Source organism: Mastigoproctus giganteus, chromosome 12 (assembly GCF_048544385.1).
Source record: "Mastigoproctus giganteus isolate SK-2022 chromosome 12, ASM4854438v1, whole genome shotgun sequence".
Taxonomy (NCBI): domain Eukaryota; kingdom Metazoa; phylum Arthropoda; class Arachnida; order Uropygi; family Thelyphonidae; genus Mastigoproctus; species Mastigoproctus giganteus.
This window is the reverse complement of record NC_143586.1, coordinates 139,731,256-139,875,434: the sequence shown is the minus strand read 5'-3', so window position 1 is coordinate 139,875,434 and position 144,179 is coordinate 139,731,256. Positions and strand designations below refer to the sequence as shown.

Genomic DNA, 144,179 nt, shown 5'->3' with positions numbered 1-144,179 from the left:
CCCGTTCGAGAGTATGGTGGACACCAGCATTGAACAACAGCTTTCAAGAAAAACAAAATCTGCATAAGAGATGGAAAGAGTCAGGCGCTATACAAGATCGTACTGCCTTCTCCAGAGCCCGGGCAGTGTTTAACAGCAGAAATCCTTTGAAATTAAGAAGCATTTAAATGCAACCCTACGAAAAGGCAAATCGTTTTATGACTCTCAGCAAACAGGAACTCCAAAAACACTGGACCTTGAACTGTGGATGGGCCACATTACAGTGTTCTCAAACACTGCGGCCGCGATGTACCCAGGCAACTTACCTATCAACGACGTTCCTACTGACATGCTCGCCACCGTTCGCATCACCAAGCTTATAACTGCTATAAATGGATTGCCGCCCACTCCACTGCAACTGCGGGCCCCGATCTTATGCCACAATTCATGATCAAAGGTCTTAGCTCGTTTATCATCTATCCTGTACTATCAATTTTTAGCCGTGTCTTAATATAGCACTACTTTCCCCCTCTCTGGAACAGATATGCTGTAAGGCCACACCCTGAATGCCAATCTGCAACCCTCATTAAACAGTTCAGGCCAATCTCTCATTCTTCCAGCCTCTTGAAGCTCATGGAGAAGACATTACTTTCAACCATCACCAATCAAATCATGCCTCACAAAACCCCACAATTCACTATGCCATTCCCTGAAGATCCACAATCTCCAATTTAACATCCATAACCAACGCCATTCTCAGTGCACAAGAAGCTAAAGCAGAGCTTGCCGTCAGATACATCGACCTGGAAGCTGCCTTCGACTCAATCAGTATCCCCCCGCTTGTTCACTACCTAGAAAATTACTTCTACATAAAAGGCGACATGTTGTGGATTATCAGAACCCTACTCTCTGACAGAACCATTCTTCTTAAAGCAGATCAACACACAATCTGGAGAAAGATCACTGCGGGAGTTCCCCAAGGCGGAGTCCTCTACGGAGCATTATTCGCTGCAGTTATTATTCCGTTTGCGCAACAGAGAGAAACCATACCTGGTATGCCGATGATACTCAGATTAAACTCAGCGAATATATCTCAAACATCAATAAAAAGATCCATGAAAAGTTACACGACTTAGAATCCTATCTCCATCAATGTGGCCTCCTGATTAACCCTGCCAACTCACCCCAAATTGTCTTTTCTCTGAAGCGCCAACCCACTGAAATCCAAACTTTTCTAGACGGCATTCCCTTCCCAGTGGCCAAGATGCATATGGACTTGGGAGCCGTCTTCGATTATAAACTGAGCTTCAACTCCCACATTGACAAGCTTATAGCAAATTTCTGCCAAATGTGCTGGACCACCAAACAACAACTGCTTCACGTTAGGGATCTGGATGTGACTCGTCGGTACGTATACACCTCAGTATTCTCCGTCGTATTATATGCCTCGGAAATTTTGGCGTCCGCAGCCCCTACCAACGTCAAGCACGTGTACTCCGCCGAATATTGGTTCCTTCGTTGGATCACGCATAAACATCGTCGTCCACCCCAGCAAAGGACTGCGATGGAGGTCTCACTAAATTTTGTCCGACTTCCAGATCTTGTAATGGAAAAACGCCTTGTTCTCACTGCCAAAATGACAACCGGAATGGTCTCGGAGCCAAGCATCTGGGAACTGCGCGGCTTGAGAATCCTTCTACCAAGACTATAACAGACTAGCCCTTAGTGACCGTTTTCTCCCCAGGGAGATGCTCCTCACAATCCAATCAATTGACTGCGACCTCTGCATTTTTGCGAAGAATTGGAGGTACCGAAATCAGATCCTTAAGAGACAGAACCTTGGTCAGGCACACTGCACATTGATACGGGTAGAATACAGGCCTCATGGACTCGCGAAGACGATGCCAAATTCCTGGAATGTTTCGTATTGTCTCACAACCTGCCACAATTCGATTGCGGAGAGTTTCCACATTAGCTACCGGAGTCGAATTTAAATGACTTTAAATTACCCCACAAGAAGAAATCTAGTGGGTTTATATCAGTGAGCGTGGTGGCCAGGCGGTTGGTCCACCTCTACCTATCCACCGACCAGGAAACCCTAGATTCAGGTAATTGCGGGCTAAGTGGCTGAAATGTGCTTGTTGAGAAATTTGTTGACGAATGATCAGTGACGTGTCGTCCAAGAAATCAGGCATGTTGTTTTCCAGAAAGTTTCTGTACGCCTGCCCTGTGAGTTTGTTTGGAAGTACATGGGGCCCAAATAACTTATCACCAAAAACACCGGCCAGATGTTGAGGCTGAACCGCTGTTGATGTGATGGAAGAATTGCATATGGGTTTTCCTCAGCCCATACATGCTGATTGTGAAAGTTTTTGATTCCGTCTCGTGTGAACTGTGCTTCATCTGTGAATATCACTAAGGCAGGAAAGTGAGGTGTTGTACCACACTGCTGCAAGAACCACTGGCAGAACATTACTCGCGCAGGGTAATCTGCTGGTGACAAGGCCTGTACCCGTTGCAGATGGTAAGGATACAGTTGGTGTTCTCGCAACACTCTCGAAATAGTCGAACGTTGAACAGCCAGTTGCATTGCTATTCTGCATGTGCTGATTCCAGGAGTGGCATGCACAACATCCAAAATCTCCTCCTCTACTTTAGGAGTCAGAGATCTTGGTCATCCTCTGTCGGCAGCACTAGGTGTAAAGGTCCCATATTCACAAAGGCGGCGATGGATATCTTCCAACATTTTCCTGTCTGGACATCTTCGGTCTGGGAACCTTTCGTGGTACAAACGACGAACCTCCACAGCATTGCCGTCCGCCAAACCGTACATAAAGTGCATATCCGCTTGCTCCTGATTTGAGTACGTGGTCGAAATGGAAAACCACCAGATTCTGTCAGTACCTTGTGATGAAGGAAATCACCTGCGGGAGATAAGACATTCCGGTTAATAACTCGGGAACCAAGTTATTAACCGGAACTATGTTGATATGAAATATATATATATACACTATATAATGTCATCTTGTCCTAATCAAGCAGCTACCATCAATAAACTCGCCAATCAAAAAATACAACTAGAAATTTAACTAGATTCAATCAGTCTAGAACTGAATCAGGCTAAATCGGCCCAAATGACATTTACAAACAAAAGGTTAAGGCACAACATACAAATCTGTATCGCAGGGGAACCTGTAGCAAAAGTCATCTCACATAAGGACTTAGGCTTAACGTGGGATGAGGGCCTCACATTTCAGGAGTATCTAAGAGCCACCAAAACGAAGACCAATGCAGCAATGTGGCTGCTATGCCAAGAGCTCACAGGAATACATGATCCTCAGCTAATCATCCGATATGTCCAACGCTGCCTTTATCCCATTCCATTATATTCCTCCATCATCTGGTCCTCAGCGCCCAAAATCCACTTCATCAAATTTCTCGGGTTAAGAGTACTGGATCCTTAAATGGCTTAACAGAATAACAGGGAGACAGAATACCATCTCTAGATCGGTGCTCTACTCGAATTTAGACGTGATGCCGTGGAAACATCAGATTGCTGCACAAAATATTCTAACACTTACTAAACTCATAACCGGACGCATAGATACCCCCAGAATGGGCATTGTTAGGACTCCAAGGACAGCAGGACGCTGCCAGACGGACCCTCGGCTTCCTCTTCAAACTGAGCAAGACAATCTAGGTCGCCTAAGTGCTATGTTCCCCGGAAGCACTATCCAGCTGATCTTTCGAGTCACAGAACTTGTCCACATCAATCGCAAGATCAGAACAGAGAAATTACAGGAAACTTTCACGTGGATGGAGCTCAAGATACAGAACAGAGAAATTACAGGAAACTTTCACGTGGATGGAGCTCTGACATCCACTCCCACTGAAAAAGCTCTACCTAAATTTGTAAATTCGTTTAATGTTAAATCGGCTACTGAAATTTGTAAATATTTCATATTTGTGGCTGTTATTTATGTAAATTGACCGATTGTTAAAACTGATTTATATTTATCATATATAATGTAAACTTTTGTTTATATGGAATGTAAATAATTAATTGTATTACGGATCGCCCTCCTGGCTGAATGGCCGTATAAGGGATACAGACCATATTTATAGACTCAATAAACTGATTTAATAAATAAATAAAATAATTGCTAAAATTCTTTAGAAGCTGAACTGCAATAACATATTTTTTCATTAAATGAGAACACAAAATATATATTATTTTTTTCCGTTGCAGCAGACACATTTGCCATGCATTTTTGTTCACATTACATAAAGATAATGAAATAAATGAATATCAAAAATAGCTTTTAGTTTTTTAGCGCATTTTGTATTGCTGGTTGAATTCATACAGTTTGCTCCAAAATTTTCAAAGCTATTGCCATCATCTCTAGTGTGCGTGCGCGCTATTTTTATCCCTTTACAGTTTATGGGTTACTCCATTTTTAGGAATACGAAGATGCACATTCCCTGACCACCATGAGTACTTTTTGAAAACCAAGGAAAATTACAATTAAATTTTCGCTGAATTGAAAGAAGGTACACGTAGGGCTGTAGTGGAGGGTATACCCCGTATACCCCTGGATTTTTTTAGGTGACTAGCGTATACCTTCTGGTTTCCTATTCTACGCGACCTAAGCGAATTCGATTAATAAGCCTGATATGCACAGTATACTCTCTGCTTTTCGTAGCACTCAATGTGCTAATTTTACGACTACAGCACTGGGTACACGTAATGTTACTAATCTACACAACCAATCTGAATTTGTAGAACGTGCATCAGGAGTAGCACAATTGTCTGGAAAAAGTTAAATTTTAATAGCTTTAGAAAATGAGTTAAATTTCGGAAACTATTTATTTACATTTAATTAATCAGATATCAAAATTATTTCTATTATTTTATACAATAGTTTACATATAGAAAACTTCTCTGCACATGTAGAGACCTTTTTTACATTCTTTGGATTCATAATGGGAATTCTTACGGTTATCATGTCTTTAGAAACACAAAATATTGATAAAACACATTAATGGAGAGCAAGTCAATATTCTTTCCTATTTCTCAGAATGATCTTGTCTTGGCGCACTTAAAAAGACGTTTTTCACTAACATTCCAGCTTTTTTAAATGCTTTTATTGCCTCTCCTTCCTTTGATCGACTAGGCAGTTCTTCTAATTTACGGATAGTTTCGGGTTGGTCAGGATCAACGATCAGTAACATAATAAAGCTTCCATCGATTCCTCCCACTGCTATGGAAGAACCATCAGGACTGCAAGTAATCGCTTGAACTTTCGCTGGCAACCGGTAATTCGCTATCATTTTTCCATCTATAACCCTAAATAGCCTTATGGAATTACGACCACTATGGTAATAGACAACGTAGTTATCAGTGGGAGTAAACATCGCTTTGACACTGAATACTCCTTCTGGTGTTTTTCTTAACAGTGTCCGAAGCGTGCGATTGCGATGAAGATCAAGAAGTTCGAGCCCGCCCCCTGGAGGAGAATAGAGACCAAGCTTTCCGTTGCAAGTTGTGTTTCCGTGCCACCTCGAAAGTGTTTTCACTTTTAATTTAGAAACAATATCGAAAACATGGCTAATTTGTTTACATAGCACAGCTACACAGGGAGTTTTGGCAGGAAACAACACTAAATCGATATAGCCAACTACTTCATCGGGATTCAGGTTAATACGGTGAAGAAGAGTTCCGTCCCTGCTTAAGTGTATCTGTAACTTTTCATTTCCATTTTCTAGAATTGGAATAACTAAATACTCGCTATTGTTAGTAACCACAACTGAGCGCAGCTTAAAGAGTGGAAAGCTGATAGAATATAGTTTTCTGCCGGCAGGAACTGTCCATCCAAAACAAGTGGCTTCTCGTTGTTTCTCGTGACAAACTATGATTGCTATAGCATCATCTTGGGTCAGTAATAACTGGCACACTTTCTTATGTTCCTCTCGAAAAATGACAGCTTTATTTTCTATACACCAGACCAAGAATACACCACATTCGATACTAATGATGTATTTACCACTTGAAGTAATAAGAGCTTGAGTAATAATTGATCCTACAGGATTGTCAGCAAGTTTAGCCAGAAGCTTTCCAGTTGACACATCCCATATGCCAACAGAGTTCCGTGTGACAGTAGCTGCAGTAGAATTTGTTTTGTCTATGCTAATTGAATCGATTGGTAATTCTTGGCGATCAATTACATAGGATAGCTCAAACAGATTGCTTACTGTCCATACTCTAACTGTGTGATCGATTGAAGAAGTTGCAATAACACTAACGTCATCAATTGTTAATGCCACCATCTGCAGTATACGTCCGTGATGAGCAGGAAAGACTTTCAGAGGACTACCGCTATTCATCGTCCAAATATACAGGTCCTTTCTCACACCACCAATCACGTACTGGTTGCATGTTGTCACCTCCACAGAACTTTGGGACTGTAAAGGTTTAATAGAGATATTTCTGACTCCATACGTAAGATGTAAATGATACAGATGCCAGTTAGATATCCTCCACACAAGGAATCCTGCTTTTATTGTCGCAATCAAGTACTTCTCGGATAAAGACAGTGTAAGAGCTAACACTTCATCTGCCCATGCCAAAATTATTTTCTCGAATACCCAAGCATTAGTTGTTCTTGTGTATAGCGACACGTTATGACCATTTTCACAACGTTTTACAATGTATGCGTTTTCTCGCTCAGCGGTCAGAGCTAATCCACCGCAGATTTCCAAGTCTGGAAAATTTTTTCCATCTACAATTGTTCGAAGCACTTGACTGCAGTCATTCTTTTTGGAGGTTCGCAGTGCCAAATGATATTCTGAAGGACCGGAGAAAATCACAAACAACACAGAGTATTCTTCTTCACTGATGGTTAAAGAATTTACTTCATTGCCTGTAGACGTTGAGTATGTAAGAACTTTCCTATCATACCATGCGACGAATAATGATACTGATATAGTTATTCCTCCTATGGGTCCTAAGGAGCTATCTGAAGACATTTTAAAAACTGTTTCTGTGAGAACATTAAGAATGATGATGACATTATAATTTGTGTATGAGACAGCATATTTGTCATCTGGGCTGAGAACCACTGCTAGCATAATGCCACTAATGTCAGGATTTATGTCTTGCGTAATATCTGATGTTGAGAGGTCACACATTATAAATCTGTTAGATACTGACAGAAAATGTCGACAGTCAGAAGTGATTGCAAAACCAAAGACTCCAAACTGATGATCTTCAACTGAATATTTCAAAGGACCTCCTGGTGTATGTAAACAATGATAAGCTGGTATTAAGCCACAGTTCTTAGGTCCTTTCTCATCACACTGGCGGATAAGACTGCTGATATTAGAATGAAGACCTTTAACAGGCAAAAGTCGAGCAACAATTTGAGTAGCTATCATCTGAGGATATTCGACTAGAACTGAACTTCCTAGGCGGAGAGAATCTGCTACCAGAGTCACTTCTCTCACTGATTCCCTTTCCGTTAAATGTTCTCGAGCATCCTCATAATCTGCAAGGATGGCCTGCAAAGGGCTGCAGCACAGTTTATGATAGAGCCACACATAATTAAACAGTACTTCATCAAAGAGATCGGTGAAGCGTTTTGCACGGATTAAATGGAACGGTAACTCATTAAACCTCCTTAAATTATATCTGACCCCACTACTACTAGTAAATACTAATGGCTGTGAAGGAACTTTACGATCGGCCTCCCCCTCCTTCTGAATTATCGAGAAGCGCTCTCGCTGGACAGGAGTATAGGTGAAAGGTTTAGGTGTACCACCACCCCATATTCCTAAATAGTAGTCTGCGATGCTGGAATGAAAATGAAACACGGAATTTAGATTTTTCAGGTATCTCTCTTTAGCCGCATCTCGAAACTGTCTGTGATACCAATTGAGCACAGTAATTCCGTCAGCTTCGCGTTCTGCTAAATATCCAGGTATATCATTACGAATGCGAGTCCAAAGGAGAGGAGGAATACGCCTGACCGGTGGAAGATGGTATTGAAAGACGTCGTCGAGCACATAATCGTCAAGTGAAAGCAGATCCTCTAGTTCATTCTCACTAATTCCATTCCTGGATGCTGTGATGTATGCAAAGGCATGAGACACTAGAGCTTTTCCATGCTGAATTTCTACTCTTTCGAAGAAAGTCATAATGCCATCTATTAAGTTTGATGCAAGCCGTGTATCTTTAGCAGGAGTGTAGGACTTCCACCGAAGAATTTCGGTATACACCAATTTTACAAAAATGGCTAGACTACAACTGGAAATTGCTTTGCGTGTTATTTGCCACTGATATTCAGTCAGCCCTCTACTGGCATTTGTCATCCATGTCTTCAGAATACGAATGGCCAGCTCCTGACTTAACAACTTTATTTCTAGGAACTGCTCGTTATTTTCAACCATTTTATGAAGAAGGTGAAAATATGTATTTTCTTCTTCTTCGGAATCAACTGTGATTATTATTTTCACGTTCTCTGGGAGCGAGGTTGGTATCCAGGATACCAGTCGGCTTCCTTTAGATCCTGACAACTGATCTACGGCGTCTAGAAATATATACAGTGGGTGTTCTTCAGTCGCACTTGAGAGAAGCCTTTTCAGATAGCTAGCCAGGGGCATGAGGTCGTCCGGTGCGTAGTGCCAGTCGAGGTTGTAATTGTAAGCGATCTGGCGACAGACGCCAGTCAACATTGGTATGACCGTGGAGCTTTCGGGTGTGATGCCAATGAAACGCATGACGACAATAGGCTTGTTGGCCGAAAACCATGAAGATACCATACTAGCAGCTTTAGCCAGCAGCGATGTTTTTCCACAGCCTCGTACACCGTAAATAACAAACGGCTGTTTTGAGTCACTCTGAATATAATCGCGAACTCTGTCCACTTCCTTTTGACGCCCTTGGAAGATATGTACCGCATTATTGCAGGCATGCAGATGTTGAAGTATTTCTGTCACAAGCGGCGTCTGCATAGTTAAGTAAGCTCTTCGCATGGCACGGTCAACAAGTTTCTTGATATGTTTGTAGAAATGAATAGCAAACGTACGTAGGTATTCTTCATGAGCCATAGGTGTCAACCCATCTTTGTCTTGCCATTCCACTTCGAACCTATTCAGAAGAGAAGAGAAATAAAACTTATTAGACTAAGGACAATCTTAATTTAAAATAATCTACAAGAGTAGTTTTTTTTTTCAAATAATTTCAAAAGTCGCAACTAGGAAGCTGTTTAATGATGTTTCCATTTGAAGTTGTTCTCCCTAACAACTTCAAATGGAAACAAATTGTCTAGAAATTCTGCAATTCGATAATTTCTGTACAAGGTTTTTCGTTATCTCTTGCACTGCCTCATTCGATGTTCTTTGTAGAATAGTCGTGTACCTATGTGTCACCTTCTACGATGGCATTTGAAAGGAGGGTGGGGTCACTATGAAATTGTTCTTGCAGATCATGACATGCATTATCCTACAAATTGAGACACCTAGACACTGGGAAGTAACCTTTAAGTCCAGAGGTCACATGGCAGCTAGTAATACTAATACTAATTAAAAGTACGATAAAAAAAAACAAAAAAAAAACATGCAAATTGAATGAAAGATATATCGAACAGAATGGGGCGAGAAGAGGGCCTGCTTTCCTTCAAAAAAGGTGTGACAATAAGTTGCCATATACTTCATTAGCCACGTAGCAAAAAAGTGGGATATCCGAAATCAACTGTGGTGTCCTATTAGATCACAATTAATGACCCCAGATCATGCAAAACAGATAATGAAAAGTCACGAAGGTACTCTTAATGAGCTGAATGGAGAGACAATTGGCACAACTGATATTAGTGCAGGATCAACAGCCCACAGAAAAACACTTTATAGAATTGGGTTACCATGGACATGCAGCTCTGGTTAGCAAAGCCATCTTTCAGCAACCTTGAAATTCAAATTGTCTAGAAATTCTGCAATTCGATAATTTCTGTACAAGGTGTTTCATTATCTCTTGCACTGCCTCATTCAATGTTCTTTGTAGAATAGCCGTGCACAAAAATTTGCATGTTACTGCATATCTTGATGTACAGAACAGAAATAGTCGATACAGCATATGGAGAACAGGATATAGGGTGATGAATCACGTTAAACAGTCCTGGATGTACCTAGGCATGGAGTATGACCTTCTCTACATGCAAAATAAACCGATTTCACATATTGTATTGCATCAATAATAATGTTCAGTAGCTATAGTATGATGATATGGACCGTCTTTACTGGTTGGGGCTTTGCCCACTAGTTCTCATATATAACTAAGAATGCAACTGTCTATTATGACAATGCTATCAATTCTGCCTTACTTACATTATGACAATTTCTTGGAAGAGAGGTTTTATTTCTATTTGCGTGCAACGACCTATCACAAAGCACCAACAGTAGTTTGAGGAGAATAATATGGTGAACCAGTCATTTCCAGCCCAGAAATCAAATCACATTCTAATTGAATACCTTTTGGACGTTATAGAACCTACGGAAACTCTGGTTTTCGTCCATGAAACTGGTAAACCGATTATAGAATACACGCAGTTCGCAAGGAATCCCTTTATATGATATGGCGATTTTTTTTGTATCTGCAATAGCCGTTAGCCCATTTTTACAATTTGCAAATACTAAGAAATTTCTGGGAAACCATTCAGAAACTTGCATTTTGATATTGATTGCGTGCTCTCCAAATTACTATCCATTTCCTGTGTTTCAGAAACTGTTTTTCCAAGTCTGATCTCCTAACAGAAATTGAGGCAATCTCATTCTTGTTCTAGTTGTTCTTTGAAATCTAGCACTCTAGAAAAACAAAATCGTAATGGCACTCAAAGAAATCTTACTCGGATGCGCGTAAGAGATGGACACACCCAAGGGGAATATTGAGGGAATAAAACCCACCAAGAACACTCTGTTTACGTTATATAAAAGTATTAGCATGCGTTGACGTCGTAAAAGTTGCCAATGTAAACGTAACAGTCCCTTCCCCCAATCCTGACAAAATTTCTAGGTTCACCACTGACGGGGGTTGAAGTTGGTGTTAGACTACGCACAGTGGATATACACAATCACCATCTAGTATCAGAGTTCCATACATTATTCGTGTTACCAGGGCTATGGGTAAAGGAAACTTTTGGATGGCACTTGTAACTCGAAGCACATTACTATACTCTTGGAATATAGTGCACAATGTGCTGCGAGTAATCTTCCTCTGAGTCATTATAACTGATAGGTAATGTCCTTAAAAAGTTTTATTTTAGAAATAAATTTAAAAAAGAATTTTTTTAGCATGTAATTAACGTGATCAGTGAGAAGCAACATCGATTAATTTCCATTGTCATGCGCACTGGACGATAAACTGTCTTCAATTCGTTCAAATTTATTTTCTATCATCAAAAACAAATTGAAAACTGACTGGGAAGCTAAATTCCTGAAATTTACGGAACAATTTATACTTTTATCCTCCCATCCCCATCAAAAGAAAATAAGACAAAATCCAAGCAAAAGTAAAAGGACAACGTGCTGTTAGCACTGTAACACGCTCTGTGAGACATTGGTAACGTCAGAACTCTGATGTGCACGCTTTTTATCTTTTCATTTCTTATATACTTTAGCCAAATTTCCTATTCCAAACTTATTAACAGTTTAATTATGGTCGTGGAAAAATGCAAGGGCGAACAGATAGCAGTCAAAATTTGTTAAGAAGTTTTCAATGAAGAAACGCAGGCTGCGGAAGCTGCTGGCTGCATGATAAACCTTGCCACCACACTTTATCATTTACCTCTTCGATTTTTTAGAAAATTTTGCGTATTCCCCTGCTTAGAGTGGAAAGATAAGAATTCGGTTCCAGTCTCCAGACCCGAAGAGAGTACTTCTAGTTGGGACAATAGGAACGTTTCCCTGTTTGGAGTGTACATCGACGGATGGCTTACCGGTTGCACTCAACAAGTTACCCGAATAAATTTCTCCTTTACTTATTAGGGAAGAGAGCTTCCAGCTGGCTGTGGTCTACGTTCGAGGAAAATGTGCACAGCAAATTGATAACTCAAGTTATCCATAGTCTTCGCTGCTAAAAACAGTTATAATGAAATACTATAAATACGTCTAGTCATAGGTTGGGGCTAGACGTATGAGTGGATGGGAAGCGAATTTAGAAGAAACTTATGTAGGCCTGCTCACCCATTCACATACATGAATGTTTGTGTTAATTGTTGTACATAACCTTACATGTCATTCTTTTAAATTTAAAAAAACAAATAAGGAATAACCTAAATTCAAAGAAGCGATTTAGTAAAATCTTGACAGGCTACCTCAGTGGAGTATCATCCTGTGGTGCACTGCACCACAGCGGAGGCCAAAAGGAAAGAAGAAAATGACATATAAATTATAGGGTACCAGAAGTAGAGCTCGTAGTGATTCACCACTGGATTACCTTCGGTGTATACACTATCCTACCATTAATATCAGAACGCTTGCATATATAAAAATAACCTTTATTTAAAAGAAAACTATTAATGTCTGCTGAAACCTTTAGCCTTTAATCTCTGTAGAAAAACTCTCCCTCAGGGTTTTGCAAGTATCCTCCGATATTTTCCACCATTCGGCCTTCAAAGCAGCAACTAGTTCAGTATGTTTTTTTGGGCGGTTTCTCCTCACACGCATCCGATGATACAGTTTATCCCAGAAGCTCGCTGTAAGATTGAGGTCAGTGCTGTGGGCTGACCTCAATTGACCAACTTTTCAACGTTCATGTCTTCAACCAGTCCATCACAATGCGCAAAGTAAGACATGGAGCATGGTCCTATTGATACAAGTATGGGTCTTCCCTGACGTGCTGCCTCAACGAGGGTAAAGCATTTTTGTCCAGGACGTCTTTTTTTATTATATTAGGCGGCCCCTGTCAAACTTTGGCAACCCTGCAGTGTGTATACCAAATAATTCAAAAAAAAAGCCAATAAAAAAATAAAATAATTTCTGATCCTGATCAGAAATTACATTACCGAGTTCACAGAATCCAAATAAAGTCCAAGCAACTCCTCAAGCTGCTTCTCGGATATATTTACTACATACAGATCAAGGACCATTAGGTTTACTTAATGTCACACAAAAAAAAAAAAAAAAAAAAAAAAATTGTGCAACACTCATATTGTGGTGCATTATAAACAAAGTTATGGACAAAATCTTCCTCAAGAACACAGTCTGTAGATCTCCTTACCCGTAACACAATGATATCCGCTATGCAAAAACTGAAGCAGGACTATAAACTGCCAGACGATCCGTTGAACACACGATCCATTGTGAAGTATCATATCCTGCAGCATCTACTACATCCAGATCGTCTACTAAAAAAAAAAAAAATTTTATCCACCCGAATAATTAAATTCATCTGCCGTGCATTATGTCTGTAAATTGCGTATGTTCTATGGTCGATTTGCCTGTTTTGCTGGACGAAAAACCCGAGTTGCCTGGGGAAAAAACCTTGCTATCTATGCCTCAGACCGATTAACTCAGCCACGGATTGAAAAAAGCCCATTAAAGTTCCTCGCGTCATCGATGCGATTCGAATCCGTGCCTTTCCCACCCAGTGTGGAGAGGACGGTGACGATACCACTGTGCTACACGCGCAGACCCCAGTTCGTCTAGACTCTAGATAGACCTCACTATTCATGGATTTTGTCCAAAAACGACCAATGGTCCCACGCCAAACGGTGTCCCAGACCATCACGCTGCTTCCGCCAAACTCTGTTATCAGCCACACACAAGCACGAGCACGACCATCAGGCTCGTAGATCATGCACCGTAACTCGTCACTCCAAAGCACGGCTTTCCATTGGTGTACAGTCGAAGTACGGCGGGCTTACATCCAGCTAGACGGCGTCTGTCATTGCTCGGGGTGATTAGTAGATTGTGGATGCTCCATATCGTGCAGCGTCCTGTGCATTGTACTGATGCTGAAATGTGTTCCAATTGTCTCATTGAGAGGGTATTGTGTGTGTGCGGCGCGCGCGCGGTGAGACAACGTCGACCTGCATTCCGAGCGGACGATTCCTAGCAGGGCTCGCCTGCCCCAACACAAAATTTTTCCTTTTCAGATTACATCGCCAGTGGCAGGCCTAAGAATCTTTGCGGTACGTTGCCGTCACAATCATACTACCTGCTAGAAGGCTTATGAACATATTTATCATTGTGTCTTACAAGTGGTGCTTGGACAGGCCATGACCAACTATCAACGGAGGGGTGTCTGGATGTTAATGGTAGGGCAGTATTTGCACTGTATTTTGTGTACCAAGGTGGAACTTTCGAGGGGTAAATATGTAAGGAAAATGGTTGAAACTATCACTCACAATAGCTACTCACTTGGCGAAATTTGGATACCGCATCTTTCCAGGCAATCGTATGTCTCGAAGATCAGCTAGCAATTCCTGGGCCTCAGTGTCTACGGCACGATTTGCGATATCAATAAACTTAGCTGCTGACTGAAGGTAAGTCATGCTGATGTTGTTGATGTTTCTAACGTATGCTAAGCAATGGTTTCTGGTATTAGACTCATTAAGAATACCTTTGATGACCTCCCGTTCTGTCACTGTATAAAAAAGAAATTTTTTTTTTAGAAAAGGAGAAAAAAAATCAAATATTTTGCTACTTGGCTATTTAGTTTTTTATACTGAAACATCAGAGATAAAACACATGAAATTAATCTACGACTAAGTTTTAAATTTCGATGGAAAAGAATGCAGCATCCAGTAGATGTAATTCAGAAATATACTGCTAATAAGAGTCGGTGCTAAGCAGAAAGCAAGATAAGCAGATAATTTATTTTTTTTTTTTAGATGCATCGGTTACTGAACGAGAAACGTATAGGGAGAGGTGGTATACTGGAGAAGGTTCAGATCCGATCTGTTATAAAATTTATTTATTTGCAAGGCAAAGAAGTAAAACAAATCCAAGAGGAGATGAAATTGTATATGGGGTGGACTGCCATTATGAGACTGAAAAATTGGAAAAGACATTTCAGGTGTGGGTGAAGCAGTGTGCACGATAACCCAGGAGAAGGAAAACCCATCTGACAGACCCTGCCATTGTAGTAGATTGGAGGAAAAAAATTAATCAATTACACATTTGTAGTGCAGCAGAATTTTAAATAGTCAGAGGTGAAGTAGACGTGCTTACAAAATACCATATGTTTGCATAATCCATATATCTTATCACAGGAAATGCAAATTAAACAGTATATTTCGAAATATTGCCCAATAACAATATGAACAAAAGCAAAACTTAAGGAGATATGACCATTAAAACTGGTTCTTTAAGAAATGGATGTTTACTACATGCCTTGACCATAAGAACCGGTAGCAATTAAAAGTAATAGTATATAGTGATATAATGACTTTATGTATCATTTCTGATGGCAGGAAACTGCTCCTACATCGTTCCGGAAAGAAAACTGTTGCTTAAACTTTGTTAAAAAAAAAAAAAAGTTTAAAAAATCTAGTGTAAGGATCGGGTAAGTGCATAAACTGTTGTGGAAAAGTTTATCAAAAATAAAGTTCCAATTACTCGGCAGTAAGTTAAGTTAAAATTAACTTAACTTACTGCTCATCATGCATAGATGCAATATTTAAAATAAAGCAAATTATAGAAACATCATTAGAGAATAATAGACCGATTTTCAGACACACTAATTGCATAATCAAAACAGATCAAGGAAATATAAAAAAAAAAAAAAATTCAGTATTTGTACGAACCTCGTACAAATACTGAAATAATAGTGAATCAACTGAAGCGATTGTCATCAGCACCCTGAAACAGCTGCTTTTGTATCAAGTTACGGATATATTATGTCTATCATAAACATGACTCGACTACAACCAAGCGTCAATAACGGGTGTCATGCTGACTGTATACATTCTTCAATTCAAGCACTCCAGAAAACAGGGTAACCCTGTTAATAAACAATCTTGACCACGATTAACAAACATCTTGACCACGATGCATTTGATAATCACCTGCTCCATCTGTCGTTGATTATCAGAGTGAAATGTAATGCATCCTTAAGAGATCTTGGAGTAATCTATATTTCACAACACTACATGCCCCAACAATCAGAAGTCTTGAGCTGGATAAACAACAGATCTCATATTATGCTAGATACCAATTTAACGGAGATATGCCTGACGTAGCCAAGTGGTCAGGAGCGAGAGTGCACAGCACGCGTTCCTTGAGGGGACCGGGGTTCAAGCCCGTGACTACTAAATACGATAAATATTTGTATTCGCGATTTATTGTAAACTCTACTGACTTGGTTGTCGTGCCGGAGTATAAATAGAAAATTTAACTTTCCCTCAGATCTAGATTACCTGTTTGTTAAGCCATCGTTGTCCAGGACCTAAACGTCATCAGTGATGGCTCAACCACTGGTAGTTACCGGCTTAACTTACTGCTCATTTCCAGACTGAATAAGTAATTATTTGACAAAATCATGTTTTCCTTTATATTCATCTGCCAAAACGACTCCGATCTCGCCAAGGACTACAGCTTTTTTTACACCAGACTATTCATATTATTTTAAAATCAAACTAAACCGTGGCTAATGGAAGACTCCAAGACCCATTCAAGGCAGAAACCAGTTCACCAATGCTTGAGCAATAATTAATAAAGTCATTAATCCCACCATTTTCAGCTTAGCTCCTTAAGAGAATAATTACCGCCTTAAGAGATTAGTCTGAATTTTCTTTTCATCGAACCATCCTACTGGATGGACTACATCGCTATATTATGCTTAGTCCTTTTACTATCATAATCTACATAATCTATCCAGTTTACTCCCAATAATCTACCTAATCTATCCAGTGAACATGGCTAGCCCTGGACCTGTGTTATACAGCACATGAAGATGGCGTTAAACTACTAACAAAATTTCCTGAACAGCCACCCCATCTACAATAACTTCTGGCATTGATAATAACCTAAAGGCTCATGCTAGTGTCTTCACATCTCCGATAAATCGACTGTCAGAGAATTCTCTCCTTCGAAGTTGGCGGCAGAATTCATTCAGACACTGTCGAATCGAGATCAATTTTGTGCCCTTAGGAAAAATAGATCATGCATAGATGCAATATTTAAAATAAAGCAAATTATAGAAACATCATTAGAGAATAATAGACCGATTTTCAGACACACTAATTGCATAATCAAAACAGATCAAGGAAATATAAAAAAAAAAAATAAATAAAAAAAAAAAAAATAAATGAATAAAATAATAACTAAAGGAACAAGACTTGTTCAGTTTATCTCTTCAGCTTGATAATGGATGAATTAATTAATGAAGTAAATGTAGTAATAAAGGAATTAGAATAAATATAAAAAGTTAAATATAATCTGCTATGCAGATGAAGTATTAATGGCAGAAAACGAAAACAAGTTGTAAAGAAAGCTACATCATTTTAATAAAAAAGCAAAAGAGTATAGCATGGACATATCAATAGGGAAAACAAAGAGCTAAAAAATAGTTAAAGACGCATTCCATATGTAAATTAGAATTAGAAGGGAAAATGACAGAAGAATAATGAAATTTAACTACCTAGGAATTCAGATATTTCAGGAGTAACTCATGAAGAAGTAAAAGCACAAGCACTGAAAGCGAGTAGAATATCAGGGGGTTAAATAATATAATTTGGAACAACCCAAACATCAGTCGGGATGTAAAAATTAAAATATACGAGTATAAAACGGCAGTAAGACCTAAAATAATATATGCAGTTGAGAAAAGGGATACAAGAGTGAAAAATAAAACCACATAAATGAAAACACTAAGAGATAAAGTTAAAAATGAGGAAAATTAGAAAACAATACAAAATACAACCTATTAAAGAATGGACACATAATATAAAAAAAGAATGAGAAAACATAAATAGAATGGATAATGATAGGTGGACAAATATGTTAAAGAACTAGACATATCGGCAAATATAGTAGAAAAAGGCCAAGTAGAGGATAGGAGGATTATCTATCCTAACCAACAAGCATCAATCTTAATGGGAAAAGAAGATTGCTCAAATATATGTGACCACAGCCCCATCACAGCCGGGGCCTGAGGCTGAAGCCCCTCTGTCCTTATCTTAAACGGGCTTTGGTTAGCACAGTATTCATCCACTGTTATTCTGTGGAAAAGGCCTGGGTTCGAATTCTGTCTTTCCGGGAAGAGTTTTTTTTTTTTTTTTTTTCACAAACCTGGCCGAGTTAGTCATATCACATGCATGGTTTTATTTCCTGAAAAACTCGGGTTTCTTCTCCAGAAACAAAAATTCAACTGTGAAATAGCCAAGTCATCAGTTTGAGAGAAATTACGGCTTCGGTCACCAGCCACAAAATCTCTGGGAGTCTACTTCAATTTTAAACTTAGATTCAAATTGATGTAGACTCCAAGATTCTTTGATTCCGATTCTGTGACCACACATTACTTTCTGAAGAGGTTTAATTACCTATAACGGGTGGCCAAGATACAAACTATTCTATATAGACTGCAATTCTTAATGCTGCATAAATTTGGGCCTTTGTCACCAGTCACTTCAGAGAACAATATACGAATCTGACTTGGATTTTAAAATTGGTAATGCATAAGAATCATTTCCCTTCCCAGGTAGACCAAAACCACGGTTATGAGCGAACATACAAAAGGTTGAAAAACTTCACAATAAGACGCACGATGTTAATAATAAAAACGTTTATAGGTATGATAAACATCTAGAATATATCTGTGAGTCGCACGTTCCTCTTCCATCTTTTCAAGTAAAAATCTGACATCGAATTTGAATAGCTAATATAGTCACTGCTCTTGCGTCATAAAACCTCATTCTGAACAACATCGAATTTAGTCTGTGAGGAATATCCTTTTGAACACATGACAAAAATTTCAGTGGTAAATCTAGTGTCTTACTCATTCTGATGGATATCATCGTGTAGAGGACGCCGAAAGCTCTCCAATCATACGGGTTATGGAAGAGCCGGACTTTTAGCAGGCAACTTTAAATTTTAATTTCTGTATGAATGATTCTGTAAAAGCTGAAGCGAACTGCTGTCATTGTCTGACTGGCTGAAGGCCACTTGCTGCCTAAGTCTCCTTTAGCGAGGGCTACTTGGTCGGGCTATTTTGATAAATGGAGATGGAAATTTTTGATAGATGGATTTTGATAGAATTGTATTCCTTAATTATAAAATATTTGGTTGTAGCTCATTTTGTTTTATCTGTGCTGAAGTCAGAAAATATCAGCGTAAACAGAAAAGCGTGATCGTAGCAGTAATTATTCGACCGCCATGAAATTCCACTTGCCTGGAATTCAATAAATCATTCTTCGCTTGTATTAAAAGAAATTTTTAATAATACCAATTTACTTAAGAAGCCAAGTTACTTGTGAAACGTTTCTCTCATATTTCCATATACGGCTTTTCTTGTTGATAAAATTCCTTAATGATTATCGTAGCGAATTTATTTTACAAATACATATAAAAATACCTGACATCATGTAGTTGTGCATAGCATCCTTATCCATCTGTTGAACGTTATAAAGTGTCCGAGCAGCCCTTCTCAGCAAAATTTGCAGCTTTCCTAAAGTATCCCACCAAGTTCTTTGGTCCCGAATTTGCAGACGTGGTATCCTCTACAAAAAGAGGGGAAAAAGATAAATATTTCTTTTTAATCAACAGTGAATTTTTTTCGCAGAATTAAATACACTTATGAAAATAACATATTGTAGCAGTAATAAAATTATTTAAAAGAGATGATTCAGAGGAAAAAAAAAATCGGTTTTCATTGATTTATTATTAGTTCACATAAGCAAATTTTCTTTTAAAAACATTAATGAATTAAATTTAAGAAAAATTTAATTTTTTTTGTACCATTTTGGAACGTATATTATGTTTTATTGCTCATAAAATTTATCCGTATCGAATCTGTAATAAAATTTTTCATCTCTTAATTGAACACTATAATCAAAAGTATTTAACTCTAAATAAGTAAAATTTATGAAAATTTTTGAAGTTCCTACTTCTAAATGAAACTTTAGAAGTAGGAATTTTTACACCTATGCGGAAACCAGCACAGCCAATTTGAACGTTATTCGTCGAGGAATTACATAGGGTAGGTTTAAAAGTATGAAGGAATACGGATCTTCTCAACATTCTTCGGTCTGAAACATTGAAGTGAACTTCACTCATGCTATCAGTCGTAATAAGCCGACATAATTATCATTTTTCTGAATTACAGACCACAAATTACTCATTACGCGAAGAATTTTTGAGCTTTGTTCACAACATGGAAGAGTTAGTCGGTCTCAATCGAGGGTTAACTGGTTTTTTCTCCCGAAACTGGTTTTTCGTCCAGTAAATACAAGCCGACCGAAAAATACTTGCAATTACAGACAATATACCAACCTCATAGTCTTAGTTGCTTTGGTATTTAACATGCACCTAGCCAATTAATTACTTGGCTTTGTAATTTATGATTAATATCTCTGAAAAAGACTTTTGAGATTTTGAAACTATTTTCTTATGTTTATTTGAAGAATATGCTCCTACAAATGTTCCCTCCTACATTTGTTCCCTGAAATACCCTATATATATGTACATATTCATATGCAATCTGGCGACGTTCACTTATAATCTAAGGTGCTGTGACAAGTATGTACATAAGACAATTATTAAAAAACTTACTTTATTGTTAAAATTTATTAGAATTGAGCTGATAGGCTGTAAAATGTATACTGAAGGAATTGCATTAGTGTCCTCTTTGTACCACATGTCTAGAATTTTGATATCGCACCCCAGGATAACTAGCATCTTCTTCATCTTAACGAATTCTTGACCATCAATAAAAGTAGGAATTGGACGATAACCATACTTCTGACCGAGAAATACCTAAAAAAAAAAAAAAAAACCCCATAATAGCGGAGTTAGAATTTTTCAAATGCAGTATTTAAAAATTCAAAATGATAATCATATGCCAGTTTTTGTAACATTTTAACAGTAGATTTTTTGTAATATTAATACAATATAGTATGCTTGGTCCTTTGCTTATTTTTGTGATGAAGTATTTTGTTTTCTTTTATATCTAATGATTTTTTTTAATTACTATCTAGCCGAAACCTGTGAATGTTTCGGCTGGACAATACTTAAATTATTAACAGAAAGTACTTTACTTCAAGTATGAAATGATTTACGTAATTTATTCCGGGGGGGGGATTAATTGAATATTAGCATTAATTCGATATTGTAGATGCGTACGTAGTGCACAAGTAAAGAAATGTCTTTCAGGGATTTTATACAAAACATAAAAACTATATATATAAAAGGTGGTTAAATTTTAAAGTTTAGAAGTTACTTCAATTGTATTTTATGAAAAATAAATAAATAAACACAAACACCGCATGAATATAAATCCATATACAATATGAAAATGGAGCAGCGCTGCAGTGCGATCGCATAGTAAACCAAATTAGTTCTCTGAAATACAATATTCGTAATTTTTCTATTGTATTCAAAACCCAATTTACCCAGTGGGAAGCCGCCTGAAGTTTATTAAACGTTTTTCTTTAATATTACAAGCATTTTCTGAACCATTAGACCAAGCTGTTATAGTTAGGCAAAATACCGAATCGTAGCAATATGGATCCGACTGCTTATTACAGAATAGAAAAAAAATGCCACCGACAGTACTAATAGCATCACAATGACTCAAGCTTAACGGATGAAAATAAGTTTCTTGCCAACTTCTCTAACCAAATGTTTTGATGAGGCACTCCACTAGAGAGCGAGCAGTGGGAAACTCTCTTCTTTATACAGAAAAGTCTTGAACTATTGCTGGCTCGCTAGATATGATAAAATGATTACGGTCTGGGAGTTTCTTAATGAAAACGGCTCAAAAGCAACAGTCCGAGAGATTGCTGAACTTTACAGGTTGGCGAATAGTTAGTACTGTACCTCCCACAACTCTTCTGAATTCATCAGTACTTATCGACTGTTACTGAAGATGGGAATACAAGAACACGAAGTGAACAACCAGTTGTACGTGCAAAGTGAATTATGGCAAAGACAGATGGTGTTCGCTGCCCTCTATCATCCTAATCATCAATATGCCGGCCTTACCTCAGTCTGTCAACCTGATTTGACCTCACCACCGCAGAGCTCGTCGAAACCGGCACCATGAACATGTGACGCGGAGCCCTGACAAATGGGGTACCGTTCTATTCTCTGATGAACCTACAAACAGATTGTAGAGGTTATTTCATCTGGAGAAAACGAGGAATGCAGTACTGTCCTTCCAACATCAGAGAAAGGGGCACTTACGGTGTAGTCTGTGTTCTCGTGTGGGGCCGTATTCCCTTCATGTTTTTTATGGCGGTACAAAAACTGCGCAGAGGTACCGAGAACAGATCCTCGAACCCTATGTGCGGTTGGACCAGATTTTCTTTCGTGCACTACACTCACGTGGTGGAGGAATATCTTGAAACTGAAGATATCCAACGACTGCCATGGCCAGCACCATCACGAGACTTAAATCCGATCGAACATGCGTGGAACGCTTTGGGTGTTGCATTGCACGTCGACAGATAAATCTGTTCAGTCACTTGGCGAGCTAAAGTCTGCACCGGTGGAAGAATGGGATTTGTTGAATCTTACAGACACCCTTATATCGAGCATGGTTCACCGGTGTCAGGTCTGTTTAGCCATTGGAAGGAATTATACGCCGAACTGATGTCATGTGACTACATTTTCGAGCATCTTGTATCGACTTCTGTAATGTGACATTTTTGGTAATTCTTATACAATCCCTATAACTGTCCCTTATACCTGACCGAGAATTTTCTCTGTCTCTTCATTTCATCGCTGTTCTATGGTACACCACCATATCAAATTTTGTCCCGCTTCATCTCAAGATGCACGAGTTAAACCAAGTTTTCTACGTTAATTTTGTCGACCAGTGTAGTTTTACACATACCCTGCGGTGAAATTAAAAGGAATATTTGGAAAGCAATTGCCAAATTAAATGCACACAAGTTGTTGACACCATCCTGTTTCTTCTGCAGTTCGAGATTTCGGACGGTGTGAAATTTGTATTGTCCATGTATATTATGCCCGTAAAGTGCGTGCTCTCTGGTCGATTTGCCTGTTTTTCTGGACGAGAAACCCGGTTTCCGAGAGGAGGGTGGGGGCAACCTTTTTGCCTACACTTGAGACCGACTAACTAAGCCACGGAGCATAAAAGCCCATAAAAGTTTCTCGAGTCATTGACGGGATTCGAAGACTGACTAGTTACCTGGTGTGAAGAGAATGGCGATTACAACCACTGTGCTATATGCTCGGAAAGTTAGTGAAAGAAAATGAAAGAAAATAAAATAAAAAGAGTAAAAATATAAAAAGCAAGGTTTTGCCGGCAAATCCATATCAAGAGTAGACGTGGTTCCTCCAGTCGAAGGAAATCACTGAAGGATATTTCAGTAATCTGGACACAATTCGCAGACAAAATGCAGTCAAGTACCTGGGGAATAACTCTTGATGACAAGCAATCATTTCTTTAAGATGGTCGCGGATAAATCAAGGCGTATATTGCGGTGCTCGCCAGGTTTACAAGAAAGGACTGGGGGCCTTTCTTGTAAACGGGCAGACACGTGGTTCCTCAAGGGAGGAACCACGTGTCTGCTATACAAGGCAGTTTTAATTTTTTGTGACCTATGGCAAATGACTAGAGTTACCGCTCTAAGTCGTCTCGGGCCAGTTACCGCTTGACAGCCACGTAGCTTTCTGCAGACTGTCCCACGCGGTCAAACTATATCAGCAGACAGAATTTTTTGGGGTTTGCATCCATCTTGACAAGGTGGTTAAAGTGGAAAGGCTACATCCGTATGGTAGACACGACTTTCTGGCACAGATAAAGACAACGTCACCAAGTACTTTATCCCTACAGTGGCACACACTGATAAACAATGCTCCATGGGTTCATCAAAAAGAAGCTCTTGGACCTCACCCTTTCTAATGATACCACTTGCTACCGTGTTGAGAGCAACAAAATTATGCAGAAATGTAACATATACCTCGATGTAAGAACCCAGCTGCTTACTGCACTCAGCCTTTTCTCTCTATAACCAGAGCACGTAATCCTCTAGAACTGTGATGCTTTCCAGGCCTTCTCTTCCTTTGCGAGTGCACTGTTCAAAAAAAGATGGCTTTACCAGCTTTCTCTACGCGACCTTGAATCTGCTCCCCAGTCACCAATGTCCATCCCAGACTACTATGCTCCTCCTGGTGCCCAGCTCGCCATAGCACCAGCACTCCAGGTTGCTATTCCGCTTCGATCGCCTAAGTCTACTAACTCTACATCAACTTCCAAGAGAGGATCAGCTCCAACTCACAGGCGTCCTATATACTCGTCCCAGGAGATCACTCTACAATCAGGCGAAATATTTTCCTACTAATATTGAATTCTTCCTGACGCGGGATCCTGTGGTATAAAGCTGACTCAGATCACTCTTAAGCCCTGGTGCGATCTCTACTCCGCATCCCATCTCATGCTTCTGGAAGTCCTATGCTATTCTGACGCCAGGTCACCTTGGCCTGATGTGTGACTTTCAGCTTTTCTCTAGCTCATCCTTTCAGCGATCGTGCCTCCCGGTAACTAAGTGAGCAGCCCGACAACACAAACTAAACACTTCTCACATAACTCGCTCTACACACATCGACTGATTTTGAAAAGTAATGCAACATCACAGAGTACTTAACGCGGATTTGTTGGGAACCATAGGAACCGCCTAACAAACACAGACGTCCACAAGATATAGCGACTCCACGATTTTAGAAGTTATTGGATGTAATTAAAATAATCGCATTCAATACTAAGATCTCGAGAGAGCCATATCATGACAAAAAATATGTTTTTAAAAAATATATAGCGTTAAATCACACCTACTCGTACACGTGACACACAGGTAACTAAGTTAGTTTCCACGCGACGATTTAAAAATCAAAGCACGTCGTTTATACACATTTTAACTTACTCACGCATTTTAACGTATTTTCTTCAGAGAATTGATACAGCAAAGCACGTCGTTCGTGCAAGAAACACGCAATTGAAGTTTGCTACCTTCATTTTAGATCACTTATAAACGGAGCAATCTGTATGCGCGAACTCACTACGCTCACTGATGAAACCTTGCCTTTCTTTAGTTATTTAAATTGAAGTCATTCTTTTGAAAGTAAATTTAAGGAAACGCATATTTCGTGTGGTATTTATTACGTTTTAAACATGCGCTCACACACTGACACTGCAAGGAATTCAGCAATAGCTTTGATAAGCAAATAAAATATTAAAAGCTGTACTTGTAAGGGAGGAATGAAATGGCTTTTAGCAGGGAAATTAAACTTTTTATACATTTTGCATTTTCGTCAGTTTTTATCTATAATGAAAGACGTTATATGATAACTTACTACAAAATTTGGTCCCATCGATAATCTTTGGCAATTTTCTATTTCTTTCATGCACAGCTCTGTAGTCATATGGTCGTCTGTGGCCTCGTCTCGTACTCCCCATCTCATATCTACTACCTAAGGAATAAAAAAAAAAAAAAGTGAATTCATTGCACTGCCTTAAGTTTTAAAGTCTATGTAAATTACAGGAACAGCTATATTACTTCATTATATAATGTAACCTGGGCTGTCATAATTGCACAATTTAAGTCAAAAAGGGATATTTTAGATATTATAGTTATGGGTTGAATAAGACTGTTTTTTATAAATTGAGGTATCCGCATTTATGAACGCTTACTTGAGCAGTTTAACTGCATCATTAGATAAAAGTAAAATATGCTATTTCAATCTGGTATAGAGACAAATGAATTCCGTCTATAGAGTATTCAGATAATTTAATGGACAATATACTCTTAAAACTATCAGGTACTCTTTGATACTGGTAAAGTTGATTCCATCGAATGGATCGTAGGAGCAAATTAAGATTACAAGAGAGTCTAGCGAAAACTAGAGATAACAGCCAGAAGATTACACTGCAGACTTCATGCAGTTTCAGAAGTTCCATTGTTGAGTGCTATATTTGTAGTATAGATTTTCTAGAAACAATACTGGGTTTGTGCCCCGGTAAGAGGGACCGGCGATTTGATATTCCAAACAAGAAATTTCGACTCCTGTTCCGTGTTATTGTAAATAACCAATAAATAACTAGTGACACCTTTTCTATACGTTCTCAGATAACCTCAGTCATTCCTTGGAAATTTTAATGGGGTGTTTCCGGACAACACTGTCAACTGTTGTGTGGTCAAAACACGCAATCGTCTTCATGGCTAACTGGTTTTTTCATGTGGCAATAGTCGTTGACTTGTCTGCTGTGCTCCAGACAGAGGACTTGAAATAGTGATACTTGTTTTCAGAATTGTTAAAAGAGTAATTCTGCGTTCCCCCGAGAACTTCTCGTGACTACTAAATACGGTGCCGTTTCTTGTATTCTTTCGATCTTGTGAACTCCTCTGACCGTTCGGTCGTCCCGGAGTATAAACGCATAATGTATATTTATATTGAATAATTAATTACGACGATCGAAAATTGTTCATCCTTACTATGATACTTTTTAAATGAATTTCATTATATTATTTCTAAAATATTCGTGTTTTTGAAACACAAGAAAAAAGTATGACCTAATTTCGTGTAACTAGAACCGATAAAGTCCATTACTATACTAGCCATTTGTAAAAAAAAATAAAATAAAAAGATTAAAAAAAAACTGCATCGGGAAGAACGCCAACATATTAATAATTAATTCATTAATCCAAATTCACTTTCCTCAACTATCATGCGGAGAGGAATATCTGTTTCTAGCGTGCTACCCAACAGTATGAGAAGATTCACAAAATACGAGTAATGACCTACGGTTCTTTCAGAGAATTTTACCACTCCCGTCTGCGTGCTGTTTATCAACGGCGAAATGACCGAACACAGGAGTGTGCTTGTGACCGAAATATTGAATTATTCATTCGCTTTGCGCCAAATATAAGGTGTGAGACGAATACAGTAACCCTTATTTCGTTCTTTGGCTTCTGTGAAAACAGAGTCGAATAACTAATTGAGGTGGAGGTAATTTTAATGTTGACTTCAACATTAAAATTGTGACAAAGCTGCATTGGAATTCTGTTCCTCCTTAGTAATACAATTTCTTTTACAAGTGTCATGGTTTGTTTATCTCCAGTCACGTTTCCCGAAGCACTATCAGCCTTACTAAATAACTGCGGCAAAATTCGTTTAACCAATGATTGGACGAGAACGAAGTCCTATGTTTGGAAAAGAGAAACTTAGACCCAAGTTTCTCTTTTCCAAAGAGAAGAACTTAGACCCAAGTTTCTCTTTTCCAAAGAACCCCCCCCCCCCCCAAAATATATATATATATATATTTAGGAAAGAGACTCTGGTGGGAATAAACAGTTATTCTTAGCCGAATGACCAGGTTAAAATGCACGGTGCATATGATACTAATAAATACGGTACTAATTCTTATAGTTTCTATATTTCGAGCGCTTTTGACCAACGAAAAATTATTTATTTCCTGCCTAAATCTGGTCTCGACGATCCACCATCTTTGGAGACTGCGGAAGCTTCCAGTGCATATTGCAAAGCTAAGGCTCCAGTTTTTGAGACATCAAATTTCCTGTGGTTTTTACCATTCAGCAATTAAAAATTATATCGCTGCCGATCGGTTTTGAGTGCACCGTCTATTTAAATTGCCATACGACAAACTGCACAACCATAATAGAGAGCAAACGAAACAGGTCTTGTTCTGGTGGCAAGCCGACGTATTGGTTTACATTACGGGTCGTAAACCTCTTGACACTAGCTAGCTTCACATCGTGGCATTGAACGCTTGCTATAGGAACACTAGTCTATTTTTGCCACAGTTTCTTCCCATAGTTGTCGTATATTGCAACCTTCTCCTTCAACATATGAAGGAGAAGGTTGCAATGTGAAGGTTGCGGATATCTATTTCGAAGAGCTCGCTTCACTTTACTCCACAGATGCTCAATTGGATTGAGATATAGATGACCTCCCCAGATAACTGGAGAGGTCATCGCAGTAGGCTGAATGCACTCACATTCCTGGACCAGTTCTGTACAATTCCTGACATGGCCCATTAATCCACTTCGGCCAGTACCATTCGCAGATGGATACATCACAATCATGAAGGGATACGCTGGGTCGAAACCAATTTCCAATAATCCGTGGCATCCAAATGTTACTGGTATGAGTAGCTCTCATTGTGCACAACGAAAACACTTCCCACACCATTACACTGCCATCACCAGCCTCTATTGACACCTGGTAGAATGAGTCCATGGATTCGATTCGTGCTATTTCACCATATTCTGGTCTTTCCGTCAGCGAGAAAAAGTTGTAAATGGATTTCGTCAAAACAACCACAGTTTTTCCAATCCTCCGCTTGATCACACTGTAACCGCACTTTGTTTTTTGCTAACAGGAGAGAAATCCGGTTCCGTCGTTGTTGTGACACCCCTACAACATATGACAAATTGTGCCTTCTGAAATATGCATATACCTGTATATATGCATGATATACTATTACTCAATAAAGATTACCAATACTATGTTTAATATGGATTCCTAAAATGTTTTTTGTTTTCTCTTTTAAAATGAGCAGCTGTTCATATCAAAAGAAAGACAAAATATGTTTACTCTGCATAAATGGAAATTTTTATATAACGTATTTACTAATTAGTTTAGAATTACATCATTTACTTGCCTGAAATTCGAGGCCGAATTTTTCCCTGCAAAAATCCTTCAGTCTCGGATATACTTCTTCCATCAACCGATTTCTTTCAAGAGACATATCTGAAACGTTGAACACGAGAATTTTTAACGAACAAAAACTGAGCCATGCTTCATACTGAACAAGTCATATTGCAATAGCAGGACATTACTTGATAAACGAATTTTTAAAAGTAAATAGATATAAGAGAAGAGTTTGTTTATGGAGAACAGCCTTCTGTAGAAGAACAGGCACGAATAAAGAAGGAGAAGGCCCTGGTTCGACCACAGACTATTGTTTGAAGTTTTAGCTGCTTCTCCTAAATTGCAGGAAGGACTAGTTGTGCTATTCTTGAGTGAGAACCTATTTGAAGAATTTAAACTAATTTAAATTTAATATTTAAAAATGTATCTTATAAATTATAAGGCGCAATATTTCGGAACACCATTATGCCTGGCATTTGTGGATTATGAAAAGGCATTTGACTCCATACAGCATAAGGCAATGTTTCGGGCACTGTAAAAATAAGGCATAGATACCCCATATATTATGATTTTGAAGAAAATATATTAGCACGCTACCTTATTTATTAGACTAGACAAAGACAGTAGCAAATTTAAAACTGAGAAGGGAGTTCGACAAGGAGACACGATATCTCCGAAGTTGTTTACTGCTGCCCTTGAGGAAGCTTTCAGAAGATTAGACTGGAAGAAAGGAGTCAATGTGAATGGAGAGTACCTAAACCATTTACGATGATTTGCAGATGACATTGTGGTCATAAAACACGATCCCAAAGCATTAAGAGGAAAATCTTAATCAGTTATGAACAGTTAGTAAGGATTTTGTACTAAAGATGAATATGGCTAAAACAAAGTAATCATGAACATGTATGTCACAGAAAGGGACATAGCAATTGAAGGAGCAGTAACTGAAACGGTGGGGTCATATACTTATCTGGGACACGTTATTCGCTGTAATAATGATAAATGGCTGGAAGTCAAGAGAATAATAAATTTTGAATGGATAGCATTCAGGAAATATAGTCATATACTGAGGAGCAATATTCCAGTTTGTCTGAAACGTAAAATAATGAACCAACGTATACTCCCCACCATGACTTACGGAAGTGAAACTTGAGCACTCACCAAAAGAATGGAAGAGAAGCTGAGAACTACACAGCAAAGAATAGAACGAATTATATTGGGAATCAGACTGTTAGATAAGAAGAGAAACACATGGATTAGGCAGCAAACTCAAGTAAAAGACATTATTATCAAAACTATAGAACTAAAATGGTCTTGGGCAGGACACATAGCCCGAAGACATGATGGACTAAGAAAATAACAGAATGGTACCCAAGAGGAGCTAGAAGAAAACCTGGAAGACAACGGCGGAGATGGATAGAGGAAATTCATGAGATTGTGGGTAGTAAATTGTGGGTATAAAACAGAAGAAACTGGAAAGTTGCTGGAGAGGCCTTCATTCTACAGTGGATTGATTTCAGAACAATCCGGTGTCTTTCTTAGCTGTGTGCTCTTCAAATAAAACTGTTTCCATCCCCCCCTTATTTTTTTAAACGGACATTGAACTCTAGAACACAGTCAATAAAGGATTTTCTCGGCGCTAATAAACAGACTTTCGGCGAAAGCTGCTGCTTTCATACGTGAAGTATATTTTCTTATCTAACGCTCTCAAAATGTGGAAACGTGAATCAGAATTTCTGCGATAAACTCACAGCCACCTTCAAGGTTCAAATTCGCAAATTCGTATGCCACTCTAGAAATATTTGCAGGAATTCTGATTCACGTTTCCACATTTTTGTGTTTTTTTTTAACACAAAAATATATCTATACTGAAAATATATTTCGCGTACGTATTTAAAATAGTTTTCATATTGATCTCATTTGTAGCTATATCAAAAAGTGGAAAGGGGACTTATGAGATCGTATATCCAAATCATATTTAGTCACGTCCAAACCAAATTAAGGGCACAAGTGAATGAAAGATTGCCCTAAATCATCACCTCCCGGTCGCACAGTCATTATTACCACAGTTCTCCCAGGTATAAATAGTCGAAGTTTGAATCCCGTCAATGACGCCAGGAATTTGTGGACTTTTTTTCGCAACGGGGCTGAGTTAGTTGGTCTCGGAAAAAGGTTGCATGGCAAATCGACACGGTGGGGAAGCTATAAATTCTGGACCCCTCAGTCAATTTGTCGAATGGCTTACACGTGATCTTTAACCACCATACAAAATCAGCAGTCGGGTTACCTGATTCTTGAGGAATTCCTGGCGGTATGCTAGTTTTGCCGTTAAGCCGACTGATGAATACATACAATTACGGAACACAATATACTGACTCCTCACACTTGGTTGCTTTGGCGGTAACACACATCTTGATATACAGACGATATAATATACAGGCGATCCTCGGACTTAAGGGGATTACATTCCTGGAAAATGCGCCTCATTAGAAACCCCCCCCCCTTTTTTTTTTTCTTTTTTTTTTTTAGGTCCTAGCCACTGAAATCTCAGGAAAATAGGTGGTAGGACCTGCCAGAGCAAACTATAAGGGAACACCTGGCTGGCCTCCACGTGGCGGAGAACGTAAACGACAGGTCCCATCTGGGGCCTGGCGGCTAACAAGCCAGAGGAACAAGGGGCACAACATATTACACAATACATGATCCACACACTTTTAAACCTCTGGCCTTGACAGCGTACTGTCCTCGATACAAAGAACATACGCGGAGATGGGGTAAATCCCTGGTGCCGTTAGACCCAAAAAATACTCTGTACTCTGTACTCATTAGAAAACCTCATAAAGTGAAACCGTTATATGAGGGCCTAAGTAGAGACCTCCAACATGTGTTAAGTGTATCCTTAAACGGTAAAATAATTTTTAAAGCTATTTTAAAAAAAAATTGTGTTTTAAAGGCATTATGGTTTGGTTTTTTAAAATGATTTTCATGTACCATATGTCAATTTATTGTTCTTTTGCTTATACATGTATCGGTGCTGTAAGCAAAAAGCACAAGTCAGAATGCTTTAGGTAATAACACGGATAAAATTTTGCAAAAGACCTATCAATTCTTTGACATCGAACACGAAATTATGGGAAAAATGCATATTGTTCAATATTGGGAGAACTGTAGACAGAAAAAAAAAAAAAAGGCAGATGAGATGGACGATAAGAAGCAGAAACTCGATTTTAATAATTCCGTCATACTATATGACAATAAAAAAACACAAAAAAACGACTAAACTATTAAAGTCACCCGGTAATCTCTTACATATATCTATGTGTATTGTGTCTGTAAATTGGGTGTGTTCTCTGGTCGATTTAACTGTTTTGTTGGATGAAATTCCCGGGGGGTAGGGGGTACCTTATTGCTTACGACTGACACCGACTAACTCAGCCACGGAGTGAAAAAGCCCATTAAAGTTCCTAGCGTCATCGATGGGATTCGAACCCGAGACTTTTCCATCCGGTGTGGGAGGAAGGGGACGATACCACTCTGCTACCCGCGCAGACGCTTTAGGGCAGTCAGAAAAATTAAAGTTAGAATTTGTGTCTTTCAATCTAAGTTAATTAACAGATTAAGAAAACCATCATAAAAAACTCTTTGTAAACTGCCGTAAACTTACTCTTTGTAAGCAGCCGTTTTAAAGGCTGAATTATTTTTTATAAATCATTTTCTTTATTAAACACACTATGGAGTGATTTGTTTTGTTTCAGATTAAGCGTCAAGGCAGTTAAGGCCATGCGGCACCAATATAGAAAAGGTTTGTAATTGCATATTTTTGATCGTTTTGCCTGCTTTCTGGAAGAGACATCCGAGTTTCCAGGAGAAAAAGGACCAGGCAACTTTCATAGAAGAGCGACTAACTTGTCCACAGTATGAAAAAAACCTATAAAAGTTCCTCTTTTCTAAACGGAACTCGAACCCAGACCATTTCCCCAAGGTGGAAGGCTACCAGTCGTAGTCACTATTTTTTCTGTTACCTTTCCTTTTCCTCCGGATCTAAATGTACACGAACGATATTGTGTATGAATTGCAGTGAATATTGACATTACTTACCTGTAAAAGTAGAACTGGTGAAGATGCGAACAATTTTCGTTCCCACAGCAGGCAAATTATCTAGGGAGCCTCCAAAAATGTTATCCAGTGTTCCGTCATCCATACTCTATCTTTCTTACCGGGGAGAGGAAAGCAGATTTTTAATGTTTGATCTTCATCTAAAAGAAAGGAATTTTTGAAGATATAATTAGATAAGAGAAATTATTTTTAATCAATACTGAATAAGCAAAATTCAATATTTTCTTTCAATCATACTTTGGTTACTACAAGAGCCCTGATTAAATGTCAGAAGTTCACAAAATAGAACTTCGCTGGGCCAAAATCCTACTCAAACTCCTCTTTTAATTTTCATATGTCCCGTATCTTGAGGGTGATCAGACTGGATCACCCTCAACATATGAGACATATGAAAATACCTAAAAGAGATCTTAGAATAGCTAATCGCTTAACAGATTGAACTTATTCAACAAAACAAGCATTCTGTGTGTTATCAGACACTCAGTCTAAAGCATGATGGATCCAATATCTTTCTTTTTTCAGAAGATTTAGGAGAAGTCCGGTTGGCCGGCCTCCCTAATGCACATCATCTCGATGGTAAGCCTTGTTACGTCACTTAGGTGGCAACGAACGTGTAGAGTGGTTCTCTTCCCAGGACACACAGCAACTGCTGTGTGTCCTGGGATTTTTTCATCATGCACTGAGGTTCTTCCACATTTAAATTGTTTATACCAATGTGCAACAACACTGACCTGGGCAGTCTTCTCCATAAACAGCGACCATTTCTTCGTAGATTGTTTTGGGTATTTTGCCTTGCAGAAAGAGGAACCAAATCACTGATCTGTATTCCATTTTATCCATTGTGACATTGCTACATTCAGTATTGCAAAAAAAGAAAAGAATGAATTGTCAGATCGAAACCAAAATTTGTATGGTTGCTATAGAGATTTCAAGGTATCATACAAAAAAAATCCCCGTATTTCTATCACAACTACTTCTGGGTGAATACAAATATTTTTTGAACCTCCCTCGTACGCGGCTAATCATGTAAAATTGAGGTTTCAGTTTTGATTTATTTATGTATAGCCAATATGCACTGACAAAATTTTTGTATTTCAAATATCGTTCTAGAGACGTTATGCTACAAACATGAAAGTTTTATGACTACATTCAACGTTACAGAGCCATGACTTTTTTCACAGCTGCACTGTAATAAAGTTTGTTTCGAGCTCTTCGATTATTTAATATTCGTATGTTTTATATTTTGTATGGTACTTCGGGATCCTTTGTATCTTTACTATTTTTAGATAAAATTATTAATAAAGGTTATTAGTAGATGTTATTAGAGAATTCAGAAAACTGATTATTTAGTTTAATTCGTTATCAACAAGCAGCAGATACTCCGTCTAAAGAAGGTGGAGTGTGTGTGTGCAAAAACACAATTTAAGTCAAAAGCAGAATTCGACTTTGGGTCTTCCAGCAAATATCGGAAAAAGCCTCCAGAAAAGAATTTTAAACTCCATATTTTGGGCCCAATTGAACGTTTGGCTTCTTCTTGTGGGCAGTGAATCCACCGTAGGGTTTTGCAATACTGTGGTTGCGCTATTTGCTCGCCGTGGCCCCTACACATCTATGCTTTTCTTGTTGCTGGAATTCAATTAATTAGAAATGCATACTGGACTCTTAACATTATTAAGCAATTTAATAATACCGCTGGTATATTCGTTTTTATTTATTCGTCTTTCTGAATTGATTAAAATTTAAGTACGATACTACATTTAGTATCTTTACAACGAAATAATTTCGTTGATTACAGCAGTAAATGACATGTTATTTAAGACTGTGTTCTTATCGCTGATGCCCACACCAGTAGTACTCCTACAACACTGCATATAAAGCGAAAATAAAAGGCAACAATTTAAGATAGTGAACAAGTAAGCACTGTACACTGTTCCAACGAAAAAGCAGTGCTAGGGCTAAACTGGAATGTCTCCTGCTAAGAAGTTTCCCTGGGTGGCGCTGGTACCGAGATGTGCCCCTAGAAAATGCTCTGTTACCTCTTTCTGGAAATCAATGTCAGTTTAAACGCCAGACTTGGGAACAAGTGACTGATATTCATGGTAACAATTGCAAATAATTATCGAATTCATTGAAACAATCTTGAAAAGATGCTAGACCGAACGTTCTAGGAAAGGGACTGTACACTTCATAGTAAAGGCTAGTCCACGGCTCAGCGAGTGACAAATGAATTAGAGCGATTTTGAAAATCAATCAATGATGATGCGATCTCTTTAGGGTCACTTTATTCGTTAAATGAAAGACAAAAAAGAAGAGAAGAGATTTTGGAAAGAAGCGTGAAGGTCGAACGAATTCCCTTTATCCCCTCCACACTCTTTAACCCCCCCACACTCTTTAAGAACCATACACAACGAACCGCTGGAACTTCTTGATTCGTTATCAAATATGGTACTACACTGAAATGACAGAATCAAGAGACACCTGGTTGCTTGGCAACGCGACGATGTCACCCCTCTGACTAGTGGACGAACCCACCGCTTGGCAGGTATATAGGTACACTGCATTCACGTAGAGACAGTAATTCGATGTAAGTATGGATAAATGCCGTGAATTAACAGACTTTTAAAGAGGAATGATAGTGGGTGGTGCATGTCCCTCTATCGCGGAGGTAGTACAGAAATTGCGCTATCCCCGTTCGACAGTATGAAGAGTGTACCGGGAATACGCCATTCCCGGAATAACATCTCATCGTGGACAGCGCTGTGGACAGAGAAAGGTGGTGGATGAAGGTGGCCGTCGACGTCTGTCTCGCATTGTTTCAGCCAATCGGAGAGCGACAGTGGCACAAATCACCGCCGATTTCAACGAGGGAGGTGCCAAAACCGTCTCCACCAATACCATCAGGCAATCATTAGCCGCAATAGGTTATGGGGCCCGCTGACCCACCAAAGTCCCATTGCTAACATCACGACACAGGACTAAACCTCAACTGGGGGAAAAAGAACATCGGTTCTGCTCCTTGGATGACTGGAGAGGGGTCTAATGGTTTGATGAGTTCCGTTTCCAGTTATTTCGAGGGGACGGGAGGTGCATATCTGGCTAAAATCGCACGAAGCTATGCACCCGTCATGTCAACAAGGAACTGTTCGGGCAGGTGGGCGGGCTCTAGTGGTCTGAGGCGTATTCAACTAGCAGACGTTGGAACCTTTGGTACGTTTAGACGCATCTGTAAACGGTCCAGGTTACGTGTCCATCCTTGCAGACCATCTGCATCCTTTCATGGCCATCGTGCAACCACAGGGCATTGGACACTTCCAGCAGGACAACGCACCTCCCCACAGAGCCGTGGTGACTACAATATGGTGCGAAGAGCATTCCACAGATTTTACCACCATGGAATGGCCTCCCTGTTCACCGGACATGAACTCTGTGGAGCATCTTTGGGATGCTGTGGAAAGGTCCGTCAGAGCTTTGGATCCTCCGCCCATGAATGCGACGGAATTATGGTTCTGCAGGAATGGATGGATATACCCATGGAACGCTTTCGTGAACTAGTGGACTCAATGCCTCGCCGTTTCACTGCCCTTATCTGGGCGAAAGGTGGGCCTACCCGTTACTAAGTAGATATACCATGATTTCTGTACACTCAGTGTACTTCGCACTGGAATAGTCTCATATTCAGTCTATGAAAAAGCTTTTTAGAAGCATGATTTAGATTTCCCGCAGAAGAAAGTTTCCTTCTTCCAAAACAGAGGTATGTTCCTCATATAGTTCTAGTTTTTTTTTTTTTATTATTATTATTTTTTTATAAGACTCAGCACCACAATAAATGGTGGAGAAGAGGTGAAGTTTGTCACGTCTGAGTTAGATGAAATAAATATTTCTTTGGCGATTAAATATTCTTGCCTGAAAAGTCACAGAAAATAAGTGTACATAAGTGTACGGTCTATTGTTGACTCTTGAATACATGCTGGGGTCCAGAATGTCAGAAATCGGCATGTTCAACCCCTCATCCCCCTCTCTTTTTTGGTATCCTTTCCGTTGTAATCTTTAACTACATGTATATAGTAAGTTTTCTATTTGCCAGCTGGAAAAAACTCCAGTTAAGTCCTGAAGAAATAAATCCCACATCTGAGACCGACTGACCAACCTCGAGTGAAAAGCCTACAGAAATTCTTCGCGTCAACGGCGTAACCGCCACACGGTACTTAAGGGACAAGTAAACCCTGGAATCAGCGAATATGACAGTATTGTTCATTTGTACGTGACCACAATCGTTAAAGGTAACTTCATTGTCGTCATGTGTTTATATCACCACTGGACATCGATACAACCGATCGATTTAGCGCTGCAGTCACTCTGCAGCCAGATTTCGTATAAAAATCACTACGCAAGAGTAGTAATCTGCATACAAGGATTTTGTTTCTTCAATAAACTTCCTTGATTCTTATAGAATTTTTAAAAAACTGATTTTCAGAAATATCAAATTTCTGTCACTAGGATTTGTGACACAAAACACATTTTTGTGAAACAGTAAAAGCTGCAATTCAGTACACCTATTGATATTATATGCAGCATTCGCACCAGTGTCAAAAGGGAAATATTATACGTACAAGAACAATCATGTTTTGCATTTGTGGATATAAAATAGAAAACCAAGATAAAAAGTAGTCTTCTCATATTTATTTGGCCACATATGTAGTAAATCTTCAAATACACTGGTGTGCAAAATTTAATGACCAGTCAGGTTTTCACCTGTAGCTTCTCATAGGAGTGGCCTGGATATGGGAAAAGCATACCAAAGGAACCAAGTGCGGTACATCAATGATGAAAGAAACAACACAACAAAGGAAACAAAAAACGGTACGGAGGGACTTCATTCAAAAATGGCAACATAGCACTGGCTGCCATTATACAGATGTATCACTGCCAAAGATGGAACAAAGGGAAGAGGTGGTCCTCAGTAGGAGATATGGCCACCCCTAATGTCGATGCAGGCTTTGCACCGCTTATCCATACTTAGAACAATGTTGATAAGTTCTTGCGGTAACGTCGTCCATTCCTCTGTCAGTGCCATCTTCAGCGGGCGAACATTTTCTAGTGGGTGTGGACGTGCCGCTAGGCGTCTCCCCAGAGCGTCCCATATGTGTTCGATGGGATTTAGATTGCCAGAACGGGAGGCCAATCCTTACGAACAATGTCCTCACTTTCCAAAAGCATATATATATATATTTTTTTTTTTTTTTTCCTTGTTAGTTGTTGGCGCAACAGCTTCTATGGCCATAAAGCACCTCCCAAAGTTTTTGCATTTTACTGTGATCCAAGGAAGAGGCGGGAACCGAACCCACGACCTTTGGGTTATTTATTTAATTTTTATATATTTTTTATTTTATTTATTTGTTATTATTATATATATATATTCTATTTATTTATTTATTTTTTTTTTTTTTTTTTTTTTTTTAGGTTCTAGATGCCGAAATCCCAGGAAATTAAGCGGCAGGACCTGCCAGAGTGAATCTACAGCTACTGGGTTCTTGGTCTGCCTCCACGGGCAGTAAGTGGGACAACGTTGGGCCGCAATAGGGGTCCAACGGCTAAATGACCAGATGAACAACGGTACAGAACACAACACATGAACAATTCCACCACACTTTTAAATCTCTGGCATTTCCCAGTGAACTGGTTCACCACGATGAAAGTAACACGGAGATGGGAAACCCCCTGGTGTTGTAAGACAAGAACACACACTTACACTTACCTTTGGGTTGCCAGGCATGCACTTTACCTACCTGGCTAGCCCGGTCGGCCTAAAAGCATATCAACAGCTGCAGTGCGATGGGGTGTGGCGTTATCATCCATAAACACGAACTCTGGGCCAATGGCACCTCGGAACAGACGCACATGGGAAAGGATTACTTCAGTACAGTAGCGTGCACCGGTTACAGTACCGCCTTCCAGTATCTGGAGTTGTGTACGTCCATCCAAGATAACGCCTCCCCAGACGAGAACACCTCAACCGCCATATCGGTCCCTTTCAGTGATGTTTGCGGGTTGATACAGTGTGCCAACCTCTCGCCAGATTAGCTGACGTCCAGAATCGCTGCTGAGACTGAATCTAGTCTCATCAGTAAAGAGTACATTAAGAAAAGATTTTGTGGTTGTAACTTTTAGAAATAGTGTTGGTCCTTAAGTTATCCACACCAGTCTAGTACTTGCCATTTATGACAAATGTGGCGAATCGTTGCCATGTGATAGACATTTTAAGGCGATACGCCGTTGTGTATTGTGTCTGTATTCACGAAAAACTCGGGTTTCAATGAGAAAACCATGCAACTTTCAGTCGAGATCAACTAACCGGCCACGATATGGGAAAAAGTCCATAAATATTCATCCTAAAGGGATTTGACCCGAGGTCTTTTCCACACGTTGTGAAATATGTTCGTAATTTTGTCCTAGGACAAAATATGGAGATATACTGGTGTCTTTTTAAAATATTTATTTTAATTTTGTTACTTTGAGTGATAAATCGTAAAATGCATTTTAATGTACAGTATTTTAATTTTGAAATAATTTTGCTTCCGTTTATAAAGGACTATTTAGAAAGTAAGGTAAGAGATATTAGGAAGAAACCATGCATCCTCCATGGTGAAAAGTCTAAACTATAAGTAAAGACACATACAACCATTTCTTTTCTTGTTGTTACAGAACGCAACACCCCCCCCCCCACTAAGTGGAAAAGGTAAACGTCTGAATTCGAATCCCGTCAATGACGGGAGCATTTTTATGGGCTTCACTTCCCAACGTGGCTGAGTAAGTCGGTCTCGGGCGAGGACTGGACAATTTCCTCTCCTGGAAACTCCGGTTTTTTCGTCCGGCACTCGGACTGAAGAATACTCCAATTACAGACAGTACAAAGGGTACTAGGAAAGTTTTGCAATACAGCTTTGTTTATTTAATTTTTTCAAAGTAATTTCCTCTACATTCAATACACCTCTCCATCCTCCGAAACCAATCTTTAAACCAGTTCTGCCAAGTTTCACTAGGGAGTAAAGCACACTCGTTGTCCTAAGCCCGTAGAAGGTCCTCATCACTGGAAAACCGCCTCCCTTTTAGCTTCATTTTCACATGTGGGAACAGTGCAAAGTCGCAGGGAGCAAGGTCTGGACTGTACGGAGGGTGCTCGAAAAGTTTCAGTCCTGTCGTGGTCAAATATTCGGTGCAGGCTTTGGCACGGTGAGCTGGAGCATTATCGGGATGGAGGTACCAGGTGTCCATTCTTGACTTTGGCCGCAGGTTCTTCATAGATCCAATGACTTTGGGCAGGCATTGTTCAGTATACCACTTAGCTGTGACTGTCTTCTCCGTGTCCAAAACGACACGTTCCACAATTCCACTCGATTTGAAAAATACAGCTATCATTTTCTTCTTTACAGATCGGGATTTTCTGACAATTACGGGTGTCTCGTCATCATCAAAGACCCAAACTTTGTTTTGAGCCTTGGTCGGCAGATCGTAATAGTACAGCCAAGTCTCGTCACCTGTCACGATGTTGTTCACATACCGAGATTGTCCCTTATCAAACTTTTTTAACATCTCCCGGCACCAAGTCACACGTCGTGTCATCTGCTCTTCAGTCAGTTGATGCGGCACCCAGAGAGAACAAAGTTTCTTCACGTGCAAATGATCTTGCAGAATCGAACGAATTGCTGGTGCATTTAGGCCCAAAGTATCCTCTATCTGTTGGTAGGTCACTCGCCTGTTTTCGTCAAGCATTTTCCTCACAGCAGTAACGTTTTCCTCCGTAACTGACGTTCGTGGCCTTCCCGGCCTCTCAGAATCCTCCAGAGTGAAATTTCCCCTTTGGAATTCTCTATACCACCTGAATATCGTTGTACGATGTGGACAATCATCATCTAGTGCAAGAGTCATTTCTTCTAAGCACTGGTCTATGGTTAAACCACCCACGAAATTATACCGCAAAACTGTCCTTATCTCATTTCGTGACCACGATGCCATCGCAAGCACTTTACACTCTCACTACTAATGAATAACTGAGCCCATCGACTTGGCGTGGCGGCTACTATGCATGTATGAACATGTCTCAACATGCAGCAACAAGCAGCTTCCTGTGATTCATTGTTGCGTCATATTGCAAAACTTTCCTAGTACCCTTTGTATATTGACACTCCTAATGACGCTATACACCTTTGTTAACAACCCAAAATGGCTACTTGAAACCGGGATAAATGAAGAATTTCTGCATGCCAAAAGTAATAGTTCCACTGAAATCCATTAGCAACTGCGAACTCTTTATGGCCCAACAGTCATATATATTTAAAATTAGTTCGTTCTTGATGAAATCAGTTTAAACAAGGTCGACACTGTCATATGCACACAGAAGTAGTTCAAACATGATGGATGGAAGACGTTTGTTCATCCAAACTAGCAGCAAACTGATTCGATAATGAACTAAAAGCTGCGTTAAAATGTTTAAATGGGGAACGTTTCCGTTTACGACAAAGGTTATGACTGCATTCGTGACGCTGTTGAACAAGTATCTGAACGTAATGGGTAGCTACACTCTTGAGTCAAAACATTACGACTACCTATTTTTTAAACAATTCCCATTATTATAACGGCCATCATAACCCAACAATACAGAAAGATAGGGCACATAGCGAGGACATCACCATCAGGTCACATGCTAGTGTACTCGCCAGCTCGTATGCGTCCCCTGCAACGCACGAACAGAAAGAATCTTGAAGTCAGAAGAGACAAGGCCAAGAATTGAAAGGAAGGAAGCTGAAGCAGGGTTTCAGCTTCCTTTCACTCCCTGAATGAAACAGTTATGGATGAAACAGAGGGAGGAGAACCAAACTGACTTTGAATTAGGTTCTTAAGACTTGTGTTGGCATTGTTGCATCGTACCTTATAATGATGAGGTATCGAGAGGAAAGCCATCACCAACAACCCAGGCATCAAGAACGATGGCTCTATCCCCACAGTAACAGACGAGGTCAGGTTTACGAAGGCCTTCAGAGGTGTTGAAGTAAGGTTCCTTGAGAACAGTCCACCCACATTGAGACAACTGATTGGCAAGGATGTTAACAATGGCATCGTGGCGTTTAATTCTGATTCCATGAGTGCGATGGCATCGCTGGGAAACATGGGCCAAAGATTCCACGGCGAGGCAACCAGCCCGGAAAACACGAGGGCTAGAGCGACTCCGGAAGTTCTTGACAGCGTGGGAAGTGCATTTATTCGAGTTTCTATCAAGTCGAAAAACTCATGGCCAGAAAGAAGACGAGTACCATCACTAATTCAATGGTGTTGGTAGCGAAATTTCTTGGAACCAAGAAAGGCTTGACAATCGAGAGCACTGTGAAGTCGATCAGACCAGCGACTTTTAAGAAGTGAGACTAAAGAAACCAGGTGAGAACTATCCTAAAAAAGAGAGGTGGTACGAGCAAATTCCTGTATGATAGCGGGGACTTTAGATAACAGTCGAATCATAGGCGAAGGGTATTTCTGAAAGCGACCAAGTCGGAGTCTCTTGATCAGAGGAATCGACCAACGAAAGAAGGCACACCAAGTCCACCGTCGAGAATGTGTAGGTGGAAGTACGACATCGGAACCTCGTAGGATATCCGTATACAAAGACGTAGACCAGCACGAACTTGGATATCAAGGCGATTAAGCAACCCAGCAGTAGTTCTTCCTAAGACGAAACGATAGCAGAAAAGAGGGAGAAGTAAGGTCTTTAAAATGAATAGACGTTGTTGGGGTTTCAACGGAGCCTTACTTAACGATCCGAGTAAGAATGGAGATCAAAACTCATGGAACGACGGCCGTCGGGGGAGAATTCAACACCCAAGTACTCCCAAAAAGAGGAGACATCACGGCAAGCAAGTTCATCCCATCTACTGAAGATGGAACTTAAGATTCTCCACCTTGAATTTCCTTTCTCTTCCAGACGGAATCAGAGGTAAAGTCCAGACATATCCAGAAGTTATACTTCTGGATATGTCTAATTAATCCAGTAGAAGTGGAAGCGACTAAGCTGTGATCTTCCACAAAGGCAAGACCATTAAATTGACATCCCTGAATTCTGAAGCCAATAAAGGAAGGTAACTTCTGCAGCAAACCATTGAGAACGGTGTTCAAAGAAAAGGAGAAAACGGATCACCCTGACAGACTACGCGAGAAGGCGAAGACGGGAACTACGGGCAACAGCACGGCGATTGGTGAAGGAGTGACTGCAGGAAAGAAATATATCCAATGCGGGACGTAGGGAAGCTTTTTGGTACGGAGAGCTTCGATAATCGCAGAGAAGGCCTGATCAAACGCCTTTTGGAAGTCAAGTGAAGCAAGGAACAACGGCTGGAGATTTCGTCGAAATTTGGAGAGAAGAGCCGACAAGAGAAAGACATTATCAGCGCAATCATCGACCAACTGGAAAGCTCAGTGACGGAAATCAAAGGAAACAAGAACACTAAGAATCTGATGGGTAATCAGCTTATGAAAGACCCTGAGAACAACCGAAGCCACGGTTATAGGATGAAAGTCACCCGGGAAGGATAGTTGACTCTTCTTGGGGATAAAGATGGTGTAAGCTCCCAGAAGCGAGTCCGGAAGGCGATCCAGCCAGAGAAGGAGAAGGTCGATCAAAACGGCTGCAGGATGTTCTTAACTGAGCAAACAGAGATGCCGTGAGGTCCAGTTCTTGTCGAGATTGCGGAAAAGAGGCTCGAAGCTGCCCTGGAGAGAGAGGCTTGCAGAGGGCATTCCTAGATTCAGGACCTGGAGAACTGACCGAGACATCAGAGAGGATTGAAGACCCGTAGTTCTCGATGCCTTTGAAGGCAACAAAAGAGGCAGGATCAGAAATATCATCCAGAATAGAGAGAGAGCACACTACGACGGTTCTTATCTTAGAGAGACTGGATCCTCGTGTACTCCTTCTTGCGAAATTTCTTCTTCTCGAGGCCAGGACGAGGTCGAGAGACAGCAACTAAAGCGGCAGGCTGACGGCAAGGACGACAGACAGCCAGGTCGAGATTAGTAAAGGAAGTGCGAAGATAGCCATCCAGGTCATGAAGATCTAGTTGATCTTCAAGGGAAGAAATGAGATACTTCAGGATAAGGTGACCATGAGAGGAGACTGGTGGTTAAGAGAGACTTTGTACCACGGTAGGAAGAAAACGGCGGAAAAGAACTGCAAGGAGATGCAATAGACCGAGAACTATCGGCAGAAGAGAAGAGGTCAGTATTCAGACCAAACGCAGAAGAATCAAAAGGCAAACGATCAGAACAAGGAATAGACTTTCCAATACCAGAGACGTCAGGTATCAAAAGAACTGAAGAAAAAAAGATCAGTGCTCAAATCAAGGACAGTAACGACAGATAAAATTTTATCCGACAGATATAATTTTATTAGGATAAAAAGGAACTTCAATAGTACTGGAGAAAATGGGATATTGGAACTTAAACTCGGACAGACAGAAGCGTCAGTTGAAGAAAAGCCACTGGGAAATAAATCAGAGCTGGAGTTGAGTGGAGACATGCCGATAAAATCCAGATTGTCGGGAGAGGAAGACATGGTCAACGGGAAAAGAGGAACGGCTTGCGTTGGAAGAGTAGAAGAGCCCAAATAAAAAAAGGGACCAGAGGTGGGATGAACAGAGTCAGCACCTGAAGATAGACCATCAGCGGAAGAAACAATCGAACCAGAGAGCTGCGTAAGAAGAGTAGAATACGACTTCATTTTACAACTCCTCTTAATAGCCCCAACGATGCGATGCGGAAACAACTGATGCCGACGTTGATTTTTATCAGGCGGATTAAAACCTTTGAATTTGAGTTCAGCATAAGCCAGACAGTACTTCGTATGCATCGCCTGCCGCAAACCTGCAGTTACATTTACCTATACGTGTCATCGCTAAAAGTGTGCTAACTGGAGAGAAAACGGCCGACTGCCAAAACACGGAGATGGTCATAATATTTTGACTGGACAGTGTATATCATTGAAAACCAGTGTGCTAATGTGTTTTCATTTAGTGTATGTGTTGGTTCATTATTCTCTGATTAAATGTCGTTTTATAAAAAGATCAGTCATTCTAGTTTTCAAATGGCCATCGCACTGTTTTCAAACATATACACCGAAAGGGCAGAATTTATGGGATATTTGGTTCCTGGGCAACGCGAAGCTTTCACCCCTCTCGCTAGTGGACGAAGCTACCGCTTGGCAGGGATATAGGTACACTGCATCGCTGTATTCACGTAGACAGTAATTCGAAGGAAGTATGGATAAACGTCGTGAGTTAACCGACTTTGAAAAAGGGATGATAGTGAGTGCCCGACGAATGGGTGGTACATGTCCCTCTATCGCGGAGGTGGTACAGAAATTGCACTATCCCCGTTCGACAGTATCAAGAGTATATCGGGAATACGCCATTTCGGGAATAACATATCACATCGTGGACAGCGCTGAGCATTTTTTCCCCCTATTGCGATCATTAGCCGCAATAGGTTATGGGAGCCGCCGAACCACCAGCTTCGCATTGCTAACACCACTAGGACATAGGACTCTACGCCTCAACTGGACGAAATAACATCGGCACTGGACCTAGGATGACTGAAGACGGGTTTTCTGGTCCAATGAGTCCAGTTTCCAGTTATTTCGAGCGGACGGGAGGGTGCGTATCTGGCGGAAATCGCACAAAGCTCTGCACAAGTCACATACATGGAACTGTTCAGGCAGGTCGATGGTCGGTAATGGTCTGGGACGTATTCAACTGGCACTCTAGTACGTCTAGACGCATCTCTGAACAGTCCATCTTTGTAGACCATCTGCATCCTTTCATGGTCATCGTGCACCCACAGGGCAAAGGACTCTTCCACACAGAACAATGCGCCTCCCCCACAGAGCTGTGGTGACTACAACATAGTTCGAAGAACATTCCGCAGATTTTACCTCGGTAGAATGGCCTGCCCGTTCACGGGACATGAACCCTGTGGAGCATCTTTGGGATGCTGTGGAAAGGTCCGTTTGAGCTTTGGATCCTCCACCCAGGAATGCGAAGGAATTATGGACAGAGTGAGGAAAGCATGGATAGAAATACTGTACCTGTGAAACGCTTTTGTGAACTAGTAGACTCAATGCCTCGCCACGTGCTTGCCCTTATTCGAGCGAAAGGTGGGCCTACCCGTTACCAGGTAGGTATCCCATAATTTCTGTCCACTCGATGAATAAGTTTTGAACTTGGTTCAGAGAAGCGCGAGCTACTTTAGATAACTGAAAGGGAAAAAAAAAAAGCGACTCACTCTTTAACATGGTTCTTTATACTGTCATACTTGTATATATATTTTAAACAGAGTACAATGATCACTCAGCAGACTTATTTTCGCATAACAAAAACTTTTGAAACAGTGTAGTGAACAACAAGTAACAGAACAGATCCATTTTTCAAGATTTATTTATATAAAAAACACTTTTTCTTGTCAAAAATGAAATTCATTAGTTTATTCCAATATGCTTTCAGTAATATTATCTCTTATAATGAAAATATTCCTATAACTGTGAAGAAATTAAAGATAGGTATATATAAGATGTAGTCGTAAATGAGTCGATGCAACTTGAGGAAAATCTGAAGACAGACCTAGTGTTTTAACCAACTGAATCAAATGGCCTTTGAGATCTTGTTTTAAGATACAAGATGAGCTTTGATCTAGAATACAATGCTAATATCTAGTGGGAATATATTCTAACATAGTTGTATTTCGCAGGTTTAAGAAAGGTTTGATCAGTTACTTTTTCTGTGAATGTAAATATTTGTCGTTATAAAAATGAAATGTCAATAGGCTGGGTAATCACTTAATGGTGGCTATCAACAATAAGATAAGATTCACTGCTGATCATAGACTCTTCGATATTAATGTGCCGATCAGATGTGTATCATGAATTCCTACAGAATATTAAAAACTTGAATGGACAGTTGCAGTATGTTTTAAAATACAGGGTGTTTCAAAAATGATGGTCAATAATTTAAAGGTGAAAAGTACAAACTAAAACAAGCAAAAAAGTCCCAGTGAACATCGGGCTACAAATGAATCGTTTTCGAGATAATGCACATTTTCTGTTAAGATCCACTACTGACTATGGGAGCACTCTGGGAAGATAGTCTGTATTACTGATTCCTTGTACACGCTGGATATTGTAAGGGTACAGTAATTGGCGATGTAAAATTTGCCATACGCTGTTATGACTCGGTATAAGCTCTTGCAGAGCAACCAGCCTTGTCGAAATTCCTGGATTGTGATTTTTTTTATTCTTTCTAACACCCTTTCCTCAACATCAGATGTTATGCTTCTGGGCCTACCTGCTCGTACTCCATGTGCGAAACGCCCATGTTCTCTAAGGCGTTGATGTACCCTGATGAATGTACGCCTGTTGGTTTGCCTTCGGCGGCGAAATGCTTCTTGGTACAAACGTGCAGCCTCGAGTGTACTGTCGTTGGCTTTACCATACATAAAGTGCAAGTCCGCATACTCTTCGTTGCTGTAACCTCTTTCCATGTTGACTATCCTTTATCAAGTACTAGTATGCCTGCTACGTCTCAGAGCATTGAGAGAGGGGAAAGATAGAGAATGAACATAACCTAACCTAAACAAACAAGTCAGTGGTGGATCACAACTCTGTACAGTTCACCTTGTCAATGGTGGATCCCAACTAGAAATTTGCAATATCTCGAAAACGATTCGCTTAAGGACCCATGTTTACTAGCTTTTTTTGCATATTGTAGTCTGTACAGTTCACCTTTAAATTATTGACCATCGCTTTTGAAACACCCTGTATTACAGAACGAGTACGACTGGAACTTTTTTTTTTTTAATGAAAACCTCAAACACGAAGAAGTATCAAAACCTATAGTAACGTGTATGGGTTGAAGGTTGAGAAGATAAAAGAAGATACTTGTTAATATTAGACTAGAATTTCTGTAGATCGTAATTTTCAGGAAATTCATGTAAAGAGAAGTTGTTCGAGAAAACAGAAGTTGAAAAGAATAAATGAAGAAGAGTTGGTTTTGGGAGTTTGTAGTTGGACAGCAAAATAATGCTGACCGGTTGCAGCACATATTTCGACTGTTGAGAGAGAGAATTATAGAGTAAAGGCAAACGGCAGAAACAGAATGTCTAAGAGACAGAGAGTGGAGAGACTTTGTAAGAGAAAGGTCATTAATTAACGTAACTGCTCTCCTTTGAATGGAGTCTAGAAGCTTGAGAGAGGTTTTAGGAGTACTAACCCAGGTGCTGTGAAAATACTCAATTGTAGGGCGATTTGAGATTTGTATAGTGAGGAGCCGTTTAGAAGAAAAGTAACTCCAAAAGCGAAAGACAAAATCTAGTTTTTTTAGATGCAGAGGAAGCATAATTTGAGCGTCAAAATTCATAATTTCGTACAAGTTTTTTTTCAATAGTGTTTTTTTATGGTATAAGCAGTACTAGAAAATGTTGTCTTTCATATACAGTATGACTGTCGAAATAACGGCACCTCAAATAACGGAACATTCGAGCTAGCGGCACATTGAGATCGGATGTTTACACACAGCGCAGATGTCTCGCAGTTCCGAAAAAATGAAAACAGCAAGTCACATGATTACTGTATTTGTTTACGTTCGCCATTTTGAAAGTGAATTCGGTACTGATATCATGGATTATACAGCTATTTTACATTTATTTTAAATTAAAAACCTCCTCACTATGGCTCCTAAAGTTAATAAACCTCATAAGAAGAAAAGAAGAACAACTTTAAAGCTTAGTGACATATTTGATATAATCCAAACTATTGCATTAGGGTCACCTGAAGCGGCGCATTGAATGCGCCGCTCCAGGGTCTCTGATGTAAGGGGACCGCAATCAAGGGAACCATCAAAGTGTCATTGTAAATAAACGAGACCCCTTTTGCATCCGGGCCCCCAAGTACCTTTGCACGGTCCTGATTGCGTGTGTTCTCTGGTCGATTTGCCTGTTTTGCTGGATGAAAACACACCATTTCTGGGGGAAAAAACCTTGCTATCTACGCCTGAGACCGACTAACTTAGCCATGGAGTTAGAAGAAGCCCATAAGAGTTCTTCGCGTCAGCGACCGGATTCGAACCCGAACCTTTTCCACCCGGCGTGGAGAGGATGGGGACGATACCACTGTGCTACGGCGCAGACTAAACTTGATATAATAAAGAAAATAGAACGGGGCGTAAGCAGGAGTGCATTAATGGCAGAATTTCTTATCTGTCTGATAGACCTACTTGTCACGCATACATCAAATTGTCGTACTCGCTGAATTGTAGTAGCCACCAATTATCTTTCACCAAATTGTCGCATACAGGAAATTGTCTTGCAACGAATTGAGACTCGGAAGCTACAGCCAAGTTACAGAAAGAACAGTTTCAGAACTGTATTTCATCTGACTTGGTGCAGACAACAGCATCTCTGAAACGGAAACAGATAGACCAATTGCGTTCTTTTCATAAAAGTCAAGATTCAGTTTTCAAACTGATTTCTGAACGCGTTTTCATTTGTGGAATATGTTAAAAACTCTTTCCCCTCCAAATCCTAAACCTCTAACATCAGGAGAAGTGCCTACCATCGTTGTAACATGCTGTGTTAGTAATGGGCATAACTGAATTGTTAGTATTCGCGAGATTTCAATAATCGAATTATTAGTACTGTAGTTACTACTAATGATATAATTGGATTTAATCGAATGATATAATTCGATTAGTTTCCTTAATCGAATGATTTCCGTATTCCATTGAATCATTCGAATGAGATGAGCATAATCGATTACGACCGTTCAAATATGGCCATTACCAATATATTTATAGCTATTGAGTTTTTATTGATTAATACATATTTTTATTGATATTTCAGATTTTATTGTTTAATTTTTTTTTAAAACAAGACTTTTAAGAAAAATAAATTTTCTTATTTCTGGAAAATACAGAATACATTTTGAAGTCATTTTTGAATCAGTGTCAATAAAAACCCTAAAAAATTACGAAATGATACAGGAAAAAAAAAAAAGTTTAACTTACTATAATATAAATTTTAAAAGTATTAGAAACGTAGATAATTCCAAAGTCGCAAATGAATATAAGCAAATGCACCTTCAGACATCTGTATCTTGTATTTCTTTTTCGTGTGCAAAATATGAGGGAATCGATTCGCAGGCTGTTAAAGATACTATGTGGAAACATGTTGATGTATTTGTAATTTGTCAGTCTTCTTATATTCAATCCTTTTGAATAAATCTTCCATTTGCATTGAAGGAGACAATATGGCGATCGTAGGGTCATCAATTTTATATGAAAGATATTGACACAGGATTTTGATGTTCATTTATATAATAATGATGAGGTTCCACGGTTTTACTTTAAAAGTGGTATAAAGAACAGATCTATTGTAAAGGGGGTTATTAGTTTCCGGTTAATTTACCTCAGGAGCGAGTATTCACATCTGAAGACGCATTTTTGGTATGAAGGTGGAGAGGAAGACCAGATGACTGATGGTAAAAAAAAAAAAAAAAAAAAAAAAATGGCCAGTGCAGGAAAAGCTAGTGGCATCCTTGCACTACATGGCTCTACTAATACTATTAGAAAATTTTCTGAGTGCTGAAAATTGAGCAGATGTGCTAAAGTACACATTTTGAAATAATATTGAAATAAAATTTATGTACAGAAGGGCCCTGACTGATAATCTGTCAAACACACATTTCACATGTAAGAATACCATGTCAAACAGTGACTTTTTGGTGAGAGTTTCCTGAATGTGAAATAATGTCTAAAGAAGATTTGTAACCGTCGATCGACCTCGAAGAAGTTACGCAATGCAGGTAAGAAATGGGTCTATAATCTTTGGATAATTTTGAGAATATTTGACAAAATAGGTTGAACAATAAGTTGATCATTGATGGAGATGCTGTTCTGATGATTTCCTGTAAAAGATGGAACAATATATCAGTAACATACAGGCTGCGACCTTTAATTATAAAAAGTGGGAATCCACCTTGTCCAAAGGTATCATTATTCTTTATCCTGTTTATTGCTTTCTTAAAGGTTTCATTAGAGAGCGATTCCTTTCTTAAATCCGGTCTTGGGAAAATCCCATCCCACTGGGGATTATCCATAGCTGGATCTTCTTTGAGTTGTTCAAAGCTTTTCATTGCCAATTCTTAAAGATGTTCATTAGTTATTCGCGTCTTTCTTCAGAATTCTTCTGCCATTCCGCAACCTTTTTAACACTGTCCAGTTGTAGGCGACTTTTTAATCTGCAAGAATTTTGTTCTTAATGCTTTTTAAGAAATGTAATTTACCCCAGTTTTATTTTTTCCCATCGCCTAAGGCTCTGTTTGTGCTTGAACGATGTCATCAACTCCTCAGAAATCCAACCGTTGTCACGGAAGAAATTCGAATCCTTTTTGAAGGACCTACTAAATTCGAATCCTTTTTGAAGGACCTACTAACGTAATCCTAAGAAGCACGGGGCACAGCGTTCTTACTGCATGTTCCGCACTCAGATTGCATAGCCCGAGTCAGTCCACAGATTGGAGATTCCGTATGATAATATCATATTGGATGAAGTTCGATGAAAAGACAGTCTTGGAACTTACCATCATTCTTTGCTTTTCCAGTAAATCAATGACAATAGGTTCATTATCTGTGTTGAAACCGTCATTGATCTCAAAAACAACCACTTCTTTGTAATTATTTGTAACAATTTACATTTCTGTAATAACAATTATCATTAAGATTAATACATAGTTACGTATATACATATTTACACTCGCCTTCTCAACAAATACAACAGTTTTGGTCAACATTTCAGGAGAAACAAAAATAAAACTTTTATGTTGATGCTATTAGCTCAAAGAGGCGTGAGCACTCAAATTATTATAAATGTTTGGAGAGTGAGAGGTAACGGATAACTAGTTTAGAATTATTTGAGGGTCTCGTGTTTAAAACAGCATGATGTACGCAAACATAACCACTTTAATTATACCATAAGTATTGGATGTCAACAACACTGACAAAAACATAGGCTGTCACGCAGGTTGAAGAGGAGTGTACTGTTTAATTTTTTATTTCTATTTTCATCAGTTGCACGAAACTAGCAAAAAACATTTTTTCTCTCCTAGAAGACATTTTTTATACATACTTTTTATGCATACTTTTTTTTTAGTCATAAAACTTAAATTATTTTAATACAACAAATAACAAGTTAATTAATGTACCCATTGCACTGCATTTCAGGCGCGTTAACAAATAGCAAAAATTCATGATTTATAACAAAAAAAAAACCGACAAAAATGCAACGATTTTGCGAAAATAAGAACATTTCTTTTCTCCATTTCCACCATATTATCCAGTCATTCTTCAACCAGCGCATGGCAACAAACATAATATCCAATGCTTCATCTACACTAGTAGCAGGTAATGGCAAATGATGCAAGAAAGCAAGGTTATACAGCATCAGCCAAGAAAGAAAGAAAAAAAAAAAAAGTTCACCCATCCTTACCCTCCAAGAATTTGTCTAGTTCTATCTTGAATTTATTCAACCCATCCACTTTCACAATAACAGATGGAAGCCTGTTCCAACAATCAACCATGCACTTGCTAACGGCAAACTTCCGCACATCTATCCTGAGACCATCTTTCCTCAACTTGAATTTATGCTCCCTTATGTGTGCAGTCTCTCAACAAGTGGAAAAACACCATCAACATTCAGCTTACTCCATTCGTTCAAGGCTTGAAACACCTCAGTCATATCTCCATGTAAATGCCTGGTTTCAAGACGCTGCAATTTGCAGAACTGAAGCCTTTCTAGGTAAGGGCACCCTTTTGTTCCCTTCACCAAATGGTTGCTCTTCTCTGCACCCGTTCCAGCAGTTCTACATCCTTCCTAAAGTGAGGCCTCCAGACCTGTATACAGTACTCAAGACGTCCCTTATAAAAAAAGGATAATCACCTCCTTATCCCTGCTAGCAAAGTTTCATATATCATTGGCAAAAACCCATGAGCTGTCTTGGCAGTATGCGCCTTCACTGCTCAGAGAATTTCATGTCTGACTGCACAATTACCCTCAGCTCTTTTTCATTCTCCACTACACTGAGTCTAGTACCACACAGTCGATCAGTTACTCGAGGTTATTGCTACCCATGTGCAGCACTGCCTTGCATTTGTCAATGTTAAACTTCAACTGCCATTTCTCAGCCCATCGACCCAATTTGTCTAGATCTTGTTGCAGTAGTTCAACCTCTTGACTGTCATTAACCACCCTACCAACCTTTGAATCATCTGCCAACTTAGACATTAAGCCTGATATACCTTCATCAATATTATTAATAAATATTGAAAACAACAACGGACCAGCACCACTAATAACATTACTCCACGGAGAGCAGTGCCCATTTATAACCATTCTATCTTCCTCCACTTAACCATCGCTTTATCCATAGCAATAACTTTTCCTTTTAATGCTACATTGTTCCAGTTTGTACAGCAATCTTTTATGGGCAACAGTATCAAAAGACTTCCTGAAATTCAAGTACTGTATATGATATCAAAATTATATGATCAATATATGGTATAGGGATAATCTATGTGATATGCACGAAAATATAAATAATAATTGCCGGATTTCTGTTAGTCTGATTTTAATGAAACTTGGGAAGGCTCGACAAATCATCCTAACGGAGCAAAATAGAAAATTCCATGAAATATATCCAATGGGAGTCGAGCTATTATATGCGGGAGGACCGGCAAAAAAAAAAAAAAATAATAATAATAATAGTCGGATTTCTGCTGATTTGATTTTAACGAAATTTCGGAAAGATATAGAAATTTCTCTAACACTTCTCTCTAACAGGCCTAACTATAAAATGTTATGAAAATCCATCCACTGGGAATAGAGTTTTTACATAAGGATGGAAAAACAAGAAATAATAATTGCCAGATTAGTTTGATTTAAATTAAACCTGGAATGGATAGGCGAAAATATTTTAAAAGACCCAAATATAAAATTTTGTAAAAATCCGAACAATGGGAATCGAATTGGTACATGTGGACGGACATGAAAACAATAGGCGCATATGTATACACGCCTACTCTCTTTAAAGTTACTCTTTAAAGGCCGCATCTGAAGTATAATGATTCTGTCCCTCTCTTAAGAAAACTGAAATATGAGAAGCTAAAAAAAATAAATCGGGCAACTACTGAGTGCTGGACACTCAGGATGAAGTGTCCGTAGTCACGAATGGTCGTTAGTAGAGTATCTCAAATAAAGAGCTTTTTGTAACTGAAAAAAAAGTTTCTAGTACCCCGGCTTGGCCTAAAACTGAGGAATTAACGAAAACGTTGTCTACTTGAGTCTTTTGTTGTTGTTGTGAATGACAAGGGTGGGAGAAGCGATTAAAGTCTTGGGGGAGAAGCGACTGGCAGGTGACGGCCGTGCAAGACTCCGCGCAGGGACCTCCCCACCACCGCCGCCTCAATACTGGCTCTCTGAGTACCTCTTTGCTGGGACAACTCCAGCTCTGAAAATTGTTAAAAAATACTTCTCGTCGCAAAATTTATAAATGACTTTTATAGAATTGTTAACTATTTAGCAACCTTTTTTATCACCAAAAGGAGAGTTACCTAGTACAAAGAAGCGCGCTATCGAAGTGCAATAAAAAATGTTTTTTTTTAATTTTAACACAAAAAGTAAATTATAAATTTCAATCGGAATAGTTTCCCTTGATAAGAATCGAATAACGCATAGCTAATGTGATTTTTAAATTTTTAGCTCCATTAGCGCCGGAAATAGAGGGGGGGGGGACAAGAAAATTACTCATTACGTTTGGCGAAACTAGACCTGCCAATCACTTCTAGTTTTAGAGATCCATGGGATTGCGACCTGTGTTATCGCATCGGCTTCTGTGGCCATAATGCACCTCCCAAAGGTTTTGCATTTTTACTCTGATCCAAGCCCGAGGCGGGATTCGAACCCGCGACCTTTGGGTTGCCAGGCAGGAACTTTAACACTGGGCACCTGGCTAGCCCGGTCGGAGCCCAGTGTTATAAAGAATATTCAAAAATTTACAAGTACCCCAATGCCTACAATTTTGAGACATTTTTTGTTGTTGTTGTTCTACCAATGAGCCAAATTTAAACAACTTAATTGTTAGGGGGTGTTTATCTGCAGAGGGGTGTTTGTTAAATAAACTGATGATAATAATAATAATTAATTAGTTGAAAACAAACTGCGTAATAGCAATTGCCATCGTAGTTCTGATTGGCAAAATAGGTTGAACAAAAATATTAGATGAATACAAAGTAATTGATTGATCAATCAGCGATCAATAAAATTTCAAGAAAAATTATAATTATTTAATTCGAAATTTAAGCTTGTTTGAACGAAAAAAAATTTCAGACATCGGTTTTATACTGATGAGGGTCACAATTAAATAATTTTCTGACAGCATACGATTTCTTAATTTTGTTTCTAATTCCGCCATAGCAAAAAAACTAGCCTCGCATAAATAGGCTGGTATGAAATTCTGCCTTGCAACTTGAGTACATTATTAATCGAAAGCTCAAAAAGTTGCTTCATTTCATCTGAAACTGCCACTTGCTTAATGGAATTCTAATATACTTTATAGTACTAAAGGCTGAAACTTATCACAAGTGTAAGGAAACTTTGTGCTATCCCCCCATGAACCTTATTTTTTTTAATTTTTTTTTTTTTTTTTTGAGTATTTTAAAAACGACTATAGCCGGCAGAAGCTGGCTGTAGTCGCTGAATGATGAAAAACTAAAAATAAAAATTCAGTTGTGCTGGTGCCCCCCCCCCCCAAGACTTCGTGTATAATCTATAAAACCTTTGCTGGTAGAGAAGACATTATTATTCCTCTTTATTTAACGATGGTTAGGCTACATTTGGAATATCGTATTCAGGTCTGGAGATGTGGACTATAACTGCCTGGATGGTAGACACCTCAGCTGGTGACCTAGTTCAGGTGTTTATGATCCTTAAAGAATAATTAATATTAAGCAGAATTAATGAGAGAAGCATATACGCATTGGCTGATGAAACTAGAACAAGGGGACACGAATATAAAAGATAGGAAAGACAGAAGATAGGATCTCATAGCAGTATTTTTTGATTATCCAAATAAGTGCCTCCCATGGTTGTTGCAGTAAAGACAATGACAAAGTTCGAAGTGTAATTGGTTAGATAGCTATAGGCAAATTTTGGCAGATTTATTTTTTTCTCTTTTGGGAGATACAGAATTCATCCTTTCCTTCCCAACCTCCTGAAACAATTTCATATATATTTTGATAAATATATTTCTGATTATATTTTTGTCTAGAATTTGTAATAAACAAAACATTCTTTTTAAAACAAGGTTTTTAAGAATAAATTGATATCGCAAACCATTCATCATCCAAGCCAGGTCATCATCCAAGATGATCTTGGATGATGACCTGGCTTTAGATTAAAAGAAGCAAAAATACAACCTTCAGATATTAATTGCATTGTTCTGACTCATTTATATGCATTTGCCAATATTCAATTCATACTGGCAAATGCCAATATGAATTAAATGATGTACCGAGCATAGAAAGAATTTTTGGGCTCGGTACATCTTTCAGGCCCAGAGCTACTATCTTCCCCCACGCACAAATATCTCTTCCACATTGAAAATAAATAAACAAATAATGAAAAGCACATATGAGAGAATGCGCAGCGACACTAAGAAATTTATAAATTCCCTCCTCATCCCCTACAAAACCTCCCCAAAAAATGTTGAGCATCTGCAACACTGACGTTTCAAGCTAATTGTTATTAACTACTAAAAACAACACACTGCAAAGTTTCCTTTCATATAAAAAAATAAAAATTTAATTAACTAATTATGTGAAAATTCTGTTTCCTTTAATGTTTTAGGAATGCGTAGAAGTAACTGAAGAATAAATTTACCTACCTGTAACAAGGAATGTAATTTAAAGCTGTTGTAGTTCCTTTTAAACAAAGATCTAAGAAACTTTTTCTTCCAAAAACAACCACAAACAAAAGAAATAGTTCTTAAATGTTTTTTAACGAGAAATATTTCATTCTTCCCCGTAAGTTGAATTTTGTCCAGCAATTCGGCAAATAAGTAGTCAATACTGATATCGACTCCCAACGTGAATGGTGCTGCCTCGCCAGTCGTGAAAGAGTTTTCTCTCTTTCTCTTTGCCGTGCCAACCTGTAACAGTAGCGCATGTCTCTTGGCAACAAAAATTGCGTGTAAGCATTCTCCATTATTACTTTGCTGAGAAATGGAAAAGTGGGATATGCGTGTACCACACACATCTGTTAACACGTGCTGCATACATTCTGTGAAACTCCTTGCAAAAAAACGAACCTATCCTTCTCCCTTTATGAAGCTGATGATTTCTTTCCAAAGGAAACGCGTTATGTTTAACTTCCAACTTGTACATATCGCAAAGTCCAGAAACCAGACATCCATCCAGTGATCTGATTTAAAAGAATCAAGTAAGCTAAACTCTCTTAACTGTTCGAAATCCTTTTCTCTTTCTCAGGAAACACAAACAAGGGGTAGATTTAAACTGAGAAGGAAAGCTGCAGATTACATGTAAGAAAATTTCTTATACCCAGAGCAATTAGCTACTGGAAGAACAGTAACTTTTATTGTAAATTTAGCTCATACTGCCATCTATAGTTAAGGAAGCATTGGATAAATATTTAACTTAAATATTAATAATAAATAGATATAAATAGAAATAACAGTGCATTAAGCGAATACATGTATATTTTCCCCATAAAATCAATAAAATGCAGAGGATGTATTCCAGCCGAAATTGTGCAATGATTTATTTTTAAATAGACTATAAGTTTGAGAGGTAATTTTAAATAAGCTGTCTGAGAGATTTTTCTTTTCTCAGCTAGGAGATTAAAAAAAAAAAAAAAAAAAGATTTTTATTGGGCTGGAAGACGTGCCATTGAGGCCTCCAATTTCAACATTACGATGTATCCCTGTACACTTTGGTTCTGAGGTCTGCCAGCTGCTGCATACAACATTCCCAGGGAGATGAATAGGGCATAGGGCCTATCTACCAAGGTTTCCTGATCTTAATTCTCTGGGTTCTATTTCCTTTGGGGACAATCGAAGCAACTAATATACGGTTCAGTGCCTCATAATTTGGAGGAACTCCTTGCAAGATTACATGCAGCGATCTCAACTTTTGATGGCGATATGCTGCGATGTGGTGAAGTCAATATTCGTAGACGCATCTCTACTTTGAGCATTTGTAGGATGCAACAGGGCTCGTCCCACCTTTTATCCATGGGGTTCCTGGTCTGCCTCCACGGGGCAAAGGTGGGGCAACGCTGGGCCTCAGCAGGGGTACAGCGGCTAAACGACCAGATGAACAACGGTACACGGCACTACACATATACAATATCCATACACTTTTAAATCTCTGGCATTTCCAGTGAACTGGTACACCCACAATGAAAACTACGCGGAGATGGGGGAAACTCCTGGTGCCGTCTGACACTAAATACACCTTACACCTTTTATCCATGGGGTGCGGAGATGGGGGAACCCCTGGTGCCGTTTGACGCTAGATACACTTTACACTTTTATCCATGGGGCCCAAGATCTACTATCATCTTGCTGATCCAAACCAGGGTAAAACCTCAGCATAGATCAAATTTAGTGAATGAAAGAAAATTTGGATACAGTGGGAATAGTATGGGATGGAAGGGAAAGGAAAGTATAGAAAAGCGGAGGATCAAACAGATGGATCCGCCAACGAAACGGAAGTTATATAGCAACATAGATTAAAGACATAGGAGGGAGTGGAAAATTACACATCTTTCAGGAGAAAATTTCCTTGAGAAATCCCATTCCGACATAGAAACAGCAGTATTCGAAGATCTTCAGGAAGCTGCAATCATGGGAAAAATCATCCTACAACCACTTCCACTCAGTATCAGCAAGAGTTAAAGTTATCTCCGTGGTCCTATGCTCTTGAGAGAATGAAAGACAAGGTTGATGTACCACATCAGACCAGAATTAACAAGGTAATTTCCTCTTACTTGTCCATCCTTTTGAAGAAATACAGAAGGAAGTTGATGGTCTTCAACAAACAAACAATGATACGGAGCAGAGTTTAGCCCTGGGTCCATCAGTCACAGGTCCAACAATGGCACAGCACTGGGTTTAAGATGTGTCTCGCACAAACGTCAAGATTAAACTTGTTATTCAGTTAATTAGATTAATCCAGTGAGCTACTCCACCAATAAGATCCCAGGAGAACAGTTAGGAACTTCACATCCCAAGAAATGAATACCGTATATACACCTTATGTACAAGTCAATCAACACAGTTTATCCAAACAAGTTTTCGGTGTAGGTGAAATTTTAAAACATCAAGAAATAAGTTTACGTGACGATACGACATAACAGAGATCTATGACATAACAATCAATCAAGTAAATTTCCGTCTATCCCTCAATCATTTTTACATGACAGGATCCAACATGTCAATCAGTCTTAAGAGACGATCGAAGTTCCGTTCTTCTCTGGAAAGTACGCATAGCAAATAAGTTGAGTGCCTTAAAGCATCTAAGGTTCGAATCAACAGTGCTTTATTATCACTATAAAAGTCGCCTGTGGTTAACTACAGTTCATTTCTAAAATCGCTATACAAGGTGTCTCAAAAATACATGGCATAACTTCAGGAATGAGTTCCTCATATGTAGAAAATAAAAATATTTTATATCAGCATAGTTCCCGAAATGCTTGGTTTCCGAGTTTTGAATGTCTGTCTATGACACTTAATTGTTCACATCACCTTATAGTAATTGTTCAAAATACAGGTCTCACATCGACGTCTCATGGACTTGCGAAGACGATGCCAAATTCCTGGCATGTTTCGTATTGTCTCACAAACTGCCACAATTCGATTGCGGAGAGTTTCCACATCAGCTACCGGAGTCGAATACACCAATGACTTTAAATGGCCCCACAAGAAGAAATCTAGAGGGTTTAAATCAGTGAGCGTGGAGGCCAGGCAGTTGGTCCACCTCTACCCATCCACCGACCAGGAAAGCTTCGATTTAGGTAATTGCGGGTTAGGTGGCTGAAATGTGCGGGAGCGCCATCGTGCATGAAGTGTGCTTGTTGAGGAATGATCAGTAGCGTGTCGTTCAAGAAATCAGGCATATTGTTTTCCAGAAAGTTTCCATACGCCTGCCCTGTGAGTTTGTTTGGAAGTACATGGGGCCCAAATAACTTATCACCAAAAACACCAGCCCAGATGTTGAGGCTGAACCGCTGTTGATGTGATGGAAGAATTGCATGTGGGTTTTCCTCAGCCCATACATGCTGATTGTGAAAGTTTTGGAGTTTTGGATTCCGTCTCGTGTGAACTGACAGCGACAATTTGCGTCCATTGCAATGGGAAGTTTACCCCCTGGGAGAACGTCAAGAGTTGTCTGTATTAAATTTATAGAGTGTGAAATGGGTTGTACTGGTTTACTGTAGACAGAAAGATCGTGAAAAGACCCAAAGGCTGAGTTTATATGAACACATGCACTTGTGGGTGTGTAAAGGGTTGAAATCTTAATAACCGAGACTTCGGTGTTTCTTACTGAGACTGCTGCCCATGGTGCTTCAGAAGTAGTTTTGGATTATCCTGTAGTGGTTGGGATATCCTATGATATGATTTTTCTCATGTGAGAGGAAGGCTCCTGTAATAGTATAATGTCTATGTGTTCCTCCTGTGCCTTGAGCTTTACTTAGTCAGCCACTATCCGTGCTCTTTGCGCGTTTAATTGAATGAATTTTAACTCCAGAATTTCTCCTAGTTTGGGCCTTCTGTCCATAGTTTATGCGTAACTGGTGCATACCCTTGGCTTTAAGATATACACCGCAGGTTGAGCCCTGTTGGAATGGTGGTGGGATAGATTTGCGCTTTTGCAGTTGGCACGTATGGCTGGTTGTTCTTTGTTTAGACATAGATGGTATTCGTAGCCACGTTGGGCACAGTGGCCACAAGTAGGTTCCCTCTGGCAACACGTATGAGAAGTGTGACCAAATTTGAGATATCGGTAACACTTTGGTACTGCTACTCTTATGGAACCTATGGCTTTCCCAACTTACAAAGATCCACTCCTGTTGATTTACAGCTTGCCAGGCCAAAAGGTGTGGCGCAACAACGAAAAGGTTGAGAAACACTGACTTATTGACTTCACTGGTGCATTTGACACCCTCTGGTGACCAAATATCCTCAGAAGACTCTTCCAGACAAATGTATAAACACCTATCTTGGTAACAGGCGTGTAGCAGTATGCACACAGTTCCAAGAAATAAAATGCCCAGTTACAAAAGGTTGTCCATTCTTTTGGACCTCAGTGCTTGATGAATTCCTGACAAAAGATTTAAGCCCTACAGACAGGCTCCCTTTGCTGACGACCTTGTCTTATTGGTAAAAGGTAACACCAGAAGGGTGGTGGAAGAAAGAACAAATGTGTCACTCAAACAACTGCAGGAATGGGCGCTAATCCGCATGCTCAAAATTTCGACAGAAAAAACTAAATGTATCCTATTGACAGGAAATTTAAATATAAGACGACCACCAGTGATAAAAATATAGGTGATACCTCAATTCACATGGTCCAAGAATTCAAATACTTAGGCATAATTATAGACTCCAAATTAACATTCTTTCCACACTTGTCATACTTGGCCAAAAAAGTCCAAAACTATGCCAGAATGATTGCCGGAATCAGCCGAGCCAATCAGAGTCTTAAGCGCAGAATCCCGGCACTCATTTACAGAACAGTGCTTTTACCTGTAATCTCCTATGGTGCTGGCGTATTGGTTCCATCGCACAGCTATAGTTAGAAACAGAGCAAAATTAAATAGCATTCAAAGAACAATCTTAACAATAACTAGAGCATGCTGTACAGTTAGTATCCCGGCTCTGCAAGTTTTGGCCGGTACCCTGCCACTGCACCTTGAAATTTCAAAAAATGGCTATATTTGTATTATAGACTTAAAAAAGGAATCCCAAACCTTGCCAATGAATCAAGGCAGAGAAACGACAAATTGCCTCATGACAACATGAGATATGGGAAACTGAATGGGAGCAAGAGACCGAAGGTGCTAATATCAGAGTTTTTTCATCAGGTGGCTATGGTAATCCCAAAACGACCTAACTAGTATGCTCTAGGACTTTATATCACATTTCTATTGACAGGTCATGAATTCCTTAAAGCTAAATTGCACTCTTTGGGACTGGCCGATGACCCTCACTGTACCTTTGGCGAAAGTGAGGATTGGGCACACGGGTTCTATATGACTGTGTAAACTAAGAAAATCAACGTAGACAGTTAATCAGAGAAAATTGAATCCCTTCCTAGGGACTAAGAACACCAATTCTTCATGGAGGAAGCCTTTTACAAGGCCTTCACCAAATGCCCAAAACATTTGAAATCAGCCGAAACTTGCAGAGACAGGCTCTTCGCCCAGTCCCTGTACCAAAGCAATAGTCCAAATTTATAACCAGCTCATCGCCAGTGAATGACAAAGTCTCTACATGACTGAACATACCTAAATTCACCCAGAAATTATCGAACTTTACCAGATTTGCCACCCTGCCTCTGGGGACTCCTTTTGACTCATTGCCAGGGAACCATAGAGGTAGCAAAATAACCAAATGTGACTCAAGGGAATAAAGGCAGGCTGGTACTGCCTTCATCATAGCATACGTCCAATCAAAATAGACTGGGTTCCCAAACTTGACAACACTCACGGAAAGGACTTTAAAGAAGCTGGTATAGATATGTAGCTAGGGTTACCTGTCAGCTGGAAAAAAACTAGTAAGCTGCAGGTTTCTGAAGTATAATGGTATGAATGAGAATTGGAGTGAAAGAGGGAGTAAATGGAAATGTGAGGGTATGAAAGGAAATGTTAGGAAGGGTGAGTGAATTACAATTTGACTCTGGGGATGAATGTGTGAGAAAACGTGAGTGCTGAAAGAGTAAATGTGGAAATTGAGTAAAATTAGTTGTGTGAAAGTAAAGGACGAGTGCGAGTGTAGTAGTAGTAGTAGTAGTAGTAGTAGTAGTAGTAGTAGTAGTAGTAGTAGTAGTGGCACTTGATGCAAGAAAGCAAGTGTAGGAGCGTATGCAGCATCAGCCGAAAAAAAAAAAAAAAAAAAAAATCACACCATACCCTCCAAATGCCTGTCCAGTTCCTCCTTAAATTTATTTAACCTATCAACTTCCACAACGACAGATGGAAATTTGTTCCAGCAATTAACCACCCGCTGGCTAAAGGCAAATTTCCGCACATCTATTCTACATCTATCCTTTCTTAATTTGAACTTATGCCCCCTTAGGTTCGTATTCTGAACAAGTGGGAGGATCCCATCAGAATTCAGCGTGCTCAACCCATTCAAGGCCTTATAGACCTCAATCAGATCACCGCGCAGGTGCCTAGTCTCCAGCCACTGCAATTTGCAGAACTTAAGCCTCTCTTGGTAAGAGGATCCCTTCATTCCCCTCACCAATCGTGTTGCTCTTCTCTGTACACGCTCAAGCAAATCTACATCCTTCCTAAAATGAGGCCTCCAGACCTGTACGCAGTACTCAAGGCGTGGCCTGACCATTGCCTTATACAGAGGGACAATCACCTCCTTTTCCCTGCTAGCAAAATTCCTATATATCATTGACAAAACTCCATGACCTGCCCTAGCAGCCTGTCTACATTGCTCAGAAAACTTCATATCTGACTGCACAATTACTCCCAGGTCTTTTTCATTTTCTACCACCTTAAGTGTAGTACCACACAGTTGGTACGTTTCTCTGGGGTTACTTCTACCCATATGCAGTACTTTGCATTTGTCAAGGTTAAACTTCAGTTGCCACTTCTTAGCCCATCTGCCCAAATTATCTAGATCCTGTTGCAGTAGCACACTGCCATTACTGTCATTAACAACCCTGCCAACCTTCGTGTCATCTGCAAACTTCGACATTAAGCCTGATATACCTTCATCAATATCATTAATAAATATACAAAACAACAGTGGACCCAACACCGAACCCTGTGGGACTCCACTAATAACATTAGTCCACGAAGAGCAGCACCCATTGATTACCACCCTCTGTCTTCTCCCACTTAACCATCCTTTTATCCATTGTAGCAACTTACCCTTAATACCATTCTGCTCCAATTTGTACAGTAGTCTTCCATGCGCAACAGTGTCAAAAGCTTTCCTGAAATCCAAGTATATGATATCAAAATTATTTTTTGCATCTAGTTCCTTTGTGACCACATCATAATAACCAATCAAATTTGTCAGACAAGACTTTCCCTTAACAAACCCATGCTGTGTCTGAATTATTGCTGCAGTCTTGTCTAGATGATCCTGCAATGCATCTTTAAATGTTGTGTGTTGTTGAACGAATGAATGTGAAGTCTGAGTGAAATGGGCTGTGTGAATGTAAGGGAGAAAAAGTGTGTGCCTGGATGAGGGAATGAATGCAATAAATAGTGTGTGTTGAATGTATAGATGCCTGAGGCAGAATGTAAAAGTATGACAGGAAGTTTGTTTAAAAAAATTTAGTATTAGTGTAATTGTTATATAAATATGTGTGTTTTTGTTGTAGATAAATTCTACTAAATATTATAATTTTTTATTTTTTTTATTTTTATTTGTATGTCATTTAAATTGTGTGAGCTTTCTTTAAATTATTTCTTTGTTTAAATTGTTGCTTTGTTTTTAAAGCAAGAATTTAGAATTTTTAAATTCAACGACAACAATTTTTTTTTTTTTTTTTTTTTTGGCTGGTGAAACAAGCATTGAATTATTTTAAAAGCAATAATGAGGAAGAATAAGGACGAAATTTTCACGGTTATAAATGATTCTAGAACTAGGGGCCATAATTTCAAGTTACGGGAGGAGTTGTTTAGACTGGATTGCAGGAAGTTTTATTTTAGCCAGCGAGTTATAAATTACTGGAATAAGTTACCTACATGGGTGGTAGAGGCTGACAGTCTGGGGAAATTCAAAGGTCAGTTTTTTTTTGGCTGGTGCAGCATAAGCCGTAGCACAGGTAGCACAGTGGTATCGTCACCGTCCTCCCCACACCGGGTGGAAAAAGTCCGGGTTCGAATCATGTCGATGACGCGAGTGACTTTAATGGGCTTTTTTCACTCCGTGGCTGAGTTAGTCGGTCTGAGCGTAGATAGCAAGGTTTAGAGTGGGCGTTTAGAGAGCCCAAGTTGTTGCTGTTATGTTTACGCATTGAACGCTTGTGTTAAACTTTGTGGCAAATGCGAAAAGGTTAGACCATAAGACAAATTTTTGCCCGCTTCGAACATACGTTGCGGCAATGACAGATATATCAGATACCCACGGAGGTAAACGGAAGAAGAATTGGAAGTATAAACGACAACACAGGAGTTGAAGCTTATACGCGACTCGGCGCAAGATCTCCTTTTCAGGTGTAGTAGAAGGGATGGACCACGTGGGAAAAATTGTGAGATCGGAAACTGCAGCGAATCAGGAGGCTATTCGAGATTGCAGATAAAGCTCCCTTCCGATAGAGAAACAAAGAGTGGGAACAAACTCTCTAAAACGGATGAGTTTATAAAAGGGGCACGTCCTCGAAAAAAGTAGCAAAAGACAGACATAACGTTGGGCCCATAGAAGAGATTGACTTTTTTGTGGCAAGGTCGGACTATTACTGCCAATCAATATTCAGAAAGTTTGGAATACAAAGTAAGTAATTATAAAATGTTTCACAATCCATTTTCAAATTATAAGTAACCAAAAATATACTGTTCACAATATTTGTTTCCATATTATTTCTAATGTTGCTCCATTGATTGCTAATAAATGAAAATACACGCGGTACATTCCCACTGTGGACAAAAATAGAAAATGTATATATTGAGCGACTTTTAAAAGCTTGGAACATACCTGGGAGCTCTTGCATTGATTAAAATATCCACCCCACTTTCTATGGACTAATAAATTTTCCTAATTCTCATCTTTCTTTTTCTCAGAAACAAATTCCTTAAAATTCATAAATTATTATTATAATTAGCCATATGGTGCAAGGAAGTCTGAGGCAAATGATGATGATACAGTTCACTTGTGTAATTTTCGGATAATACAATCCAATTAATGCAATCCGTGCATTGTTTTTATTTATTCTGTTGTATTGACCGATGGAGCAACGCACAGAATATTTAAATGAAAATTCATTTTTTTAGTAGCACATGTGTCCTGTCTGTATGCGTGATGATGAAAGTAAGATGATAAATGTGTGAGCAAGTGTTGTGTTATGTGCTAAAAAAAGAAAAAAAACAGGAGAAAAAAAGAGTGTAATTGTGTAAATGTATGACAGGAGTGCAATTGGGCTGAAAGATGTAAGGGGTGTGTGTGTGTGTATGTGCGTGTGTGTGTGTGTGTGTGTGTGTGTGTGTGTGTGTGTGTGTGTGTGTGTGTGTGTTGTTCTAAAGGCTCCCCCAAATTAGACTGCAGTGGGAGGTGCCAGGAAACTGCACGTGCCCTGCTGACGTCATGTCCCCTCTTCTGAGGCATGACGTGGGATTTGCTGATACTGACTTCCGTTAGTCTGGACGGTATGGCATTACTAACAGAGAAGCACTGCATATCCATAGTTTGATTTCCTCCCCCACAAAAGGCGCCCTGGTCCTATGACTTTACCCCCTACAATCCCTGTTGCCCTTCCCCTCCTCCAATCCCAGCTTTTTCACCTGGTGGACTCTACCACCACAAATCTTTTTCCTACTCTTAACAGTCTCCCTTGTGGAGATAGGCTCCTTCCACAGGACTGCCCATCTATCCCTTTAACTTCCTATTTAACCCCAGCTCCCTTTTTCACTTTCCAGAGTTATTTATTTTTTTCCTGGGCCCTTCCCTGGCAAGCTCAGGCGTCTTCCGGGGTTGGACCCCCCCAGAGACCTTTCTATTCCCTCCTACACCCAGCCTGCCTCCCCAGGGCAGAGGATGGGCAAAAATCAGAACATGAGTTTACACTAGAGCACGCGGCTAAATGGCTTGAGGAACAACATAACAACGCAACTCAACACTGTACTACACAGACCAACACTAAAGCTCACACCATCTTTAGCTTTTACAGAGTTTGTACTGTGACACAGAGTATACAAACGCGGAATTGGGCACCCTCGGTGCTGCTTAACAACCATCACTGTACACTATACACATACCATAAATTGTGGGCCAATCGGAGTCGGCCCTGTGGAGTGGTGAGTCTCTACATGCTATTATAGTCTGGTGGACGATTTTTTATAATTTTTTTTAAATTTTTGTTTATGGTGGATGCCTGAATGGCCCAGCTGTAAACTCGGGAGGATTAGTCACGTTATGATGTGTTTCTCGTAGGTATGAACTAGCTTAACTGGAATTAGCGCACGAAACCATGAATGTTGCTTCCTGCATTGATGTTACGGAAAATTTGTGAAATTTTTAATAGAAAGGATTCTTACGTGTTTCAATACAATGCATCATTTTTTCACGCACTCAGCCAGCATAGTGAATATAGTATAGTCATCGTCCTCCCCACAGCTGGTTAAAAACATCTGAGTTCGAATTTTTATTAGGCCTTTTTCACAATGTGGCTGATTAGTCGGTCTCAGGCGAGGTTTGCACGATTTTTACTTCTCGGAAACTTTGGTTTTTCGTGCAAGAAATACGAAACAGATCACAAAATACACACAATTTATAGACATCATATATTGACGCTTCATAGCTTTAGTTGCTTTGACTCTTCATACACTTAATCTAAACACATGAAAAGACAGTGAAGAGGTGAAGCTCATCGTTTCCTAAAAGAAGGATTATGAATGCATGAGTTAAAGAGTATTATCCGAACAGTGTGGTGGTCAGCACTGAACTCTGATCCCAACCAGTTGAACATCTTGGGGCTGAATTGTGACACAGAATTATGACAAAGACAAGATGTCTCTGTCCATCAGTGGAGCTCACTAACAATTTATAGGAGACGGTACAACCAGCTTTCTACCAAATATTAGTTGAGAACTTTCCACAACTCATCGAAGCAGAAATTACTGTCAAAAGTGGGCTACCATGCTATTACTTTCTTTAAATAAATACATGTTTTGTTAATAACTACAATTATTCTACGACTTTTGGCTCAATTTTAGTTATGTACTTCAAATGCTTCGTATGCATGGACCCTGCTTATTGTGATCACTTCGGAAGACCGCTTAACTGATAACCATACGAACTTTCTAACGATAGACAACCATACGAACTTTCTAACGATAGACAACCATACGAACTTTTTAACGATAGACAACCATACTTTCACTGTTGCACATGGAAGACTGCTGCACAAATTGGAGCAGTGTGGCATTGGAGGCAAATTGCTGCTATGGATAAGGGGATGGTTGAGTGGCAGAAGACAGAGAGTGGTAATCAATGGACACTGCTCAACGTGGACTAATGTTATTAGTGGAGTTCCTCAGGGTTCAGTGTTGGGTCCATTGTTGTTTTCGGTGTTTATGAATGATATTGATGATGGGATATCAAGTTTAATGTCCAAATTTGCAGATGATACAAAGGTTGGCAGGGTTGTTAAGGACACTACTGACGCTATGCTGCTGCAACAGGATCTGGAAAGGTTGAACAGATGGGCTGAGAGGTGGCAAATGAAGTTTAACATTGACAAATGTAAAGTACTACATATGGGAAACAGTAACCCCAGAGCAACATATCAACTCTGCGGTACTACATTGACAGTGGTGGAGAATGAAAAGGACCTGGGGGTAATTGTGCAGGCAGATATGAAGTTCTCTGAGCAGTGCAGACGAGCTGCAAGAGTAGCTCATGGTGTCTTGTCAATGATATACAGGAATTTTTCCAACAGGGATAAGGAGGTGATTATTCCCTTATATAAGGCAATGGTTAGGCCACATCTTGAGTACTGTATACCGGTCTGGAGGCCTCATTTCAAGAAGGATGTAGAGCTGCTGGAACGGGTACAGAAAAGGACAACAAGATTAGTGAATGGAACAAAGGGTTGCTCTTACGAAGAAAGGCTTAAGTTTTGCAAATTACAGAGTCTGGAGACTAGGCACCGGCGAGGTGATCTGATAGAGGTGTATACGGCTTTGAATGGTTTGAGCATGCTCAATGGCAATGGGATTCTTCATCTTGCTCAAAATAATCACCTCAAAGGGCATAAATTCAAATTGAGGAAGGACGGATGTCGGATAGATGTGCGGAAATTTGCCTTTGGCCAGCGGGTGGTTGGTTGGTGGAACCGACTTCCGTCACGTGTTGTTGAAGTTGATAGCCTAAACAAATTTAAGGCTCAACCGGACAGGTATTTCGAACGAACGGAGGGGTGACATGGGAGTGGTGTGTGTGTGTTTTTTTTTTTTTTTTTTTTGGCTGATGCTGAATAAGCTTGCTTTCTTGCATCATATGCCTCTACTAATGCTAATGCTAATGCTAATACGAACTGTGAGAAAAAACAGTATTAAATGGACACAAAACGTGTCGTAGTTGAAGAGCAAATCGGTTTGCTACTAGTCACTTCCACTGCACGGTTAAACTACGATAAGGGAAAACATCGATAACATAAACAGAAGCGCTGATTACAATAAACATCATTTTTTCTCCGTATTAATATACGTTTAATTGGGAATTCATAAATGTGATAACATTATCGGTTATCACTATAATGCACTGTATTGAATTATTAATTGTGACAAAATAGGTATGTTGATAGATTTTGGAAAGAAGTGTATTTGAGGGAAAAAAAGTTTGAAGCTACCCCCTCCAACATATATTAGCCATAAGCTGTAGGGCTCAACTAAATAATCTTTCAGCTATAAAGTTTTTATTGAGTAGACAATGGTAGTGTTACCACTACCATTACAAATGAGATATCAAAAAATATATTCACATGATGAAATTCTTTCAAATCTATTCACATAATCAAACTCGGTAATATTGGGTTTTGAAAGATATATGCTTTTATACTGCTTGTCCACTTTATTAGGACCACGAGATAACAGCGTGTTGAAACGCTTTTGGTCGTAATAACTACTCCGACATGAAGAGGCATGGGGCCAACGAAGTATTGAAAAGAGCCATGAGGAAAACAACAGGAAAGACTGTTTTTATAGGGTTGAGATACATTTAAACAGATTGGTTAGTTGGTTGGTTGTGGTCGTGTATTAGGTGTCTCAGGAAATTAGGCCATATAGCGGTTTATGTAATATGCCTGGAAATTGCATGTGTTTTTGGTCGATTTGCTATTTCCTTGCCGAAAAATCTGAGTTTTCAGTAGAAAAAACCATGCTACCCTCGCCTGAGATCTAATTCAATCGTTTTGAAAAAGACCCATAAAAATTCCTCGCGTCATTGACGGGATTCGAACTCGCATCGTTTCCACTTGGTTGGGGAGAACGTACTTATGCCAACTACATTACCAATGAAGGCACACTTAAACAGAAGGGAGCGCAAGGATATTTGCTAATGCTATCGAGTGACTGTTAGTAAGTGGAAAAACTGCGAGATTGAGCGGGTAAACAGACATACGTTAGTAACAGCCGCAGGCAGAGGTGTAAGCTATTTTTGCACTGCTATTGGAACAAGCAGCAGCAGCAGCAGCAGCCTATAATGCAAGGTTACGAGGATTTCAGTGCCCGTTTTGGAGTTCTCATGGAACAAGCCAATACATGAAAAATGCGAGGGTAACTAAGAATAAAACCGGTGCATGTATACTTGCATCAACAGTACACTAATACTAGGAGCATAAGATTAACTTGATGAATTTGAAGCACTGCTTAAATCATAAAATGCAGACATTGTAGTATACTGGTGTGCAAACCTTAAGGACAAGTCAGGTTTTCACCTGTTGCTTCTCATAGGAATGGCCGGGATATGGGAAAAGCATACCAAAGGAACCTCGTGAGGTACAGAAATGATGAAGGAAACAACACCGACACAACAACGGAAACAAAACGGTATAGAGGGACTTTATTCAAAAATGGCAACATAGCACTGGCTGCCATTATACAGATGCATCACTGCCAAAGATGGAACAAAGGGAAGAGGTGGTCCTCAGTAGGGAGATATGGTCACCCCTAATGTCGATGCAGGCTTTGCACGACCTGTCCATACTTAGAACGATGTTGTTGATAAGTTCTTGCGGTAACATCGTCCATTCCTCTGTCAATGTCATCTTCAGCTGGTGAACATTTCCTGGTGGGTGTGGACGTGCCGCTAGGCGTCTCTCCAGAGCTACCCATATGTGTGTGATGGTATTTAGATCGCCAGAACGGGCAGGCCCATCCATACGAACAATGTCCTCACTTTCCAAAAGCACATCAACAGCTGCAGTGGCAATGGGGTGTTGCATTATCATCCATAAACACGAACTCTGGGCCAATGGCACCTCGGAACAGACGCACATGGGAAAAAATTACCTCAGTACAGTAGCGTGCACCGGTTACAGTACTGCCTTCCAGTATCTGGAGTTGCGTACGTCCATCCAAGATAACTCCTCCCCAGACGAGAACACCGACCACCATATCGATCCCTTTCGGTGATGTTTGCGGGTGATACCGTGTTCCAACCTCTCACCAGATTAGCTGACGTCCAGAATCGCTGCTGACATTGAATCTACTCTCATCTGTAAAGGTACCTTAAGTAAAGAGTTTGTGGTTGTAACCTTTACAAATAGTGTTGGTCCTTAAGTTTTGCACACTATTGTAGTATCTGATACGTGGTATCACGCAGACAAAGGGATGCAGAATTAAAATATGGGGAATACAATGTCTACAGAAAGGATAGTCCACAAGGAAAAGTTTTAATGTCTTAGATAAGAAACATACCAAATAGAAGGCAACGCAATGTTGTTTTTGTTGTAGTAGGATTTTAGGAGCAGTGGCGACCTAGGCCAAATTGCTCCTTGTATATTGTCTGTGTTCTGAGGTCGATTTTCTGTTTGTTGGGCGAAAACCCGAGTTTCCGGAAGAAAGATCCATCCTGCCCTCCCTCGACTGAAACTAACTTACTCGGCCAAGTTATGAAAAAGGCCCATAAAAATTCCTCCCGTCTTCGAAGGGGGACTCGAACTGAGATCTTTTTCATCCTGTGTTGGGAGGACGGCAATCCTACAAACCGTGCTAGACACGACCAGTAATTCACAATATTTCATAATCGACGATTGTAACTTTCCAGATATTAATTGGAACTTGTGCATTGGTCAGTTAGAGACAAGCAAGACTTTTGTGAATTTATTTGATGAGTGTTTTCTACAGTAGCGTGTTAGAGAAACAAAAAGAGAAAGTAATATCTGGATTTGATAATCAGGAGCAACGCTTCATACTCTGCATATAAACGATCCACTAGGTGGTGCTGATCACATTGTATTGAGTGGAATTTACTTAAAAATGTAGCTACTGTTAAGGGAAAAGGGAAGGCTAAGTTACCAACGGCAAATTCTAAATGGGAGACATTTAGTTATTTAGGTATGCGATCGTGCTAGCTACTAAGCTTTATATGCCGACTAAATAAATAAATAAATAAATCTTTATTGTGAAGTAGAATTACAGCACAATATCCCATCACGGCGACGAGCGCCAGGGGTTCACATATAGAAAACATAAGTACAAATTCAAATGGCTACAAAATATAGCGAACACATACAAAAGGCTACAAAATACAGATTACAAATGCAAAAAGAAATACAAATACATCATAAAAACATAAGAGACACTGTTCAAAGCTTAAAACAAAACAGATATCAGAAGAACTCATGTGACATGTGGCAGAGAAGAAAAATTCAAGGATTGCATATGAATCATCAGGTCACACATATTATACCTAATGTAGACGTCCATTTAGTTTATAACTACTATAGATGTCTGTTTACACTGCTCGACAAAATTAACAGAGCACATATAAAACGTGCTGCAGCTGATGCAGCTTGCGATGAAGCGAGACAAAATTTGGTCGATTGCGTACCATAGAAAAATCACAAAATGAGAAGACAGCGAGAAACTTCGTACAGGTATAAGGGACATTTATAGGGGTAGTATAAGAATTACTAAAAAGGTCACATTACAGAAGTCGATACAAGATTTCTGATGGGATTCTTCCACTTGCTCAGATTACAAATAAGGGGCATAAATTCAAATTGAGGAAAGACAGTTGTAGAATATATGTGCGGAAATTTGCCTTTAGCCAGCGAGGGGTTAATTGCTGGAACAAACTTCCATTTGTTGTTGTGAAAGTTGATAGGTTAAATAAATTCAAGCAGGAACCAGACAAACATTTAGAGGGAATGGTTGTATGAATTTTTTTTTTCTTTTGACTGATGCTACATAAGCTCATATGCTTGCTTTCTTGCATCACATGCCACTATTACCATTACTATTAACTGTGTTTTTATAGGCATGAATGATTTGCATAATGTGCGGTTTTGTAAGGTGAAAGATCGATTTTAATATTTATCATTAGCATTAGCATTAGCATAAGCATTAGTAGTGGCATATGATGAAAGGAAGCAAGCTTACACAGCATCCCAAAAAAAAAAAAAAAAAAAAAAAATAGAAAAAAAAAATTCACATTTCACCTCTCCATTTGCTCCAAAAGTTTGTCCAGTTCTTCCTTGAAAAAGTTTGTCCCAGCAATCAACCCCTCGCTGGCTAAAGAAAAATTTCCAATTTCTATTGGATATTCGGAATTTGCATGCAAGGATGCTTATTATATTAAATATTCGCCGTTGGTAACACTAGTCAGAATAAAATATTCACAAAAAACCTTTTCTTCTGTTAATTTTGTTGAGAAGTGTATATTATGTCTGTCAATTAGATGTGTTCTGTAGCCGATTTACTGTTTCTAGACGAAAAGCACGAGTTTCTAAGACCTGCTAATTCAAATTCATCTACATTGTGCAAAAGCCCAATAAAAATTCCCGGAGTCATCGACAGGATTCGAACTCAGGTCTTTTCAAATCGGTGTGGAAAGAACAGTGATAATACCACCCATGCTACCCATGAAGGCCACCATCTGTCATTTCTCAGCATGATCAGTGGTTTTTGGACGGATGCTTCACGACCGTGGTAATCCATATCATGTAGCACACTTTACTCGTGCTGACATGTGTTCCAATCGTCTGACTGATGGCCTCTGCGCGCTGCGAAACGTCGACCTGCGTTCCGAGGGACGATTCTTTGCAGGGTTCTCTTCTCGTGTTCTGTCACCTTCTGAGGTTTTACAGTCATTTTATGACAGTGTCTGTCACAGTCCGCTTCTCTTTAAAGATCACGTCGCCACTCATCTACCAAGGGATCTTTCCTACCTTTGAAGTGTCACATACATACCGATTGTTATGTAACACCCTTTTATCAGATTCTCGCTGGAGGTCTGTTAACTCCGTTGATCGCAGCACGTTAGGTACACAGTTGTATGTCTCCTCGAAGGCCCAAGTGCATATTTATACAGTAGTTATGACTGACAGCTGGGACTTTGGTGGGACATAATCAACTGTCAATGGAGGGTGTCCAGATATTAATTTATTATTTTTTTTTTATGTGAACCCGAAACATGAGAGGTATTAGAACCTATAGTACTTAGTACCGTGCTTGGGTTGGAGGTTGAGAAGACGAAAGAAGATATTTGTTGACATTGGACATGAACTTCTGTAGATCGTAATTTTCTGGAAATACGTATGAAGGAAGGTTGTTCCAGAAAACGGCGGTTGAATGATTAAATGACGAAGATGAAAAGTTGGTTCAGTGGGTTTGAAGTTGGACAATAAATGGATGTTGGCTGGTGGCAGCACGTGTTCGGACTGTTTTGAAAGAGAGAGCGGGAATATAGAAGCCAATTCAGAAGAACAGTGCCCATGGAAGTTTCTGTAGAAGAGGTATGCAGCGGAAAGAGTACGTCAATGAGAAAGCGAGTGGGGAGACTCTGTTAGAGATGAATCATTAATTAACCTAACTGCCCTCTTCTGAATGGAATCGAGAAGCCTGAGAGAGGTTTTGGGGGCACCACCCCAGATGTGGGAACAATATGCCATGGCAGGGCAGACTTGTGATTTATACAGAGTGAGCAGCTGTTTGGAAGAAAAGTAACGCCAAGAGCGAAAGAGAAAACCAAGTTTTTTAGATGCAGAGGAAGCAATATTTGTAATGTGCTTGTGCCAAGAGAGAGATTAGAAGTCAGGGTAATCCCCAAAAGAGATATATCATTTTGCCTAGAAATCGGAATGTCACTAAAGATAAGCATAGGAGCAGAAGAATCCTTTTTTACGAGCTATAAGACAAGACTGAGTTTTAGAAGGATTGAAATCAACTAAGTTGTCTTTGCCCCACTGGAGGATTACCTGAAGATCGGCATTTAAGGAATTGGTAGCAGATTTTCGAGAAGTTGAAGCTCATTGAGCAGAACAAGGTTTCTCAAAATGGAAAGTGGAATGCAATGTGCTATCTTCGGCAAAACTATGGATAGGATTTCCAATCAATGGAAGAAGGTCATTAATATACAAGTGGAAAAGAGTGGGGGAAAGAACTGAATCTTGGGGGACACCGGCATTAGTGGAGAAGTTAGAAGACAGAGAGCCATCTACCATCACCCTCAGTGAGCGATCAGAGAGAAAACTGGATAACCAATTACTAAAAACAGTTCGTAAACCATAAGATGGAAGTTGTTTAGAAGACCTTTATGCCAAACACGATCAAAAGCTTTTGACATGTCAAGAGCAACTACTTGTGTTTCACAGAACCTTTCCATTGAATTAGTCCATAAATGGGTAACATAAGCCAGAATATCACCAGTGGATCGACTGACAGAATCCACACTGGCGATTGTTGATCAGACGGAAGGTTTCTAGGTAGTTTAAGAGTTGGCGGTTAATTGATTTCTCCATTACTTTAGAAAGAGTAGAAGTAATTGCAATGGGACGATAACTGGATGGGAGGGATTTGTCACCCTTTTTAGGAACTGGCTGGATATGAGCAAATTTCCAAGCAGTAGGAAAAACACCTTTGGAATAACAAAGTGAAAAAAGGCGGCAAAGAACAGGAGCAAGTTCAGGAGCACAGGTTTTGAGAAGAAGTGGAGAAATACCATCAGGACCTGGAGCTTTCTTAGCTCAAGATTCATCAAAATCCTTCTGATATCCTTTTGACGGAAGACCATAGGAGGCATTGAATGGAGCGTGTTGAGAATTGTGGGAGGTGTTTTACCAAGATCATTAATACATGAGCTGGAAATAAAATGGGATGCTAGCTGGTCAGCTTTATCCTTGGCTGAAGTGACAACAGAACCATGTGGTTTGGACAGAGGTGGGAGCAGAGATGGGCAAAAGTTGCGGCGAATAGCATTGGCAAGAGACCAGAATGATCGGCTACCATTAGGACAAGAAGCAAGTTTTCTACTCTTACCTTTTTCAAACTCTAGTTTGGACTGATTAATAACTGCTTTACAATTGTTGCGAGCTTTGGTGTAGGCAGAAAATGAAACTGAAGAATTAGAAACAAGCCAATTATGATATGCAACAGTCTTCTCTTGAACAGCCTTAGCACATTTATTGGAAAACCAAAGTTTAGATAAAGGACGAGATTTTAAAGTGGAGTGTGGGATAAAGGATTCCATTCTTGCAAGAATAATTTCACTGACACGATCTGAGCAAACGTTGACATTAGAACTTTTGAAACAGTAATCCGACCAAGGAAAACAAGAAAAGAAGTCTCGCAGGTCATCCCATTTTGCATTATTGTAATGCCAAACAACACGAGGTTGGGAATAGCCATGAGATAAAGGTTCCATTGCAGAAGAGATAATCACCAAGATGCGACTGACGTGCCTAAAGGACCTCTCACTTCGGCCGTGTACTTAGAAGGATTGTTTGTGAGAAAAAGATCGTGCGTATTGGCTGTATGATTAGGATTGTCCGGTATTCTTGTAGGTAAATGAATAATCTGTGCTAGGTCATTAGTAATTGCAAAAGCCTCAGCATCTCGACCTGCTGGGTCAGTGTGACTAGAAAACGGAAGCCAGCTGGAGTTGTGAACATTAAAATCAATAAGGAAAATTATCTCACTGTTAGAAAAGTTGGACTGGAGAAAGTCAAGTTGCAAAGAGAGGAAGTCAAAGAGCTCCAAGTGATTAGTGGAGTTGGGAGAACGGTAGCGACAACAGATGAATTTGACACAATAAGTTAGAGAGATTTTAAGCCAGAGAAGATCAAAGAGAGTAGATTCCAAATTGCGAAGTCTCTGACAGGGAATATCAGAACGGACATATACACAAGTACCACCTTTGAGGTGAAAGGAATCATAAAGAGAATAATTTGGGCATCTCAGATGAGCAGTAGTTGAATCGACCGATAACTGAGATTCTGTCAAAAAAAGTACATGGGGTTTGGCAGACTGCAAGTGGAAATGGACATCGTTGAGATTAGAACTGAGACCACGTATATTTGTGAAATGAATTAGGAAGTGCTTGGGAGGTTTAGATCTTTTCGCAGATAAGCTTGCTCTATTAGTTTGACAATTCATGGTGTATTCAATAGTAAGAAAAAGTGGGTTTGACATTCTGTATGAAGTAATGAAATTTTTGGATATGGCGTACACGTGGTAAGAATGTACCCAGATCCTTGACATAACGTGGCCTCGACAATGCTCCCCACATACACACTACTCGGACTCCCTCCAGTCACTATCTGGCAGAGTAGAGGTAGCAAGATTATACACTAGCTGATCCGGAAGCCTCCTAGAGAGTTACCAATAGGTTCGGTCCGGTGTACTAACTAGCGGCCGGCCTGTGATTAATAGTAGGCAGTGTATATACATTGTGTTTGGGAGAGCGGGTGGGAGTGTATTTTATACTCTGGTTATCCCTTTTGCAATAACTCTAATTCTTTGATCAGAATTTGCACTGGGAAAGCCTAGAGTAAAATATGCAAATTGAAACAAAATATAGTAAAAAAAAATTAGAAGGGGAGGGAGGAAAGGAACCGCGTTTTGGTCTGTACCTATGCCAGAAACCTTTTTTTTTTTTTTTTTTTCAATCACTTTCAATCAGTGGCGAACCTACCATAGCACTTCGCTATTGCGAGAAGGACTAAATAAAAAATTTCACGAAACAGAACGTTCGCCATAATAATAATTGAAAAAGGCATTTTACGCATGTGCACGATATTGTTGATGCTTATGATGAATCAAAATGGAGTACCAGTGTTCTGGCGTCTATTCTGCGCTGTGCACTGGGCTGTTTAGAAATCTCACGAATGGACTCAGAAAATATAGTTTTGCCTCTGTACCCGATCGGTAATGAATAATGCGATTTCATGGTTGATTGCTTAGTAAAACCATGACGCAGTTGAGATGGTTCGTAAATTCGTATGGGAGCCCGGAAAGATTTTTATTATTAAAGCAGATAAAGAAATATCGGCATATACTATAGATTGCTGCTGTTACGTTGCGGCTGTTTTATTGCAGTCCACTTAGCATTAGCATTAGCATTAGTAGAGGCATATGATGCAAGAAAGCAAGCTTATTCAGCATTAGCCAAAAAAAAAAAAAAAACCCTCTCCCATTTCACCCCTCCGTTCGTTCGAAATACCTGTCCAGTTGAGCTTTAAATTTGTTTAGGCTATCAACTTCAACAACAAGTGATGGAAGTCGGTTCCACCAACCAACCACTCGCTGGCCAAAGGCAAATTTCCGCACATCTATCCGACATCCGTCCTTCCTCAATTTGAATTTATGCCCTCTGAGGTGATTATTCTGAGAAAGATGAAGAATCCCATTGGCATTGAGCATGCTCAAACCATTCAAAGCCTTATACACCTCTATCAGATCACCTCGCCGGTGCCTAGTCTCCAGACTCTGTAATTTGCAAAACTTAAGCCTTTCTTCGTAAGAGCAACCCTTTGTTCCATTTACTAATCTTGTTGCCCTTCTCTGTACCCGTTCCAGCAGCTCTACATCCTTCTTGAAATGAGGCCTCCAGACCTGTATACAGTACTTAAGATGTGGCCTAACCATTGCCTTATACAAGGGAATAATCACCTCCTTATCCCTGCTAGAAAAATTCCTGTATATCATTGACAAGACACCATGAGCTACTCTTGCAGCTCGTCTGCACTGATCAGAGAACTTCATATCTGCCTGCACAATTACCCCCAGGTCCTTTTCATTCTCCACCAGTGTCAGTGTAGTACCGCAGAGTTGATACATTGCTCTGGGGTTACTGTTACCCATATGTAGTACTTTACATTTGTCAATGTTAAACTTCATTTGCCACCTCCCAGCCCATCTGTTCAACCTTTCCAGATCCTGTTGCAGCAGCATAGCGTCAGTAGGGTCCTTAACGACCCTGCCAACCTTTGTATCATCTGCAAACTTAGACATTAAACTTGATATCCCATCATCAATATCATTCATAAACACCGAAAACAACAATGGACCCAACACTGAACCTTGAGGAACTCCACTAATAACATTAGTCCACGTTGAGCAGTGTCCATTGATTACCACTCTCTGTCTTCTGCCACTCAAGCATCCCCTTATCCATAGCAGCCATTTGCCTCCAATGCCACACTGCTCCAATTTGTGCAGCAGTCTTCCATGTGCAACAGTATCAAAAGCCTTTCTAAGATCCAAATATATAATATCAAAGTTATTCCCTGCATCCAGTTCTTTTGTGACTACATCATAGTATCCAATCAAATTGGTCAGGCAAGACCTGCCCTTAACAAAACCATGCTGCGTCTGAGCTATAACTGAATTCTTGTCTAGATGATCCTGCAGTGCTTCTTTAACCAGTGCCTCCATTAATTTACCTGGAACAGAAGTTAAACTAACAGGTCTATAATTACTTGTGTCAGCCTTTGATCCTCCTTTGTGAATTGGGGTTACATTTGCACATCTCCAGTCTATGGGTACCTCCCCTGAGTCCAAAGAAGCTCTCATAATTATGGCTAGGGGTTTGCATACTTCCTTTGCTGCCTCCTTTAATATAACTGGATAGATCCCATCCACCCCAGGTGCCTTTTTTATGTTTATCCTCAACAATCTCTCCTCCACTTTCCTCTCAGTTATTACAAAATCATCCAGCTCACTGCCAATGTTTACTTTACCTACATCATTCTCCTTCCTGAATAACTCCTCATGCGTGAATGTAGATGCAAAATACTCGTTTAGATTGTTAGCCACCTGAGCAGGATCCTCAACTGTTGAACCATCAATATCCAGTGGACCAATCTGATTCATCCCTTTCCTTCTCGAGTTCAAGTATGTAAAGAACTCCTTTCTGTTTTTCTTTGCATCCTTTTCCAAGGAGTTTTCGTAGTCTGCCTTTGCCTGCCTAATCTCCTTTGTGACTTGGTTACAGACCAACTTATATCTATCATAGGCTTCCATGTCACCCATTAATTTGTATGTATCCCATGCATTTTTCTTCTCTGCCACATGTCTCATTAGTCCATCTGACAACCATTTAGGCCTAAACCTTGAACAATATTTCTTAGTTGGTATGTAAAGCCTGGTAGCCACCTAGATTAGTTCCTTGAATGCTTCCCATTTTGAGTTTGCTGTTGGTAACATCATCAGTTGGTCCCACTGTATAGAATTTAAATACTGTCTCAGACCATCATAGTCGCCTTTACGAAAACAAAAACCCTTCCCTTTACCTCTGATGGTAGTTACCTCCTTGAGTAAATCCCACTTCAACACACTGTGATCACTGCCACCTAGTGGTTCATTTATCTGCAGGTTCTTAATGCATGAAGAATCACTACTGATAATCAGATCAAGAGTATTGCTCCCTCTTGTTGCCTCACGAACATGCTGATGTAGAAAACAATCATCCAATAAATCCACAAAAGCCTTGCTAGTGTGCGAGTGACCAACCCACAAATTCCAGTCAATATCTGGGAAATTTAAATCCCCCATTATAAGACTCTCTGATTTACTGGCCCACTCTATTTCCCTGTACAATATATTATTATACTCATCAGCGTCATTAGGCCTATAGCACCCTCCTACTCTCAATTTTGATTTCCCTATGCTTATGTCACACCAAACTGACTCGACACTGCCCTGTCCATCGATGTCAACTGGCTTCACTTCCTTTGACTTTATGTGTTTCTTTATTAATAGCATAACCCCTCCTCCCCTCCTGTCCTGTCTATCCTTTCTATATACATTGTATTCCCCAAATTCCAGTTCCGCATTACTTATATCTGTGTGACACCACGTCTCTGATATCCCAACAATATCTGCCTTTGATGTTTTGAGCAATACCTCAAATTCATCAAATTTATTTACCAAACTCCTAGCATTGGTGTACACGCAGGTATACATGCACCTGTTTCTATTCTTAGCTACCCTAACACAACCCATGTGTTTACTTGTAACGCAATGACTACCAGCAGTCTCTGAAATATCCTGCATCTTGTTTTTCAGACTTCTGCTCATTTGAATAGAAGCAGTGCAAGAATCACTTCCACCTCTGCCAGTGGCTACTGTTAATCTATTAGCCCTTGTATCCCCCCCAACTAGCAGTTTTCCGACCCACCTAACACTGCCTCGACAGCATCAGCAAAAATTCTTGCACCCTTTCTATTTAAGTGTATCCCATCCCTGTAGAAGCAATCTCTCCTGTTAACAAGTACAGTCCAGGCTGAAAAAAATTCTACCCCTTGAGCCTTGCACAGTCCCTCCAGGGCCGAATTGATCGACAAGGCTCTCATCATATACTCCCTCCTATCGTGTCTGGACAGAATTGCAGACACTTTCAAGTTCAACCCTAATTCACGGCTTTTTTTCAACAGTGACCTGTACTTGCTAAGTAATTCCGCCGGTCTCCTACTCTTAATATCATTAGTGCCAACGTGTACAACTATATCACCTTTTGTGCCCTTAAAAGATGATATCCGCTCTACAACGTCATCAACCTTTGCCCCTGGCAGACATACACTGCTTCTATTCCACCGATTCTTTTTACAAAGCATGTTCCCCGTTTCCCTGACAATAGAGTCACCAACAACTACTAGTTCCTGTGGGACCAGCGCATTCTGCCTAGTGGGCTGCCCCTGTGTTGCCTGATGACCAAGTGCAAGCTCTGGCGTTGATGTGGGCAGCTGAGAGCTTGTTGGGCCCCTCAATTTATTTCCTTCGAGGGCATCCACCCTGTCCTTCAAGGTCTCATAAAGGCCCATAACAACGCTGAGTTGTCGCCTGATTTCCTTGCACTCCTTACATCGTACACACACAAAGACATCCCCCTTGGCAGTATCATGTCCCGTACCCGACTGCTCCGCAAACATCAAGCAAACAGTGCATTTTAATAGACTGTGATTCAGAGGGCAACTGCCCCCCCTCAGTTCTCCCCTGAACCACAGCACTCCCATTAGCTTGAGCCTTTTGCTTTGCTGCTCTGGTCAGAGTCATGATTCCAATTTAATTCAATAAAAATTAAAACAAAAATTAAATCCTTAAGTTATATCCCAAAACAGTTATGTTATATATATATATATATATATATATTTTGTTTTTCGGTATCTAGTGTTCCCTTTATACAACTTCCGTATCACGTGTACCACTATAGTTATGTATTAATTATTTGTTACGATTAAGTCGTTATATATATTTATAGAGTTAAAAATACAATTTAGTTGACAATAAAGTTTATCAAGATTAATAGATTTACTGATTAATTGACAATATTATATTATTATGCAGTATACTACACTAAGCTTATGCTATCGTGGGCAGCAACTAATATTGGGCTGTGGTGCACTTTTTGTGGCAAGATTCAGATTGGATCTTGCAATGTGCGAATTTGCGCCTGTGGACATAACCTCTGGACCACTTGTCTCTTGTCGCTGTATAGTGGGCTAATGATTTACTATTCACTCCCCAAATGAATTAGTCCGTTTATGCGAGATAGCAAGAGGTTTTTTTGGCTGTTTCGTCCAGCAAAATAGCTAGAGAACACTTGCAATATACAGACATTATGCTCGTAGGTAGCACAGTTGGCAGAACCGCCATCCTCCCCAGATCGGGTAGAAACGACCTGAGTTCGAGTCACGTCGATGACGTAAGGTGTAATGTGGGCCTTTTTACAAGGTGTTACACACCTTGTGAAAAAGAGCCACAATTTTTTTTTTTCACAAGCCGAGTTAGTCGGTGTCAGGCGGATAGCACAGTGGTATCATCACCGTCCCCTCCACCGGGTGGAAAATACCCAAGTTAGAATCCTGTGAATGACGCGAACAGAGAACCTACGCCTGAGACCGACTAACTCAGGCATAGATTGCACGGGTTCCCTCCACCCCGAAACCCGGGGTTTTTCGTCCAACAAAGCAAGCAAATCGACCAGAGAAGACACGCAATGTACAGACTCAAATACACGGGAACTTGAAATTACATTTCCAGGTGACCCTAATAAAATAGCAAGTCTCAGGCGAGGGCAGCATCGTTTTTCCTCCCGGAAACTCGCGTTTTTCGTAGAGCAAACAAAAAAATCGACCATAGAACACATGCAATTTACAGACAATATACACGGAGCAATATGGTCTTAGTCGCCGATACTTCTAAAACCCTACGACAACTACAACATACCTAATACACACGGGTAGATGAGGTAATTCTTGGTTGGCCTTATATAATATATACTGCATATATTTTTTAATGATTTACTTTTGTGGCAGTACTGTAATTCTGTAGTTACATCTGCTACACGTTTGGCGGTTTTTCGTACAACTTCATTTCAAAAGTTTAGCCAAAGGATTTTATTTATCTTTTTGTTAAATAGCAACACGAAGCGCGACAACCACGTGCCGTTGTTGTCTAATACGTTTTCAATCTCGGTAAGTCATTTTCTGTTTTTATTTATTTATTTTGTTGCTTTAAAGAAAGACCATTTATAATGCTATTTTTGAATAAAGAAGTTATTTCAAAATTGAATGGAATAAAAAAAAAAGTAATCCGTATAGTACGCCGCGATGCAAATTTTAAATCAGAATAACTGGGAATGGCAACTCTTCCGCATTTTAAAATCACACTTAATATTTAAAAGGAGGCCGAAATAAAGCATCAATAGGAAATACTTGTTTGTTCACTCATTTACTAACTTACCGATATCGTGTAAGATGGTTCTGGTGGCAACAACTCTGTACCCGGAAAAATCTGTATTTAATTTTAAATTTTACCAGCGATGGGCAATGCTAGTTTTTTCCAGTTACTTTGGTCCTGATTTCTGACTCTTGTTTTCTCTCTCTCACACAGGGTAATTTAGAATTTTTTTTTTTTTTTTTTTTGGATAGTGCAGCAGAAGCTTCCTTGCACCATATGGCTAATAATAATAATAATTTCAATTTCAATTTCTACTGCTTGGGTAAAGTGGGTAATTATAGATCTGCCAGTTTAAAGATATAACTACCTTCAAGGATAAAGGGAATTGTTTTTGCTTTAGTAAAGGTGACTATAGTGGTCTCAGACAGTTTTTAAAATTTTGTATAATGGGACCAGCTGATGATGTTACCACCAGCAAATTCTAAATAGGAAGCATACAAGGGAATAGTCATAGAAGCTGCTAAGCTTTTCATTGCAACTAAGAAATACTGTTTAAGGATAAGACACACCTTGAGTACTGTATACAGGTCTGGAGGCCTCATTTTAAGAATGATGTAGAGCCGTTGGAATGAGTACAGAGAAGGGCAACAAGATTGGTGAATGGAACAAAGGGTCGCTCTTACGAAGAAAGGCTTAAGTTTTGCAAATTACAGTGTCTGAAGACTAGGCACCTGCAAGGTGATTTGATTGAGGTATATAGGAAGCATTCAAACCAAGCATTCATGGTTTGAGCATGCTCAGTGCTGATGGGATTCTTCCTCTTTCTTAGAATAATCACCTGAGAGGGCATAAATTCAAATTGAGGAAGACAGATGTAGGATTGATGTGCAGAAATTGATTTGCCTTTAGCCAGTGGGTAGTTGGTTGGTGGAACAGACTTCCATCCCTTGTTGTGGAAGTTGATAGCCTAAATAAATTTAAGGCTCAGCTGGACAGGTATTTCGAACGAATGGGTGGGGGGTGAAATGAGAGTGGGGTTTTTTTTTTTTTTTTTTTTCTTGGCTGATGCTTCATAAGCTTGCTTTCTTGCATTGTATGCCTCTACTAATGCTAATTATCCCTCCTATTGTGTCTGGGCAGAATTGTAGAAACATACACATTCTAACCAACTCGGGGAATTTTTTCAGCATGGTCCTATATTTAGCCAACAAATGGTCAGGTCATATTTGTTTAATATAGTTAGTTGCAGTTATTGCTTTCCTATTAAATCTACTCTTTGAAGGAGCTGTTTTCTCTAAACATCACAACTGCAGTCACTTCCAGTCAGAACCAGGAATGCAAGGAGATATAGAGTTGAACCTGTGAATTCTAAGGCTCCAATTTGATCAAATTCCAACAAATGGACAGACTTAATCCCTCTACTTATACTAATCAGCTAACACACAATTTACAGCAAAATGTTTGTTACGAGTAGAGCACTGAAATCAATAGTCAGATCTAAAATAGCTGATAACTTCATTACTCTTAAATCTGGCCAGAAAAAGTGTCAATATTATCTGAATATCCAGGCCAGCCAACAACATTGCAGACCTATATATCTGTCTGGAGTTTGAAATATCATGCCAACAAAGGTGAATTTAATGAACAACTTCACTGTCATAATTATCTCATTATACAACTAAATTGTGTATGTAATATTTTGCCTTAAAATCCAGCTGAGGATTATATATCTGTATAATATACAGATACATAATCATAACATAATACAGATAATACAGATACATAATCCTTATAATCCTCTGTATTATGAGGATTATTTATCCATATTCATTTATTATTAATATCACTGATATTAATAACGTGTACATTTATAAATATCACTGATATTTATAACGTGTACATTTATAAATATCACTGATATTTATAACGTGTATATTTTTTAAATTTCTGCTGCTAGCTTGCAATGAGTTTGTCCTTATCTTTGACAAGAAATGATTATTTATTATTACTGTACGAGCTGGTGCATGATGGCTAGGATACTTTTTTTTAGTATTGTTTGTTTATTCTCTGTAGGCAATTCCAGCACATATCTACAAAACTTGCCATTTGTAATATGGGTTGATACTGTATTCAGTAAAGCCAATCATCGTGATACAATATGTCATGTCATTAACATTAGTAAAGGCATATAATGCAAGAAAGCAAGCTTATATAGCATCGGCCCAAAAAAAATATATATTTTGTTGCATTGAATGATTGGCCTCTCAGCCCAGATAGCAGCAGAAATTGCTTTCATGGGGTTTCTGCCCTTGCTCATGCAAGCAGGCCATTATCTACTTTCAGTGGTTACATACTTTCTTTAAGGAATCCCAACCCATATTTTGCCCACAAATGCAGGGTCAGCTAAATGAAGGGGTGCTCTTACGAAGAAAGGCTTAAGTTTTGCAAATTACAGTGTCTGGAGACTAGGCACCAGCGAGGTGAACTGATAGAGGTGTATAAAGTCTTGAATGGTTTGAGCATGCTCAATGCTGATGGGATTCTTCCTCTCGCTCAGAATAATCACCTGAGAGGGCATAAATTCAAATTGAGAAAAGACAGATGTAGGATAGACGTGCGGAAATTTGCCTTTAGCCAGCGGATGGTTGGTTGGTGGAACAGACTTCCATCCCTTGTCGTGGAAGTTGATAGCCTAAATAAGTTTAAGGCTCAGCTGGACAGGTATTTTGAACGAACAGAGGGGTGAAGTGGAAGTGGTTTTTTTTTTTTTTTTTTGGCTGATGCTGCATAAGCTTGCTTTCTTGCATCAAATGCCTCTACTAATGCTAATGCTAATGATAGAAATTGAGAAAGATGAGAAATTTCTTTTAATACAGTCATTCTTCCATCTAGTTGCCCCTTGAGCAAAATAATTTTTTTTTTTAACACACAAGCTCACACTTTCATAGACAGTTTTTGGCCCATGCCTTTCGTGTAGGTATTTTCCATGGGCATCTGCAATTCCATGACTGTCTTTCAAACCAGTCTGAACACATGTATGAACCGGCCAGTTTTTGTTCACTCCCCAACTCCTAACTCTCAGCACTAACTTTAGCTCCTCTTCATTTATCCCTTCTACTTATTTTCTTTGGAACAACCTTCCTTCATATGTGTTTCTTTCAGATTTACGTCTAATGGAAACGAGGATTTTCTGTATTCTCGACCTTTAACTCGTGTGTAATAAATACTGTTGGTTTTATTGGCTTTCGTGTTTTGGGTGTGCATTAAAAAAGGGAAAAAAAGTTGATGCACAGTCCTTAAAAATAAAATTGCCTCTGTATCTTGTGTTTTAATTTGAGGCAGTTCTCGAATACTTTTCATTTTTCAAAAAAATGTTTTTAGTTAATTAGCATGATTTACTGTTTTCTGATTGAAAATTCTAACTGCTATAATTATATCGTAGGTATTTTTTATCTATTTATGGAGTCAGTGGCATCAGTTCGTAGATGTGTAACAATAGTTCCGCAACAGGAATACCTTCTTCAGGGCAGTATTATGGACACTTCCTGTGAAGTGCTCTTGCATCGTTTAAGAGGCTTATGTGATAATGCTGATGAGCCACCTGAAACTTTTCATGATTATGAAATGGTTTTTCAGATTCGTGAGTATATTTTATGATATTCTTTAGAAACATTCTGCTTGTAGATATGTACTTATTCGTTTGAAACAGGTTATTCTTGAAGTGGATAAGAAAATTAGGGAATAAAATAGCCTCTGTATTATGTGTGTATATATGTGTTCAGTATATTGGGCAATTAAGAATTACAAAAAATGTTATTTTTTTAATAAAATCCAAATCAGCCCAAAACTAATTTTGTTTTGTTTTGAAATTTACAATAGAATTATACCTTCAAATGATATAGTGCCATTCTATTTCATTTATGAATATGAAAGCCACATAGGTACTTCTCTGACTTCACTTAAATTAGAACATGTTTATTAAAGGAAACTAGCCATTGTTTGTGAAGCTCTGCTGTGACAAACCTATTTTTTTACATTGCCCTAGTAATATTGTTAAATGGAGTTACTCTTTATAAAAATATTTATATTGTAAATATAAATCCTTAAAACTAAAGTACCATTTGCAGTACAAAAGTGCACATACTTTTGTTCTGCATGTGACTACTAAATACAGTAAAATGTTCTTGTATTCTCTCTATCTTATGAATTTACTCGGCACCTTGCCACTAAAGGAATATCTAAGAACATGAGGCTGAGATTGGCCACAAGAGGACAGTTATGTCGAAGAAGCTACCATCACTAAGTTGTTATCTGAAATGCCTAAAGGACCACCCATCTTGACTGTGCACTTTGAAGGGTTGTTCATGAGGAAAAAATCAAGCGTGTTGGGTGTGTGTGGCATGGATTGCCTGGTATTCTGGCAGTTGATAAATGAGCAATCTGAGGTCATTCGTAATTGTAGAAAGCCTTAGCATCTCAACCAGCTGGATCTGTGTGAATAGAAAAGTTTTGACAGCTGGAGTTGTAAACATTACCAGAGGAAAACTACCTTACTGTTAGGAAAGTTGGACTGGAAAAAGTTGAGTTTCAAAGAAAGGAAGTCAAAAAGATTCAGCTGATTAGTGGAGTTCAGAAAATGATAGTCAACAGATGAATTTGATAGAATGGGGTAAAAGAGATTTTATGCCAGAGAAAATTAAAACGGGGCTATTCCAAATTACTAGTTCTCTGACAGGGAATATCAAAGCAGACATGAGTGCCTGTCTGCTTTGATATTCCTGCTTTGAAGCGAAAGGAATCACACATAATTATGACAGCTGAGATGACCCGTGGTTGAGCCAACTGATAATTTGGATTCTGTCAGAAAAAGTAAGTGGGGCTTGCTAGACTGTAAGTGGAAGTGGGCATCATTGAAATTGGCACTGAGAGTATTTATATTTGTGAATGAATGAGGAAGTGTATGGGAGGTTTAGATCTTTTTGCAGATAAGTTTTTTTCTATTAGTTTGGCTATTCCTGATGTATTCAGTAGTAAGAAAAGGTGAGGAGAACATGTTGTTCGAAGTAATGAAATTTTTGGATATGACGTATACACAACAAAAATATACTCAGCTCCTCGGTATAATGTGGTGTTGGCAATACCCCACTATGCACACTATTCGGACTCTCTCCAGTCACTGTCTTTCAGAGTAGAGGCAGCATAATTATACACTAGCTGATCCAGATGTTTCCTAGAGAGTGGCCAACAGGTTCAGTCTGGTGGATTATCTAGCAGCCAGCCTGCAAACCCTATTTTAGAGCTGTACCCTCAAAATGTAAGGAAGATTGGATCTTGCTGTGATACCTATCATAACTTCAAAAGACATCAATCGTACTCTATGATGGAAGAGATCGCTGTGATTTGCTCGACGCTTGCATTGGTTCACATGCAGGTGGTCACCTCCAGTATGCTAGGTGTAGCATTTCAGGATGTCCAATTTTACTCATAGAAATATCTGTAAGATTTCTTTTTTTTCTATTGTCACTTGCTTATCACCCACCTGTTATATATTTAAGCCAACTGTTCAAAACAGATTGTTTAAAAAACACATCAACATGCTTCATGTGCGAGTTCTGGGGTGGGGAGAAGGATATGTACATCTGTCTATAATTTGAAAGTCATTTCAACATTGTATCTGTTACTGTGTGAATTGCCTTGAAATTTTTCCATCCCTTATTTATGCTTCTAACTAATTGTAGTCACAGTTTATAATAGATGGTCTGATTTGGGCTTTCAAACCATGTAATTAAGAAGTTCTTGGTAATTCAGATCGAGAAATTGATAAAATTGAATTGATGAAGAAGAATCATTTTTTATGAATTTTATAATATTTTATTTAATTTTGGGTAATGTCAGAATATGAACAAATTGATATTAAAAGCATTCATGTGAAAAGGTTTCATTGTTACCAAATTTTATGAAAAAATTCACTCCACAGAACGTAATGCTATGGGAAACGTAGTAATTGACCCTGTACACATTCAGAAAAACTCCCTCTAAGAGGGCTATGAAATCATTAAAATCTTGGCTTTGTTGTCTAGCTTCCAAAATTAACAGAATGTCTTTAGTACGTATCAAAATTTTCTCACAGCTGTTTCACCCATTTTTCACATTGCATCCTATCCCCCACCCCCAACCACCCCTATGCCTATAAATCTAACATCAGTATTGTAATACTAAATGGAGTAACCATTCTTACAAAGTTGCTCTAATTGGTTCTATTAAGCATCATAAATTTCACAATTTCTCTTCATTTAATTATATATGGTGCTCATTATATTTGAATTATAATCCAGGGGCAGTAAGTTTACATATTTATTTTCATATTGATTTACTTCAATACTAAAAATGTATTTTTATGCAACTGAATTATTGTATGGCTTAATGATTTTTATTGTATAATTTATTCAACCCCAGTTGACAGTTAATGAGAGAAAAGTCTTTCAGGCTGTTTTCCCTCATTAACATTAACAGGTGACCACTCTCTAAACTACTTCAGTGCCAACATCTTATCTTCTGTCAAAGAAATGCATGTGTGATACTGAGATTTTTACGTGATATAAGGATCCTCCTATAGGAGGGTCCTTATATCAGGTGAAGCCAAAAAAAAAAAAAAAAGGAATAAAACAATGATTAAAAAAAAACAAAACTAATACTTAATAAAAGAAAAGGAAATTAAACCTATCATCCTCTGCGTTTCCCTCACCCGAAGGTTCTATCCAGATGACCTTTGAATTTCCCCAAACTGTCAGCCTCTACCACCCGTGTAGACAACTTATTCCAGTAATTTATAATTCGTTGGCTAAAATAAAACTTCCTGCATTCCAATCTAAACATCTCCCCCTGTAACTTGAATTTATGTCCCCTAGTTCTAGCATCATTTATAATCTTGAAAATTTCATCCTCATTCATTTTACTGATGCCTCTCAGAGCCTTAAACACCTCAATCAAATCTCCTCTAAGGTGTCTAGTTTCCAAACTCTGTAACCCACATATTCGAAGTCTTTCTTCATAAGGACGCCCTTTTGCCGATCTCACCAGGCGAGTTACCCATCTTTGCACCCTTTCAAGAAGCTCGATGTCTTTCTTTAGGTGCAGACTCCATACTTGAACACAGTATTCCAAGTGTGGTCTAACATAAGCCTTATATAATGGGATTATCATGTCCCTATCTCTACTTGCAAAAGTTCGATAGATCATCGATAGGACACCATGGGCCTTCCTTGCAACCTGTTTACAATGCTCAGAGAATTTCATGTCTGACCGTATCGTAACACCCAAGTCCCTTTCCTCCAGTACTGGGTTTAGTTGAACTCCACCAAGTGAATAAGTTATTTTGGGATTACTGTTTCCCAGGTGTAATACCTTACACTTTGTTGGATTAAAGCACAGCTGCCATTTTTCTGACCATTCCTGAAGTCTATCTAGGTCTCTCTGAAGAAGCTCAGCTTGACAGTGATCATTAACTACTCTACCAATTTTAACATCATCTGCAAATTTAGATATCACGCCCTCTATCTCTTCATCAATGTCGTTTATGAAAATTAAAAACAACAGTGGTCTTAATACTGATCCTTGGGGAACCCCACTTCTTACATCAACCCAATCTGAGGAATAGCCATTTATCACAACCCTCTGCCTCCTGCCCTGAAGCCATCCTTCTATTCATCTAAGGATTTTCCCAGTGATTCCAACCTGTTCCAGCTTATAAAGCAACCGCTCATGTGGGACTGAGTCAAAAGCTTTGCTGAAATCTAAATAAACAATGATGCTACCAACAGCAAAATCAAAATGGGAAGCATTCAAAGAATTTATCTTGGAAGCTACTTATCTTGATATACAGGCTTTGCATACCAACTAAGAAATATTGTTCACGACCTAAATGGATGTCAGATGAACTAATGAGACATATGGCAGAAAAGAAAAATGCATGGGATACATATAAATTAATGGGTGACATGCAAGCCTATGATAGATATAAACTGGTCTGTAACCAAGTCACAAAGGAGGTAAAGCAGGCAAAGGCAGATTATGAGAAATCCTTGGCAAAGGATGCAAAGAAAAACAGAAAAGAGTTCTTTACCTATGTAAACTCTAGAAGGAATGGGATGAATCAGATTGGTCCACTGAATATTGATGGTTCAACTGTTGATGATCCTGCTCAGGTGGCTAACAAACTAAATGAGTAGTTTGCATCTACATTCACCCATGAGGAGTTATTCAGGGAGGGGAATGCCAGAGGTGAGTTAAACTCTGGCAGTGAGCTAGATGATTTTGTAATAACTGAGAGGAAAGTGGAGGAGAAATTGTTGAAGATAAACATAAAAAAGGCAACCTTGGTGTACTGGATCTATCCAGTTATATTAAAGGAGGCAGCAAATGAAGTAAGCAAACCCTTAGCCATAATTATGAGAGCTTCTTTGGACTCAGGGGTGGTACCCATGGACTGGAGAAGTGCAAATGTGACCCCAATTCACAAACGAGGATCAAAGGGCGACACAAGTAATTATAGACCTGTTAGTTTAACTTCTGTTCCCGGAAAATTAATGGAGGCACTAGTTAAAGAAGCACTGCAGGATCATCTAGACAACACTTCAGTTATAGCTCAGACACAGCATGGCTTTGTTAAAGGAAAGTCTTGCCTGACCAATTTTATTGGATACTATGATGTGGTCACAAAGGAACTGGATGCAGGAATAACTTTCATATCATATATTTGGATCTTAGAAAGGCTTTTGATACTGTTGTACATGGAAGACTGCTGAACAAATTGGAGCAGTGTGGCAGTGGAGGCAAATTGCTGCTATGGATAAAGGGATGATTGAGTGGCAGAAGACAGAGTCTCCTCGATGGAAGACTCTGTCAGTGGACACTGCTCATCATGGATTAATGTTATTAGTGGAGTCCCTCAGGGTTCAGTGTTGGGTCCATTGTTGTTTTCTGTATTTATATTTCTGTATTTATAAATGATATTGATGATGGTATATCAAACTTGGACATTAAGCTTGATATACCATCATCAATATCATTTATAAATACAGAGAACAATAAAGGACCCAATACTGAACTCTGAGGGACTCCACTAATAACATTAGTCGACGATGAGCAGTGTCCATTGATTACCACTCTGTCTTCTCCCCCCTCAACCACCCCTTTATCCATAGCAGCAATTTGCCTCCAATGCCACACTGCTCCAATTTGTGCAGCAGTCTTCCATGTGCAACAGTATCAAAAGCCTTTCTAAGATCTAAGTATATAATATCAAAGTTATTCCCTGCATCCAGTGATACTGCATCATAGTATCCAATCAAATTGGTCAGGCAAGACTTCCCCTTAACAAAACCATGCTGTGTCCGAGCTATAACTGAAGTCTTGTCTAGATGATCCTGCAGTGCTTCTTTAACCAGTGCCTCCATTAATTTTCTGGGAACAGAAGTTAAACTCACAGGTCTATAATTACTTGTGTCAGCCTTTGATCCTCCCTTGTGAATTGGGGTCACATTTGCACATCTCCAGTCCATGGGTACCTCCCCTGAGTCCAAGGAAGCTCTCATAATTATGGCTAAGGGTTTGCTTACTTCCTTTGCTGCCTCCTTTAATATAACTGGATAGATCCCATCCACCCCAGGTGCCTTTCTTGTGTTTATCTTCAACAATTTCTCCTCCACTTTACTCTCAGTTATTACAAGATTCTCTAGCTTACTGCTAGAGTTGAATACACCTCTGGCATTCCCCTCGCTGAATAACTCCTCATGTGTGAATGTCGATGCAAAATATTCATTTAGTTTGTTAGCTACCTGAGCAGGGTCATCAACAGTTGACCCATCGATATCAAGTGGACCAATCTGATTCATCCCCTTCCTTCTACAGTTTACATAAGTAAAGAACTCTTTGCTGTTTTTCTTCGCATCCCTTGCCAAGGATCTCTCGTAATCTGCCTTCGCCTGCCTAACCTCCTTTGTAACTTGGTTACAGATCAACTTGTATCTATCATAGGCTTCTGTGTCACGTGTTAATTTGTATGTATCCCATGCATTTTTCTTCTCTGTTATATGCCTCATTAGTTCATCTGACATCCAATTAGGCCTAAACCTTGAACAATATTTCTTAGTTGGTATGTAAAGCCTAGTAGCTTGCAAGATAAGTTCTTTGAATGCTTCCCATTTTGAATTTGCTGTTGGTAACATCATCAGTTGATCCCACTGTATAGAATTTAAATACTGTCTCAGTCCATCGTAATCGCCTTTACGAAAGCAATACCCCTTCCCTTTACCCCTAATGGTAGTTACCTCTTTGAGTAACTCCCACTTCAGAACACTGTGATCACTGCCACCTAGTGGTTCATTTATCTGCAGATTCTTAATGCATGAAGAATCACTACTGATAATCAAATCAAGAGTATTACTCCCTCTAGTTGCCTCCCGAACATGCTGATATAGAAAACAATCATCCAATAAATCCACAAAAGCCTTGCTAGTGTGTGAGTGACCAGCCCCCAAATTCCACTCAATATCACCCATCATTCACCCATCAGTCGTGAAAAGGCAAAACTCCTTTATCAACACTACAGCGGAACTGGTGGTAGCACTGGTGGGATAAGTTTTTTTTGCTAACCAAGGCGCTGGTTTGAAAGATTTGTTTGAAATTTCTAATAAATATTACATTTAATATTAAATTGTTTCTTATTTTCATTTCGATGCCATATGCTTGCATATCACTATGTACTGTCTATGTACATAGTCATATTATGAAGGTACATATAATACATACATAGACAAAATTTTAGACTAGTTTTTCTTATATATTTCATACTTTGGAACGGAACCCCTTTATTACTATGGGAGCCATAACTCAGTATTCGCTTTTCAGTATTCGCGACATTTCTCAGGAACGCAACCCCCCACGAATAGCAGGGGTTTACTGTATATACTTGGATCTTAGAAAAGCTTTTGATACTGTTGCACATGGAAGACTGCTGCACAAATTGGACAAGTCTGACATTGGAGGCAAATTGCTGCTATCGATAAAGGGGTGGTTGGGGGGGAGAAGACAGAGAGTGTTAATCAATGGACACTGCTCATAGTGGACTAATATTATTAGTGGAGTCCCTGAGGGTTCAATGTTGGGTCCATTATTGTTTTCTGTATTTATAAATAATATTGATGATGGTATATCAAGCTTAATGTCCACATTTGCAGATGATACAAAGGTTGGCAGGGTTGTTAAGGACACTACTGATGCTATGCTGCTGCAACAGGATCTGGAAAGGTTGAGCAGATGTACTGAGAGATGGCAAATGAAGTTTAACATTGACAAATGTAAAGTACTACATATGGGAAACAGCAACCCCAGAGCAACGTATCAACTCTGTGGTACTACACTGACAGTGGTACAGAATGAAAGGGACTCGGGGGTGGTTGTGCAGGCAGATAAAGAAGAGACTTTCCTAGAACAGACTTCCATCCCTTGTCGTGGAAGTTGATAGCCTAAATAAGTTTAAGGCTCAGTTGGACAGGTATTTTGAACGAACAGAGGGGTGAAGTGGAAGTGGTTTTTTTTTTTTTTTTTTTTTGGCTCACAAATATCCATTTCTCATAATATTGATTTTTATATATTGCTTTCTCATGTGTTATAAATCTTTCTCAATTTTAGCAGTATTATTATAACCATGTAATAATAATAGTGCAATAATAGTTATATAATAATTAGTGGATTTTTATATTTAATTCTTACATGTGAAAGAAAAAACTGTAAATACAAACATAGTAATAAAAATTAACAGGGTGGTTGAGATCAATTCAATTATATTAAGGGAGGCAGTAAAGGAGATAAGCAAATCCTTAGCCATAATTATGAGAGAATCCTTGGATTCAGGGGAGGTCCCCACAGACTGGAGATGTGCAAATGTATCTCTATTTCACAAAGGGGATCAATGAATGACATGAGTAATTACAGACCATTTAGTTTAACTTCTGTTCCACTGAAAATAATAGAGTCACTGGTTAAGCAAGTAATGCCGGATCATCTAACCAAGACTGCAGTAATAGTTCAGACACAGCATGGGTTTGTTAAGGGTAACTCTTGTTTAGCTAGTTTGATCAGTTACTACAATGTGGTCACAAAGGAACTGGATGGAAAAAGTTATTTTGATATCATATACTTGGATTTTAGAAAAGCTTTGGATACTGCTGCACATAAAAGACTGCTGTACAGATTGGAGCAGTGTTAAGGGCAAACTGCTGCTATGGATAAAGGATGGTTGAGAGGGAGAAGACAGAGTGGTAATCAATGGACACTACCCCTCATGGATTAATGTTATTAATGTAGTCTTTCAGGGTTCGTTGTTTGTCCCATTGTTCTTTTCTATATTTATCAGTGATATTGATGAAGGTACATCAGGCGTACTGTCCAAGTTTGCAGATGATACAAAGTTGGTAGGGTTGTTAATGACAGTACACTACTGTAACAGGATTTAGAAAAGTTAGGTAGATGGGCTTTGAAGTGGCAATTGAAGTTTAACATTGACAAATGCAAAGTTCTGCCTATGGGTTGTAGTAACTCCAGAGTAATGTACCAAGGAAGTATACCTGAGTATACTTCCTTGGTATGTTTCACCTGTTTGCATGATAATTAACAGCGACTTGCATATTCTTAATAGAGGAGCCCGAAGAAAACATTTTTGATAGATATTCTGAATTTTGGTGGACAGAGTAGTTGAAGAATATGAATTAACTAAAAATTGCTTGAAATTGATTTTATTCCACCAACTTTAGGTTAATAACATCTAGATCACCTTCAAATGGCAAGATATCTTGCATTAAATTTCTACCAGTACTGTATTCCATTCAGTGAATTGAGTGAAATAATTACTTAAAATAGATCTGGTGAATCACAAGATGGGGGGATCTATTTTAACTAATGATCATGTTACCATGGTTAATAAGTTATGCTCTCAGAGGGTTCTTGAACATTTGAACAGCATTTTCATAATAAACTTATTACTTCCATTGATTTTTTTAGTATAATAATTTGCATAATCACTTCATCTGATTGTGTGTTACTCAAATGGTCTCCAATTGATGGAAGGATTGTACATTATTTTGAGGTAGTTTTTTGATTCTAGTTTGGCACGATGTACCTAGATTTGTGAGGGTTTTATTAATGTATATGTTCAGAGTGATGAGAAATTTGAGGAAAATTGAGAAACCCTTTGGCCTAGTATTTTATGTTTGTTATGTTTATTTTGGATAGTGTGGTTTATAGCTGACTTTTTAGAGATTGTGTAGAGATCACTTTAGTGATCTCTACACAATCTTTAGCTATTGAAAAGAGCAGTTCATCTTTTCAGTTCACATAGCTCAGAGGTTTATTTACCTTCATGGGCCAATTCAAGGCCACGGGAGAGGGCCCTATCAATATGTTCACATGGTCATATGTTTTTGTAAAATTTGCAAAAGTAAGATATTTTAACGACAATTGGTTAAGACCACTGTCTCTTTCCACTCTGACTTTCCCTCCATGACACTTCCCCTCATGTCAGGTGGTATTGAAGTGGCCACCAACTTAAAGAAAAGGAATACAAAGAAATTTTGCATTCTTTTAAAGAGGGCTCCAAAAATTGTATAAGCTTCATGCCCCACAAAACCTGGATCTGCCCCTAATATAGCTTAATGTCCACTATTTATCAGCAAGAATGACTTTCACTAAAGTTTGATCTGCAAAGCTAAAGGACCGCCACACACATCCAGAATGGATATAACAGTATAACTGTCTATGACAGTAATAAGTAGTAAGAGGTATGTGGATCACCTTCTGCATCTAGAATGCTTGTATGCTTCTAGTGCACATACAGTTTGTGATATAATAGATAAAGTCTATTTTGAGGACTAAATCGAGTTACTCATGATACCTTGAATATCATTTAGAGAATAGGAAAAATCAGTTTCTTCTTCTTCTTCTTTTTTTTTTTTTTTTTTGTTATACTCAGATTAAAAAATATTTTTTTTTGATTGATAATCCAAAAGAGTTGAGGAAGCTACTCAATTTAGATAATATATTGTTTTCGAATTTTTGGTTTTCGACTGAGTCCAGTTTGATACTGTCTACGTGCAGAGGCATCATCCATATTGCTTAGGACATTCTTTTTGAATGCTACGTGGGGGAATTGCATTATGACTAAGGATAGTGTTAATATAATGCAGAAGGTCCTGAAGTGTGATGTTCTCCTCCCCTCCCCCAAGCACCCTTAGATTTTTTGAGCACACATGCTTTTCATGCACTTGTTTTTAACAAAATATGGTCAACCTATCCTGCTAATCCAGATATGAAGTGTATTTTATTTCAACCATTGAGATTAAAATTAAGTATATATTAATATAGAAAAGTACTCATAGCTAAATTTTATGTCAAATCTGTTTATTTGCAATAGTTGGTGGCATGAAATTTGTGAAATATTTTAAGGGGAACACAAGGTATAAAAGTTTGGGAACCTCTGATATGATATAATAAGGATATTAATAACCTGCCATTTGCCTTGTCACAGAGAACAGTTCTGGTGATATCATTTTGTTAAATAAACTATAATTTGAAAACAATTTAATAATTTTGTAGGTAGTTCTACTGGTACTCCTTTAATTCTGCGGGCAAGACAAGCAGTTGACCACCAGGAAATGCCATGGTAAGTAGATTATTGAGGACATTCTTAAGTGTTAACAAAAAATTATTTTAAAAAAGATATAGGTTAACTTTACCATGTAGTATGTGAGTGAAGAACTGATTTTTATAATATGAAGGCTTGTTTAGGATATTTTTTATATATTTACCTTTAAAAAATAAAAGAAGTTGCATAGTAATTGTAATTTGTGTGTACTTTTGTAAATAAAATTTTAACTCTTATTTGTTGTTATCAAGTTCAATTTTTTAAAGAACAATAAAATATTTTCAGTGTCATTCAGCTTCATTTTAAAAAAAATTGTGGAACAAATGAACTAAATTATATTTAACAATCAATTAATTTGAACACAGCTGGCATTTATTTATCCAAATGCCTAGAACCTTAAAAATCTAAACATCTGAATTTTTCAAGTTATCCTTATTTCCTAGTTGAGCATTATGCCTGGCATATTTCAAAGGTTAGAGGTAATATGTGGATTTTGAAACTGTTGCTAGTAGAGATTGTATATTAAAGCAATGAGTCAAAATTCTTGAGTTTTGACTCACTGCTTTAATAACTTCAAAGTTTTGAGCACTGTGACCTTTTGACAACTTGATAAACTGTTAAAACCTTTGCATTTTATATATGGTGGAGCATTTGATTTAGTAGTGATGATTTTGGCACTATGACCTATTAATTCGATGAATATTCAAAATTAGATGAGATTAGATAATTGCAGATTTCAAAACATGTTTTTCCAGTATTAAGTATTACTGTCAACTGTGAGGTGTATAACAAAAAAAAAAAAAAAAGCCACTGCTTTATCATGTCACACAAAAGTGTGTTATAGTTGCCACTTTTCTGTATGACCATCCAATTTATTTGAGGCACATGTCATAGCATACAATGAAATACTGTATTTTTTTTATGTACTACTGTGATAGAAAGTTGCATCCTCATTTTCCCTAGGTACATTCCAACCATATTTAGAGGACTGAGGTTGAGAGATTGTACTGACCTCATACAAATTTGGTAAAGCCTAATTCGAATGAAATATCATTTTAATGAAAATGTACTATAACAAAAAATATTTCTGGGTCCCAGCTGACTCCTTATTATATAATACTGTGATGAAAAATTTGATACAATGAATTATTTTAAAACTCCACCTATGCCTAAAATGTGCTAGTTTATAACAAGGAAAAAACTATTGAAAAATTATGAATTCTACTGTGTAGCCCATATTGTAAATATAGCAATGGAAACATTTATTTGAAGGGGGGAAAAATGAAAGTTTTAAAATATGCAGAAAGAACTCATTAATATTTTTGAATGAATATGCTTTCGTATTTTGTTTTATTTATTTTTTTCTCCAGTACCAATTTTTGGTTTCACTAAAGTTGAATTTTTGTATTAATGTGGTGGGGGAAGAGGAGGAGTTAAATATTAAAAACAAAAATTGATGTATTGATATGGGGAAAGTTACAGTATATTTCTGATTGTGTGATATTTCTTATAAATGAAATATGATTTCAAAATAACTCCCACCAAAAAAAATATTTTTACTTTTGTGGTATGCATATTTAGTCATTTTATTTGTAAAAGAATAAGAGAAGTTTGCTTCAATATTGATACGTGGCACACTTCTGTATGATACTCTCCAGAAATAAGAAATGCATTTAGTCAAAGCTTAATAAAGAGACGGCACTCACCTCAATAATCCGTTGTGGTTATATGAATCATAAAACAGTAGTGTGAGAGATCATTGGTTAAACTAAAAACGGTGTTTAAAAATTGCGATAAAGAAGCGTGGTTTAAAAAGAGTAATTGAAAAAACTTAGCCTAGAGGAGGAGGGGTGCACCATATCATCCTCTAGTTGTCTGAAATTATCTGAAATTAAAATTAAAAAAGGATTAAGGCCAATAGTCGAGAACAACGGACTTTCGATGGTTCATCTTCAGTTGGTGAATAAAAGAAGAGCGAAAGGGTTGCTGTAGATCTTAAGTACCCGAAATGTTGTGCTGGACACGTGGTAATTTAATTTGTGTGAGATTCCAAATGGTGGACAAGGTAATCGGAAGTTTTGTGTTTAAGATGTCAAGTTCGGTGTTGAGACAATATTCTATTATGAGGGTTTCGTAATAGAATGGTATCGTCTCAATTTTCGTTTAGTTTGTAACTTGAATTTAATTTGATGATGGTTGTTACGGTATCAACTGAGGGGTTGTAGTTATGAGTGTGTACATGTTGAGACAGTTCAGTATCCTTGCTGTGTCCGAAAACTATGGACGTAGTAGTAGGCGTGTGTGTTTGTGATGGTGGATGATCCAAATTTATTAGTAGTGCTACCGACATAGCATGCATTACAGTCAGGTTGACATTTGATTAAATAAACTATGTTGTTGATGTCTTTAGTGTCGTAAATGCAGGTTTCTTTATATTTAGAGAGAGAGAGAGAGAGAGAGAGAGACAATCTTTAATGCCCTTCACGGCCAAAAAGCCAGGGGTTTACATTTTTACAGCCTCCCGAAACTTCCGGGAAAATAGAACAATTAATTTACAAAAACAAGTAATTTTACAAGAGAAAACATATTTTATACAAAGGAGAGAACTCCTTACGAGAGTTAGGTCTGATTGAGCTGACTTAACATCGAGATAAGAGCACCAGCTCAATCAGACAGGAACAGATGCAAGGTACACATGTCAATGCTGATTAGTCCTACTAGACATAATTTTTTTCCTGTAAGTCCGGTCAACAGCGAATTTGTTCAGGTCGGCGTCAAGTGCCTGGGTTTGCTTGAACATCTGCTGAGGGAGGAACCTGTCCGAGAGATGGAGTCGCGCTGAATGCGAGTAGAGCTCGGGATTGGCCCTAAGGGCAGCAGGGGGGATCCTCCAGCCACAGGTATCCCAGAATGAAGGTGTTGCGATTATGCCTGTTATCATCTTGACTGTTGCTAGGAGGCGTTGGTCTTCGACTAAGGTGGGAAGCCGTGGAATCCCGAGAGAGTTGGCAAGCTGCGTGGTATGAATCAGAGCTGGAAGGTTGTGCTTCCTGTTGGCCCACTTTAGGAGCCAGAATTCTGTGGCAAAGAGTGGTTTCTTTATTGATGGTGCCGCTGACGCCCAAATTTCAGAAGCATAGAGTAAAGGTGGAAAGATGATTGCTCTTATGTACCTCACGGTTGTCTTTTTATCTCTGATATGAAGGAGATGCTGTTTTGCTATCCACCGGAGTCTTGAAGCACGTGTGAGGAGCATGTCTATGTGGGCGTTGAATCGAAGTTTGGAGTCGAATACAACGCCCAGATCACGATGGCTGGATGCAATTGGGATGAGGGTGTTGCCGACCGAAGGCTGGAGAGAAGAAGGAGTTTGCTTCAATGAATACACCATGAATTCGGACTTAGCAGGATTGATCTTGAGCCCGAACTGGCAGAGGTAAGATGTGACTGCAGTGAGAGTGTTGTTAATTTCCGTTTTTACCAGATCAAGGTCTTGACCAGGGATGATGGGAGTAAGTATCTTGATATCATCTGCATAGCTCAGTAGACATCGAGAATGTGCAACCAGTGGAAAGATAATAGATGAGAACAGAAGGCTGGAAAGGACCCCTCCTTGTGGGACTCCTGCGGTGACGGATCTAGTAAGGGTGCGATCTCCTGTATGAAGCTTTATAACTCTGTTATTCAGAAGAGAGGAGAGAAAGCATAATATGTTCCCTGTGATCTGGAAGTGGCATTCCAGGAGAGTGAGTAGTTGGTTTACTTGGACGGCATCAAATGCAGCCTCAATGTCTAAGTAAGTAACAGCTAGTTCGTGCCTTTTCTTGAATGCTGACAAGATAGTATTCGTTGTGGCTAGCAGATTTGTGATCGTTAATCTGTTTGGAAGGGAATAGTGAATTTGGGCTGGATTACTGGGCATGATCTGCTTGGTGAGGATCGGGAGTAAGGTCTTCTCCAGGAGCTTCAGCAGGCTGGAGGAGTTGGAGATGGGTCGGAAATGTTTAGGTTTCGATGGCGACTGAACTTTGGCTAAAGGTTTGATAAGATAGTTTTCCCATTGCTGTGGGAAAATCTGGTTCGAGAGTAACTGGTTGAAGATAATTAAAAGTGGCTGAATAATGTACGGACTTAGGCATTTGAGCATGAATTGGGGAACTCCATCATCACCAGTGGTTGACGAGGCAGGTAGAGAATTGATGGCGACGATCAGCTGTTGTTTTGTGATCTGAATGGTGTTCAACACTTCTTGCTGGGTGGGCTCTGTTAGTAGAGCCAGATCTGAGTTTGGCATAGGATTACGATTAAATCTTGTGACGAAATCGAGCCACGATTCAGGATCAAGTTGCAGAGGAAAATGAAGGTTCACTTTCTTGTATGGAATTTTTCCTTTAGCCAGATCTCGGTTAACGTATAATTTGATTGCCTCAGATTTCATGCGATTAAATTGAGCCCGTGCCCTTGAATAAACGATGCGATCATTGACATTTTGCGACTGTTTCCATGTGCGATGGAGCTGTTGCTTCAGCTGGAAACTCATTTTGAGTTCTGAATTCCACCAAAGTCTTGTATATGGACTGATTGTGATTTTTTTAGAGGCGGCATATTTGGCAACCGTGTTGATCCAGTTTGTGAGAATGTTCACAGCTATTTCTGGGTCACAAGTCTCTAAGGCCACCCAGGGAATGAGAGAGGCGGCTCTGATGCACTTATCTACGTCAAGTAAGTTGGGGCTAGTGATGTCAACCTTTTTTGTTGTCCTTCTGGTTTCTAATTTGGGGGCTGGCAGATATGCAGTCACATGTATTGGGACATGATCAGAGTCGAATGACGTTTCTGCAATGTAATCAAGGGTGCAAGGGATAGAGGCTAGAACTAGATCTAAGAGGTTATTCCCCCTGGTTGGAGCTTCATTAATAAGTTGTAGATCAGCACATCTCAAGTGTGCCAGAAGATCCTTTTTCATATTAGATAGCTGAGGAGGTAAATTGAAATCACCACAAACTACGTGAGAAGCTGTGGGATGCAGCTGATTGATTATCCAGTTGGAAACTTCAAGGATGATTTGCGGGGAAGGCGTTGGAGGTATATACACCACACAGAGGTCAAACGTCACGAAGTTGTATCTTAACGTAACGAGGATTGCTTCATAGTTAGGGGAGTTACTGGATTTATTATCCAATAGCTTGAAAGTGGATTTCTTGTAAAATATTGCGACGCCTCCACCCTTGCGTGCAATCTGAGATGTGAATACGACCCCATAATCAGCTGGGGCAGCTGCTGCTAGGAATTCTTCATCGTCATTGAGCCAGGTTTCGGTGATGGCGAGCAGGTCAAAATATCCGGGGAGCAGAATTTGCTCCATAGTGTCAAGCTTGTTCCTAAGACTACGCACATTCTGATAAAATATGGTGCAGGCAGGTACTGTAGGTACTTTGATACGGACGGGTGGCCTCTGACATAGCACTACTTGATTCAGCGGGGTGTGTCTAGGACTGATGAGCACAGGGATCGGCATATTGGTGTTCCGTGTCTGTGGTTCTAGTTGCGGTAACGAGATCTGGGATTGCTATGAATCAGGGTACCACTGGTGGGAGTCCTTTCCATTACTTCTATATCGCTGCCCTTTATGCCCGAGATATGGCATCACAAGAGCTCCAGCAGGCCAGATTTCAGGATTGAAGAGTGCTTCAAAATCTGCATCAGCTACATCGATCTTAAAGGAGGCGTAGGTGGGATATTTTGTGGATAGCTTGGTGACTCTACCATTCATTTTGAAAGCAGCAAGAAGGTGTTCCATATCATCAGCTGTGGTAGCAGGGGAGAGCCTACTAATGAAGACATTACGGATCCGCTTGCTCATCATTTCAGTGTTCGCAATTTGCATCTTGCTGAAGTGCAAATTGGTTCCAATAACTTTAAGATTGGGGCTCACTTCCTTAAGAGTTGGATTACGGGTCAGTGTTTGTTCTTTTGTTCGTTGGCTTGCAATCATTGCATACGTTGTAGTGTCTCTATAGATCTTTACATTAGATGCAATCGTAGTCCCTGCATAATGGTTACCTCTCACGTTGTTTGAGGCGGAACTACAATTGCGATGTACTTCAGCAGCCAAAGCATTATCCGGTTTTGAGCGCGAGGACCCCATATGTGAGTTTTGTGATCGCGAATAGGTGCGATTTGGCAGATTCTGCTCCTGATGAATTCTTTGGGTCTTCTGTGAGGCAGTATTTCCTGAGTATCCGTTGGCATCTGCTGTGATTTCAATATATACTGGTCTAGTGCTACGTTCAGGGCACACAACTTCAGACTCACATGTTGTAAGAATGGGGGCTGGAGAGGGGTCATGTGGTAATAAAGATGGGGTGGTTTGGGTAGGAGCTCTCGGTTTCGCGTGAAAGTGTTCGTCCGGAGGATGCTGCTCATGATGGTTAGTTTGAACAGCAAGATCACAAACCGATTGCTTCAGGTCCTCAAAATTTTTCCGCAACACCTCCAATGTTTTGTGTATGCATTCATTGTGTTCTCGTAGTCGCTTGTTTTCCAGCAGTAGGTCTGCGAGGATATTATGAATTGGCGACAGCTTTATACATAGAGTTGTCTCAATATTTGTGAGGAGCGAGACCAGGAGTGGACTGTGTTCGAGTGATGTTTGATTAATTATTGCGGAGATCTCTGTTGATAGGGTGTTATCCTGTTGGGAGCTACTAGCTTTTTGCATCATGAGATCTGAATGGTCATTTTGTTCTTCCTGTAATGAGTCGGGTGTCAATTCCACATGTGCATCTGGCGATGTCACTTTTTCCGTGTCTACCTCAGGTTCGGGTTGGGTCCTGTGCTCAGGTGAATCCGAAATTTGGTTAACGTCGTTAAAAGTTTAACCAGTTGTTCCGAGTGAGTGCATATAATTTTCTCCCTTACAGGGGGGGCACTGCCAAACTTTCCGTCGCTGCTTTCCGAGCCTCTTTAGGTCCAACGCGAGACATTTGCTTCCGTATGTCTTGAGACAGGAAGTACATTTTATAGCTACGTCCGGAATAATTCCACAAATTACACAGCTTTCATTATTTGGGTGATCTTGCTTTAAAGGCATTTTCAGATTTTAGTCGCAGATTTAGGATTACGAGTGGGCTGGAAAAGAGTTTACAATTGTGTTTAGTAGTTGCCTTAACTACGTATCGTATTCCAAGTGATACGTTTACCGATCAGATACAAAATAAGTCAAAAATTACGGCTTATTTTAGTTGGCTAGACTTGTTACTGTTGGATGTAGAAATCCGCTTGTACGAGGCGTGGATAATTGCTAGGAGGCAGTAAATGACGTGTGTTGCCATAGTCACTTGACCGCAAGTACAAACCCATAGCGCATTTGCCTGACCTTGACCTGTAGCCGGAAGCGATAGATATCTCTGGTCAGCCGTGAGTAGCAAAACAGCAAATTTTGCAGTATAAGAAAACTATAAATAATAAATACCTGGATGTCCAGGTCGCCACACAATGGATATCCTCTTGTTCAGCATCAAATTAGGAATACACCAACATAAAAATCATCATATAAACTTGAGCATAATTCTGTTAATTTAACTGATTAACCGGAGCAACAAAGACACACAGCCGTACAAGTGAACAACCAGCCTTGATATTAAAATTTATTTATTAAAAGGGGTTTATTACAGATTTATTAAAAAGGGCTCCTAAATTATTATAGGTAAAAAAAATTATAGAGATATCAGTGTTAGTGAAGATAAGATGTAATCGTCTAGCGATTTGGCAGTGGTAAGGGAGAGCAACGCGAATATTGGATGGGTTGGATTTTTTATAACTAGGTTTAGAAACACTTAAAATTAGAAACAATTAAAAACTTGGTTGTAAAGAACTGATTTCTTTACACTAAGGATGTGAGAGAAAATGGAGGTATTGGCCTATGTTGGTTTTTTTTTCTGTGCGTTTTCATCTTAAGCCTGTTATTTTGCTTCATCATCATCATCGGCCATTTTCAATCCACTGCAGGATGAAGGCTTAATTTTGCTTATATATGGTTAAATTAAGAAAATTGATTGCATTATTAGTTTCTAGTTCTAAGGTGTATTTTAATCTTGGGTGTACTGAATCAAAACTGGTAAAAAGATCGTTGAAGGCAATGTGGTCTTCCATCAAAAGGATATCAGAAGGATTTTGATGAATCTTGATGCTAAGAAAGCTCCAGGTCCTGATGGTATTTCTCCACTTGTTCTCACAACCTGTACTCCTGAACTTACTCCTGTTCTTTGCCGCCTTTTTATCACTTTCTTATTCCAAAGGTGTTTTTCCTTCTGCTTGGAAATTTGCTCGTATCACCCAGTTCCTAAAAAGGGTGACAAGTCCGTCCTATTGCAATTACTTCTATTCTTTCTAAAGTAATACAGAAATCAATTAACCACCAACTCTTAAAATACCTAGAAACCTTCCGTCTGATCAACAATCGCCAGTATGGATTCCGTCAGTGTCGATCCACTGGTGATATTCTGGCTTATGTTACCCATTTATGCACAAATTCAATGGAAACGTTTGGTGAAACACAAGCAGTTGCTCTTGATATCTCAAAGGCTTTCGATCGTGTTTGGCATAAAGGTTTTCTAAACAAGCTTCCATCTTATGGTTTGCCAACTGTTTTTTGTAATTGGTTATCCAGTTTTCTCTCTGATTGCTCACTGAGGGTGATGGTAGATGGCTCTCTGTCTTCTAACTTTTCCACTAATGCCGGTGTCCCCTCAAGGTTCAGTTCTTTCCCCCCACTCTTTTCCTCTTGTATATTTATAACCTTCTTCCATTGACAGGAAATCCTATCCATAGTTTTGCCGATGATAGCACATTGCATTCCACTTTCCATTTTGAAAAACCTTGCCCTGCTCAATCAGCTTCAACTTCTTGAATATCTGCTACCAATTTGTTAAATGCCAATCTCCAGATAATTTTCCAGTGGGGAAAAGACAACTTCGTTGATTTCAATCCTTCTAAAACTCAGTCTTGTCTTATATCTCACAAATAGGATTCTTCTGCTCCTATGCTTATCTTTGGGGACACTCTGATTTCTAGGCAAAATGATATAGTCTTTTGGGGATTACCCAAACTTCTAATCTCTCTTGGCACAAGCACATTACAAATATTGCTTCCTCTGCATCTAAAAAACTTGGTTTTCTCATTCGCTCTCGGCGTTACTTTTCTTCCAAACAGCTGTTCACTCTGTACAAATTGCAAATCTGCCCTACCATGGAATATTGTTCTCACATCTGGGGTGGTGCCCCCAAAACCTCTCTCCGGCTTCTAGATTCCATTCAGAAGAGGACAGTTAGGTTAATTAAGGACTCCTCTCTAACAGTCTCTCCACTCTCTGTCTCATAGATGTACTGTTTCTGCTTTATTCCTTTTCTACAGATACTTCCATGGGCACTGTTCTTCTGAATTGTGTTCTATAATTCTCACTCTCTCTCTTTCAAAACAATCCAAACACGTGCTGCCACCAGCCAACATCCATTTACTGTCCAGCTTCAAACTCACAGAGGCAACTTTTCATCTTTCTTGTTTATTCATTCAGTTGCTGCTTTCTGGAGCAACCTTCCTTCATACATATTTCCTGATAATTACAGTCTACAGAAGTTCATGTCTAATGTCAACAAATATCTTCTTAATTAAATGTCTTCTTCTTAATATCAACAAATTAATTAATAATTAATTTATTAATTTGTATAGTTTATTAATATTCATCCAGAACAACATAGCTTCTTTAGAGTCACAGGCCACTTTGGAATTTCATAATTCCATTTTCACCTTCTTGGGTAGCATGTCCTCCCCACATTGGGTGGAAATGGCCTGGATTCAAATTCCGTCAAAGACATAAAGAAATTTTGAGGTTGTTGTTCCACAGCATGACTGAGTTAGTTGGTCTCAGTTGAGAATTGCATGGTTTTTTCTCCTGGAAACTCAGTGTTTTTTGTCCAGCAAACAGGCAGAATTGCAACAGAACACATGCAATTACAGAAACAATATCAGATCACTATCAGTAATATATCTGAAGGCTTTTGAAGGTGTGTATATGTAGACTAGCAGAAATATTTCTTTACTTATGATGTCATTCATTGTATGGCTAAATCATATATAAAAGGATATAATTCAGTAGTGTTGGGTAAAGAAAATTATATATAATTTAAAAAAAAAGAAAAAGAAATTAACTGTTATATATGCAGTTGAATGTCGATTAGTTGTAAAATGGTATGTGATTGTCATTTTTGTACTCATGAAGTATAATTACTGTTTTTTTTTATTACAGAGAATTTCATTATATTATTTCTTTTAAGGCATTTGAGATATGTTGGTCAACCTGAAATTGGAGATAAAAATAGAGCTACTCTTGTACGCAGCTGTATTGATGTTGGAACCTCAAGTAATCTTGTTCAGTTCTTAAATGAGCTTGGTTTCAGGTAAATTTTTGTTGTTTTTTAATGTTATAAATTTTATAAAAATCTCTACTGAAATTATTGTAGAAACAAAAGTGTTATGGTTAAACATAATATGCTTTTGTTGTTTTAATAGTAAACTCTTTAGCCCAGCAGTAGTGTCTGCTGGGTTAAAGAGTTTACTGTTACTGTTTGTGGAAACACTATACAGGAGTTTCTTATTTTCCATAATAATACTCATGCAGTCAAGTAGTGAACTTTGAGACGCTTTTGAATAGTGGAAAACATGCCATTGTGATGAAAAGCAGTGTTTCACTACACTACACTATAATGGAGTCACTGGTTAAAGATGCATTGCAGGATCATCTAGACAAGACTGCAGCAATAATTCAGACACAGCATGGGTTTGTTAAGGGAAAGTCTTGTCTGACAAATTTGATTGGTTATTATGATGTGGTCACAAAGGAACTGGATGCAAAAAATAATTTTGATATCATATACTTGGATTTCAGGAAAGCTTTTGACACTGTTGCGCATGGAAGACTACTGTACAAATTGGAGCAGAATGGTATTAAGGGTAAGTTGCTACAATGGATAAAAGGATGGTTAAGTGGGAGAAGACAGAGGGTGGTAATCAATGGGTGCTGCTCTTCGTGGACTAATGTTATTAGTGGAGTCCCACAGGGTTCGGTGTTGGGTCCACTGTTGTTTTGTATATTTATCAATGATATTGATGAAGGTATATCAGGCTTAATGTCAAAGTTTGCAGATGACACGAAGGTTGGCAGGGTTGTTAATGACAGTAATGGCAGTGTGCTACTGCAACAGGATCTAGATAATTTGGGCAGATGGGCTAAGAAGTGGCAACTGAAGTTTAACCTTGACAAATGCAAAGTACTGCATATGGGTAGAAGTATCCCCAGAGAAACTTACCAACTGTGTGGTACTACACTTAAGGTGGTAGAAAATGTAAAAGACCTGGGAGTAATTGTGCAGTCAGATATGAAGTTTTCTGAGCAATGTAGACAGGCTGCTAGGGCAGGTCATGGGGATTTGTCAATGATATATAGGAATTTTGCTAGCAGGGAAAAGGAGGTGATTGTCCCTCTGTATAAGGCAATGGTCAGGCCACGCCTTGAGTACTGCGTACAGGTCTGGAGGCCTCATTTTAGGAAGGATATAGATTTGCTTGAGCGTGTACAGAGAAGAGCAACACGATTGGTGAGGGGAATGAAGGGATCCTCTTACCAAGAGAGGCTTAAGTTCTGCAAATTGCAGTGGCTGGAGACTAGGCACCTGCGCGGTGATCTAATTGAGGTCTATAAGGCCTTGAATGGGTTGAGCACGCTGAATTCTGATGGGATCCTCCCACTTGTTCAGAATACGAACCTACGGGGACATAAGTTCAAATTAAGAAAGGATAGATGTAGAATAGATGTGCGGAAATTTGCCTTTAGCCAGCGGGTGGTTAATTGCTGGAACAAACTTCCATCTGTCGTTGTGGAAGTTGATAGGTTAAATAAATTTAAGGAGGAACTGGACAGGCAATTGGAGGGTATGGTGTGATTTTTTTTTTTTTTTTTTTGGCTGATGCTGCATAAGCTCCTACACTTGCTTTCTTGCATCAAGTGCCACTACTACTACTACTACTACGATGAACTGTTCTTGGTTGGACACAATGGAGTAACATAAGCAACATTACATAGCCTCACAGGACTCTTCAACTTACACAAAATGAACAACAATATAAACAGACAAAAAAAAAAAAACAGCCCATACTGGACTAAAGACAGTATTAAGACGATACAAAAAGTAACAACTACTTATCTCCAACTAGTGAGTCACCAGGATTAAATATTTTCCCAGAGGCCCTGTCAGATGATGCAAGTATTACTGCTTAAGAAAGATTGTTCTGTATTGTCATTATAATATTTTAATTGCTGTAATTTTGTGAATATGGTAATCTTCTGTAAGAGTGGCCACTCAGATCTTAGTTTACTTATTTAGATTAATGTGATGATTGTGTTTTCTAAAATTTTTCTATTAATTAAGTTTTACATTTATGTTTGTTTGGTGAAATATATACAAGATAGGTTTGAAAAAGCTCCATGAACTGAATTTTTATGTAAACAGCTATGTGAATTTGATAGTAGACATATCAGAGCTGTGATGCTCAATATGTTCTACGTTGATCTCAATATTTATAAAAGAATAAGAGAAGTTTACCTTAATATGATGCATAGAACACTTCAGTATGATACTCTCCAGAAATTAAAACGAATTACCATTACAGTAAAAATTTAAATTTAAAAAATTCGAAAATATTACATTACAGTAAAAAATAAATTGAAAACAATTAAAAAAATCTATTGAACACAATTAAAAATTAAGTAAAAAATTAACTAAAAGAATTTAATGTAAATTTTACAAAACAATTTTCCTTCCTGAATTTGACAACGCTTTTCAACTGTATGGTCGTGACCACAGGAATGAAAATTATGAAATATGTGTGAGCATGAATCTGAAATAGGGATTATTTGTCTTTGTGCATGCATTCAAAAGACCACAAATCAGAGATTAGATATGGGCGGCGAACGTTAACAGAATTCTCATGTAATTTAATTTCGACAGTTTCTGCGATTAGTAGTCTCGTATAATTACTTTGAACACTAAGTATTTTGGACTCGTTAAATAAAAAAAGTATGTTTTTCATTAATGGCATGAAAAGCTAATTCTGACACTGCTGAACGAGAAGCAGGAACTCAGGACGTGTGCTGTTTAACATGAAACTTCAGAGGGAACCATGTAGATCCTTGATAAGATGAGTCACAATCACTGCAAGAAATGTTGTAGACCAGATCATTTATTTGTGTTGCGAATGAGGAAAAGACTGAGCGATTGTTCAGTATAGTGTGTAATTTCTGTATTGGTCTAGCCACAATTTTAAATTCGGTATCTTTAAAGAATCTGTTAAGCTGTTTGTGCCACTGTTCAACCTATGGTACAGAAGTATTTTTTGATGTTACTATTGTTGGTTGGTGTAATTTTTTATATCCTATCCTTAGCTTGTACCCTAATTTGGTTTAATGTAGCAAGGGGGTAACCTCTGTTTAAGAATCTACTGGTTAATATCTGTATTTCTGAGCCCAAAGCAGATTCCATCATTGAATTTTTATAGGCATTGAGAAATTGATTAAAGATAATACACCTTTTGTAGGTGAACGGGTGATAGCTGTTATAATGCAGAAGTATACCGGTGTTTGTTGCTTTACAATAGATGTTAAATTGGATTTTATTCGAGTCCCGTGTAAGTGTGAAATTTAAAAAATTTAATGACTTAGTATCCATATTTTCCCTTTTCAATGTAAAATTGAGTCTAGGATGAATGTTATTAAACAAATGTAAAATGTCTTGGATAGTGCTACTATCAGTAATAACAAGAAAATTGTCTAAATACCTCCCATAGTATGTAATACAGGGTAGAAAAGGTGTCAGATGTATATGCTTAATCATTGAGAGGTAGACCTCCAATATTAAGCCACTTAGACTCAATCCCATTGGCAAACCAAAAATTTGTTTGTATACCTTGTCTCAAAAGGTGATATAGTTGGCTCAACTAAGAGTTTAATCAAGTGTAAAATTTCTTTAATAGGAAGCTTTGTATAATTAATTGGTATAGAGTTATTATTTAACATATCCCAAAGAATATCTAATGGGATATGTTAAATAATAACTCTATACTAATAAAAAGAATATCTAATGTGTATTCAACATTCACATTCATATATAACAAAGTAACATCCAGTGAGAATAAGTTCTCGTTATCGCTGAGTCTACAGTCTTTAAGGTTATTAAATAATTTATCATAGTTTTTTATCCCAAATTGTATCGCCTGTGTAAAGGGATTTTATAACATTATATACATGTGTGGATAAGGATGAAAACACCAAGTTTCTGTAAGAAACAGTGGGGTGAATAGGAAATCCGGTTTTATGCAGTTTTATCTGCCAAAAAATGCTGGGATGTTGCATGTTCTGGCCTTCAATTTCTTTAACTGTGACATAGTAATGTAGTCATTTTTTCGATACGTGGTTAATGTTTAATTTTACTGATTGACCAAATTGGTAAATAGTCTACTTCAAAATAAGTGAAGGTATCTGATATAACTGACTCTAACTTATTAATATAATCAGTTTTATCAAGTACTACAAATGCATCTCCTTTGTCTGCTTTAATAATATTATAAAACCCTTTAGACAGGCAATACAGTTTGGGATTAAAAAAAAATATGATACATTATTTAATAACTTTAAGGACTGTAGACTCGGCAGTAATGGCAATTTATTCTCTCTGGATGTTATTTTGTTATATATGAATATAAACATCAAATACACATTAGATATCCTTTTGGGATATGTTAAATAATAACTCTATACGAATTAATTATACAAAGCTTCCTATTAATGAAATTTTTCAATTGATTAAACTCTTAGTTGAAGCCAACTGTATCACCTTTCGAGACAAGGTATGCAAACAAATTTATGGTTTGCCAGTGGGATTGAGTCTAAGTGACTTAATATCGGAGGTCTAGCTCTGATGTTAAGCCACTTAGACTCTCCAATATTTTTGCAAAACTCGTGTTTTCACATTCTCAATGTCAAATTACCGGCAAGCCTTTTTTCAATATGGCAACTCAAATACATAAAGTTATCAAATCTCACAAGAGTGCATCATGGGAACTAATTTCTGTTTAATGTAGTATCTCTCCCTTTTAGGTGTGTTAACATATGTGCATAAGCACCTATGTCTTCATCATCCCTGTCCATCTGTGGACAGAGGAAACAGTAATTCATAGATTAAATGTAGTTTTCATGCAATATTGTTAGCTTTAGACAGTTTGTGTATGCTTTGCATGTATTGTTATGTAAGACTCATGAATATGGCATTGCTTGCGAACAGATACATATATATAGAAAGAAAAACTACTTAAAAGTGTAAAGGAAAGAGTAATAAATATTATACAGTTATAATTAATTGATAAGAAGATAACTGTATTTGACTTCTCACTTCAATTAATCACAGAAAAATTAATTAATCACAGAATTAATCACGTTGCATCACTCGGGTACCTACCCACCCACCGAAGAAGGGCCAAATAGCTCTGAAACGGTGCCGTCTGGGTGGTGGTATCCATCTGAGAATAAGTAACATTAGTCTTCTCCTTAGGTGAAGCGTTACTTATTCGAAGTAGTGCAATATCATGGCAACTCGTTGTGAAGGTATTCACAATATGAGATATAACTTAAAACGATGCCGTTTTACCAATATTCTGATTTATTCAGATATAGCTATGTATTTCTGATGCATTTGCACTATATTTATACATAGTCACAGAAAAATAAAAAAAAAATTCAGTTAAATTTAAGAAATAAAATAGAATATGCCTGAAATGTAATGCACTGCACACATTACCTAACTTGTAATGGAAGTATGATATCAGATGTTTAGATATTACTTAATAAGAAAATGTTCTTTTGATATCACGCTTTTTTATAAATGAAAGTATATCACATAAATCCCTTCATATAAATGAAAGTATATTGCAGAATTCTATTTATATAAATGAAAGTATTCTCTTGGCCACTGGGATTGTTCTAAGTTCAGTTCCAATTTCATAGCATTCCCTCCCTAGTTTCTTCTACACAAATATTACTTTAAATTTGGAACAGGAGTCATTCCAACAAATTTTCATGCTGATGGGTTGATTTATTTTGTCATTAATCATGAATTATTACTACTTGCTAACGTGACTGAAATGTAACATGTTGCACATTAAATTATTTGTTTTGCCTACAAACTGACTATTTATCACAAAAGCTTGTGGTCTTGGTGCTCAGTTCTTGGCTCTATTTTAACGTCTTGGGTGTTTTTAAACAATTTCATGATGAACCAAGGATGAGAGTACACTTTCTCCTAGAATTAAAGGATTTAAGGGTTAATTATTTTCAAGTTTTTAATCTCCAATCATATCAAAACAGTTAGGAGGTAAGTTTTAGGCTCATAGGTGTTTGCCAATTGAAATAATTGTCTGTAATTTTTTTGAAACTTTAAGCAGCATTAAAACTTTCAGATTTTCACACTCATCCAGTAATGTATAATATATATATATTGATATCAGAAGTAGGCAATAGCAGTTTAACAATTTTTTCTAAAAATAAAATTTAAAAAATTTTTAAATTGCAACTAAAGTACATTTTGTTATTTTAGTTCGCATTTTATTCTTGAATTGTAAATTAGAAGGTGGCAATATATATATGTATATATGCCCAATAACAGAAACCACATATATATACAGAAAAATCTCATGAATAATGTGTGTGTGTGTGTGTGTGTGTGTGTGTGTGTGTGTGTGTGTGTGTGTGTGTGTGTGTGTTTATATAAATAATTTTTTATCCTTTTTTGTAGATTAGATTATGAATTTGTCCTGAAAGGTTATATGTTCAGAAAAGGAAGAATGAAAGTTATTGTAGCAAAGGTATGTTTTTTTTTCCCCCTCAAGTGTTATAATTCATGGCCTATTAAATGTAATTGTATCTGCATCTGTAGTGTATAAAGGATGAAGAATATATCGTACAATGAAATTAATCTATGTTTTAGTTAAAAACATAAAGTAATTTAGTTGCAGGATATATTCTTCATATTATATCTTTAGTTTAATTATTATTATTTATTTTTGATGATAATATAAGGTTAGAGAAATGTGCAAGGAAGTATAGATTGGGAAAGAAAATACTTGGAAATATTCTCATAATGAGTGAAATAATGGATCCCTATTATTTTACTCATTATGAGAGTAAAATTTCCCCAGAAGGAGGAATGGTTTTGCAGGACCATAGCTCACAGATAAGTTGAAGATATTTGCATATGTTTAAGTGTTAAGAGAAAGATGACTGAATCAAAAAATTGTAGATTCATGTGTGATTAACAAAAGAATGGTATTTGTTATTAGAGAAAAATTATGTTAAGTGTGTCAAAATGTGCCGATCAAATGTGATAAACACACAGCATTTGGATATCTTTTCAAGGGTAGCTATAATAACTTCAGAAATATCCTTTCTGACTATATTGGCATCAAACTAATATAACTTCTAGCAAATTAAATTTTTATTTGCCACCACGCAGATTTCCTAAAAAACAGTTAGTAGTGGATTTGGAATTTTGTCTTAGGGACATTCCACAAAAAGACCTATTAATTCAACAAGTAAACCAAGTGGTAAACAACGCTAAAATTCCGCAGTTATCTAGGTTAAATAAAAATGAAATTATAACTTTACAGAAGATACACAAGAACGATGACATTGTCATACAGAGAGCTGACAAGGGTGATATGGAGGTTGTTCTAAATAAGACAGACTATATTAATAAGTTGAATAACATTATGTCGGATAGCTCTTCCTACTAGGAGGTGGACTCTACCATATTTATTAATTTAGTTAATCAAATTCCAAACTGCAGAAATTGAAAACAATTTGCTTTCTCCTCTTTTCAATCTTCTCTGGCTTAAAATCTCTCTACCTCATTCTGTCAAATTCATCTGTTGTCTCTACTGTTCTCTCCACTCCACTTAATCGCTTGGAACTCTTTGACCTCCTCTCTTTGCAACTTGACTTTCTCTAGTCCAACTTTCATAACAGTAAGATAATTTTCCTTGACGATTTTAATGTTTACAACTCCAGCTGGCTTCCGTTTTCTAGTCACACAGACCCAGCTGGTCGAGATGCTGAGGCTTTTGCAATTACTAATGACCTCACACAGATTGTTCATTTACACACCAGAATACCAGACAATCCTAACCATACAGCCAACACAATTGATCTTTTTCTCACAAACAACCCTTCTAAGTACATAGTTGAAGTGAGTGTCCTTTAGTTACCTCGATCACAACTTGGCAATTGTCTCTTCTCCAATGGAGCCTTTAAACTCATGGCTATTCCCAACCTCGTGTTGTTTGGCATTACAGGAATTCAAAATGGGATGACCTGCGAGATTTCTTTTCTTCTTTTCCTTGGTCAGATTACTGTTTCAAAACTTCTGATGTCAGTGTTTGCTCAGATCGTGTCAGTGAAATTATTTTTGTAGCAAGGGCATCCTTTATTCCACAGTCTACTTTAAAATCTCATCTTTTATCTAAGCGTTGGTTTTCCAATAAATGTATGTTAAGGCTATTCAAGAGAATGTTGCATATCGTAATTGGCTTGTTTCCAATACTTCAGTTTCATTTTCTGCCTACACCAAATCTCACAACAATTTTAAAGCAGTTATTAATCAGTCCAAACTAGAGTTTGAACAGGCTAAGAGTAGAAAACTTGCTTCTTGCCCTAATGGTAGCCGAGCATTCTTGTATCTCTCTAAAGTTATTGGCTGCAACTTTTGCAAGGAGACTTGAAAGGAAACTCAATAACATGCCAGCTATGAAAATTCCTTAATGATTTTTTCCTCATTACAAATATCTATTTCACGAACAAATTTTTGTATTAATAGTTGCAGTACTTACTTTCAGAAAAAATTATATTTATTCAATTTCATTCTTTTTTTTTTTTTGTGAAGTTTATAATGCAGCTTCCAATATAAAATTTGCCTTGAAATTATGTTATTAAATAAAATATATATAATAGAAAGATTTTGCAACCATGCAGATTTCAAAAACAAACAATCTGCTATGAATAGTGCAAGTTTCTTTCTTTCTTTTTTTTTTTTTTTTTTTTGTGTCGAAGTAAGTGTGCACAAACTAAAGATTCAGTTTTACATTGGTTTTTCGAAGTTTATATGCAACTACCAATAGGTTTATTTCCTTGAATTCTTATTAGTAGATACAATACCATCAAAGATAGAATACTTCTTTTTAAAATTTTTTTTTCAAAAAACAATTCTTTATTAGCAGTGTCTACTTTGGTTTTCTTTGCACATATAGCAATTCATGCTTTTAGAGTGTTGTTTATTTTCGGAACAAGAGTATTTTCCACTTATATGAATAGGAATTACTAACAACTGGTGGCCTGGGTAACTGAAAGATAAAATATGCCCAGAGGAGCTGATGTTCAATATGCACAGACCATCATATTGTAATACATTTTCTCACACCATGTTTGTCATGGTAAGAAACAAGAGAAAAAAAATATTTTTCAACTGATTATATCATTGGTTGCAACTCAGAACAGAAAATTCAGACTTCCTAATGATTGTAGGTAGTGTGATTGGTGTTATTAATTAAATATTAAATTTATATATTTAATATAATATAATATAATATCAACGTTTCAGATGTGATTACTCTTCCCCTGCTGCTGCAAGCCACATGAAATTCAGTTCCAATACTTTATGGTTACACTTTGTATGAAAAAAACAATATAATGCAAATGGTTTTTCAGCAGATGTTGGTCATGGAGTCAAAGGCAGCTTTCTTCTACCACGTGGTTTTATGCAGAATAAAACCTTGCAATTTAGTATTTCTGGACTTATAATGACATTATATTTTTAATGACATTATAAGCAGCAAAATATTAACCTAAAAAAGTAATCTTAGTAAATTCTTCCATGGATTTAGAGTTTATTAATTTTTATTAAGTCAGAACTTTGTTCTGTTAAAACTGAAATATAAGATTTCTGATTACATTAAATAAGAAACAGAGTTTTATATTTTCTTTTTGTTTTGTTGTTGTTATCTAAACTTACAGCTCCTACACCAAGGTAAACCAGAAAGTATAGAACCTGTTTCTCAGTCTTACCTAGTTGAATTAAGCGTTGTAGCCCCATCAGGACAGGTATGTGTTTAAGTCTAATTTAATGTTACCTTATTTTGAAAAAAAGATTGAGCATTAAAAATTTAATTAGAAAGTTAAACCTTGTAAGAAGTTGTTCTTAGTAAATAACTATAAATTAGGTAATATAATAGTTTTTCTCTCGGTTGTCTTATTTATTGCAAAATAGTCTTCTAGATTGCTGTAAATAAATAAAAACACATAGCTATACATTTACTGCGGAAATAATGTTATCTCTTAGAAGAGTACAGTACTGTTCAAAAGATGCAATGTACTTTTTTATTATTTTATTTTATTTATTTATTAGGCATGTTAACCTATATGCATTATGCACTTATTGTCTTCATCATGTCCATCTACATGTAACAACTCAACTCCCACTGGATCGATTTTTGGGATACTTTACATGTATATTGTAACTGAAGACTTGGATATTATGGTTATTGCGTGTTGGAGGAATGAATGGGTAATACGGTGGATGCACACAAATGAAATTTTCTCAGTTTGGGCTTAAAAGTCGCTTTTTTTTGTAAATTGGGAACATTACTATTTGCCAAAACACCTGAAATGTAATGCACTGTGTATATTAACTATTTTTTTATAATCTATAGCTCTTCCATGTAAATGCCATGTGATTTTCATATCTGGTTATTTTATATGAAAATTTAAAGTGACTCACCTTGTCATCATCAGTGATTTCCTGCAGTAGTTATAACAGATATGGTTTCATTTTTATACATTTCCTAAGGATTTTCAGCACTGTGCTTTTTGTAACTGTTCTGATATACTGGGTGGTTATTAAAATAAGTTTCCCTATTCAGGAGACCCTAGTGTCAAAACAGTTAGAGATAGTGCTGTGAAAATTGGTGGGTATGTCATTTAGGGAGTGGGAAAGTGATTTGTAGAAGAAAAATTAGTTCAAATTTATGCCACCAGGGGAGCAGTTGGCACTGTAACATAAGATGGAATACTTAACTTAGGATTAGATTTTAATATCAGAACTTAGAATCTACAGATATTGTTCTATGTGCTTTCCTTCACTTTATATGACATTCTGAAAACAGAGGATTGCGTGTGACACAGTTTCGCATAGCATCTCATTGGGGATGTTGGCTACATGCTTTTTAATGCTTGCTTTTAAATCGACAAGCATCTGTATGCCACTACGGTAAACTCTGTCTTTCAGGTATCCCCATGGCCAGAAATCACAGGGATTGAGATCTGTTGATCGGGCTGGCCAGAACTGCGGAAGTCTCTAGAAATGATGCAATCATTTCCGAATGTTGAATGGAGCAGTTCCTTCACATGTTGACCATCTTGCATGAACACTACAGTCTCTAAGCATTGCTTTTCTCGCAGAGTGAGAATAATGTGATTTTTTAGAAGAGCATAGTACCGTGCACTAGTTACCGTACACCTTATGGGGCCGTGAGGTGTAGACTCTTCAAAGAAAAATGGTCCGATTATGAACTCGGCTGTGAATCCACACCATACTGTAATGTATGGACTTTCATGCACAGCAGATGGACGAGAAGTTCCCCATATTCAGCAGTTTTGTGAATTTACAGCCCTATGAAGAGTGAAATGTGCCTCATCAGACCACAAGATCATTCGAACCCATGTATCGTCAAGCTCCATACGAGCCAGAAATCATAGACAAAGTCTACTTGTTGTTGCTGATCACAAGACTTTAGTTCTTGCACTGTGTGAGTCTTGTACGGGAACCAGTGTAAAATTATTCAAAGCACTTTTTGTACAGTAGGCCAAGGAAGGTTCAAGTCTCTTGACACACGTCTGGCACTACTGACTGGTAGTGTTTCACATTCTGACCTTTGCAACCACTGGAACGGAAGTAGTTCCGTTCTGATACGTGGTTGTCCCCTGCCTGGAATTACACCTAATTCCCCCAGTTTGTCGCTTCAAATTTCTTTATTAGTTTTCAAAGCCCCACTGACGTCAAAGTTCCTTTACTCAAACCTTTAAGTTTCCGATATTCACGTAGGGCTGCATTAGCATTACTATTATTCTGGCAGAACAGTTTTACTAAAAGAGCATGTTCCTTTTTTGTAAGAGCCATAATGGTTACTGACGGTGGCATTGGCCTTTCTGCTGTTATCTAACAGGATGTCATCTGTGTAAGCAGTGTATCTTGAAGCAAATGACAACTTTTACATATGTGCAATGCTGTTTTTCCCCAGGTGGCGAAAATTTGAACAAATTTTTTTTCTTCTACAAATAAAAAAGTACAACCAGTTGACGTGGATGGATAGTGCAGTGTCGAGTCAGTTTGGTGTGACAAGCACTGGGAAAGCAAAATTGAGAGTAGGAGTGTGTTATAGGCATAATGACTCTGATGAGTATAATAAACAACTGTACAGAGAAATAGAGTGGACCAGTCAATCAGAGTTCTTATAATGTAGGATTTTAATTTCCCAGATATTGACTGGAATTTGTGGGTTGGTCACTCACACACACACACACACACACACTAGCAAGGCTTTTGTGGATTTGTTGGATGATTGTTTTCTACATCAGCATGTTCGGGAGGCAACTAGAGGGAGTAATACTCTTGATCTGATTATCAGTAGTGATTCTTCATGCATTAAGAATCTGCAGATAAAGGAACTGCTAGTTGGCAGGATCACAGTGTGATAAAGTGGGATTTACTCAAAGAGATAACTACCATCAGGGTTAAAGGGAAAGGTTTCTGCTTTCGCAAAGGTGACTACGGTAGTGTGAGACAGTATTTAAATTCTATGTGGTGGGACCAACTGATGATGGTACCAACAGCAAATTCAAAATGGGAAGCATTCAAAGAATTAATCTTGGAAGCTACTAGGCTTTTCATACCAACTGAGACATATTGCTCAAAGTTTATGCATAAATGAATGTCAGATGAACTAATGAGACATGTGGCAGAGAAGTTAAAATGCACGTGATTCATATAAATTAACAGGTGAAGCCTATGATAGATATAAGCTGGTCCGTAACCAGGTCACAAAGGAGGTTAAGCAGGCAAAGAAAGATTACAAGAAATCTTTGGCAAAGGATGCAAATAAAAACAGCAAAGAGTTCTTTACTTATGTAAACTCTAGAAGGAAGGGGATGAATCAGATTGGTTCACTTGATATCGATGGTTCAACTGTTGATGATCCTGCTCAGGTGGCTAACAAACTAAATGAGTATTTTGCATCTACATTCACACATTAGAAGTTATTCAGGGAGGGGAATGCCAGAGGTGAATTAAACTCTGGTAGTGAGCTAGATGATTTTGTAAGAACTGAGAGCAAAGTGGAGGAGAAATCGTTTGAAGATAAACATAAGAAAGGCACCTGGGGTGGATGGGATCTATCCAGTTATATTAAATGAAGTAAGCAAATCCTTAGCTATAATTATGAGAGCTTCCTTGGACTCAGGGGAGATACCCCTGGACTGGAGATGTGCAAATGTGACCCCAGTTCACAAAGGAGAATCAAAGGGCAACACAAGTAATCACAGACTTGTTAGTTTAACTTCTGTTCCAGGGAAATTAATGGAGGCACTGGATAAAGAAGCACTGCAGGATCATCTAAACAAGACTTCAGTTATAACTCAGACACAGCATGGGTTTGTTAAGGGGGAAGTTTTCTCTGACCAATTTGATTGGATTCTATGAAGTCATCACAAAGCAACTGTATGCAAAGTATAATTTTGTTATCATACATTTGGATCTTAGAAAGGCTTTTGGTACTGTTGCACATGGAAGACTGCTGTACAAATTGGAGCAGCGTGGCACTGGAGGCAAATTGCTGCTATGGATGTTGTTGTTGTTGTTGTTATTTGGTTTTTAGGAGCATTAGCAACTAAGACTATATTACTCCAGGGATATGCGGTGGTCATTCCCTGACCTTTCTGCACCCTCCGTATTTGGTGGTCACGGGCTCGAACCCCGGTCTAATCAAGAAACGTGTGCTATGCACTGCTGCTCCTGCCCACCTGGCTACGGAGGCGCCCGCTGCTATGGATAAAGGGATGATTGAGTGGGAGAAGACAGAGAGTGGCAATCAATGGACACTGCTCTTCGTGGAGTCCTTCAGGGTTCAGGTTTGGGTCCATTGTTGTTTTCTGCATTTATTAATGATATTGATGATGGTTGTATAAGGCTTAATGTCCAAGTTTGCAGATGATAAGAAGGTTGGCAGGGTTGTTAAGGACACTAATGACAGTATGCTGCTTTTCTAGATCCAAGCATACTAATGACAGTATGCTTGGATCTAGAAAAGTTGAGTAGATGGGCTGAGAGGTGCCAACTGAAGTTTAACATTGACAAATGTAAAGTACTATATATGGGAAGCAGTAACCTCAGAGAAACGTATCAACTGTGTACTGTCAACTGTGTACTAAACTAACAGTGGGAGATGTATTATCATGGTATATTGACAGTGATATACAGCAATTTTTGTAGCAGGAATAAGGAGGTGATTTTTCCATGTATAAGGCTGGTTAGGCCACACCTTGAGTACTGTATACAGGTCTGTAGGCCTCATTTTAAAATGGATGTACAGCTGCTGGAACAGCCGACCGGGCTAGCCGAGTGGGTAAAGTACCTGCCCGGCAACCCAAAGGTCGCGGGTTCGATTCCCGCCTCGGGCTTGGATCAAAGTACTGCAAAAATCTTGGGAGGTGCAATATGTCCACAGAAGCCGATGCGCCAACAACTACCAAATCAAAAAAAAAAGCTGCTGGAACAAGTACAGAAAAGGGCATGGAATGCCCTTTTCTGTACTTGTTCTGTACATTATGGAATGGAACAAAGGGTTGCTCTTATGAAGAAAGGCTTAAATTTTGCAAATTAAAGTGTCTGGAGACTAGGCACCTGCAAGGTCATCTGACTGAGGTGTATAAAGCATTGAATGGTTTGAGTATGCTCAATGCTGATGGGATACTTCCTCTTGCTCAGAATAATCACCTGAGAGGGCATAAATTCAAATTGAGGAAAGACAGTTGTAGGATAGATGTGCGGAAGTTTGCCTTTAGCCAGCGGGTGGTTGATTGCTGGAACAAACTTCCATCTGTCTTTGTAGAAGTTGATAGCTTAAATAGATTCAAGGCAGAACTAGACAAACCTTTGGAGCAAGTGGATGGGTGAAATGAGAAGGTTTTTTTTTTTTTTTTTGGCTGATGTTATATAAGCTTTCATTATTGCATCATGTGCCTTTACTAATGCTAAATCATTTCCCCATACCCTAAATGACATACCCACCGATTTTCACAGTGCTAACTGTAACCGTTTTGACCCTAGGGTCTCCTGAATAGGAAACTCATTTTATATCCACCCAAAACTAAACAGTTTGGTGACTACTTGTTTGGCAGTGGATGCCCACATATATTTCCATTGCCGACTCAACCTGCATCTGAGAACCTGTATCTTTATACCACTTTTAATTAGATTAGTGAGTTGGTGGTTCTTTTCTAAAAGTTGTGCAAGAATTTCTCATTAGAGTTGTTGATTTTGCTTCACCAAACCACAGTGGACACACATGCTCAGCCTTTTTTACCTGGGTTTCCAGTTTGATATCCCTGCAAGGGGCATAGACATTATTTAGCATCCTCATTCATTGTTCTGTCATTAGCAGAAATGTCTTTTACACAGTTTAGATTGTGTTTGTCTTGTAATGCTGCTTGGTGCACAACTGCTTAGATTCTGTTAGGTAACAGTATAGCATATTCAAAATAACTGTAGATCAAAAAAAATTTCTAAAAACAAATAGTGGACTTCATTTCATGTAGTCCACTATTTGTTTTTATCCTGTGAGTTATCTATAACATTCTGTTATATTTTAAATGTTGTTTAACTGTAATATATTCATGTCATCATTATGAAGAGAGAGCATACTCTGGCTGCAGCCAGAGTATGCTCTCTCTCCTCTAACTTTTGTTTGCACCATCAATCCACCTTTTTTCTTGATCTGGGGTATATTCCTTCTCCCATCCAACCCACTAGTATATTCTGATGTACTAAAATGAAGTTTCTCGCTTTATATTGAGTAAATAAATAACAATCTTCCTTTTTATATGTCCACTGTTAGGTTGTCTCCTTAATTAAATTTGAATAAATCGTGAAGGGGAACTAGATATTACTAAGTAAGAAAATGTCTCTTATTAAAGTTTTCTTCACTTACCTTTATTTGGATATCTATTTGAGAGGGAAATGCCAGAGGTGAGTTAAACTCTGGCAATGATCTAAATGAATTGTTGAAGATAAAGATAAAAAAGGCACCCGGGGTGGATGGGATTTATCCAGTTATATTAAAGGAGGCAGCAAATGAAGTAAGCAAACCCTTAGCCATAATTATGAGAGCTTCTTTGGACTCAGGGGAGGTACCCATGGACTGCAGATGTGCAAATGTGACCCCAATTCACAAAGGAGGATCAAAGGGCAACACAAATAATTATAGACCTGTTAGTTTAACTTCTGTTCCAGGAAAATTAATGGAGACATTGGTTAAAGAAGCACTGCAGGATAATCTAGACAAGACTTCAGTTATAGCTCGGACACAGCATAGTTTTGTTAATGGAAAGTCTTGCCTGACCAATTTGATTGGATACTATGATGTGGTCACAAAGGAACTGGATGCAAGGAATAACTTTGATATCATATATTTGGATCTTAGAAAGGCTTTTGATACTGTTGCACATGGAAGACTGCTGAACAAATTGGAGCAGTGTGGCATTGGAGGTAAATTCCTGCTATGGATAAAGGGATGATTGAGTGGGTGAAGACAGATAGTGGTAATCAATGGACACTACTCATCGTGGACTAATGTTATTAGTGGTCCCTCAGGGTTCGGTCCATTGTTGTTTTCTGTATTTATAAATGATATTGATGATGGTATATCAAGCTTAATGTCCAAGTTTGCAGATGACACAAAGGTCGGCAGGGTTGTTAAGAACAATAATGACAGTACGCTGCTGCAGCAGGATCTAGAAAAGTTGAGCAGATGGGCTGAGAGGTGGCAAATGAAGTTTAACATTGACAAATGTAAAGTACTACATATGGGAAGCAGTAACCCCAGAGTGATGTATCAACTCTGTGGTACTACACTGACAGTGGTAGAGATCGAAAAGGACCTGGGGGTAATTGTGCAGGCAGATATGAAGTTTTCTGAGCAGTGCAGACGGTTTTCAAGAGTAGCTCATAGTGTCTTGTTAATGATATACAGGAATTTCTCTAGCAGGGATAAGGAGATGATTATCCCCTTGTATAAGGCAATGGTCAGGCCACACCTTGAGTACTGTATATATGTCTGGAGGTCTCATTTTAAGAAGAATGTAGAACTGTTGGAATGAGTACAGAGAAGGGCAACAAGATTAGTGAATGGAACAAAGGGTTGCTCTTACGAAGAAAGGCCTAAGTTTTGCAAATTACAGTGTCTGGAGACTAGGCACCTGTGATCTGATCTGATTGAGGTGTATAAAGCGTTGAATGGTTTGAGCATGCTCAATACTGATGGGATTCTTCCTCTTGCTAGAATAATCACCTGAGAGGCCATAAATTCAAGTTGAGGAAAGACAAATGTAGGATAGATGTGCGGAAGTTTGCTGTTAACCAGCGGGTAGTTGGTTGGTGGAACAGACTTTCATCCTTTGTTGTGGAAGTTGATAGCCTAAATAAATTTAAGGCTGAGTTGGACAGGTATTTGGAATGAATGGAGGGGTGAAATGGGAGCGTGTGGTTTTTTTTTTGTTTTTTTTTTTTTGTTTTTTTTTGACTGATGCTGCATAAGCTTGCGTTCTTTCATCATATGCCTCTACTAATGGTAATGTTTTTAACAAAACTAATGCTAATTTGTTACCCCAAGATTTTTTCATATTTCCTATTTATAATATTGTCTTGCCATTGCTTCCATCTGTTAGTTTTATTTATTTTTCTTAAAACTTTCATTTCTGAAGATGCTAATTTTTGATTAATTACTTTATTTCTTACCAAACTCTCAGCTCTATAGTTGAAAGAGGCTTAAAATCTGTGTTATGAGTGGGTCATTTTGTCTTTTAGCTAATTTCTCACTTGCTCCAAATAAATTTGTTTAATTGGCATAAAGACTGTTTGTGATACATAATTAATACTCATTCCAGTTTTTGATTACTTAATATATTCTCTAAGTCTTCCTTGTCTCACTCCCAACTTCCATAACTTTTGTTTTTGGGTAATTAGTTTTAATGTCAAATTTTCTACAGTGTTTATCTGATTTATTCAGAAATTCTTAATTATTTTGCAATGTACGATTTAACAGCACGATATCATCTGTGCATGATTATGGTCAAATTTTTAGACCCCCCCCCCTGCACTTACTTCATCAGTAAATTAAAATTTTTTTATTAAATGGTCTATTAATATTATAAAAAGAAGAGGCAGTAAGGTGCAATCCTGCGTCACTCCAAGTTTAACCGAATGACTTTAGTATATTTTAATAAGATTTCTAGGTAATTTATTGTATGATTTTTTTCAAGTGCAGTAAATTCTAAGTTCCTGTTATGTTCCCATTATTTTCTATAATCTGCTTTGGCTGTGAATATTTGATCCAAATATTCTTTCTTGTCCTAAAACCTGACTCTATGGTTAGATTCAGCAATATTTCTAATCCTCTTTTCTAAGATGCTTACGTTGCTTTTTACCTGATACACCAAGGAGGGAAATTCCTTTTTAATTTCTACATCCTGCTTTATTTTCCTTTTTTGTATACTGGTACTATCAATGTCTTATCCATTCTTTTGGAACTTGTCTTTCAGAAAAGAACCTGTGAATAATGGGATGTAATGACTGCAACACCGTTTACACTCCAGCTTTCAGCATTTTTGGTCTAATTTCATCTATACCTGCTGCCTTTCCATACTTGATACCTTCCATGACTGTTTATATCTTAATAGTAGAGGTAGTATCCAAAATTCCTTCCATTGTGTCCTCAGTGGTGTTTTCAGTTTTTTTAATTTAGAAAATTATCAAATATTGTACTGAATATGCAAGAATTGTACTCAGTTGTGATATTTTGTAATTTTACCTTAATAATGGTCAGTACAGGACAAGTAAGGATGCATCAACACAAAATTGCATGACTCAGATAGGAGTGGCTATAAGTGGTTTCCTCATCCTCTTCCAGAGCAAATTGATCTTTTCTTGTTATGCTCTATGTTCCAGGGTCACTCTTGTAGTAATCTTAGTTCAACCAAGGATTATTTTCTATCTCCTAGATGTACAGATTGTGACAGACTGAAATTAAAACTTGATACACTTTTGGATGAAATTGAACCTCTGAGGAAGCAACATGCCCTAGTGCACTGGTGTCCAAACTTTTCCCATACAGGGGCCATATTCAAAGTTAGATTTGTTTCTGGGCTGCACTGAGTGATTTGAGAAAAATTAATGTGCTACATTTTCCATATCTTGTTACCTGTAAAAAGAAGTTTCTGTTTCCATGTTATCATTTTTAATTTTAGGCTAAATATAAAAAATGCAAATTCTCAACACTTTTATTTATGTGCCACAAATCTGTCAGTGATTTATTTTTTAGATTTTATTACAATTATAAAAATATGACTTACTTTTGTTTTAAAAAATGCCTTACTTTTGCTTTTAAATTCTCACTTTAGAAAATTTATAGCCCGAAAAGGATCACTGCTTTTCAATAATAAGGTGAATAAATATAATGAATGCCTAAAATTGAAATATTTAAAAATTTTATTAAGTACGATACACAATTACATTTACTGACATTTACACTTTTGATTTAATGAAAAAATTAATGAAAAATTTTTTTGATAATTAAAATTTAAAATGCTGTTTTAGTTCACTTTCCGTGCAGGCCATATAAAAATAATTCGTGGGCCATATCCAGCCCACGAACTATAGGTTGGACACCACTGCCCTAGAGAAAAAGGAAAATAGGGACTCATCAGGGATTCAAGTATCAAGGAAATATTTAAACCCAAGCAAATCTGCCCAGATGATAATTACAAAGAAAATGAGCAGGAACAATCTTTATGCAGATAAGCAGATGCGAAGTTCCAAAGGTTACATCGTACGTAGACCTTGGCCTAAAATGGGATGAGAGACTATCATTCTCTGAACACTTTGATTACATCAAAGCAAAAACATATGCAGCACTCTGGGCTGCCAAGCAGGAGTTAATTGGCATTAGAAACCCAGATCTTGTTAAAAAGTATATCTTGAAATGTTTACTTCCCATCCCACTGTATTTTTATTGTTATTTGGTTTTTTTTTTAAGAGCATTAGCAACTAAGGCCATATTGCTCCAGGGATATGCGGTGGTCATTCCCTGACCTTTCCACATCCTCCGTATTTGGTGGTCATGGGCTCGAACCCCGGTCTAATCAAGAAGCGTGTGCTATGCACTGCTGCTCCTGCCCACCTGGCTACGGAGGCACCCCATCCCACTGTATGCCTCACAGATTTGGTCCTCTGCCCCACCGAGCAGAGCAACCTGAAAGTTTTCCTAAATATTGAATACTGGCTCTTGAGATGGCTGAACAGGATCTCGAATCACTCATTTACTATCTCTAGAGCCATCTAGAGCTGGAAACAGACAATTAATACAAGAAACATTTTCACATTAGCCCAACTGCTAGCAGGAAGATTAGACACTCCCAGTATTGACGGCTTGTTTCACTCTCATCGAGGAGCCACCAGGAATGCTGAAACAAGGCATCCTCTTCAAAGCAACTTAAAAAACCTGGACAGCCTAAGTCGCTTTTTTCCAGCAAACACAACAGAACTCTTCATTCAACTAAGAATTGAACCGGAAAAGCTCTGTAACGACAAAGCCTACAGATTGCAAGTCTTTGCCAACTCCTATTGTCTCGTCAAAAACTGCATTTAATTTTGATCCCTTTTAACTATATATTCTCACTATGCTAGATGTCAAAATTTTAAATATTCTATGATGTCAAAGATACCAAAATTTTAAATATTATATATTAAATCATAATTACTCATGTATTTCAAAATTCTACATTTAACCTTTCAGGGTGAACGTCCCATGGACTTTGCTCATGGGGTCCACTTCACACCTTAGAATGTTACTCACACCCTTCTAGCCAATGGCTGTCTCAGGGGTATCTCCTCAACAGAGAAATAAATTGATAATAATAATAATATACTCAGTTTGATACTCAGGGAGAAAATTGTCAAGTGTGGACAGACTCCTCAGGTTCAAGAGGATGTAGTTTCAAGGGAACTACATTCTTTGCAATAAAGATAATTGATGATACAATAAACAGCTTACCAGGAGAATACCATTATTTATATTGGAGCTCATGGTATTAATTGAACACAGTTTGATGGGTAGAAGTATAAATTATTATTTTGCTGGTACCAGAGCTTGTTTCTCATACCTATATATGTGTATTTTGACTGTAGAAGTGTATGCTGTGATTGCTGAAAAACACAGAATAACTCGTGGGGGAGGGTTTACTGAGATGCTGGCTACAGCCTCAATTGAAGAGGACTAGAAATTCCTCCAGTTGCCAATGGGAATCAAAGTTTAGTAAAAACAAAATCTTCTACATAAATTATTTTAAATATTAATTCTTATTTTGACTTGATTTCTCAAAACTAGAATGAAAGTTATTGTCAGGAATGAAATCAGAATTTAAAAAAAGAAATAAAAAAGTGACAAAAATCATGAAAAAAATAAAATAGCACTTGTTTGTTTTTTCTTGATGCAGCGATATCCTCTACATTTATATATCACATGATTTAATTTCAATAACTTCTGGAACAAAACCAATTACAATTTATTCTATTTCAGCTTTTGTAAGCCAAATTTGGCAACCGAAACTAATAGTTGTGGTCTTCACTTCCAGTTTCCAAAGCTAGCAATTATTTTCTTACTAGAAAATTTATTATTATAATTTGTCTGCAGTTACTTGGAAACACAAATGAAATATGGCAGCACTTACTTGAGGACAAATCATATATATATAGCATTAACAAGAAAATGCTATTTGAAACAACATTTGAAACATGTATTACCTATGTACTGCAGGAGGCCCAGATGTGAAAATTGTGCACATACTCCACTGAGTACACACATGAAAATCATGTATATGCACCTACATACTCACAAAAGAGTCAAGTTTCAGCAGCCATTATTTGCAAATTGAGCTCAGCTCACATGCTATCAAATGAGGCATTTGGCCTAAATTAAAGGAAGTGTGCATAATTAAAATATGACTGTGTATACGATTTTTATTTTATGAATAAATTGATATAAAAAGTTTTAAATTTGCTTTTAGCAAACACTTAAATTTATTTACCCTTGTCAAAGTTTCATGGATCTGGAGGCTTTATAGGATTAATTTGCCACACTATGCACCAAAGTGACAGATCTGCGCACTTCATGGCCCTATATAAAAGTCAGGTCTTTTATATACAATCTTTACTTTATCCATCTGATAACAGAATATATACTTAAGCGTTTTGTCTAATAGGAGTCTGTTTTAGTTTATTTTTTAAAATTTGGTTTTGTTTTTCGCCTTTGTCAACTAATTCTGGGTTATTAACCCTTTAGGTACTGCACTCAATTATAGTTGGGCACTGTATTCATCAGTAATAGCCTACGTTTGACTATACACAAGCTTTAAATTCAGTGGGCATTTAAATTCACAATCAGTTAACTCCTGTTAAGGAGTTAACTGATTGTGAACTGAGCTAACTCCTGTTAACTTACTTGTTAACAGGAGAGATTGCTTCTTGACGGATGAGATACACTTAAATAGAAAGGTTGCAAGAATATTTGCTGATGCTATCAAGGCAGTGTTAGGTGGGTCGGAAAACTGCTAGCTTGGGGGGAGACAAAGACCAATAGATTGACAGTAGCCACTGGCAGAGGTGAAAGAGATTCTTGCACTGCTTCTATTAGAATGAGCAGAAGCCTGAAAAACAAGATGCATGGTATTTCAGAGACTGCTGGGAGCCATTGCGGTACAAGTAAACACATGGGTTGTGTTAGGGTAGCTAAGAATAGAAACAGGTGCAGGTATATTTGCGTGTACACCAATGCTAGGAGTTTAGTAAATAAATTTGATGAATTTGAGGTATTGCTCAAAACATCAAAGGCAGATATTGTTGGGATATCAGAGATGTGGTGTCACACAGATATAAGGGATGCAGAACTGCAATTTGGGGAGTACAACGTCTACAGAAAGGATAGACAGGATAGGAAGGGGGGGAGGGGTTATGCTATTAGTTAAGAAACACATAAAAACCAAGGAAGTGAAGCCAGTCAACATCGCTGGACAGTGCAGTGTTGAGGCAGTTTGGTGTGACATAAGCATTGGGAGATCAAAATTGAGAGTAGGAGTGTGCTATAGGCCTAATGACTCTGATGAGTATAATAAGAAACTGTACAGGGAAATAGAGTGGGCCAGTAAATCAGAGAGTCTTATAATGGGAGATTTTAATTTCCCAGATATTGACTGGAATTTGGGGGCTGGTCACTCACACACTAGCAGGGCTTTTGTGGATTTATTGGATGATTGTTTTCTACATCAGCATGTTTGGGAGGCAACTAGAGGGAGTAATACTCTTGATTTGATTATCAGCAGTGATTCTTCATGCATTAAGAATCTGCAGATAAATGAACCCCTAGGTGGCAGTGATCACAGTGTGCTGAAGTGGGATTTACTCAAAGAGGTAACTACCATTAAGGGTAAAGGGAAGGGTTATTGCTTCCGTAAAGGCGACTACGATGGACTGAGACAGTATTTAAATTCTATACAGTGGGACCAACTGATGATGTTACCAACAGCAAATTCAAAATGGGAAGCATTCAAAGAACTTATCTTGGAAGCTACTAGGCTTTACATACCAACTAAGAAATATTGTTCAAGGTTTAGGCCAAAATGGATGTCAGATGAACTAATGAGGCATGTGGCAGAGAAGAAAAATGCATGGGATACTTACGAATTAACACATGACACAGAAGCCTATGATAGATACAAGTTGATATGCAACCAAGTTACAAAGGAGGTTAGGCAGGCGAAGGCAGATTACGAGAAATCCTTGGCAAGGGATGCAAAGAAAAACAGCAAAGAGTTCTTTACTTATGGGTCAACTGTTGATGATCCTGCTCAGGTAGCTAACAAACTAAATGAATATTTTGCATCGACATTCACACATGAGGAGTTATTCAGCGAGGGGAATGCCAGAGGTGTATTCAACTCTAGCAGTAAGTTACAGAATCTTGAAATAACCGGGAGTAAAGTGGAGGAGAAACTGTTGAAGATAAGCACAAGAAAGGCACCCGGGGTGGATGGGATCTATCCAGTTATATTAAAGGAGGCAGCAAAGGAAGTAAGCAAACTCTTAGCCATAATTATGAGAGCTTCCTTCGACTCAGGGGAGGTACCCATAGACTGGAAATGTGCAAATCTGACCCCAATTCACAAAGGAGGATCAAAGGCTGACACAGTAATTATAGACCTGTGAGCTTAACTTCTGTTCCAGGAAAATTAATGGAGGCACTGGTTAAAGAAGCACTGCAGGATCATTTAGAGAAGACTTCAGTTACAGCTCGGACACAGCATGGTTTTGTTAAGGGGAAGTCTTGCCTGACCAATTTGATTGGATACTATGATGCAGTCACAAAAGAACTGGATGCAGGGAATAGCTTTGATATTATATACTTGGATCTTAGAAAGGCTTTTGATACTGTTGCACATGGAAGACTGCTACACAAATTGGAGCAGTGTGACATTGGAGGCAAATTGCTGCTATGGATAAAGGGGTGGTTGAGGGGGAGAAGACAGAGAGTGGTAATCAATGGACACTGCTCATCGTGGACTAATGTTATTAGTGGAGTCCCTCAGGGCTGGGTCCATTATTGTTTTCTGTATTTATAAATGATATTGATGATGGTATATCAAGCTTAATGTTCAAGTTTGTAGACAATACAAAGGTTGGCAGGGTTGTCAAGGACACTACTGACACTATGCTGCTGCAACAGGATCTGGAAAGGTTGAGCAGATGGGCTGAGAGGTGGCAAATGAAGTTTAACATTGACAAATGTAAAGTACTACACATGGGAAACAGCAACCCCAGAGCAATGTATCAACTCTGTGGTACTACACTGACAGTGGTAGAGAATGAAAGGGACTTGGGAGTGGTTGGGCAGGCAGATATGAAGTTCTCTGAGCAGTGCAGACGGGCTGCAAGAGTAGCTCATGGAGTATTTTCAATGATATACAGGAATTTTTCCAGCAGGGATAAGGAGGTGATTATTCCCTTGTATAAGGCAATGGTCAGGCCACACCTGGAGTACTGTATACAGGTCTGGAGGCCTCATTTCAAGAAGGATGTAGAGCTGCTGGAACGAGTACAGAGAAGGGCAACAAGATTAGTGAATGGAACAAAGGGGTGCTCTTACGAAGAAAGGCTTAAGTTTTGCAAATTACAGTGTCTGGAGACTGGGCACCAGCGAGGTGATCTGATAGAGGTGTATAAAGCCTTGAATGGTTTAAGCATGCTCAATGCTGATGGGATTCTTCCTCTAGCTCAGAAAAATAACCTGAGAGGGCATAAATTCAAATTGAGGATCTGTCTTTCCTTGGTTGGTGGAATAGACTTCCATCCCTTGTAGTGGAGGTTGATAGCCTAAATAAGTTTAAGGCTCAGCTGGACAGGTATTTTGAACGAACAGAGGAGTGAAGTGGAAGTGGGTTTTTTTTTTTATTTTTATTTATTTTTTTTTGGCTGATGCTGCATAAGCTTGCTTTCTTCCATCAAATGCCTCTACTAATGCTAATGCTAATCAAACTCTGATTGTGAATAGTCAAACTAATAAAACTTTACATATATGTGCAGATTGCTTCTGTTGGTTTACAAATCGACTATCATTTACAAATACTGGATATTAGAAATCGAAGCTTTTGTTTATGAATTGTGAACATAACACAGGGCTCCAAACATTTGACGATGGCAAATCAACTAAGTTGCAATTATATTCTAACCAAAATGTTTTTCATGTGAAAATACCAGAAGTGTGTCAAAATCATGAATCTGATACTAAAAATTCTGAACATGCTTCATTTTATGTAATAAAAAGTAAGCAATTAGGAACTCCAATATGTTGATGAGTTCTGATTCCAATAGAGAAATTAAGCAACTGGCAAAGAAACAGAGGCTTGATATATACCAAATGAAATGGAATAGGGATGAATTCATTCCTAAAATACATAAGCTTAACAACAACAATTTGAGAATTAGGGAAACAGTGTTTCCTAATGACTTCAGTAATCTGAAAGAAGTTGATTTTTTTTTTGAGAAAATGTTTATAGAAGAATTTACAAAAAACAAAACAAAAAAAAAAATTACTAGTTGAAGAGTATGCTATTGGCATAATTAAAAATGTGACTGAAATTTCACACCCATTAGGACAGTGGAAAGAATTATTTTTTAGTAAGAAACTGCCATTAAAATAATAATTTCAGGTCAGTATTTTCTTTTGAAATCCACAGCTTTCTCTGAGATAATGGCAAGAGATAGATTCTTTTTTATAGTAAGAATGCTACATTTTGGTATTCTCATATTCTTGTGTTTCCCAGCAGTAAAATAAAATATGTTTCTTATATATCGTACATAAAAGGGCGCCTCCGTGGCCAGGTGGGCAGGAGCAGCAGTGCATAGCACATGCTTCTTGATCAGACCGGGGTTCAAGCCCGTGACCACCAAATATGAAAGATGTGGAAAGGTCAGGAAATGACCACCGCATATCCTCGGAGCAATATGGCCTTAGTTGCTAATGCTCCTAAAAACAAATAACAAACAAACAATCATACATAAAAGCTGTTTGTTGTAGCATTTTTCTTATGTTTTCAGGAAAGATATAACTTTTTTCAAAAATAACTCATTCCATGGGGATGGTAGCACATTGAAAATAACCTTAAAGGATTAATTTAAAGCATTCTTTCATCCTTAATATTAATTTTTAATCCAAATTTCAAGCTAACCATGTAGACTTTTCCGTGTGAGTTTCACCAGTTTTATACAAAGAGGTTTGTACCATTCAGTGATGTAGTTTGGTATAATTTTTCTTTAAACATGCTGAATATATTATCTTAGTAATGCTTGCCAGTAATAAGTTATCTTCTCAGAAGTAGTTAAATAATATTCAAAATGATTGAAATTGAGTTGAACTGAAGAGATATATAATACTTGTCTGTTATCCTCCTTTCACAGTACAGTAGTTAGTTATCTTCCTGCTTATATTTATGCACATGTATATTATTTACCTTTTGTATTTCTTACATAAGTTTAATGCCAACAAAGGATGTGCCACTAGGGTGGTGACATCATAACTACTGGTGGGAGGATAATAAACAAGTATCAGGTTTACTTTTTCTCTGAACCTAAATTATGAGCACTACTATAAAAATTGACCATACAGTTCAATTTAAAATAAGTTACTATGGTTTTTATGTCTTTTTTACTTGATAGGATGCTTTAGCAGATGAAATGAAAGCTTTTGCTGAGCAGCTCAAGCCGTATCCTTTTAATTATGCTCAATGTCTAATTTTTTTTTTAATACTTATCTTGATATTAATTCAAAATGATATTCCTATTTTAGAAACTTTCTGTGAGAAAACCAATAAAGATACATTAAAACATGTTACATTTAGATAAAAAAATTGAAAATAGTTATTTGATCCTAATGAAATTCCATTGCTTTCTTCAGTGTGCGGATGCCGAGGTACCCTTTATTCAAGGGAAAGTCTCAACTTAAGAAGACACCTGGTATGCTTACAATTCACATGATGAAATTGTTGATTAGTGTTCCATGAAAATTTCATTAAACACTAATCAATCCCAGTGTTCAGTGAGAATTTCACTGCACACTAGGACTGTTTTGCCACTACTGGAAATGGCAGTTATTTTAAAGGAAAGGATATTGGAAGGAGTTTAGTAAAATATTTGGCAAGAAACTGAATATTCTTTTTCTGCAGTCACAAATGGAGTGTGTATCAAACTTTAATAGTTTGATACACCTACGTCCTGAGGACCAAATTTTTGAAGCATATGATATCACCAGCACACATTTCATAAGTAAATGCAGGGTTCCAAATTCCCACGAACTCCAGTCTGGTGATCCAGAGAGCAGAGTATGTTTTAGCATTGACATGAGTAACTAAAAAGTGAGACTCTTCTCCCACATTAACCTGAATTTAAATTGGATAGCCACACTTGCAATGGCCCTCCATGGTGACTGAGATATTCTTAACTTTCATATTGCACAGATTTGCTTTGGTTCAGATGTAGTCCGGCATAGTCTAAATAGTTCTTGGCTATGTACCCTGCTGTTGGCTTGCTGAACAGTGCCTGCTGGAAGAGATAAAAAATTTTAAGTTATCAGTATGTGCGATAAAATTGGTGTTATTAGCTAGAATTTGCACGGGTAGCACAGTGGTATCATCACTGTTCTCCCCATGTTGAGTGGAAAGGCCTGAGTTTGAATCCCACTGATGGGTTTAACTTTAATGGGTTTTTTCCCTCCATGGTTGAGTTAGTCGGTCTCAGACGTAGATAACAAGGCTTCCTCCCCAGAAACTGGGAGTTTCTCATCCAGCAAAACAGGAAAATTGACAAGAGAACACTTGCAATTTACAAACAAATATGGGTATATGTAAGAAATTATCTGGTGACCCTAATATAATATATATATATATATATATATATATATATATATATATATAGAAAATTATTTTAATGTTATGTGCAAATCTTTAATTTAACTTATGCTAATAATGAAAATACCGTGTACCCTGGGAGCGATGTATGTTGAATAAAGGGGGGGAAGAACGGAAAAGAGTAACGTTATAAACAAAGTGCGAATTTTGAAAAATGTAAAATTTGAAAAGAACGAAAATAGAAATAGCAGATTATTGAAAAGAACGACCAAAGTAGAAATAGCATTGCAGTATCTTTCATAATTTCTGTGTCATCTTCAGAGGTCATCCACCTAAATTATGAAAAAGAAGAAGAACAGCAATACTCTTACTTCTGTTTCTGACATGTTCTGTATGTAAAAAAAAAAAAAAAAAAAAAAAAAAAAAAAAAAAACACGTGTACGCGGACACGTTGTAAAAAATAATTTAGAATATAAATTTTGAAAAAATAAAATACAAGTTAAGCAAAAATATTATTCCAAAGTATAACATAAGAAACAGAAGTAAGAGTATTGCTGTTCTTTTTCATAATTTAGGTGGATGACCTCTGAAGATGACACAGAAATTATGAAAGATACTGCAATGCTATTTCTACTTTGGTCGTTCTTTTCAATAATCTGCTATTTCTATTTTCGTTCTTTTCAAATTTTACATTTTTCAAAATTCGCACTTTGTTTATAACGTTACTCTTTTCCGTTCTTCCCCCCCTTTATTCAACATACATCGCTCCCAGGGTACACGGTATTTTCATTATTAGCATAAGTTAAATTAAAGATTTGCACATAACATTAAAATAATTTTCTATATATACATTATGGTTGTAGGGTACCTTTGCTCTTGCAGTGTCCCTGATCCATAATTCATATTATTCATATTATTGATATTCCATTTTATCTCTATTCAAATTCAAATCCATTTTCTTTCTTTACTTAATTTTAATTTTTATTCATAATTATATATATATATATATATATATATTTTTTTTTTTTTTTTTTTTTTGTTATTATCTAGAAAGGCTCTAAGGCAGTAGCAGAAATTATGAAAAAGAGCATGCCACCCTTTGAAATGGTAGAGTAGACTTGTAGGTCTTGTCTAATAGTAGTAATATGCCTCTTCCTTAGCAAGCAGCAATGTTTCTGTTGTAAGTTTCCACCAAATGTTAATGAGCAATTGTTGGCAGCATTCAGGATGATCAGTAATAATGCTGTGGCTATCTTTTATTGGACTAGAATGTTTTAGTCCTTCAATTATAGTACTCGACTATAAAAAATTCTCTATAACTGTTGTTTGTCCTCTTTGCTGGTAACTTCTCATTGTCTATTTTGCTCTGTCTCTTCCTCTCTTCCTGAGTAACTTTATTACATATTGTAGCATGCAAAGCCTCCTGATAATTTATAGTCTTTCTCAGAAGTTTCCTTTTCATCAGCTCTTTTATTATTCATTTAGTTTTAGTGTATAATTTAATTTTAATCATAGCACATATAATACAGGCAATCCATAAAAAAAAAGGAGGGAAACTGGAAAGACAACTGAAATGCAAGATGTGAATTGTACATTTTTTATGTACAGTGATGGGCATCTAATATTACTTGATAACTTAGAATTCTAACATATCTTAGTAAACCATAACACAAACTGTAACACAACCACTTTTGTTTATTTTCAGTTAACTTCAGTTGCCTCTCTTTGAACTATTCTGTAAAATTCTTTTATTTTATATGTATGTAAAATGATTGTTTCTAATTTCAATAACTTTTGGCATGAATTATGAAATTTAAAGTATCATAGTTTTTACGCAATTATTATTCATATTTTTCTTTGACGGTAATCAGATTGGTTCAGTTAGAGAAGATAGATCACAGAAGATTGCAACATGTATAAATATACGGTCTATTATTTTTATGTTCTTGTTATGAAAAAGAAAAAAAAAAAAGTGTAAAATATGGTGTTAAATAGAATGGAATATATCACTAAAATACCTATTATGCAGATGCTATTTTATTTCACAGAACTAAGAGCAGTTAAATTTGGTGCACCAACTGAATTCCTTTTATATAATATATAATGTGGATTAACTTGAGACTTGAAAGATTATATAAGGCTCTTGAGGAGGGGGGGGATTTTTATCAGCATGGCTTACTCTTGTAGGTAGAGGAAACCTATTTTGTAAGGCTAACATGGTCAAGTGCACGTGAACAAATGTTCAATTTTGTTGTATGAGATATTTAGATAAGTCAGAATCAATAAATTCTGAAGAGATCTGTTCAGAAAGGTTAATTTATTGTGAAGTAAGTCACTGATTAAAGCACTGATGCATAATGTTGATATTTTGTTGTGAGAAATGTGCAAGTAGTTTAGATGTGGATGTTTTGAAAATTTAGACTCCTCGATGTGATCAGTTTATTGTAATTAAGAAATAGCTCATTTGCAAATTCTGTTTTTGTAACTTGTTTAGATTAAGAATATTGCAGCTATTTAAAAATTTAAAATAGATACTGACTTTGGAAGATGAACAGCAGAACTAAGATAATTATTGTAGGTAGGAAAGATCTGATGAAGACATTTCATGTTTCCAAAAGCCTTTAGATAGATCACGCTCATACTTTTAGTGACAGATTATCAAGTTTAGTTTCCATAAGAAAATTTCCTTTTCTTATAGCCAGAAGACAGGACCATGTGGTTGTGTCTCCGGTGGGGAAGGGGCGTTGCAGACCTTTTCTTTTGTTATATTTATATTGTAACCATTTAAATTTTGTTTGGGGGATTGTTACATTGCATTTAGCACATGTCCCAGGCCAGTAAAAAATTCCCATTTAGAAACACTGTATTTAGAGAGGACTGATTAGATCCCAAGAAATCTGAAAAAATGAGAAGATTGTTTCTCAGTAACAGATCTATAAATGAAAAATTTGTCAATAAAGCTGTCAAGGGAGTCCTTAAAACCAAAATCGGCCAAATAACCTATGAAAATACTACATTTTTATTTATTTTTTATGGAAACCCCAAACATGAGGTATTAGAACCTAAAGTACTTAGTACTGTGCTTAGGGTGTAGGTTGAGAAGATGAAAGAAGATATTTGTTCACATTAGATTTGAACTTCTGTAGACTGTAATTTTCACAAATATGTATGGAGGAAGTTTGTTCCAGAAAATGGCAGTTGAATGAATAAACACGGAAGATGAAAAATTGGTTCTGTGAGTTTGGAGTTGAACAGTAAATGTATGTTGGTTGGTGGCGGCACGTGTCCGGTCTGTTTTGAAAGAGAGAGCGGCAATTATAGAAGCCAATTCAGAAGAACAGTGCCCATGGACATATCTGTAGAAAAGGAATGCAGCAGAAATAGTACTTCTTTGAGACAGAGTGGAGAGACTCTGTTAGAGATGAATCATTAACCTAACTGCCCTTTTATGAATGGAATCTAGAAGCCTGAGAGAGGTTTGGGGGCACCACCCCCAGATGTAGGAACAATATTCCATGGTAGGGTGGATTTGCAGTTTGTACAGAGTGAATAGCTGTGTGTAAGAAAAGTAACATTGAGAGCAAAAGAGAAAACCAAGTTTTTTAGATGCAGAGGAAGCAATATTTGTAATGTGCATGTGCCAAGAGAGATTAGAAGTCAGGGTAATCCCCAAAAGAGATATATCATCTTACCTAGAAATCGGAATGTCACCAAAGATAAGCATAGGGGCAGAAGAATCCTTTTTGCAAGATATAAGACAAGACTGAGTTTTAGAAGGTTTGAAATCAACTAAGTTGTCTTTGCCCCACTGGAGAATTACATGGAGATCGGCATTTAAGGAATTGGTAGCGGATATTTGAGAAGTTGAAGCTGATTGAGCAGGGCAAGGTTTCTCAAAATTGAAAGTGGAATGCAATGTGCTATCATCGGCAAAACTATGGATAGAATTTCCAGTTAATGGTCATGGTCATTAATATGCAAGATGAAAAGCGTGGTGAAAAAGAACTGAACCTTGTGGGACACCAGCATTAGTGGAGAAGTTAGAAGACAGAGAGCCATCTACCATCACCCTCAGTGAGTGATCAGAGAGAAAACTAGATAACCAATTACAAAAAACAGTTGGCAAACCATAAGATGGAAGCTTGTGTAGAAGACCTTTATGCTAAACATGATCAAAAGCCTTTGAAATGTCAAGAGCAATCAATGGCTTGAGTTTCACCAAACTTTTCAATTGAATTTGTCCATAAATGGGTAACTTAAGCCAGAATATCACCAGTGGATCGACACTGACGGAATCCATACTGGTGATTGTTGATCAGAGGAAGGTTTCTAGGTAGTTTAAGAGTTGGTAGTTAATTGATTTCTCCTTTACTTTAGAAAGAGTAGAAGTAATTGCAATGGGTTGATAATTATATGGGAGGGATTTGTCACATTTTTTTAGGATGTGGCTGGATATGATCAAATTTCCAAGCAGAAGGAAAAACACCTTTGGAATAAAAAAGTAAAAAAAAAAAAGCAGCGAAGAACAGGTGTAAGTTCAGTAGCACAGGTTTTGAGAACAAGTGTATTTATGTCATTAATCAAAAATTTCACTAAACCCAAAAATTGGTTATGTTTCAATCACAGGATTATGTTGTTAAAAGTGATAGTGGTGTAATTTATAAATTAGAAAAGCATTTGACAACCATTTCATAAAATCATCTGTTCATTTAGGTAATACTCGAAACTCAAAGTATAGGAACTGTCTGATTTCCGTAATACTTGACTTACGGAAATTCATCTTTACGCATGTTTTTGCCCGTCAGTGCAAACTTTAAAAAATCGTGGAAACGTATTTTGCATATCGTAGGAATAAATGGAGGCATCGTGAAAATATTGTAATATGAGCACAATAACACATTGTTTTTTTTTTTTTTTTTTTTTGTAATTCGAAGTCGTTTGAAGTTGAAAATTTCGCTGTATTACTAAACTATTTATTTATTTCTTTAAAAGTTCATATTTATAATGGAAATTGCACTATCCTTTCATTGTTATCATATGTTATCATATCGTATAAGAATCAATTTTTAACGCCTTTGTGATATTTTTCTAAAGCATGTTTCTGGAGGGGTCGACCACGACCTTATTGCATTTGCAGTAATACCAATAACTGCGATTGTGTGGGTTTTTACGCTACTATGGTGACCTGTTCCCCTTCACTGAAATCTTCAATCATATAAAAAACAAATTTTCAGAAACTTCTGTTCATTCCTATTTATGTATTACAATGATGAAGGGAAAGCGATGAACGAAAAGTGCAAGTGGTGGTGGTGGTAGTGCCAGGAAATGAAACAAAATTGATTTAGAAATGAAGATGAAAAGAAGTATGATGCTGGACAAAGTTTGTCATCTATTGCAAGTGAATTAGTTCACGCTGCTTCAACAGTGAATACTATTTTAAAGGACAATGCGCATATAAAAAACATGTCAAAGGATCAATGCACTTAAGGTCAACAGAGATTACAAAACAGCGTTCAGGTGCTATATCGAAGATGGAACAGCTGTTAATAATATGGATGGAAAATTGGAAAATCAGATTCAGAAGCGAGTGCCCCTGAGTCTAATGACCAAGCAAAAACAACAAGTATTTATAAAGATGTTAAGGATAAGTATGGCAAACCCCAAACCAACCCAAGTTCGTGGCAAGCAACGGGTGGTTTAATAGGTTCCAGCATCATGCTGGTTTGCACACATGTGCAGTGAAGTCTCCAGTGCCGATTCTGCAGCTGCAAAGAAATGTGATGTGTTGGAAAAAAATATTGATGAAGGTGGCTATGCAATACAGCAAATTTTCAATGTTGTTGAGACTGCTCTGTATTGGAAAAAAATGCCGGATCGAACATACATTGCTAAAGAGGAAAATACAATGCCAGGTTTCAAGGTGTGAAAAGATAGGGCCACGCTTTTGCTTGGGGCTAATGCAGCGGGAGATTACAGGTTAAAACCACTGCTTGTTTACCATTCTGAAAATCCTCATGCATTTAAGGGCATCAATAAGACAACCCTACCCGTGCATTTCCAATCGAACCAGAGAGCATGGATAACAGTATCTCTCTTTGAGGATTGGTTTAAATTCTGCTTCATTCCTGAGGTTGAAAAATATTGTAAAGACAACAATGTTCCTTTCAAGATTTTGCTTCTATTAGATAATGCTCCTGGACATCCCTTGCATCTAGATAATTTCAAGATCGCCAATCATTCGACCTATGGATCAGGGTGTTATTTCGAATTTAAAAGCATACTATTTACGCACAATATTTGCTCAGTCATTGTCTGCAGCAGACGAGAAAAATTCTACGTTAAGAGACTTGGAAATCTTGCAATATTTACCATGCCACCTTAAACATTAATAAGGCTGGGGCAGAAATTACTAAAAGTTGTTTAAATGGCACA

At 38.2% G+C, this 144,179-nt stretch overlaps 2 protein-coding genes across 2 annotated transcripts; one reads left to right on the top strand and one right to left on the bottom strand.

The window, feature by feature from the left end:
- Nucleotides 1–5,046: 5,046 nt before the first annotated feature.
- On the bottom strand, nt 5,047–33,025 carry LOC150077462 (NACHT and WD repeat domain-containing protein 2-like). Its single transcript, XM_090385911.1, has 7 exons — nt 32,923–33,025; nt 28,835–28,923; nt 25,507–25,623; nt 20,740–20,943; nt 19,544–19,688; nt 14,389–14,614; nt 5,047–9,124 (listed from the first exon to the last, which is right to left on the bottom strand). The coding sequence occupies exons 1-7, from the start codon at nt 33,023–33,025 to the stop codon at nt 5,047–5,049; spliced, it is 4,962 nt and encodes a 1,653-aa protein (XP_090242037.1).
- Nucleotides 33,026–83,858: 50,833 nt separating this feature from the next.
- On the top strand, nt 83,859–139,732 carry MED18 (mediator complex subunit 18). Its single transcript, XM_090386314.1, has 8 exons — nt 83,859–83,915; nt 87,563–87,760; nt 98,770–98,836; nt 109,153–109,275; nt 115,717–115,786; nt 118,986–119,072; nt 136,561–136,607; nt 139,619–139,732. Exons 2-8 carry the CDS (start codon nt 87,580–87,582, stop codon nt 139,665–139,667), a joined length of 624 nt encoding a protein of 207 aa, XP_090242440.1. The 5' UTR covers nt 83,859–83,915; nt 87,563–87,579; the 3' UTR covers nt 139,668–139,732.
- The last annotated feature ends 4,447 nt before the right edge of the window (nt 139,733–144,179 follow it).

Excerpts from the sequence above, each read along its gene's own strand:
- LOC150077462 (XM_090385911.1), bottom strand. The coding sequence starts at position 33,025 with ATGGATGACGGAACACTGGATAACATTTTTGGAGGCTCCCTAGATAAT. Across the intron at positions 28,924-32,922 it reads CACCAGTTCTACTTTTACAG|ATATGTCTCTTGAAAGAAAT; the intron begins GTAAGTAATGTC and ends TCAACGTTTCAG. Across the intron at positions 9,125-14,388 it reads CGGTATCCAAATTTCGCCAA|GTTCGAAGTGGAATGGCAAG; the intron begins GTGAGTAGCTAT and ends TCTTCTGAATAG.
- MED18 (XM_090386314.1), top strand. The coding sequence starts at position 87,580 with ATGGAGTCAGTGGCATCAGTTCGTAGATGTGTAACAATAGTTCCGCAA. Across the intron at positions 98,837-109,152 it reads GACCACCAGGAAATGCCATG|GCATTTGAGATATGTTGGTC; the intron begins GTAAGTAGATTA and ends ATTTCTTTTAAG. Across the intron at positions 109,276-115,716 it reads TTAAATGAGCTTGGTTTCAG|ATTAGATTATGAATTTGTCC; the intron begins GTAAATTTTTGT and ends CCTTTTTTGTAG.